We start from the raw sequence: 144,179 nt of genomic DNA on the forward strand, positions 1-144,179 counted from the left end.
TTCTAAAATATTTTTACAACAGTCATGTAGCACATTAATTTTTAAGAACATAGAGTTTGAGAATTCTTGTATAATAGTGACATCGCGTGGCTACAAGGGATCATTACAAAAGTAACTTGGGAAATTCCTTTAATTTCAATTTGGGAGCTGGCTACTAGAGGGCAGCACTGAGCCTCATTCCGGTCAAGTTTTCTGGGGTTGAAGGTGGCAGAAAATTGGGTAAAGATTCCACCTCTCCCCTCAAAACTGCCATAAATAAATCGATAAATCAATAGCTCGATAGATAAACTAAATACCCTTAATTAGCCTCTTTGCATCCAGTAGCAATATAGCAAAGTTATTTAGCTCTGAGCCCTGGAACCATGCTGCTTAAATTTGATCCCTGACTCCACCATGTATAGCTGCGTGAACTTGGCCAAATACATAACCTCTCTGGATTTTATCTTTTTCTCCACCTCTGAGGTGAGAATAAGAATTGTCCTCACCTTGGGGTGCCTGGCTGGCTCAGTCGGTAGAGCATTTTACTCTTGATCTCAGAGTCAGGAATTTAAAACCCCACACTGGGCATACAGCTTACTTAAAAAAATAAAATAGGGGCTCCTGGGTGGCTCAGTCCGTTAAGCATCTGCCTTGCGCTTGGGTCATGATTCCAGGGTCCTGGGATCGAGCCCCACATCATCAGGCTCTCTGCTTAGCTGGGAGCCTGCTTCTCCCTGCCCCTCTGCCTGCCACTCTGCCTGCTTGTGCACTCTCTCTCTCTCTGTCAAATGAATAAATAAAATCTTTTTATTTAAATTCAATTAGCCAACATATAATACATCATTAGTTTTTTTTCATATTTTCTGATTTTTAATAGGTCCTGTCAACATTTAACATTTATAATTTGTTGTGGTTTCTTTTTCTTTTTCTTTTCTTTTCTTTTCTTTTATTATGTTATGTTAACCACCATACATTACATCATTAGTTTTTAATGTAGTGTTCCGTGATTCATTGTTTGCATATAACACCCAGTGCTCTATTCAATACGTGCCCTCCTTAATACCCATCACCAGGCTAGCCCATTCCCCCACCCCCCTCCCCTCTAGAACCCTCAGTTTGTTTCTCAGTGTCCATAGTCTCTCATGGTTTGTCTCTCCCACCGATTTCCCGCCCCCTTCATTTCTCCCTTCCTACTATCTTCTTCTTTTTTTTAACGTATAATGTATTATTTGTTTCAGAGCTACAGGTCTGTGATTCAACAGTTTAACACAATTCACAGCACTCACCATAGCACATACCCTCCCCAATGTCTATCACCCAGCCACCCAATCCCTCCCACCCCCACCACTCCAGCAACCCTCAGTCTGTTTCTTGAAATTAAGAATTCCTCATATCAGTGAGATCATGTGATACATATCTTTCTCTGATTGACTTATTTCACTCAGCATAATACCCTCCAGTTCCATCCATGTCGTTGCAAATGGCAAGATTCTATTCCTTTTGATGGCTGCATAATATTCCATTGTATATATATACCACCTCTTCTTTATCCATTCATCTGTCGATGGACATCTTGGCTCTTTCCACAATTTGGCTATTGTGGACATTGCTGCTATAAACATCGGGGTGCACGTACCCCTTCGGATCCCTACATTTGTATCTTTGGGGTAAATACCCAGTAGTACAATTGCTGGGTCGTATGGTAGCTCTATTTTCAACTTTTTGAGGAACCTCCATACTGTTTTCTAGAGTGGCTGCACCAGCTTGCATTCCCACCAACAGTGTAGGAGGGTTCCCCTTTCTCCGCATCCCTGCCAACATCTGTCATTTCCTGACTTGTTAATTTTAGCCATTCTGACTGGTGTGAGGTGGTATCTCATTGAGATTTTGATTTGGATTTCCCTGATGCCGAGCTATGTTGAGCACTTTTTCATGTGTCTGTTGGCCATTTGGATGTCTTCTTTGGAGAAATCTCTGTTCATGTCTTCTGCCCATTTCTTGATTGGATCATTTGTTCTTTGGGTGTTGAGTTTGATAAGTTCTAAAGATTTTGGATACTAGCCCTTTATCTGATATGTCATTTGCAAATATCTTCTCCCATTCCGTCGGTTGTCTTTTGGTTTTGTTGACTGTTTCTTTTGCTGTGCAAAAGCTTTTTATCTTGATGAAGTCCCAATAGTTCATTTTTGCCCTTGCTTCCATTGCCTTTGGTGATGTTTCTAGGAAGAAGTTGCTGCGGCTGAGGTCAAAGAGGTTGTTGCCTGTGTTCTCCTTTAGGATTTTGATGGATTTCTTTCTCACATTGAGGTCTTTCAAACATTTTGAGTCTATTTTTGTGTGTGGTGTAAGGAAATGGTCCAGTTTCATTCTTCTGCATGTGGCTGTCCAATTTTCCCAACACCATTTGTTGAAGAGACTGTCTGTTTTCCATTGGACATTCTTTCCTGCTTTGTCAAAGATTAGTTGACCATAGAGTTGAGGGTCCATTTCTGGGCTCCCTATTCTGTTCCATTGATCTATGTGTCTGTTTTTGTGCCAGTACCATACTGTCTTGATGATGACAGCTTAATAGAGCTTGAGGTCCGGAATTGTGATGCCACCAGCTTTGCTTTTCTTTTTCAACATTCCTCTGGCTATTCGGGGTCTTTTCTGGTTCCATACAAATTTTAGGATTATTTGTTCCATTTCTTTGAAAAAAGTGGATGGTATTTTGATAGGGATTGCATTGAATGTGTAGATTGCTCTAGGTAGCATTGACATCTTCACAATATTTGTTCTTCCAATCCATGAGCATGGAACGTTTTTCCATTTCTTTGTGTCTTCCTCAATTTCTTTCATGAGTATTTTATAGTTTTCTGAGTACAGATCCTTTGCCTCTTTGGTTAGATTTATTCCTAGGTATCTTATGGTTTTGGGTGCAGTTGTAAATGGGATCAACTCCTTAATTTCTCTTTTTTCTGTCTTGTTGGTGTATAGGAATGCCACTGATTTCTGTGCATTGATTTTATATCCTGACACTTTACTGAATTCCTGTATGAGTTCTTGCAGTTTTGGGGTGGAGTCTTTTGGGTTTTCCACATAAAGTATCATATCATCTGCAAAGAGTGAGAGTTTGACTTCTACTTTGACGATTCGGATGACTTTTATTTCTTTTTGTTGTCTGATTGCTGTGGCTAGGACTTCTAATGCTATGTTGAATAGCAGTGGAGATAGTGGACATCCCTGCCGCGTTCCTGACCTTAGGGGGAAAGCTCTCAGTTTTTCCCCATTGAAAATAATATTTGCTGTGGGTTTTTCATAGATGGCTTTTATGATATTGAGGTATGTACCATCTATCCCTATACTCTGAAGAGTTTTGATCAAGAAAGGATGCTGTACTTTGTCAAATGCTTTTTCTGCACCTATTGAGAGGATCATATGGTTCTTGTTCTTTCTTTTATTAATGTATTGTATCACATTGAATGATTTGCGGATGTTGAACCAACCTTGCAGCCCAGGAATAAATCCCACTTGGTCGTGGTGAATAATCCTTTTAATGTACTGTTGGATCCTTTTGGCTAGGATTTTGGTGAGAATTTTTGCATCCATGCTCATCATGGATATTGGTCTGTAATTCTCCTTTTTGATGGGGTCTTTGTCTGATTTTGGGATCAAGGTAATGGTGGCCTCATAAAACGAGTTTGGAAGTTTTCCTTCCATTTCTATTTCTTGGAACAGTTTCAGAAGACTAGGTATTAATTCTTCTTTAAATGTTTGGTAGAATTCCCCTAGGAAGCCATCTGGCCCTGGGCTTTTGTTTGTTGGGAGATTTTTGATGACTGCTTCAATTTCCTTAGTGGTTATAGGTCTGTTCAGGTTTTCTATTTCTCCCTGGTTCAGTTTTGGTAGTTTATACATCTCTAGGAATGCATTCATTTCTTCGATTATCTAATTTGCCGGCATATAGTTCCTCATAATATGTTCTTATAATTGTTTGTATTTGTTTGGTGTTGGTTTTGATCTCTCCTCTTTCATTCATGATTTTATTTATTTGGGTCATTTCTCTTTTCTTTTTGATAAGTCTGGCCAGGGGTTTATCAATCTTGTTAATTCTTTCAAAGAACCAGCTCCTAGTTTCGTTGATCTGTTCTACTGTTCTTTTGGTTTCTATTTCATTGATTTCTGCTCTGATCTTTATTATTTCTCTTCTCCTGCTGGGTTTAGGCTTTATTTGCTGTTCTTTCTCCAGCTCCTTTAGGTGTAGGGTTAGGTTGTGTATTTGAGACCTTTCTTATTTCTTGAGAAAGGCTTGTATTGCTATATACTTTCCTCTTAGGACTGCCTTTGCTGCATCCCAAAGATTTTGAACAGTTATGTTTTCATTTTTTTCCATGATTTTTAAAAAATTCTTCTTTAATTTCCTGGTTGACCCATTCATTCTTCAGTAGGATGCTCTTTAGCCTTCATGTATTTGAGTTCTTTCCAACTTTCCTCTTGTGATTGAGTTCTAGTTTCAAAACATTGTGGTCCGAAAATATGCAGGGAATGATCCCAATCTTTTGGTACTGGTTGAGACCTGATTTGTGACCTAGGATGTGATCTATTCTGGAGAATGTTCCATGGGCACTAGAGAAGAATGTGTATTCTGTTGCTTTGGGATGGAATGTTCTGAATATATCTGTGAAGTCCGTTTGGTCCAGTGTGTCATTTAAAGTCTTTATTTCCTTGTTGATCTTTTGCTTAGATGATCTGTCCATTTCAGTGAGGGGGGTGTTAAAGTCCCCCACTATTATTGTATTGTTGTCGATGTGTTTTCTTTTGTTATTAATTGGCTTATATAGTTGGCTGCTCCCATGTTAGGGGCATAGATATTTACAATTGTTCGATCTTCTTGTTGGAGAGACCCTTTAAGTAGGATATAATGTCCTTCCTCATCTCTTATTATAGTCTTTGGTTTAAAATCTAATTTGTCTGATATAAGGATTGCCACCCCAGCTTTCTTTTGATGTCCATTAGCATGGTAAATGGTTTTCCACCCCTCACTTTCAATCTGGAGGTGTCCTTGGGACTAAAATGAGTCTCTTGCAGACAGCATATCGATGGGTCTTGTTTTTTTATCCAATTTGATAGCCTGTGTCTTTTGATTGGGGCATTTAGCCCATTTACATTCAGGGTAACTATTGAAAGATATGAATTTAGTGCCATTGTATTGCCTGTAAGGTGACTGTTACTGTATATTGTCTGTGCTCCTTTCTGGTCTATGTTACTTTTAGGCTCTCTCTTTGCTTAGAGGACCCCTTTCAATAATTCTTGTAGGGCTGGTTTCGTGTTTGCAAATTCCTTTAGTTTTTGTTTGTCCTGGAAGCTTTTTATCTCTCCTTCTATTTTCAATGACAGCCTAGCTGGATATAGTATTCCTGGCTGCATATTTTTCTCATTTAGTGCTCTGAATATATCATGCCAGTCCTTTCAGGCCTGCCAGGTCTCTGTGGATAGGTCTGTTGCCAATCTAATGCTTCTACCATTGCAGGTTACAGATCTCTTCTCCCGAGCTGCTTTCAGGATTTTCTCTTTGTCTCTGAGACTCGTAAGTTTTACTATTAGGTGTCGGGGTGTTGACCTATTTTTATCGATTTTGAGGGGGGTTCTCTGTGTCTCCTGGATTTTGATGCCTCTTTCCTTCCCCAAACTAGGGAAGTTCTCTGCTATAATTTGCTCCAATATACCTTCTGCCCCTCTCTTTCTTTCTTCTTCTTCTGGGATCCCAATTATTCTAATATTGTTTCGTCTTATGGTATCACTTATCTCTTGAATTCTGCCCTTGTGATCCAGTAGTTGTTTCTCTCTCCAGTAGTTCTCTCTTTTTCTCAGCTTTTTTATTTTCCATCATTTGGTCTTCTATATCACTAATTCTCTCTTTTGCCTCATTTATCCTAGCAGTTAGAGCCTCCATTTTTTATTGCACCTCATTAATAGCCTTTTTGATTTCGACTTGGTTAGATTTTAGTTCTTTTATTTCTCCAGAAAGGGTTTCTCTAATATCTTCTGTGCTTTTTTCAAGCCCAGCTAGTATCTTTGAAATCGTCATTCTGAACTCTAGTTCCGACATCTTACTAATGTCCATATTGATTAGGTCCCTGGCAGCCGGTACTGCCTCTTGTTCTTTTCTTTGAGGTGATTTTTTCCATCTTGTCATTTTGTCCAGAGGAGCATAGATGAATGAGAGAACAAAATGCTAACAGGGTAACAACGACCGCAGAAAAATATGCACTAAACAAATCAGAAGAGACCTGAAACCAGGGGAAAAGAAAGGGAAAGAAAGAAAAAAGAAAAAAAAAAGAAAAAGAAAAAGATTAAAAAACAAAGAATATGATCAAATATGATCAGGCTGGTGAATAGATCAGTGCCACGCATTAGATTTTGGGTGTATTTTGGTCTGTTAGAAGAAACTGCCTCCCAAAATTTTAAAGAAAGAAAAGCTTATATGTACAAAAATAAGGGCAAATATGATGAAGGGATGGAATATGACTGTAAAGATGAAAATTATAAAAGATTTTATAAAAGGAATTGATAAGAAGTTGGTTGAAAAAAGAAAGAAGAGGATTTAAAAAAAAAAGGGAGAGAATGTGATCAGGTAGGAGACTAGAACAAAGCCATACACTAGAGATTTAGGGTATATTTTGGTCTGTCGGAAGACACTGTATCCCAAAATTTTAAAGAGAGAACAACTTATATATATACCAAAAATAAGGTTAACTACTATGAAGGGATAGAATATGACTCTAAAAATGAAAAATAAAAAAGATTTTTTTAAAAAGGGATTGATAAGATGTTGGTTGAAAAAGGGAAAAAGAAAAATTCAAAAAAAAAGACAGTTAAAAAAAATTATCTTTGAAAGACTAAAGAATCATGGTAAAAAAGCCATGAATTCTATGTGCAGTATTCCCCTAGCACTGGAGTTCTGCCGTTCTCATTGATCGGTAAACTTGGTCTCGGCTGGCTGTTCTCGCTGATCTTCTGGGGGAGGGGCCTGTTGCCGTGGTTCCCAAATGTCTTTGCCGGAGGCGGAATTGCCCCGCCCTTGCCCGGTCCAGGCTAAGTCATCTGCTCGGGTTTGCTCTCGGGAGCTCTTGTTCCCTGCAAGCTTTCCGTACAGCTTTGGAGGACGAGAGTGAAAATGGCGGCCTCCCAATCTCCGCCCCGGAGGAGCCGAGAACTCGGGGCCCCACTCCTCAGTGCGCCCCCAGAGAAAAGCCGTCAGTCACTCCCGTCTCCCCGGTCTCTGGCCGCACTCCGTGCTCACCTGGCCTGTGACGGAGCGTTTCTATCTCTGGCACCCGACCCCCTGTGGAGTCTCCAAACCCAGCAGATCCCTGCGGTGTGCTCCCGCGCCACTCCTCCCGGGGGAGGAAGGGGAGTCTCCCCGGATCTGCCGCTTGTTGGGTCCCTGCTGGAGGAGCAGTGGCCCGACTGTGCCGCGGATCACGGTTTATGGCAACTCCGAGCTGAGAGCCCGCTCCTCGGCTCCGTCTCTGCAGCCGGCTTCCCCGCTCTGTTACCTGGGAGCTCTGCCGCACTCAGGCACCCCCAGTCTTTCTTTGACCCCGAAGGTCCTGAGACATGCTGTCCCGCCAATGTTCCACCCCCGCTTAGCCACTGGAGCGACGTCCCTCAGCGGAGCCGACTTCTAAAAGTTCCGATTTTGTGCTCCGAGGCTCTATCACTTGCCAGAAGCGGCCGGCGGAGGCCCCCTCCCCCGCCGTCTATCCTCCCGAATATCTCCTCGGATTCACTTCTCCGCACGTCCTACCTTCCAGAAAGTGGTCGCTTTTCTGTTCAGAGAGTTGCTGCTATTCTTTTCTTCGATCTCCTGTTGAGTTCGTAGGTGTTAAGAATGGTTTGATCCCTATCCAGCTGAATTCCCGGGACCAGACGAAATTTAGGTCTCCTACTCCTCTGCCATCTTGCTCCTCCCCCCCATCATTGGTTTTTGATGTAGTGTTCAATGATTCATCAGTTGCATATAACACCCAGTGCTCATCATATCATGTGCTGTCCTTAATGCCCATCACCCTGTTACCCCATCCCCCTGCTGACTTCCCTTTCCGCAAACCTCAGTTTGTTTCTCAGAGTCAAGAGTCTCTCGTGGTTTGTCTCCCTCTCTGATTTCTTCCCCTTCAGTTTTCCCTCACTGTCCCTATAATAATCCTCTGCGCTATTCCTTATATTCCACATACAACAGATGAATGGATAAAGAAGATGGGATTCATATTTACAATGGAATATTACTTAGCCATCAGGAAGGATGAATGCCTACCATTTATATCGACGTGGTTGGAACTGGAGGGGATTTTGTTAAGTGAAATAAGTCAGGGAAAGACAATTATATGGTTTCATTCATATGTAGAATAAATAAAATCTTTTTAAAAAAATTAAAAAAATATATTTCTAAAAAACAAAACAAAAAAAGAATTGCCTCCACCTCTTAGAGTTGTTATGAGAAATAAATGAAAAACTATACTGAGAGTACCAATAGTGCCAGTTGAGAAGAGATAATTGGTAATTATTATATTGCCTCCTACCCCAAACTATCCTTCTTTTAAGAAACAATATATATATGTAACTTGTTGAGTGCCATAAGTGGAGAGAAAACTTCGTTATTACTGCTGAATTCACCAAAGAACTTTCAGTGGGGTAGGGTTTATGTGAAACATTTAAAGAGAGGTTGAGAATTGCAGTTCAGAGCCTGTGCTAGAATCAGGCGGATCCGGCTTTGAATCTGGCCTGGGCAGGTTACCCGCTCTGCCTCAGCCTCATTTACCTAATATGGAGAAAGTAATATGACATGCATCACAGAGTCTTCATGACCATTGAAATGAGAGAGTGCCTTTCATGCTCCTGCACAGTGATTGGCACGTAGAGCTCACAGCTTCTGTTTTCCTCCTCATCCTCAGTGGGGTTAAACGTGACACGGCAGCCCTTGTGGCAAAATGTGGACATTTGTCTAGCATCCGTCCTTGTAGTTTTCCTCTCCTACTCTCATTCATCTTCCCCCACCTCCCTTGCTCCCCAGGTTCTCACGTGACTTTCTGACTGCAACGAGCTACTTGTCCAAGCCTCATTCTGGATGATTAACTAGGAACACATCATTCTGGACCTATTTTTATAGTCCATGTTCCAGCCCTGCAGAGCTAGCTATTCATTCTGTGTCTCAGTCCCAAAAGGAATACGTAGATCCCAGGCTAATGCCACAGAAGGCCTTTGCCACTTTCCCATGAGGTATATAATTGGGGGTTCCCTGTAGTGTCTAACAGTACCAAAAAAGTCATTAAATGTGAAGGGACTGTATTTTTGTCTCTGCAACAAAAGTTAAGAAGGAAGCCAGAAAGATGTGTCTGCCCTCGCAATCAGTCTTGTGGGGCGAGAGGGTCATTTTGGATGCTTTCATTCCACAGCTTCTTAGGAAGTAAAGATCATTCAGAGATAACTGTATTCTGTAAATTATTAGGCTTCGATATTGGGAATGTAGAACAGGAACTGATATGTTTCAATAAAATCCAGTAGGATCCCGCTAACGTTCCAGTAGGACAATATTTAACCAGATAGTGTGGCTGATTTCTGACCCAGTGGTTCTAAAAAGTCTGTAGGCATGATCCCTGATTATACTCATGGATGTGGAGTTTTTGAATATTGCTGGACTCACAAGGAACCCAAATAGTTGTTCTAAAATGATCATTAATTATACTGTCACTGAAGTCTGGAGATCCAATGGGTATTTTTGAGTCTATGGATAAATCCAGTGAACTCACCCTGTGATTTCTTTTATGGGGCAGTGGTTAAGAGCTTTGACTCTAAATCTAGACCACTTATTTTCTTCACAATCTGGGTCTACTACCTACTAGCTGTGTGTCCTTGGGCAAGTTACTTGAACTCTCTGTGCCTCAGTTTCCTCATCTATAAAATGTGGATGATAATAATAACAACCCTATAGGACTGTTGTAATGATTCAGTTATTTAGTATATGTAAGGCCCATACAGCATTGCCTAGCACATAGTGAGCTCTCAATAACTGTTAGCTATTAATATTTACAGAGAGGGGCGCCTGGGTAGCTCAGTTGGTTAAGCATCCAACTCTTGGTTTCAGCTCAGGTCATGATCTCAAGGTCCAGGGACAAGCCCCATATGGGGCTCCACGCTCAGTGGGGAGTCTGCCTGAGGATTCTCTCCCTCTCCCTCTGCCTCTGACCCCTCTCTAAAATAATAAATAAATAAATCTTTAAAAAATATTTACAGAGAGACACAAGGGCTTATGGATCTCTTTTTAAAAAAATCACTTTAGAAATTTTATTTATGTGCATGGACTTTGTTGGAGCCCCACGGCCTTGGGCTTAAAGTCTGCACCCAAATCAGACTGTCTGGGTTTAAATCCTGGCTCCACTGATTAGTGGCTATGTGACTTTCGGTAAGTTACTTTAACCTCGCTGCACATCTGGAATTCAAATAGCATCTTCCTCATGGGATCGTTGTGCAGCTTGAAGGAGACAGGGCTTCTAAGAATGCCTGTCACATCATCAGCACTCGGTAAATAACATTGCCTTCTTTATCTGCGCCTTGGTATCCTCATTTACAAAAGGGGGAGAATAATATCTATCTTCATGGCTGTTGTGAATATAAAATGAGATGATGTACATGTGAAAATGCCTACCATACTAAAAAAAGACAGATAATAATGAGTGTCGGCAAGGACACGGAGAAAAAAAGACCCTCATATGTTGCTAGTGGGAGGGTAAAATGGTACAGCATCTTTGGAAAACAGTTTGGCGGTTCCTCACAAAGTTCAACATAGAGTTATCCCATAACCCAGCAATTCCAGTTTTAGGCATATACCTAGGAGAATCGAAAATATATAGGGGCACCTGGGTGGCTCAGATGGTTAAGCGTCTGCCTTCGGCTCAGGTCATGATCTCAGGGTCCTGGGATCGAGTCCTGCATCGGGTTCCCTGCTCAGTGCAGAGCCTGCTTCTCCCTCTCCCTCTACCACTCCCTCTGCTTGTGCTCTTCTGTCTATCTCTCTGCCAAATAAATAAATAAAATCTTAAAAAAAAAAGAAAATATATGTCCACACAAAAACGTATACATAATGTTCACAGAGGCATTATTCATAATAGCTAAAAAGTGGAAACCACCCAAATGTCCGTCCATTGATAAATGAATGAACAGAAGTGGTAAAGCCAATAAAATGGAATCTTATTCAGCCATAAAGAAGGAACAAAGTACTGACACCTGCTACAACACACATGACCCTTGAAAACATGCTAAGTGAAAGAAGCCAGTGACAAATGACCACATACTGTGTTTACACTTATATAAAATGCCCGTAATGGGTGCAGGATTTCTTTGGCGGGGGGGGGGAGAACAAAAATGTTCCAGAATTGGATAGTGGTGATGGTTGCATGACCTTGTGATTATATTTAAAAACACTGAATGGTACACTTTAGACAAGTGGATTTTGTGGTATGTGAATTATGTCTCAATAAAGTTGTTATGTTTTTAAAAATGTCTGCCACATAGTAGCCCTAATTTAATACAAGTACTTTTCAGCCACCAACACCTCAGCTCATACCTTAGGAATCTAGAACAGGGCCCTGAACAAATGGTGCCCATGACAGAAGGACCACTCAGGGAAAAAGGATAGAGCTAGAGTATGGGAGGTTTGCAGAGGTGTGGGTTAAGTCGGAGGGAAAGGCAGTGAAGGCATTTAAGGGGACTAGAAGGAGAGACAAACTACACCTACTTTGAATTTTGCAGGGAGCCAGCGTGGACCATCTTTCATATCCTGGACTGAAATCACAGCTGATGAATGTTCTGGCATTTCAAGTTGTCCTTGAAAGGGCGATGTGTGGCTATTCGAAAGAAAGGAAAAAGGAAGAAAACAGAGGCAAATCCGAGGGCATGTAAGTCTGATTTTGAAAGGCAGAAGAAGGCAGTAGTCCGGGGAGGACGCGTTTATCCAGAGGACTCTAACTGTTCGTTAATCTCTGGGTCAATGCATTTAGGTCAGCACTAACTCTGCTACAGGTGGGATCAATTTAAAGGATTAGAAGTGTCTGTCTAAATCCTAATCCCGCTCTTGGTCTGGGGATGCTGAAGAGTGATTTACAAGAAGGTTTACTATCCCTCTCAGTTATTTACCCCATTAATGGAATTTATCAGCAGACTGGAGTCCTTGGCAGGATGATGAACATACAGAGGATGCACTGAAATGAACCCACAGGGTAACCATGCCAGAGATTTGCACGCACAGAAGGCAAATTGAAGACATTTGAACAGTGAATTACATGGTGAGTAGTTGACAGCTCTTGTTTATTGGAAAGATTGTAATGGGGAAGAAAGACAGCCCACGTGGGAGCTGAGACTTTTGACTGAGGTATATCAGTTTTACTGCACTATGTAGTAAAAATAAATGAAGCCAAAGAAAGAATGAAGGAGAGAAAAAGAAGGAAAGAAAGGGAGGGGGGAAGAACTTTCAACACTTTAAATCAAGATTTGGGCTCAAAGGTTCTCACCCCAGCTTTCATTTAGATTCACTCATGACTCTTTTTTATTTCTTCCTGATGTTGTCTTACACAAGCTGTTAAGTTGATTCAGGCTGTAATAGCAAATATCGATCATCCATAGAAGTCCTTGCCTTGACAACCTAGGATGAGGAACCATTTTCCTCAGAGCTATTTGTCATAGTCTGTCTTTGTACATGTTTAAAGAACAGTCGTTTTCCTTGTGAAGTCAGCCTTCCCACCAGATTGTGAAAGCCACCTGAGATGGAATGATGCATCCCTCTGCTCTAGCTACTTTCCGCGGAAGCCTGATTCCATGCAGGTGTTCGAATCTGAGTTACCTAAGCAACGGCCCCACAAGAGCTGTGGGTCAGTAGTATTCTATTTCCAAAATTTCATACCTCGAGCTTCTAGTTATGTCCAAATTTCCCATTAACCCTAGGGGAGGCTTCAGCCAGCTTGTTTTGAAGACAGTGTCTTTTACAAAGGGCTTTATAATTTTGTCTTTAAGTCCAAATCAGCAAGTGAAGGCGTAGGGCATCTCTCTCCCTCCTCCCTTCCTTCCACTCTTCCTTCTTTCGCTTGTCTTCCTTCCTTGTCTTCCTTTCTTCTCTGTTTCCTACTTTTTTTTTTTTTTTTTTTTTAAGAATGAGTTTCCTTCTGTAAAATCTTGGGATCAGGAACAAGACTAAATCCTAGAGTAATATAGAACTTTCTGGTTCTACAGGGAGTCCTAGCAGAGTTTGAAATACCACGCAATGCATGAAATAGAGCCCAGAAAAAAAAAAAAATAGAGGGACAAAATGTCAGCATGGGGGTTGTTTAACAAAGAGCAATAACAACTGAGAACAAATAGCAAGAGCTACTTTCTAACACGTGGGTTGAGGAAAAATCCATGTTGTAAGTGTGTAAACTTGGAAAATGCTATTTTAAAAAAGCAAAATTTTTAGTTAACTTTTTTTTTGTTGTGATAAGAACATTCCACCTGACGTCTACCCTCAACAAATATTTAAGTGCACTATATAGTGTTGTTAACTATATGAACTATGTTGTGTGGCAGATCTCTAGAATCTATTCATCTTGCTTGACTAAAACCCTATACCCATTGAACAACTCCCCATTTTCCTTCTCTCCATAGCCCTCAGCAACCACTATTCTACTCTCTGCTTCTATGAGTTTGGCTATTTTAGGCATATCATTTAAGTGGAATGTGCTGTATTTGTCCTTCTGTGACTGGCTTATTTCACTAAGCATAATGACTTCCAGGTTCATGCATATTGTTGCATATGGCAACATTTCCTTCTTTTTAAGGCTTAATAATATTTTATCTATTTATTTATTTGAGAGAGAGAGTGGGGAGAGGGGCAGAGGGAGAGAGACATTCTTTTTTTTAATTTAATTTTATTATGTTATGTTATCACCATACAGTGCATCATTAGTTTTTGATGTAGTGATCCATGATTCATTGTTTGCATATAACACCCGGTGCTCCATGCAGTACGTGCCCTCTTTAATACCCATCACCAGGCTAACCCATCCCCCCACGCCCCTCCCCTCTAAAACCCTCAGTTTGTTTCTAGGAGTCCATAGTCTCTCATGGTTCGTCTCCCCCTCCGATTTCGCCCCCTTCATTTTTCCCTTCCTTCTCCTAATGTCCTCCATGCTATTCCTTATGTTCCACAAGTAAGTGAAACCATATGACAATTGACTTTCTCTGCTTGACTTATTTCACTTAGCATAATCTCCTCCAGTCCCATCCATGTTGATGTAAAAGTTGGGTATTCACCCTTTCTGATGGCTGAGTAATACTCCATTGTATATATGGACCACATCTTCTTTATCCATTCATCTGTTGAAGGGCATGAGAGACAATCTTAAGCAGGCTGCATGCCCAGTGCAGAGCTCAACTCGGGGCTCCATCTCATGACTCTGAGATCATGACCTGAGCCGAAATCAGGAGTCAGATGCTTAACTGACTGAGCCACCAGGCTCCCCTTTTATAATGAATGAATGAATGAATTTTTTGAGAGAGGGAGAGAGAGGGCTTAATATTCTCTTTGACATATAATACCACATTTTCTTTATCCATTCATCCATCGAGGGACATTTAGGTGGTTCCCTATCTTGGCTATTGTGAATAATGCTGCAGTAAACACAAATGTGCACACAAACAAGCAAAAGGAAAAAAATGAGAGAGAGAGACTGAGAGAGAGAGAGAGAGAAATCAAGAAACAGACTCTTAATTATAGAGAACAAACTGATGGTTACCAGAGGGGAGGGGGATGAAATAGGTTATGGGCACTATTAAGGAGGGCACTTGTCATGATGAGCACAGGATGTTGTACGGAAGTGTTGAATCACTATATCGTACACTTGAAACTAATGGTACACTGTATGTTAACTAACTGGAATTAAAACCCTAAAAAACCTAAACATGCACATATCTCTTTGAGATCCTGATTCCAATTCTTTTGGATATATACCCAGAAGCTGGATTACTAGATAAGATGGTAATTACACTTTTATTACTTTGAGGAATGTCCACACTATTTTCCACAGCTACTGTACCCTTTCATATTCCCCCCAGCAGTGTGCAAAAGTTTCTGGTTTCTCGATATCCTTGCCAACACTTGATTTCTTTTTGTTTTTTGGGAATAGTCATCCTGAGAGGTGTGAGGTGATATCTCATTGTGGTTTTGAGTTGCATTTCCCTGATGATTACTGATGTTGAGCACCTTTTCTTCTTTTTTTCAAGATTTAATTTATTTATTTGACAGGCAGTGAGAGAGAGAGAGGAGAGCACAAGCAGGGGGCGTGGGAGAGGGAGAAGCAGGCTCTCCGCTGAGCAGGGAGCCTGATGCGAGAAATGATTCCAGGACCCTGGGATCATGACCTGAATCGAAGGGGAAGGGAGACCCTTAACCGACTTAGCCATCCAGGTGCCCCGTTGAACACCTTTTCTTATACCTACTGACCGTTTTTAAAAAGATTTGTTTATTTTAGGGGCGCCTGGGTGGCTCAGTCGGTTAAGTGGCTGCCTTCGGCTCAGGTCATGATCCTGGGGTCCTGGGATGGAGCCCCACGTCTGGCTCCCTGCTCAGCGGAGAGCCTGCTTCTCCCTCTCCCTCTGCCTACCACTCTGCCTACTTGTGTGCTCTCTCTATCTCTCTGTCAAATAAATAAATAAAATCTTAAAAAAAAGATTTATTTATTTTAGAGAGAGAGAGAGAGCATGAGTAGGCAGAGGGGGAGAGGGAGAGAGATAGAATTCTCAAGCAGACTCCCTGCTAAGCATGGATCCTGACGTGGGGCTCAATCCCAGGACCCTGAGATCATGACCTGAGCCAAACTCAAAAGTCATATGCTTAACTGACTGAGCCACCAAGGTGCCCCTTCCTACTGGTCATTTGTATGTCTTCTTCAGAGAAACATCTATTCGAGTCCTTTGCCCATTTTTTTTTATATTTAAGATTTTTTTATTATGTTATGTTAATCACCATACATTACATCATTAGTTTTTGATGTAGTGATCCATGATTCATTGTTTGCGTATAACACCCAGTGCTCCATTCAGTATGTGCCCTCTTTAATACCCATCACCCTCTAGAACCCTCAGTTTGTTTCTCAGAGTCCATAGTCTCTCATGGTTCGTCTCTCCCTCCAATTTCCCCCCCTTCATTTTTCCCTTCCTGCTATCTTCTTCTTCTTCTTTTTTTAACATATAATGTATTATTTGTTTCAGAGGTACATGTGCTATGGTGAGCGCTGTGAATTGTGTAAGACTGTTGAATCACAGACCTTTGCCCATTTTTTAATTGGGTTATTTGTTTTATTGCTATTGAGTTGTAGAAGTTCCATATATATTTTAGATATTAACCCCTTATGTCATATAGGGTTTGCAAATATTTTCTCCCATTCTGTAAGTTGCCTTTTCACTCTGTTGATTGTCTCCTTTGCCTTACAGAGCTTTTTAGTTTGATGTAGTCCCATTTGTCTATTTTGCCTTGTGGATTGTGTTTTTGGTGTCATATCCAAGAAATCATTGCCAAGACTAACACCAAGAAGATTTTCACCTATTGCCTTCTAGGAGTTTTATAGTCTTAGCTCTTATACATTTAGATCTTTGATCCATTTTGAATTAATTTTTGTATATAGTGTAAGATAAAGGTCCAATTTCATCCTTTTTCATGTTCATATCCAGTTTTCCCAACACCATTTATTGAAGAGACTCTCTTTTCCCCTTTGTGTATTCCTGGCTCCATTTTTGAAGATCACTTGACTATAGGTGTGTGTGTTTATTTCTATGTTCTTTATTCTGTTCCATTGATTCATATGTCTGTTCTAATGCCAGTACCATAGTGTTTTTTATTACTGTAGTTTTGTAATATATTTTGATACCAGGAAGTATGATACCTCCAGCTTGTTCTTTCTCAGCATTGCTTTGTCTATTCAGGGTCCTCTGTGGTTCCATATGAATTTTAGGAATTTTTTTCTATTTCTGTAAAAAAATGCCATTGGAATTTTTATGGGGATAATACCAAATCTATACATTGCTTTGGATAGTACGGATGTTTTGACAATATTAAGTCTTCAAATCCTTGAGCTGGGAATATCTTTCCATTTATTTGTGTCTTCTTATTTTCTTTCATCAGCATTTTGTGGCTTTCAGTGTACAAGTCTTTCACCTTCTTGGTTAAATTTATTCCTGAGTATTTTATTTTTGATGCTTTTGTAAATGGGATTTTCTTAATTTCATTTTGAATATTCATTGTTAGTGTATAGAAATGCGACTGATTTTTGTATGTCGATTTTTTTCCCTGCAACTTTATCAAGTTCGTTAATCAGTTCTAATTGTGTGTGTGTGTGTGTGTAGTCTTTGAGGTTTTCCACATATAAGATCATGCAATCTAGGGCCTGACATAATTAACTTCTTCTTTTCCAATTTGGATGCCTTTTATTTCTTTTTCTTGCCTAACCGCTCTGGCTAGGAGTTCCGGTACTATGTTGGATAGGAATGGTGAGGGTGGACATCATTGTCTTATTCCTGATCTTAGAGGAAAAGCTTTCAGTTTTTCACCATTGAGTCTGTTGTTAGCTGTGGGCTTGTCATATATGGCCTTTATTGTATTGAGGTACATTCCTTCTATACCTAGTTTGTTGAGAGTTTTTATTCATGAAAGGGTGTTGAATTTTGTCAAATGCTTTTTCTGTATCTATTGAGATGATCATGTGATTTTTATCCTTCATTCTGTTAACGTTGTATGTCACATTTATTGATTTATGTATTTTGAACCATCCTTTCATCCCAGGGATAAATCTTCCTTGATCATGTGTATGATCCTTTTAATGTGGTGTTGAAAGCGAAGTTTTTAGAACTTGAGATGTGTAAGCATTGTGCTTAGGAGGAATGTGCTTAGGAACATGGATTATAACATAAAAATGCCAGCCTTACATCTGGAATAGACAGCTAATCACTTTGATCTGAGGAACACCAAAAGTCCCTCATTTTTCTACTCCAAAAGTGGTTTCTCCCTTTTGCCTATCTGCAACTGATACTCAAAATTGAAATTATAATGTTGGAGATTAATTCCTTTGGCATAAATTTTCTTGACCCCCTATTAAAAAAGAAACACCATTGGTTGGGGAGGAATATGGGAAATTTTCAAGTATTATTAATCTTTTACAAATCAGTGGAAATTATGTAAAGAGCTTCTTTTTTCTAGAGTTGTTTTTCTTTCCATTAATAGGGTGGAGAGAGTCAAACTAGAAGTTTGATGACAAACTTTATGTACTAGATGATTTTGTCGAAGGTGATTCCTGACTAAGGCCTAAAATAGAGCCTATTCAAGAACATAGTAATATAAAACATTTCATTTGTGCTCCATTTCTCTTCTTCACTATTTATTCGGCAAGAATTTGTCGAGTACTTATTATGTGTCAGATACTGTGCAGGGCACTGGACATACAATGATGAGAAAAGCAAGCAGGGAACGTACAAACTTTACCTACATGTGAGCCATGTTGGTGGACATTATTGTCCTCTTACTTATGATGTACCTAGTTGCATTTCTTGGTGAAATTTCAGGCCATATATTTTCCCACTTTTAGAGTTTCAGGCCTAGCACAAATAAGGATCTCAGTGCATACTTGTTAACAATGAAGATAAGAAAATGAATGGTTTTAGGAACCCAGATTTTTCCGTGTAGTATAACTCCAACATTTGGTCTATGCGTGGGGGTTCACACTTCACATCGTAGGTATTTGATAGAGGATTCTAGACCAAAATTATAAAACAGTCAGGAACTGGACCTGCCAGATAGAGTAAGTACAAACCAGTTGTGGGAATACAACACCAGTGAAAAACTAATTAGAACAGCAAAGGCTAGAGAACGTTGAATGAATTCAGAAAGCAGTTTAACAGGTGCAGAGGTTTAATAAAGTCACTGCCTGGAAGAAGTACAGAATCCCAGGATCAACGTATATCAGAGAAGAAAGGGACTTGCAGATCCTCTAGTCCAGCCGAGGGAAAAAAAGAGAGATCTAGAGAGGAGGAATGATAACTTCAATGTCACATGGCAAGTCAGTGGCAGAACTGGGCTCAGGGCTCAGGCCTTCTGATTCCCAATGCAGTCCTCTTTTTAAACAGCAAGGAAGAACTAGTATTTATTGAAAGAAAATTGTGAGCTCAGCATTCTATCTTATTTAATCCCTCACTTCAAAAGCATTAAATTAAATTTACCTCCATTTTGTTGGTAAGGAAATTGAGAATCAGAACATTCCAAAGTTGTACTCCCAAAACTTCCATTCTCAAAGACTAGGATTAGCTCTATATAGAATACAGTGTGACAGGTACCCCCCACCCCCAGTTGTGCAACATTGAACCCTGATTCAGAGAGCTGTCCCAAGACTGGGCTTGAACAGCAGAGGTAAATTCCTTTTGGTTGGATAACGAATGTGTTTGCTCCTCCTAGTTTACTCTGCCCCTCCCCCTCATTATGTAATTTATTCTTTCATGGGGGACTAAGGGAATTTTTACAACCACAAATGAATTATTCAAATTCACTTGGTATGGCTAGCAAGAAGGTATAATAATAGTGGTCTCAGTGACTTCACAGATTAGGGGCAGTCAACAGTCTATTTTAGTGCTTAATCAGTTGGGGTACAAATCCCCATTCTACCACAGTGTGCCCTCAGGCAAGTTACTTCTCCTTTCTGAGCCTCTGTTTCATCATCTGTAAGTGTAGGTGATAATAGTATCTGCCTCAAAGGGTTATGGTGAATTTTTTCCTTTTGATTGAGTTTTGACAATAAGATAATACGTGAGTTTAGCCCAGTGTTTGATACATAGCAAGAACTCAGTAAATCTTAACCTTTGTTACCCAAATGCTAATTTCTGGCTTAAATGTACCACTTCTGGGAGAGAACTCACAAAACTGGGTGTGTTTGGGGGAGAAGAGGCCGTTGGTTGGCCTCTTTGCCCTGTTGCTTGTGAACAGGACTCTCTTCCCCATACAGAGTTACCCTCTCTGTTGTCCACTCCTAGTGGTTGAAAGAGCGAGGTCCTCTAAGGACAGAGATATCATCAAGTTTAATAACCTTGTCACAATTCACACCAGAAATAAGAACCTCTCACATGCTACCCTGAGAGTGCCCTGGCTCCCAAGTTTTGCCATGACAGATAAAAGATTTGGGTTGGGGGACAGTGGGAAGAGAAGCATGTGAGCTCTTGAGTAGAGAGCTCAGCTTGTAGTGTTGGGCTGGGAGCTCTTTGAAGGCTAAGTCTACATCTCATACCTCATCCATTGTGAATCTCACCCTCACGCCTTCAACACAGTCAGCACACAGAATAAATCTATTTGGGGGAATGGAGATTGGGGCTAGATTACTCTGACGATCTGGGAATAGATTTGAGGACCTTATGGATATAATCAGCCCAGAACCACCTTTCCACTACCCCCAAAGCAAAGTTGGAAGTTTCCCTTCTCCATTATATACACCCTTCAGCCTCTGGATCAGGCTGTTTTGTGAGACATTTCCTCCCTAAGTCTTTCTTGACCCTCATTTTAACCCACTTCACCTGTTTACAGATGTTGGGGTATACTATTGTGGTAGGTCTTTAAGATCCTGCAGGTGTGCCCCTGACTGGTCTCTTGAGGAATCAGACTTTCCCACAAAATTAGGAATGAGACTCAAGATAATAACCACCAGGGCTGACACAGGCAAAATTTTTGCCAGTAATAAACAACCAGTTGAGCTTGACTGGTACACACCAGCACTGATTATCAGCCCTGAAGAGAGAGACATGCCATTATTTTGATCTTTGGTTAGAATTAAAAATTCACTAAGGATTTTCATCATTAACATCTCCCCCACCTAAGCAATTCATTCATCTTCTTATGTCTGGTGGAGAGGTTATTTCTGACCTTGGATCAACCTTAATGTTTTTTTAATTCATTTCACAAACATTTATCTGATAGCTACTGTATTGGGAACTTGGCTAGGCATTAGGACTATGAAGAAGACCTCTAGGAGCTCCCAATCCATGGGGCTCTGTTCCCCATAGGGAGTTGCGCTCATTATTGCTCATCCTTTGTGGTTGAAAGTATGAGGTCCCATAAATGTGGAGATATCCAACAGTATCCATGTCACAATAGAGACCAGAAATAGGGGCAATTTATAAATCAGAGTGACACCTTCCCTGATGGGTATAAGTATGAGGCACAGATGGAAAAAAACAATGAACTCAATCTGAAAGTGTTAACCAAGGCTACAACAGAGGAGGGAAGACTTCAATTGGGTCTTGAAGGTAAAGTTCATCAGAACACAGGAGTGGAATGTGAGAGGAGGGAAGAGGGAATTCCAGGCAGAAGGAATGGCATTTTCCAAATCCTCTACCTGACAGGCTATGTGATATATGTTTGTAGAACTGCAGGAAATTTACTGCAGCGTCAGGTGAAAACAGTGGGCGATGGGGGTATAAAGGCAAGGGCTAGATGGAGAAAGGCTTTGCATGCATCACTTTGAAAGAGTTCTCTACATTTACTGACTCCATTAATTCCCATTCATTTTTGACTCACTGTGGTCCCTTAACTCGCAGCCTTACTCTGAATCCAGATCCAATGAACAGATCCTTTTCTATTTTTAGCTTACTTGACTTCTCAGTGGAGTGTGAGATGGGCTAAACACTTTTCATCCTCCAAACTTCATCCCTCTTGGATTGTAAGATACCACCCCCATCTCTTGGATGTTGCTGTCTCACTGGACTTGTCATGTAAGCTTTCATTATGACCTCCTTCCTCTCTGCCTGACCTTTAAGTGACATGGATTCTCAGTGTTTTGTCCTGTCTTCTTTCTTTACCTCACAACTCTCTTTTGTCAATCTTCTACATGTCTTCCATTATCCTCTATCAGTTGATTACATTCACATTTCTATCTCTAGCTCAGCTTTCTATAATGAGATCCAGTGTGTCTAATTGTCCACTGGGTATTGCCACTTGTATATTCTACAGACAATACCAGTTCACCATGTCTAATTGAATGTGTTATATCTCCATCCCCTTCCTCCAGTGTTCCTATCTCAGAGACTTGTATCATTTTCCAAGCAGTTGCCTAGGTCTGAAAAGCTCAAAATCACCCCGGAGTCCTTTTTCTCCTTACCTTCTCCATCCTGTCAGTCACCGAGTTGTTGTTGGTCCTACCTTCTTAATCTCCTTGACATTTTCTAATCTTGGTGGAGTTTGATTCCATTCTTCTACATCTTTACGACCCCTCTCTTGTTATCATCAGTTCCCATATGCAATTACTACAACAGCTTCCAACCTGGAAGCCTCCAGTCTTACCCACTTCCAACCTGTTCATCACACTGCTCCTTGAGCAATCTTTTAAAAATGGAAATCTGGTTATGCCATTTCTCTGCCCAAAACTATTGTCTACAGGATTAAATCTAAAAACCTATGAATGGCATATAAGGCTCTTGGTGACCCGTCCCTTGCCTTAGCTGACGTCATAGATTTGAGCAGAACAAATGTCTTGGAATTCCAAGTATCTAACAGATCCTTTTCTTTAAAAATAATTTTTAGGGATGCCTAGGTGGCTCAGTTGGTTAAGTGTCTGACTTTGGCTCAAGTCATGATCTCAGGGTCCTGGGATCGAGTCCCAAGTAGGGCTCCACGCTCAGCGGGGAATCTGCTTGTCCCTCTCCCTCTGCCCTTCCCCCTGCTAGTGCCCTCTCTGTTTCTCTCTCAAATAAATAAAATCTTTAAAAAAATAAAAACATTTTTTTAAAAAACCTCTGGGTCTTACTGTACTCTGTTCCTTCTGCCTGGAAGGCGCTTAGCACCAACCCCCTCATAACCCCATTAACCTGGCTAACCTTTCTTCCAATACTCAAGTTGGAGAGACAGTCCCTTCTCCCTTCTCACCTTCCATGAAATCGGAGTTTGGGTGATCCTCTCTATCTTCCTCTGCTGAGCTACTTAAATCATACTATATATTTTTTAAAGATTTTATTTATTTGACAGAGAGAGAGAGACAGCGAGAGAGGGAACACAAGCAGGGGAGTGGGAGAGGGAGAAACAGGCTTCCCGCTGAGCAGGGAGCCCAATTCAGGGCTCGATCCCAGGATGCTGGGGTCATGGCCTGAGCCGAAGGCAGACACTTAACGACTGAGCCACCCAAGTGCCCCAAATCATACTATATTTTTACTCTGCATTGCCATTATTGGTTTTTTATCTGTGTCTCTCTCCAAGAGGCATTATGGTGGAGAAAAATGAGCACATTTTAAACTATAATAATGATAATGATAGTAATATCGCTAATATAATGCTGAAAATATGCCAGACCCTGTCGTAAGCGCTTGCTGTATGTTTATCCATGTAATCCTCAAAATGCTGTGAGGCGGGTAGCTATTGCTGAAGTTGAATCAACAGGACTTGGTGATAGATTGAATGTGGGGGCAGAGAAGAAGGCAGAATCTCAGCTGACTACCAGGTTTCTGACTGGAGCAAGGGGGCCAACGGTGGATGGAGGTGCCATCTATTAAGATGAGTACAGGCAGTACAAGAAGAAGAGGCGTTTTGGTCAGGGTAGTGGGAAGAAACTTTCAGTTTGGGGACTGCCATTCCTTGCCATTCTTTTGTAGTGAATCTTTCCAGAAGCTTCAGGAATAAGGCAAGTAATGACTTTTTCCTTCTAACTGACAGACATTTGGAAACACCGCCTCAGGAAAGCAGGCTAATCTTCCAACATTTCTTCACTAGCTTGCTGGAAGCAGGAGGGCTATGTTTTTGGGACCCTGGCCTCTTTGTCACCTTATGCTCTGGTGTGCGGCTCCCAGAAGACAGCGAAGACACCATGGCCTTGCGGCCTTCAGGCTCCTGTGGTGCTTGCGCCTCCTGGCTCTCACGACCATCCCGCAGCAGGTGTGGGCGCCCCCTTACAAGATAGGGGTAGTGGGCCCTTGGGCTTGTGATCCGTTGTTCTCAAAGGCTCTGCCTGAGGTTGCTGCTCAATTAGCCATTGAGCGGATCAACAGGGACCCATCGTTTGACCCGGGTTACTCTTTTGAGTATGTGATTCTCAATGAAGACTGCCAGACTGCCCGAGCCCTTTCCAGTTTCATTTCTCACCACCAGATGGCCTCAGGATTTATAGGCCCTGCCAATCCTGGCTACTGCGAGGCCGCCTCGCTCCTGGCAAACGGTTGGAACAAAGGGATTTTCTCTTGGGCTTGCGTGAATTACGAATTAGACAATCAAAACAGCCACCCGACCTTTTCTCGGACAATCCCTTCGCCCATCCGGGTGCTGGTAACGGTCATGAAGTATTTCCAGTGGGCTCACGCCGGAGTCATTTCCTCCGCTGAAGACGTTTGGGTGCACACGGCCAACCGAGTCGCAAGTGCTCTTCAGAGCCGTGGTCTACCTGTAGGGGTCGTCCTGACCACAGGACAAGACAGCCACAGCATTCGGAAAGCTCTCCAGCAGATTCGCCAGGCTGACAGAATTCGCAGTGAGTGCTTTCTCCCCGCTGAGGTTTAAACGTGGCTTGGGCGGGGCGGGGCGGGGGGGGGGGGTGCTAATATTACAATCTCCAAAAGGTCTCCTACCCTCGCACCCTAGGAGAGCACATTACTCCCCAGGTTTTCAGGCGGCCGCCCTCTTTCACTCACACTCAGGCTCCAAGACCGTCCAGCTTCAAGGGAGCCTCCTTTATGAACGAGATAAAGGTACAAAGAACTCGGTGGTTAAAATGCCCTTCGGTCCCAGTGCCTACTCTCAGCATCATGGGAGCCACCCCCCCCCCACACACGCCTTTAGGACCCCAATAGTTTCAGATCAGCCGAAGAGGGGTGCTCTTATGGCTCCATTTTGGTCCATTCTTGTCACCTGCTTCATCACATTTCACTTGGAACCTGTCTTCTCTGGACTCCACAGTATACATCTCCCTTCTGTCCTCTGCCTCCCCCCCCGCCCCCCCCCCGGGCCTCCCAAAACAGGGCTTATCTGTTTGCAGCACACAACTAGCTGATTCGGAGGGATCTAGCTGATAAATAAAAGCATATTAAAATGAGACAGCCCAGATTTTAACCTTTCCCCTTCCAAGAGAAGGTTGATGTTCAAAGGTGATTCTTGCAGAGACAATGGACAAAGCATGAAGCAAAGGGCTGACCCAGCAAAGCTACCATCACCAGAGTGAGCTGAGTAGATTTGGGGGAAGAGGAGCCCTTCCTGGTCCTCTTGAATCCGATGTCTCTTACTTATTCTTATTGCCAAGCCCTTGTGGCACTTGGTTTCGATATTTTCTATTCCAGTTTTTTAAGGCTCGACTTTTTTCTGGAAAGTGGCAGTGATTTGTGGGAACACTGCTCATTTCCCCATTGCAGGCCACTCCACCGCTTGAGAACGGGCAGCTCAGAAACTACTTGTCAAATTGATTACTGCTAGGATTAGTCCTGGTCCCAGTCATTTTCTTAACATAACAATGGGTTTGTTAGAGAATGGTCCGGGTTAGCCTGGCCTATACACAGAAGCCCATTTTAAGGTTCAAGTGTCACCAGTCTTGGACCTTAATTATGATCATTATGGGAAGATGAGGGCAAGAAGTTTTAGTTCCTGGAACTACAGTAGTCCGCTTCCAGCTCCGGTCTACAAGATCCTGTAATGTTAAGCAATCAGTGTGGCTCTGATTACTTCATAATAGAGCTTGATACTTTCAAAGCAGAGCACAGAATTATTTTGAAAGATACAAAACCATTTCCAGAGAGAAGTCATGCCAGAAACAGGCTCACAGATTTAGTATCATAACTTTAGAATATGTTACAAATCTTCACGAAGCCCAGTGTCTCCTGCAAGCTTACATTCCATGAGTGTTTCACATCCCGCCCATTCTAAATAGTATACTCTTTGAAATGACATTTTGGCCTCTACCATGAAATGTTAAATAAATCCAGGCTCTGAAACTCTTTGGGCTGTCAGACTGAGAGAAGTTAGGATTGAGTGCTCACCACCCACAAGTCCTTTGAGGCAGAGAGGTAGCAAATGTACATATCCTTGCCTTACTCTTCGAGATTCATTCCTTTAGGTCAACGGTTCTCACTCTGACTGCACGCTAGAATTACCTGGACATCTTTTCAAAATGACTGGTGCCAGAATGCCACCTCCAGAGATTCTGGTGGTCTGCAGTGGGGCCCCAGCAGAGGTATTTTCAATAGCCTCCCAGGTGCATGTGAAATGTAGCCAGGGTTAAGAACCACTGCTTTAGGGGCGCCTGTGTGGCTCAGTCGGTTGGGCATCTGCCTTCTGCTCGGGTCATGATCTCAGGGTCCTGGGATCGACCCCACATTAGGCTCTCCATTAGCCGTGAATCTGCTTCTCCCTCTCCTTCTGTGATCTCTCTTGCTTTCGCTCTCTCTCAAATGAATAAATAAAATCTTAAAAAAAAAAAAAGGAACCACTGCTTTCAGTTAATGAAAATGCAAATAAATGTTCCTTACTTTAGGTTGCCAGTCATTTTTGTCTTAATATAACTTTGTTTAATCAGATTGCTTTCTTTGTAACAGTCTGCATCAGCCCATTAAAGGAATGGAAGTTTTAAGATGGGGTGGGGGAGAAGCCTAGGGAGGAAGGTCTGTGGTTATGGAGCAGAGGCCGACCCTGGGTAGGGAGGACAGCAAGGGGAAGTGAAGTAGGGACTCAGAAAGGGAGAGAAAAGGGAGCAAAGACAAAGCTCTGCACTGCAGGATTTTGCCTCTGGTTTCTGACAAAACATAGGCAGACTCAGATGGGGGCATGCTGGGACCTCAGTGACAGGAGTCAGAATGTGGGTAGGGGTGGGGAGCAGGGACACTGAGCCATCAGCTGGGCTGTGGCCTGAGTATGACCTCTGACAGTGTGGCATATCCAAAGGTGTGCGGTGCTCACATTTGGTATAGCCAGTTGGTGGCATCTGAGGGCACGCCAAAGCCGTGGGTGGGGTGTGACGCTAGGAGGTGCGGAAGGGGAGTGAGTCAAAGTAAGATAGCCTTGTTGTTGGGTGAGAACAGTGTCCCCGCCAGTAGAAGCATGAGAAACAGGATCCGGAGTATGAACATAAATAGACTCTCAGGACTTGAACCAAGCAGCCTGGGGTATAGGGCCCAATTCCTGTCCCAATAGAAAGTGGGAGATCTGGTGAGAAACTGAGCCAGAGGCCAGTGAATACGGACTGGGGCAACAGGGCAGTGAGGAAGGTTACAACACATGAAGCACAGCATGTACCAGATTAAATCTCTGACTGATTTTTCTAGCCCCTCTTATCTGGTCGGGCCGAGACAGCTGAAGTATTCCTAGCTGTTACCTATCTTGATTGAAAAGGCACTAAGCTTTTTGTGTGAGCTCAGCTGAGCCTCTTCCCTATTCTGCTGGATATGAGGCTACTTCTTACACTGTGGGCCCCCACCCGAACCTTCAGAGAAGGACCTTTTGTGATGTACAAAATGCGGTGGAAACGGATCCTTTCCTTCGGAGAGGCCCAGCAATAATCTGGCAATAATAAAAATAGTTGAAAGATGGTTTTTGTCTGATCTGCTGCTCACAATAACAGTGATCCCAGCCCCCTGTGGTGGTGGTATGGAGGAATGGTGGTGGGGAGGAAGGGGAGAGAAAGCGAGTCTACTACGGGCTGGTGTGTGGCTTCTCGTTTCTGTAAATTTAGATTTCCAGTTAAGAAGTATCGCTGGCACCTCAATGGAGTCAGAAGAACCGTCTTTCTCAGAAACAGGTCTAAATTGTGCTTACACAATACCGAGGCAGTACTAACATTTAATAATAAAGATGATAATAACAATGATAATGGCTGTGGGCTCTTTGGACCGGAAGCAGCAGGGGTGTTATTAGATGCTGCCATAGAGACAATGAAAGCAACCATAATACCACTTTACATGTGAACAGCTCTCTACAGTTTACAAGGTATTTGCATATGTTTAATCTCATTTAATCCTCAGGATTACCCAGAAGATAGGTATTTCCTTTCAAGTTTTACAACACCTGTGAGCCTCACATCACAAGTGGGTAGGTGTAGGCCTTCTTAACAACAAACAATGGGGTAAGTGAAGTCCCAGAGAAGGGGAGATTCGGCCTCTCCCAGATGCTCAGCTCCTTTCCTTGAAGCTTCAGAAGCAATTACCAATAATCTTTGTTTCTGACAGAGTCAAATAGGAAAGATAGTAATCAGAGACAAAAGGCCTCAATTCACAGTCGGGGCTGCTGTACATATTTATGGAGGTTGTACCTGGCACCGGGGGATCTAGCTGAGTGGGCAGGAGGGCCAAAACCCAGTTCGTTCTCTACTTAAACCATGAGCCCTGGTGGAAGTTTTGATCCCATGGTATAAAAGAGCATCAACTCACCGGGTGGAGCACCGGTGGGATTGCAATTCCCCAGAAGAGGTTTTTTGGTTTGGTTTGGTTTGGTTTGGTTTGGTTTTTGCTAATTCTCACAAAGGTTAACAGGAGGCCCCACCGAAAAGCTCTTTGGAGAACTTTTCAAATGGCTATTTCAAATTCTCCTCTCCTCTCATCACCTTTTTGCCTATGGATGCTTGGCTGACTGTGAAATCCTTTCCATTTGGGCTTACCGGGTTGTGGAACCTTTGGGGATGCCTTTAAATCCTTTCAAATTAGGAATGCTTCATTACAATATGATATTCAGTAAATAGAATACAGAATGGTCTTCTCTTGTTTGTCCAAAATTGAAGACCTTATTACTACGTTATTGCCAGGGATCTGGCTAGCCTCTTCCCACCTATTGAAAATTATTGTACATTAAAAAAAGACAAAGAAATAATAGCAACATTGGTAATAGCTAATATTTCCTGAGAGTTTATTGCATGCTAGTCATTTTGCAAGGGCTTTGTACAGACCATCTCATTCAGTTCTTGCAACATCTCTATATAATAAGGTTATTATTTAACACACTTTATGGATGAGATTTCAGAGGCCAAAAGAGGTTGAATAACTTGCCAAATGTCACACAGCTAGTGAATGGGAAAGCCAGGCTATGTACTCAGGTTGGTCCAAAGCAGTGCCTCTCAAACCTTGGTGTTTACCAGAATCCCCTGGAGGGCTTGTTAAAACACAGATTTCGGGGTTCCCCCTCCAGAGTTTCTCGTTCAGGAAGGAAGCAAGCCTGGGGAAGGGCCCCAGAATTTGCATTTTTTTAAAAGATTTTATTTATTTGACAGAGAGAGAGAGAGAGATCACAAGTAGGCAGGCAGGCAGGCAGGCAGGCAGGCAGAGGGAGAGGGAGAAGCAGGCTTCCCGCTGAGCGTGGAGCCCAATGTGGGGCTTGATTCCAGGACGCTGGGATCATGATCTGAGCCAAAGGCAGACGCTCAGCAGACTGAGCCACATAGGCATCCCCAGAATTTGCCTTTTTAACCAGTTCACAGTGGTGCCCGTGCTGCTGGTCCAGGGATCACTCTTGGAAAACTACTGGTCTAATGAAAGACTTATACTCTGCTGCCTCCTGTCTACCTGAGGTATGTCCCCAAAGCATACTCACTTGAGATCGTGTGTGCCAGATAAGGTGTATAATTCGGCTCTTCCATTTTTCTTTCTTAATTGTTGGGTCCACTGATGAAATTCTTTGAAGCGCCCCAAGGTAGCCGGTGTTGGCCTTATTTTCCTACAGTAATAACAACAGTGATACTGATAATATTGTGGCTAAGAGCCTTCGTGTTGATAGGGCATTTGGTATAGGATTTGGTATGGAAAAGCGTAAGTAAATGTAAATGGTGAAAGACCACCTGCTCTCATGAATGGGTCCGATATCAGTAATGATAAAATTATTGAAGACCCAGCACAAGAGGAAGTCTCTAAAGAGGCATCCTGCATCTAAGCTTTCAACATTTAAGAGGCCTTATCTGTGTAGCAGCTGTAAAAAGTTGAAGAAAACATATGTTGCAAGGTGTGGAGAAATATTAAAAACTTATCTCAAGCTGGGCAGCGATGTGAAAGCAATAAATGCACTTGCAGTACCAGTTTTATTGGGTATGAGAAAACACGATCTGATGTAGGTGGTGGTCTCTGGACTTAAAGCCAAAAATGTGTGTGTCGGGGTGGGGGTACCCTTAGCTGATAGAAACAGTCACACAGCGCCCAGTGCCACGTTCTTACATTGTGCTTTGCAGCCGCCTGCACCCAATCACACTAGGGGGCGGAGCTTGGAAACAGTCAGATTCCAGAGCCTCCCACTCTCTTCTTATGCATCCATTTTATAGACTGAATAGAAGAAAGCTGACAGGAAGAGGGTCTGGATGTACCTCTTTCACAGAAATGTATGGCCAGATGGCTGAACCCTGGGGGAATGGGAGACTTGGGGTAAATCACAGAGCATGTCCCCTCCCTTCCTCTGGCTTGTGTACCTTCCCCCCCCCAACATTTGTTAAAACAAAATAGGTTAAAATAAATGTCAGTGATAGGAGATGTCACAAAAGGGTTAAAATGAAGATAAAGAACAGTAGAATTCGGAGGGGGGTGTTTCTGTGGATTGGGAGCAATACTGTGGGCTCACAGTATGAATACAACTCCTAAGGACTAAGGACTTAGGTGTGAGACTGAGCCCGTTTTCCTCCACTAAGGACTCTATAGCCAGTAATCTGTGAGAAATAAAGAAGTGAACTTTGCCTTCTGAGAAACACAGTTCCTCTATCTCAAGGAACTATCAGACAGAATATTTCAATATAAGAAGAAAAGTGGGAGTTGAGCGACTTAGTAATAGACTTTTCCTGGAGTTTCATGATGTTTCTTGCTGCTAGTGTTGAGGGTGAAAGAGAAGGTCCTGGACAGGCTGCCCTAGTGGGTACCACAGTATGAAGACATAGCCGCTGGGTGTCTTGGGTGGGGCTCAGGAAGCTTAGAGAAAGTGCTAGTATCATATTGTGGTGAGCTGGGATCTCAGCAGGATGTATCTCCTGATCCTTGTTTTGGCTATAGAGTGGCTGACTGTTAACAATCGGGATGGAAACTTACAAATTAGTATTATTCAATGATCACCCATTGACCCAGGCCTTGTCTAGGATTTAAGGTTTCTGTCCACTAATCCTTTCCTGACAACAACTTACAGGTAAAATCCCATTTTAATGAATGTAATTTTGAGATAATAAAGCTATTTAGTAAAATCATCATGTAGAACAGATGCATCCACAAATCCCTGTTCACAAAGCACTCAATCTATTAAATTAAGATGCTGTTGTTTGAATTCAGTATTTATGCTTTCTACTTTAGTCATGTTCAATGGCAAGGTCTTGCCATACAAAAAATGGAGGAGACCGTGATCATACCCTCTCGAGGCTTCCATTTTCTCATCTGTAGAATAATGAGGGGAATGAAAGGAACTAGTAGGTCTCAAAGAGTCTTCCCAGTTATAAAAATTCTGACTCTTTGTCTAAGATATCCTTAGTATGGGCCAATGAAAGAAAAATTACAAGGAGAGATTAAGGTTGAGGGTAAGGTCTTGAGCATAATTAATGACACTAAGCATTAAGGACAAGTATGGTAGAATTTACCTGCCCAGTAAATATCACTTCAACTTGTTTCTTCATACTAACCATCAAAATATGACCATGCCTCTCATCTCAAGGAACCCACAAAAGATACCCAAGTGTACAACCTCTCTGAATTTTTCAGGCATTCGTTTAAACAATGTTCATTGGGTGCATAAGATGTACCAGGATACAGAGATAAAGAAGACACAGTCCTTGACCAGTCATTGGGGACAGGCTGATGCTGAGAAAGGGGTACAGTATGATAATGATTGTTTAATAGCTGGTTCGTTGAAGGAAAATAGCCCTGATTTGTAACGTTTGCCAATTTTCATGGAGTGATTTCCATAATTACTCCCACCATGCCCAATTTCAAGCTATCAGTCTGACACTGACTAGCGCACAAAATCCCTGAAAATTTAACCACAGGCTCTTGTGAACCGGCACCAACCAGCTCCAGCACACTTCTGAAGGGGTGTGACCTTGGGAGAGGTGGCTCTCCTCAGCTGAGGGCAGTTCTCAGAGAGGTGTTAGCTATCATCTCCTAACACCGCCCCACCCCCAGCAGCTAGGAGGATGAGAGCTTCAGTCGTGAAGGCTGCAGCTGGGTGGTATACCACGGCACCCACTGCGCATAGTGTATGTTAAAGTATTTGCTGTGTTTCAACCAACACAAAGCACTTAATTCCATTTAACGTTCCATCTAGTGAAGTAATTTTAATATTCCTTGAAATGTAGTAAATACAATTTTATCTCTGTTGGGTAATCTTGGTCAAGTCACCTAATCTCTGTTTTTGTTGAAGATGCCAATATTGACTTGCTTACTAAGGATCCTGGTGGACGAATTGGCCAACTAACTGAAACACCTGACTTAACTCGTTTTTCCCCCTCAGTGGACCTGTTACTGGACTAATTTGACCAAACTGATTCACGTTTAATGGTGTAACCAAATTTAAGGACTTAGATGTCTTTGGTTCTAGATTTTCCATCTAAATCCAGCTCTTTGCTTGTCAAACCTCTCTGGCGCTCCATTTACCCATTATGCAATATGTAATTATGAACAAAGGAGGCTGAATTCCTTGTGTGGCTCATGAACTAGCTCCAAAGATATCCCAGAGTATTTGAAGGAAGATTTAAGGATCAGAATACATGTAAAACCTCTTAGGGCAATTATATTGAAGGAACTAATGGTCATTTGAAAACTCAAAGTTACACTGTATGTGTGCGTGCGTGCATGTGATTTAAATCATCTTCATAACTTGCTAGTTACACCTTAAAAAACTGAAAGGTATCAGCTCTAAGTCAAAGGGGAAAGTTTCTGGGGGTATTTAACCAGTGTAAAAAAATGATTTTGGAAACATGAAGAAATATGTAAACGCCAAAGACCAGTCATTGAACGTAGTTAAGCGTATTCAGTCCCTGAGATTAAAGGTTCCGTGTAAGCACGTATAATTAATATTTACCAATAGCAATAGGACCTTTGCCTTTCTTCAAGGAGCTCAGAATACTTGCCAGGCATTATCTAATTAAACTACTCAATGTACCTGTGAAATGCTTTGGAATCTACATTTTAAAGATGTGGGCACTGAAGCACAAGTGGGCTTAAACTAAACTCATTTAGCATGCCAAGGGCGAAATTGGTTAGAAGACTTTCAGTCTCATGATCTTGCTGCCATTCTTCAACCGTGGCCTCCTCTAATCCACTCTATTCTAGCATGGCCTTGCCAAACAACATAGTTTCATAAGTCTAGGAAGAATTAAATAGACTGCAAAGTAATTCCAATTATAGGGAAGTTAGATTTTTAAAAGTTGAACATATCACCCATAATATTATTAGCATTTAGAGGTCAGTGTGAGCTAGTGCCACTCATTGCCTACAATGGCCACGGTAAGGGTGGGAGCAGTTGTGCCAAATCTATTGGAATGTTGTTTGCAGGAGCCGGGCCGTAAGTAGCAGTGGTGGCTCTGAGAATGTCCCCCATCCTCTCCCTCTAGCCTTCTTATTCTTAGGTACTGATAATAGCTACTATTTTTTGAGTGCTATGTGCTAAGCCCATTATATGAATTGCTCCTTCAATCATCACTACCACCCCATGAAGTACATATTTATGATCTCCATTTTATAAACGAGGCAGAGAGAGGTAAAGCAATTTACCTAAGGGTATACAGCTAACAGTAATTAGTGATGTTAAGATATAAACCTGAATCTTCCAATCCCAAAGCCTGTTCATTATGCTACCTCCCATTTGCTAAATTTGTTCTTGTTCCTGTCTAGTAGTAGGCTCTGCAGGCTATATACGTATCTGTGACATCCCTGTGCCTAATCCAGAGTCCCTGAACATACCTCAGCCTTAGCTCAGGGTTTCAACATCTTGATCATCTTAGAGGCATAAGATAAAAATCGTTTACCAGTTGGTTATAACACATTTATTTATTTCTCCCTCTGTGGTTTTTGGAATTCTATTTTTCTAACGTATTACCGCCATAACCTCCCTGCTTTGTTGGTTTCAGTAATCATCATGTGTATGCATTCGGCCTTGATTGGGGGAGAAACTCAGACGCATCTCTTGGAATGGGCTCATGATCTGAAAATGGCTGATGGAACCTATGTCTTTGTTCCCTATGATGCCCTGCTCTACAGTTTACCTTATAAGCATACCCCCTACCAGGTCCTGAGGAACAACCCAAAACTCCGGGAAGCCTACGATGCTGTGTTGACCATTACAATGGAGTCCCAAGAAAAGACCTTCTATCAAGCCTATACTGAGGCAGCAGCTAGCCATGAAATTCCTGAGACGCTGGAGTCAGATCAAGTAAGTGCAGATTTACAAGTTATCATAAGCAGAGGCCCTCAAACATCAGGAAGGTCAATACTGTTCCTATGAAAAGCCTCTATTCTACAGGCAGCCCAATCAAGAGCAGGCAACCACGCACAAATTAAGAACACCTTTTGTTTGCAGAAAACATTTATAAAACACACATCGTTGAAGCATTTTTTTATGTCAAGCCACCCACAATGACAGCATGCAGCCATGAAGAATAAATAAAATATATTTAAGAACAGGAGAACAAAGCTTTTTTTTTTTTTTTTAAAGATTTTATTTATTTATTTGAGACAGAGAGGATGAGAGAGAGCACATGAGAGGGGGGAGGGTCAGAGGGAGAAGCAGGCTCCCTGCTGAGCAGGGAACCCGATGCGGGACTCGATCCAGGGACTCCAGGATCATGACCTGAGCCGAAGGCAGTCGCTTAACCAACGGAGCCACCCAGGCGCCCGAGAACAAAGCTTTTATATATATTAGTGCTGTTCAAGGGAGCTAGAGAAGTCTTATTTCTGACCCAAGTTCAGCTGGTTTGAATAGTTCTAAATCTATTCAAAATAAAAGAGAGCTGGTATATGAGACCATATTAACTTTATTATTGATAAAACTGGTATTAGAGAATGCGGCTTCTGTTTGTAGGCATTCGAGCTTCCCAGTACTGAACCTGAGGATTACCCAGACTTCTCCACCTAGTCAACAGCATTGCAGGACCACCATATTCTGGCACCACAAAGGCATGCCTTTTGTAAAATGTACAGCCCGGAGGAGCATAGTGGGTGTGGGCTTCCTATATGTAGCTGGCTCCCAAGAGAAAGAAGTTAGGAGGGACTGGGCCATACATCTTTAGTTCTCCTTCCAAATTAACCGGTAAGGTAAGTCACTCCTCCTTTGTGGGAAGGAATGAGTAAGGGGACGAAGAGAGGTCAGGTGTGTTTTTGCTAGTAGAGCTATCTCGGTATGAAAGGAATCATTTGGAATGGGGAAGAATTCCTCCCTTCTAATATGCGAGACATGATATTTACATGTGTATAAATGAATATATGTATAAACATATTTCAGATTCAAATCACAAACACTTAAGGGCTGGAGAAAGGTAAAGGAGTAGGGAGGGGAAGAAAGCAGAGAAAGGAAAGACAAAAACAAAGAGGAAACATCCAAAAAAGACAAGGAATATGGGAAGAAGGTGGTGAGGCCAAAAATACCAGTTAGATTCAAAAAAAATACAGAGGGGGTTTTTATAGGTTGGAGGCTAGATGTAGAAGAAGGCAGTCATTTTTAGAAGTATTTAGAATAACACGTAAGTAGGATTGAAAGTTCTAGCATTTGCTAGCATAGTGTATTAGTTATAATGCTTCTGGCTGTAAGTAATAGACTGTTCAACACAAAATGGCCCAAGTGATTTTTCTTTTCAAAATTTGAAGGTATGGGTGCTCAAGGGGCAGTTAATTCATCAGCTCAATGATGTTATCAATGAACCAGGTTCGACTCATCGTTCCACTTTACAAGCCATAGCATGCTGTCTTGCCTTCGTGATTTGGTTGGTCTTATGGTCCCATGATGGCTGCCACAGTTCCAGACATCACATATTATAGGTGGAATGGTCTCCAGATAAAAATGGGGACTGACTTTCTCTTGTGCCTCTTTTTAAGAGTGAGGAAATCTTTCCCAGAAGTTCCTCAAGCAGACTTCTCTCCATACTTTCCTGATCACATTCATGTCTCATATGCATACCTAAATCAATACTTTAGAAAGAGGAACAAGACCATCATGATCGACCCTATGGCTGTTGGAAAAATGTGAACAGAATTGAAATTCTGTTAGCAGGGAAGAAGGCTGTCAGGTAGGCAGCTGATAATGTCTAACACTCACATTCTCCATGATATTCTCCTTTATATCCACCCTTTATTTCTTTATCCTGTGGACTGCTTCTGCCTCTGAACAAATGATTCAGATAAGACTTAGGTTTAGTTTAAGTATGGATAACAAAGATTTTGCTGATTCTTGTTCTAAGAAAAAAGTGACTAGCAGAGATATTAACAGGGCAGATTTTGAACTTGATTGCTACTGAGATGTTTATAATAAATCTTTCTTTTAGGAGACACACACATGTTTAAAAACAAATGGTCAGTTTGGTCAAGAATTGCAAGAATCCCTCAAATTGCTAAGAATTGTTGCTCAAACCAGTTGTTTGGTATATTTATACGCAAGCAAAGAGATGGTGAATTTTTGTACTTTTTAGCCAATGATATGGCACCACATCAATACAGACTAAGTCTTTTTACTTTAATCACAAAATTGAGGGAAGGAGAAAGATGTGTGTGTATCTGTATTGTAAATCATACATACATATGAACAGATATTTTGATACAAAAAACTCAGACCTTCTACTCTTAATATTTGATCCAATCTCTTTGTGCTTGTGGAAAACATAAGGTAATTAAGGCAAGGAAAAAAAAAAAGACACCTTTATCTTGGTTGCTAGGCAGCCTGCACTCTGCTTTAGACAAGAAAATAGAGCTAAAACAAAGAATCTAGATCTTATAAAACAGCTTATTTGGATGCATTTCAACCCCCACTTTGCAGGTGCCTAAGGTATACCCTCATAACCAAAGATTGAGAGAAGGATGAGACAGTTATCTTCAGATTTCTGATAAACAAAACCCCCTTTTACCTAAAAATCAGTTTGCTAAATTTTTGAAGGCAGCTGGTATAGCAGAAAGAGCATATGATAAAGAGTTAGGCACACTTGGGTTGAAATCCCAGGGTTCCACTCTTACTAGCTGTGTGTCCTTGGGCAAATTACTTACACTTTTTTGAGTCTCAGTTTTTCCATCTGTAAAATGGGTTAGTGATCTACATCTTCTGGGATTATTGCAGAGATTTAAACAAATCACACGTGTAAGGTAACTAGCAGAATGTCTGGCTCACAGCTACCTTCCTTTCCACTTTTTCTTCCATGGGGCCAGAATGACCTCATACTTACCATCTAAGTTACAATCTGATTTCAGCCCCCTAGTCTTGAAGTTTTCTGATTCCTGGCCAAAAAATCTCTCAATAGTTTCAGCTTTCAAGATTATTTTGCTTTCAGAATTCCAAATGGTATTTTCTTAGATCAAATGATGTAGTGCATTGTTTGCTTGTCCCTGGGCTCCTGTTGTTTTTGCCCTGTTCAGTCAAGAGATCAACAATTATTTGCTGAGCACCTGCCATGTGCCATGCATTATGTTGAACTCCAGATAGAACAGTAAACAAGACAAGATTTTTGTCAGTGGTATGTTGGAGCCGGTTTACAAAAGCTGATGGTGTGTACCTTTTCCCAGTTCTGTGTTTAGTGACATTGTGTTGGTAGCTAGAAACCAGCCATCGGGAGTATTTACACCACAGAAATTGGTAAATGATACAAGTAAGAGTTATTTTCCTTCTCATAGAGTTAAACACTTACTAGCACATCTCTTGTTCCTGATCTTATAGGGTGTAAATTCCAGTGAGAGAGATAGTAAATGAATAAACAAATGTATGAAAAACATGGCCGTATTTCTCTCTTGCCCAATAACTTCCAGTGGAATTGAAATTTCTATAGATAGGCTATATTGCCTTTAGCAGTGGTTTGCAATCTCTTTTAATTTATGCCCTTACTTCTTTAAAAAGTAAAACCAAAGACTGTCAAAGTAATATGTGCACATAGTTTTAAAGGTTAAGAAATGCTAAAAAGTTTGTGTCAACAACAAAGCAGTTCCTAGGCCTCCCCCCCACCTTTTATCAGAAGCAACCACTTTCTTGTCTTTTAGCTCTTTATTCTGATATTTACCTCTGGGTTTGTAAATACCATACTGCCACTGGTCTCTCTCTCTCTCTCTCTCTCTTTTGGTATCTCTTGATTAATCAACTTATTTATTAAATATTGAGAGAGAGGGAGTGAGTGGGGAGGGACAGAAGGAGAAGCAGAGAGAATTTTTTTTTTTAAAGATTATTTATTTTGAGAGAGAGAGAAAGAGAGGGTAAGAGCATGGGAGAGGGGCAGAGGGAGAGAGAGAGAGAGAGAATCTTAAGCAGACTCTGTGCTGAGCACCGAGCCTGATGCAGGGCTTGATCTCATGAGTCTGAGATTGGGGCCTGAGCCGAAACCAAGAGTTGGATGCTTAATGGACGGAGCCACCAGGCACCCCTTGATTAATCAAATTTAGACATTATTTGTTGACTTTCTCTTACAGTTGAGTATTTTTAGCTCTTATATACTTCCTTATGCGCCTTCAGACCTTCAATATAGGTACACCGCAATTTTTTGTTAAATTCATATTTGGTATTTTTAATATCATACCTATCTAAATATCATTGATTGCTGACCCATGTGGTATACTATGGTAACAATTCATTCTGCATGTAACTTTTGATTTTTACTGGGGTTAATAATTGCTTTATTTTTAAATTTGTTTACCTTAATTTGAATTTCGAAGTCTTTCCACATTGTCTGATAAAGCTGTAGAATTCTCACGGAACAATTTTATACATGGCAAAAACCCCTTATCAATTTCATTTGTTTTTCCTGAGGCTCTCTGTCCTCCTGTTCCAATCTAAACTTATTGCTCTCTAAAGCTTCTGCACAACTGTTATGCTAAGATCTCCCTTTTTATCACCCTGGAAGATCCCTTTCTCTTTTTTTTTTTCTGTGCTGAATCCACTATTCATGAATCTTGTGACTCCCATTTTTTCCCCCAGTTTACTCTTGTTTTGGTGGAGCACATTCTCTAGTGAGAAAGGTACACAGAAGGTAAATTTCTGAAATTTTGCATGTCTGAAGGTCATTAGTTTATCTTCACTATTGATTGATAGTTTGAGTGTATAAATCCAGGTTAAAAAGTCATTTTCTCTAGGGCGCCTGGCTGGCTGTCGGAAGAGTATGTGACTCTTGATCTCGGGGTTGTGAGTTCGAGCCCCACACTGGGTGTAGAGATTACTTAAAATCAATCAAATCAGATCAAATCAAATCGTTTTCCCTTAGCACTTTGAAGACACGGCACACTGTCTTCTTATTTCCATTGTTGGCACTGACAACTCCAAAGCCATTGTTATTCCTGAGTCTTTGATGCAAACTCTTTACTCCTCCCCATCTCCCCCAGAAGCTTTTAAGATTATTTCTTTATTCTTGATGTTAGGAAATTTCATGATGATGTCTGGGTCTTTGACATATATTATGCAGTATCTACTGTGGGGCCTTTCAATCTCAGTCCACCTGGGAAATGTTTGTATATTATTTATTTGATAATTTCCTCAACAACATTGTCTTTGTTCTCTCTGGAAATACTATTTGTTGTTTATAAGATTGTCTGGGTTGATTTTTTCAATTGTCTAATTATTTCTCTTGTATCATCCATATTTTTGCTATGTTACTCTTCCTAAAAGAGCTTCTCAATTTTGCCTTCTCTTTTACTAATTTTTAAAATTTTTTTCCTATCATATTGTTAATTTCCAAGAGTTGGTTCTTGTTGTTTGATTATTCTATTTTAATGGCATCCTGCTTTTGTTTTGTAAATATGGTATTTTCTATTATTTCTCAGAAAATAGTCACTGTACTTTCTTTGAAGTTTTTTCTGCTGTCTGTGTTTTTCTCCATTTCTAATTTTTCATGCTTCTTTGTTTTGGTCTTTCTATTTCATGTTGGAAGCTTTCTTTAACTCTCTGGTGATCCTGGTTGTCCATATTTAAGAATGAAGCTCTAAGAGACAGATTTGAAGGTGTATGTACCTTGTGTGTTTGTTGACCAGTGGGCTTCAGCATAGGGTAATTGGCTAGCCAGTTGGAGTTTTTTGTCAATATCTGTAGATCTTGCCTCTTGGGCTACACTTTCTCCAGGGAAGAATACTCCCGTCTTCTTGGGAGTCATAAGCCTGGTTGTCACTATTCTAGGAGTCATGTTGGGGGAAGGAGCCTGGGACTCTCATTATTAAGTATAAAAACTTTAACGTCATCACTCTTTTTTGTGGCCCACCTAAATTTTACCTTCCTTTGGATTGAGTGTCCCAGCTCCAGAGCTGCTCTGAATCGATTTAACCTGTTTCCAGCAGGGTCTGGCTCTCCTCAATAGAGGTGGGGATGGCAGATGTCTAATCATTCCTTGCAGGGATGTTCAAAGGGCTGTCCCTCCTTTAAAGTTCTATAGTACTTGGTGCCTCTAACTCCTAAGCCTTTCTGGGATTCTCAAGGGGGAAATCTGCTTATTGCTTACCAACATTCCCCTCTTCGGGTACTTAGGTTTAATTGCCCCCCACTCTGCTAAATCAGTTATCACTTTCCATCTTCATATTCAGTGGGTCAGAGTTACAGATATCCCCTATTACTGACAGATATGGAGGGTTGGTGTTTCTGTTCCTTGTTCTCCTTGTTTGGGAGTGATATTTGAGAGGAGGAAGAGAGTGAGGAAGAAAATCTTGATCTCACTAGCCTCAATCAGGAAGTCATGAAAGAAAAAAGAAGTTACAAAAAAAGTCATTGGTGGATCTATCACAGTCAGTTAATTGACTTAGCAAGTATTTATTAAGCTCAGGTATAACATGGTGGTTAAGAGCATCGGCTTTGAAGGCAGAGTGCTGTACATTTACTTAAGCTCTCTGCATCTTCTTTTAATTATTTTAAGTTGGGAGTAATAATAGTACCTACCTCATAGAGTTGTTGTGAGGATTAAATGAGTTAATACACATAAAGAGCTTGCCTGGCACCTAATAACCCCTCAATAAATGTTTATTATTAGTGTTATTAATGTTGTTGTTCTTTTTATTATTACTATGTGCTAGGCACTCTGCAGGTGATATCATGGAGAACGAAATAGAAATTAGGTCTCTCCCCCAATGAAGGGGAACAGTTTTACCATTTCAGGGTGCTAAGAACACTAGGTCTAAAATTAGGACTTTTAGGGGCACCTGGCTGCCTCAGTTGGTGGAATGTGCAATTCTTGATCTCGGGGTTGTGAGTTTGGGCCCCATGCTGGGTGTAGAGATTACTTACAAATAAGAAATCTTAAAATAAAATAAAATAAAATTGAGATTTTTATTTTTTGGTCACAAATTCAAGACTGGGATAAGGTACTTGACCACTATGCTTTCCAGGATGATATTACTAGAGTTCTGTGCTCCTCTTCTGAAGTGCAAATAATAGCAGCTCTCATGTATTCAGTGCTTACTCTGTGCCAGGTAATTAACATAAATGGTCTCATCAGATCTGTAGATCAAGCCTACAAATTAGGTATTATTATCTCTACTTTATGGATGATGAAACTGAGGCTCATGGTAACTTTTCCAAGGTCATACAGCTGCTGGCAAGTGGCAGAGCTGAGATTCCAACACTAATCCGCTACCAGAACCTGACCATTTAACCACACATGAGCCTTAAAAAAAAATTACACCGTGTCCATGTCCAGTGCTTTATCCAAAGTAATATTACTAAGTAACTAACACTTTGATTTGAATGCGTTTTTCAGATTGTTTTCCTCTAACCTAGGAGGTGCTAGGGCTTTATGAGGACCCATGAAATGAGAACAATAAATCAGGGGCACCTGGGTGGCTCAGTCGGTTGGGTGTCTGCCTTTGGCTCAGGTCATGATCTCGGGGTCCTGGGATCGAGCCCTGTATTGGGCTCCCTGCTCAGTGGGGAGTCTACTTCTCCCTCTCCCTCTGCCTCTCTTCCCTGCTCATTCTCTCTCTCTCTCTCACTCCCTCTCTGTTTGTCTCAAATAGGTAAATAAAATCTTTAAAAAAAGAGAGAACAATAAATCAGAATGGAGAGATTGGGGGGTGGGAAGCCAGTGAAAAAATTCCTAATTTAGTCTCAGGATGATTGAGCAAGGATTATCGCTTTGTGCCTTTAAATTTTGACTTCTGAAATAAGGGTTTAGTGCCCGCATCTTTTACTTTTGCTGTCTTCCCAATGCTTGTTTTCAGGAAAATGCTATTGGCTACAAATGCATATTGCTGGAACACACATTTGGGATAATTCTTCCAAATGTGGCCTTATTTGCCTAAGCAAAGGAAATCCTCTGGATTTCTCAGCAAGCCCAGGGGGGGACCTAAAGCTCCTGGCGCCCATTGCTTTCTATTACCTTAAATATAGGTGCCTGGCAGGGGGCTAGCGGGCTGCAGGGGATGTGGTTAGGGCTGAAGCATTCCAGGATGGGGCCACCAGAAACTTGTCAGGAAAGGTTGCCTGCAGCTTACGGTGGCTATAGTTGGCTTTGTACATCTTCTATAAAAAAAAAAAAAATAGAGGGATCATTCTATAAAAAATAAAGGTATTGTGTTCATGAGGATCATATCAAATAGATTGGGTTTTAGCCATCTCTTGGCTAAGTCCAAGTGTTGAGACCATGCATTATTGGAGGTACCACCTTGAATAACAGGAACTTGATTACCGTCTGGTTTCATGATCTCTGCATGTGCCTGGCTTTTTGTTCAAAAGTGATGTTGCCATTTTGTCCTTCAAATGATGCTTTCTGACCCGGGTATGTTTCAATGTATGCTTCTAAGGACAAAATGCTTTGGAAGCCAGGTTTGTGTCTTGCAAGCACAGTAAATCTGAACTGATGACAGTCAACTTAACAACAGCATGAACCATTAAATTTAACAAATTCGAAAATCACTGCTCCTGACCCAGACCTTGTTTTCTTGGATACCAAGCTCCAAGAAGCCTAAGGTAGAGCTAGCTAAATTTGCTGAATAACGAACGATCAATTGTCATTCATTTATTCATAATTCATTCAATCAGGTTCAGGTCTATGCCGCAGGCAAAACTAATAGATTGAGTCATGAGTCGGTTCACCATTCTGGGCTGTGATGTCAACAAGGTCATCCGCCTGACAGAAACTCCTGCCAATCCCATCATGCTTCTCTGGAGCTGTAGTCAGAAGCCGGGACAGAGGTTATGGAGAGGGCCCTTTCTTCCCTCACCCCACCTTCTACCTCTTCTCTCTCTCATTATTTGCAGCAGCTGCAGCTGGAGGCCTTTTATGGCCAATACTCACAGAGTGTGCCTTTGACTTATGGGAAGGGGCAATTTCTACTGCTGAAGGGCACGGAAGGGCCCAGTGGGTGAAACAGCAACACAAACCAGCTGGAACACAAATCCAAGCCCTCACAGTGAGCGTGGGCCGTTGTGACAGTTCTTTTACAACCCCGAACGCTATTGTACAGCTGTGCTCTTTCCTTTAGCTTCAGGTCCCTCTACCATATCTTTGTGGCTCTGTGTGTGTGTGTGTGTGTGTGTGTGTGCGCGCGCGCGCGCGTGCATTTGTGCACATGCACACGTGTAGTGTGTGTGTGTGTGTGTGTGTGCATGCCTCTGCGTGTGCTATGTGGTGGAGGCTGGAGAATCCTGAAAAACAGGCTTCAGGTTTCAGGGTTTCAGTCGTCTTGGAGAGTTGCTGTCAGTCAACTCTAACGGGGGTCACTCCAAGAACATAAAGGGCAGCATAGCCTGGCCAGCTGAAAACCCTGTGAGATGGGTCAACTCAGAGGTGAGGGTGTTGTTTTTTAATAGTTTCAATCTTTGCTCTTGGCTGTAGGTAGATACAATCTCTTTCCCAGAAGGCTCTGTGCCTTTCAAAACAGAATACTAGCATTTTCTCTGCTTTCAGGGGCTTGCTGCCCCGTGGTTTTTTTTTTTTTTTTTAACTCATTTGTTTTACTAGTATTGATTTTATACTCCACCTTCCAGCCTTAACTTATTGTCATAACCTACCAAAGCCCCAGAAAACAGGCAGGCTCTCGCAGAAATCCTGAGGACGATTAAATGGAGCATCTGAGAAAGTCAAAAGGGAGAGTTAGTGAAAGCCCCTTAAGGCACCTCAGTGTGTGCTAGGGAACTAAGTGAGGATGCGCATGCCATCCGTTTGCCATGCCTCTTTCTATAGTGAGTGTTAAGGCGGGGCAGTGGAGAGAGATCATTGGATAAATACTCAAGGAACTGAAGTGTTGATTTCTGCCCTGATCTTAGTTAGCTCTGTTATCTGGGGCAAGGTTTTTGGCCTGAACCATTGGAAGAATGGAGTTGCTCTTAACAAAAATGGGGAAGACTCACTATAGATGAAGCAGGAAGATTTGAGGTGAAAATCAGGAGCTCGATTTTGGGTACATTGAAATCTAACATCCATGTAGAGATATCAGAGTGGGCAGTTGACTTATGAGTCTGGAATTTAGGAAACAGGTCTGAGCTGAAAGTATAAATCTGAGCTTTATGGCATAGATGTGGTATTTAAAGCCATGAGACCAGGAGAGATCCCCAACGGAGTTAAGTGTTGCTGGAGAAGAGGACCAAGGACTGAGCTGTTTAATGCTCTCATGTTAAAAGATCAGAGAGATGAAGGGGAAAAAAAACCCATATACAGTCCAAACGGAAATGTCTGCAAGCTAAATTTGGTCCCTGTACTAGACCAAGTGTTGGGAAATTTCATAGGAGTTCACGCTTAAACAAAATCCACAGGTAATGCCTATTTCAAGCAAAAATGCTAAACTAGGAACAGAAAACCTGGCTTCTAGTCTGGATTTTATGCCCAGGTAAGTGACCTTGACAAATCGCTGAACTACTTTGCTCCTACTTTTCCTGTCTAAAGAGACAGAGAGCCAGACCAGATGATCTCCAAGTTTAGACATTCATGGTTCTAGACATTTTAGAGAGGAAGAAACTGAAGCCCAAGGAGAGGGGATTAAGTGACTTGCCTAACATTCTGGCTTTAGGAAGAGACCACAAGCCAGTGTGTCTTCTTCTTCTGTACTGTTTTAAACCCCGTATGTGTATTAGAATACCTGGGGTGCTTTTAGGAATACTGATTACTGGGTCCCAAACCTAAAGTATCTCATTTTGTTGGTCTGCATTGGGTTTGGCCTTGGTATTTTTGACACTCCTTGGGTAATTGACAACCCACTGTTCTGTAGACAGGGCATGGCAGTGTCTTGCTAGCTGCTACCAAACCTCTCTGCATCTTGACTTGTCTTTCCAACACGAAAATGATTCACTCAGTTCTAAACCCTTTTATTCAGATGAAGGAAGAGGATAGCTTTCTAGACCTGGTGAAACCAAAGTAGCAGGTATCAGCTTTCTCTGAAGCTCAGTAAAATGGCATGACCATAGCTTTCTTGAACTCCATCCTAGAGGTGAAATGTCATGGAAAACCATGAAGCCATGGCCCATGGGCGGTGGGGGGGCTAGGGAGGGATCGTTCCCTCTTCCTCCCTACCTTTTTGGAATAGATACAAGTTTGTTCCAAAACCAAATTTACTAGGTTAATAAGCAGTGCATCAGGCATAGTACACCAAATGCTGTTGCTTTTACTATATTTATATAGCAGGCAGAGTTATGCTGTCCACCATAGAAGCCTTACTGCTTTACAGTGGTTTCTCACCAAAGCTTTGCCGCTTTGGACACCAACAGGATATAGGGTTTCTTGGTTAAAACCCACATTCTCCATACATTACAACATTTGGCTCTGTCTTTGGGGGGTGTTATGTGTCAGTATGTATGTTTGCATGTGTATGTGTGGGGTTGTGTGTTTCAACTGTATTCTAGCATTCACTTTCTCCAGGGAGCACGTGTCTAGGAGAAGAGCCATTTTGGACTAAGACAGGACACAGACATGGACTGTGGAGACACATTATTTACAGCCTCACCACACTCACCTGCCATTCTAGTAGTGCCAGCAAAATGATTTTATCATGCATAATGTACTGGTAATTAACCTGGTAAATTTCTTTTGGATGCTTCTTGTCTATTCCATACTTGTTTTTTTAGTGCCCTTTATAACTCTAAATCACTTTCTTAGTTTAGGAGCATAAAAATATATTGTGTATGGCTGGTTTGCTCATAAAATTGTCATATTTGATATATTTAAAGATGTGAAGGCCTGGGGGAGAAAAACAGAAAAATTCAGGGGAGAAACCAAGCAAGTCTTCAGAAACAATTGTTTTTTTCCTCTGGGTCTTCATAGCTCTCCTCCACTCAGACGTGCAGCCCATACTAATGAATACAGGCTTGGAATACACTCTGAGATTGCTCTAGGGTGACCAGGGCTCAAGATAATTGTAATTTTTAAAAATAGGTTTCACCGTTGTTTGGAACCATCTACAATTCAATTTACTTTATCGCACAAGCCATGAATAATGCTATGAAAGAAAATGGACGGGCTAGTGCTGCCAGCCTGGTTCAGCATTCCAGAAACATGCAGTTCTATGGATTCAACCAGTTGATAAGGACAGATTCAAATGGAAATGGAATCGCAGAATATGTAATCCTGGACACCAACTGGAAAGAATGGGAACTCTATAGTACTTACACTGTGGACATGGAAATGGAGCTGCTGCGATTCCGAGGGACCCCCATTCACTTCCCTGGTGGCAGGCCCCCTCGAGCAGATGCAAAATGCTGGTTTGCAGAAGGGAAGATCTGTCGAGGAGGTAAGGAATGGAAAATCACTGGTAGTCAATTTGGCTCAGTGTGGGTTATAAGGGAACCTCTTTAAGGGAAGGCGTATTTTAACATTGGAACACTCATAGAATCAGTCATTTGCATTCAGGGGAGATAAACATCTTGGCATTCCAGGTAGTTAGATTAAAATAATGAGGACAATGAGAGGTACTTTGCAGCCTTGGATAATCATCTACAATTTAAAAGCCAACCCCACTCATTTTCAAAACGATCCCACTCCCAAGGAGGTTTACTCTAAGAAGAGGAAGCCATGAGTCTTCTCCTTGGTCTGTTGTCGACTATGACCTGTGATCATTTCCCCTGCTAGAAAGATCACCTGTCCTTCCCTTGATGTATCCAAATCCTGTCAGTCAGGTCCACCCACAGAGATACCATTTCTATACCTTCTCTTCTCTGAACTCCCATTGAACTAAAAGTCTGTACCTCACAGCTTAGCACAAAATTGCTTTTCAGTTGTTTCTTGTGTATTGATTGTGTCTCCCCCTCCCAAACATACTGCTCCTTGAGGGCAGGGACCATAGCTAATAGTTCTTATGCACCCCCCCCAACCAACACAGTTGGCATCCAAAATATACTTGCAGTTTGACTGACTGATGGAACTCCTCTAGCTTGAGGAAGAGTGGAAACTCCATCAAATCTCTGAGAGCCAGAGGGGAACTTTGGAAGGATCCATATTATTCCTATGTGAGTGTACACCACACCCTTCTAAAACCACATGCATCTATTTGAAATGGACTTCAATTTCTAGTTTGCTTGAGTGTGACATACCCAACTACCTTGACGTTAGCGTCATCATATATTTCCTTCTGAAATCTTAGTAATCCATCCAAATGTTTAGGTTTTCTAGAGGCTAATTTTCATCTCACTGAAACCCTAATTATCAAAACCAGACTCACCCTTGAAAGACAAGTGCTATGTTACTCATCTATAACTCACAAGGTCTATGGGCTCCAGTGAATTTAAAGGTCTTTTATTTTATGAAGGTGACATAATACTTACCCTTCACAGGTGAGATAACATATTTATTCTCAAGAACTCTATTGCCATCCAACTTAAATTAAGGTACTCAAAGTTTTCTATTCGTGGACTTTTTCCTCCAAAGCGACACCCGGGTCAGCCTTAATTCATGTGATTTGTTATTGTCAGAATGGTGAGTGGTTTTGCCTCAGAACGGCGAAATTGCTTTCTGTGTCTATAAAGTCAACAAGACATACTGTGCTGTAGAAAAATGGAATTAAGTTAGGTAGATGTGGCTTGATTTTAGACTCACCAGAAAGCATGAGGAGCCACTCCGTGGTGCCTTTTATTTACAGCCTCTCTCTGACAATGCCATTCTTCCTCTCGCTCTCTACAGGCATCGACCCTGCCTTTGCTGTGATGGTCTGCCTTGCTTTGCTTATAGCCCTGCTGTCTATTAATGGATTTGCTTACTTTATAAGGTACATTTTTGGTTCTTTTTGGATATTAAAATACAAGCCCGTAATAGCCTTGTTAATATTTATTTCCAGGAAGTCATGTTTCAGTACAATTTCCTCATTACGTGACCCACTGATTTTCTGTTTTCCATAGCAGTTTACTGTCCCTACTGGCCCCATTTAGAGTGAAGTGTTTTCATGATGCCAAGAATAACTTCTTAGCTATGTTATCAGTGTGGTTGCCTGTGAGTAGATTTGGCTTGCCACATTATTGTGAAATAAGAGAACTAGTAGTTTAGGGCCTGTGTACTCCCTATCTATGCTCTCTTTTCCACTGGCAGAGTCTCCACTACCCATCTCTTTCCCCAAATGGTATGGACTAGTAGAAAATAGAATTGGGATATTTTAACCAGGTCCAAGAATTAGTCAGACTTTTCGTGAGAATCTAGGAGTTGGGAATAATGGTACTAGTTCACAGGATTGTAGCAGGGATTATTAAATAAACTAAAGTAAGTAAAACACCTAGAATAATAATACCGACTCAGAGTAGGTGCTCAACAAGTAGTAAGGTCTCACCTCCTTCCCAGGCACATGGGATTCTCCTGCTGATTGTTGGGAGCCCAGAATCCTCACTTTGACACTCATACCTTTTGCCATGGGTATTATACTCCAGATCCACATTGTCCTTCTTCCTTGAACAAAAGCTATCCTAGCTAATCACCAATATCATCATTATCATCACGTCTTTGTCCCTCTCCTTGAGATCCCATGAGAGGTGACCAACTACTCTGATGAATGAGTTCAGGATCAGGGATAAATGGCTGAAGATGGCTTAATATGATGCTCTTTTCTCATAATCTTTGCATTTTAACGGTTGAACCCTCCCCATATTAAGATGATTTGGGGAAAGTGAAAAATGAAATCAACCACGACCCTCCCACTTTACCTTTTCCATCCTGCTAACCACACCTTTGTTATCTCTCTGTAAGAGTGGTCCTGACAAAAATATGACACAAACTTGGTGGGGAATAGAATGGAGCTCCTTTGGCAAGTTCTGAGAAAAAATGTCCAGAGTGTATTAAGCAGCTGTGTAAATCTGGACAAGACACTAAACCTCTCTCTGCCAGAATTTTCTCATTTGTAAAATGAAGGGATTGGATTAAGTGATCTTTAAGAGCCCTTCCAGCTCTGATGTTCTAACAAGTCCGTGAAATCCTGGCTTGAAACTCTAACAGGTGGTACTCTTAGCGTTTAGTATGTTGGCATCACTGTGAGAAACCACTACTATTCAATCTCCTCATATTAGAAACTTGATAAAGCCATACAGAGTGGTGGGTAGCTTGTGAATTGCTAAAACACACTTGACAAAGACATTAGTTCAAAGGAGGTTTTTTTTTTAATTTCTGCGACTGTGACATACTCCTGCTCAGAACAGAAATTTAATGTATTGAGTTTAGCTGTTGTCAAAGGCCAAAGTATTGAGTTAACATCGTTAGATGCTTAGTGAAAATAAATGTTATCCAACCAGAAAGCTCCCCTCTCTAGGGAGATTTGAAGAGTAATAGTCTCTGGCTGCCTGATGCCAAAACATCCCATGGCAAGGTTGAAAATGGAGTCACTCAGCTGCTTAGGTTACTTGTCAACCTCCCACCTCACCCCCTATGACTGGCCTCACTGGTCTTTCCCATGGAACGGACTGGTTCTTTCAGCTTAGAGTGAGCTCAATCTGCAATTCTTGGGAAGGCAAGGATAACAAGTCTGTAAAATCGCGAGGGGGTTGTTTGGAGTTTGTGGGCTGAAGGGCCAAGAAGGCTGGAGAGGGACATGATTGGAGAGGAAAATGAGTTTGAGACAATTGGTACTCCAAGTGGTACTGAAAACTCAGAGATGGGAGAGAGGCACATCATTTCCCAGAGTCACTTGGTCCTTGGTTCTTCAGCTAACAAAGCACAAAAGATGCCCTCTCTTTGCTGCCTGCCTCCCTCTCTCTGCCCACCATGGCTGCAATCAGAAGAACTGAGCGTCTGATGAGTTTCTGTAATAGATGGTGATTACTTGCAGGAGAGTGACTCTCTGTTCCTTCCTTTTCTCTGTGTTTTGATTGTTTAAGTTTTTTTTTTTTCCAGAAAGAAAGACGTGCAAAGAACCCAACCACCCCAAAACAAAGGATTCTTTGAACTCCTCCTTTCTCCGGACTCTGAACCAGATTGCCTCGCCTTCCTATAAAGCTCTCCAGTGCTTTGTAAAACTAATGATGATAATGATAGTAATGAGCTCTTATACTTTCATGGTGCTTCATGCTTTTCAGAGCACTTTCACATATATTATCTCATTTGATTTCCAAAACAACTCTATAAAGCGGGTAACGCAGGAACCATTATCCTGCTAGACAGATGAGGCCATGGGGGGCATGAAGAGGTTAAATTTTTATCTAAGGTCATCTGGCTAATTAATGACAGAATCTGCACTACACCCCAGGTCTCTGCATTGGGAGTCTGATTCTCTTTCTACTAGAGTGTGTAGCATGGTTATTTTCACAGGTGTGCCTGCTTTAAGACAATTCACTACACATATGAAACGGATAAGTTAGGGAGTAATGCTTTACTTTGCCAAAAGATTCATGTGCTCTACCCAAGAATTCACTACAGGGCTCTTTTAATTTTCCCCGCAGGGCAGCAGCTCCCACAGTGATAAGGGACATATTTGTTGGCAGACAATTAGAAACACATTAATTGTTTGTTTACAAACCAGTGGAATCACTGAGACAAGCGGACTATGTTGCTGGTGCTTAAAGCTACAGTGACATCGAAGACTTCCTTACAGCAACTTGACAAAGCATTTTGATTCAGTGGTTGTTTTCCCCACTCTGGCACTGGGCTTTAATACATTCCACAGGGTGACCATTAAGGGGTTGTGGAAAAAGCGAAGCCAAACTGTAGCTGTCAGCGCCCCCAAGACAAAACAAAACAAAACAAAACAACCACACAGACTAAATCCAAGGTATCCTTCAGGTCCTCAAGTTGTCAGGTCGGCTCAACTGAGATGACCTACCTGGCTGTGTGGGTAGACATCAAAAACTTCTATGTGTCTAGTAACTGATTTGTAGGAAATCATTATATTTGCTGCAAATTAATGGGCATGTTTGAAGAGAATCAGGTTTAAACTGTGTCTGTGTAATGCTCAGACAAGAGACCAATTCAGTAAAAGAAAAAAAAAAAAAACCCGGTCAGCCCACTTGTTTGGAATCATGTAGACAAAGCAACCAACTGATTGAATTTTTCCACTTTTCAACCTGTCGCTTGGGCAACGCATAGACGCTACTTCGCAAGACAAGTGGTCTTGTGGGCAGAAATCTGGGCCCACAGCCAGGGACCAAGGATTGGAGTCCCAGCTCTGCCTCGGCCCAGGGGATCTCACAATTTGCTTAATTTTGTTTTGTTTCTTTAATGTGTTTTTGTGTCTATAAAACAGAGATTAATGCTTCTTGGCCTGGGTATTATTAGAATATATACTGTGGCGTATGAGAAAGGGTGTTGAGTTCTTTACGAGTATTACGAGGTGCTGTTTTGAATGTGCTCTTGATGTGGGATCACCATTTTATTAGTCTGACTTACTGTCCCCATGCAGCATCCTCACTCTTCCCTTTTGATGCCTCTTCAATAGCATCTTCATTTTTCTCTTTTGGTCTTTGTAACTCTGCAAGTCGTGAGAACCAGGGTTGCTATTTCTCTTTGCTGTGGGTGCTAAGGTAAAGACCTATGTGCGGTTAGTCTTCCCATTATCTCGTATATTTTAAAACTTCTATCATGGGGCAAATTTATCCTGGGTTTGCAAAATACCCAGCCGCCTGTGACCCTCTGATTTTACACTTGTTTCAGGCATCGTATAAATAAAATCCAGTTGATTAAAGGACCCAACAGAATTCTACTCACTTTGGAGGATGTGACGTTCATCAATCCCCACTTTGGCAGTAAGGTAAGGAGCATCCCCCTGTCTTGCTGCACTGTCTAACATGGTATCCACAAAGCACAAATGACTACTGAGCACTTAACATGTGGTGAGTCCTGGGGCGCCTGGATGGCTCAGTCGGTTAAGCCTCCAACTCTTGATGTTGGCTCAGGTCATGATCAGGGTGGTGAGATCGAGCTCCGTGTTGGGCTCCGCACTCAGCGTGGAGTCCGCTTGAGGTTCTCTCTCTCCCTCTCCCTCGGCCCCTCCCCCCACTCATGCTTTCTCAGTCTCTGTCTCTCTCTCTCACTCACATCAATCAATCAATCAATCAATCAATCTTTAAAAAAAGCATGTGGTGAGTCTGAAATGAGATGTGCTGTAAGAGTAAAATACACTCTGGATTTAGAAGATTTAGTACAAAAACATGTAAAATATCTCATTAAATTAAAAAAAAACATTAACTACATGTCAAAATGATAATACTTTGGATGTAGTTGGTTAAATAAAGCATATAATTAAAAAAATTTTTAATTTTTATTATGTTCAGTTAGCCACTGATGATCTCACCTGCTTTTTACGTTTTTTAATGTGACTACTAGGAAGCTTATAATACATATGTGGCTCAGGTTACAGTTCTAGTGGATAGTGCTATCTTAGAACAGTTTTGTGAAAGCGATGCAGTGCACTTTGAGCAATAATGTAGCTTTGACTTCATATAACCCTTCTCTAGTCTATCTGAACTCCACATTTGATTGCTTGTTCCTCAAGGGCAGAGGTACATTTTCTCTTAATGTTAGCCCATAGCAACTGACCTCCTGCTGATGGTATAATAGGTGCTCGTAAAAGTTTGGTGAATGAATCAACTAGTGAAAATCAGTTGAATGTCCCCCTGGGTTCTGTTCTGATGGTGATTGGATTAAAACTGGTGCTCTTCACTGAATGCCTTTACTGTCCCTGAGCTGGACTTTGTGAGCAATGGCACGGAGTCCCTGCCTTCAAAGAGATTATAGTTAAGTCAGAGAGGCAAATTATACCACACCAGAGAGCTCATAGCTGCCATATTGCACAAAAGACACTAGAAATATGGTAAACGTCAGAGGAAACGTATCAGTGGAAGAAGGTTTTTTTAGCAACCCAGCATTAGTGGGTCTTAAACAAGGATGGATAGGATTTGTCTAGGTCACAGGTCCCGAACTGGTAAGCACTTTTGTTTGACCCTTATAGTTATAAAAAAATAGTACCCAGAATTTTGAAATTGGGAGATTACACATAAAAATCTGGATTTCTGGGTGTTTTTTATTTTTTAAAAAGATTTTATTTATTTATTTGACAGAGAGAGAGCACAAGCAGGGGGGAGCGGCAGGCAGAGGGAGAGGGAGAAGCAGGCTTCCCACTGAGCAGAGAGCCTGACGTGGGGCTCGATCCCAGGACCCCAGGATCATGATCGGAGCCGAAGGCAGACGCTTAACCGACTGAGCCACCCAGACGTCCCTCTGGGTGTTTTTTTTTTTTTAAAGATTTTATTTATTTATTTGACAGAGAGAGAGACAGCGAGAGCAGGAACACAAGCAGGGGGAGTGGGAGAGGGAGAAGCAGGCTTCCCGCCGAGCAGGGAGCCCGATGTGGGACTCGATCCCAGGACCCTGGGATCATGACCTGAGCCGAAGGCAGACGCCTAACGACTGAGCCACCCAGGCGCCCCCCTCTGGGTGTTTTTTAAAGGTTGGAAGATCCGTCAGCCTTGGGTATCATCGTGGCAATTGGTTGGGAATCAGTAGTAGTTGCTCTTTTTGGAAGAAGCATGTTCTCTGCAGTTTGACCCAGTTCCCATCACTCTCTACTGTCTTATACTCAGCCTATGTCACCAATTTATATTTACCTTTCTGACCTGTGTAGGCAGAGCAAACAGCATAAACACAAGCTTGGAAAAAAGAAAGTGTGGGGAAGAGTTTTGTCAACTGTAGTAGTAATAGGAGAGGATGCCTCTTTGTGTCCAGTCTATGTGGCCAAAATAAAGACATTCATTTTTGCAAATTCTAGTATAGTGGTAGCAGGATGTAAGGAGAGAATGCAAACACATCTTATTTGTCCCCCATGAGCTACTTACTTGTGCTAAACCAGTGTACCAGATCTGAGAATTAATGATCTCTGTGACCAAACTGATCATTTGCCTAAATGTGGCACTGAACGGTATACTTGAACTAGTTGGCTGGGTGACGATGGGTTTACGTGGCAATACTCCGTGCAGTTGGAATCAGATGAAATGTTCAGCTGTTTAGTTTAATTCTCAATTACAACCCTAACTCTTATTTGTTTAAATCATCACATATTTTTTGTAAGGTTGATATCGTGTTCCTGGAAATGTACTGCTGAATGCCAAAATTATCACTGTGGCTGAAAGCTACATTCCACCCTCATGCCATAAAAACGTATTGATGTTAGTCTCTATTTCTGAAGCCACCAGAGGACCCTGGGACTCACTCGGGGTGGTAGGTTTTGTCTGGATTTGCTATAATCCCATATGCCTTGTATGAAATTTCCCACCTTAATCAGAAAGCGTAGATACTGAAGTGCAAGCTCTGAAGCAATCTCAATAGATAACCCGATACTGAGAAAACAAGTATTTAATTCTATGACAAGATATTTTATCCAGAAATGGGTAATCAGTAGTAAAAGCAGATGGTTAGAAATCGTTGTTCAAACCTAGCAATGTTTACTAAAGTTTTGGTTATGAGCACTAAACCTGTTTTTAAAAATCTTACTTCTGTGGTGGTATCCATGTCAAAATGACAGTTCATGTCGATTGCCCGGATGTTTTGGCTCTCGAGTGTCAAAACAACAAACAGATACTTTTTGGGCTGAATTAACCCTCTCTTTGTATAGGCCTTGCAATAGTCCAGTAAAGTGTGTAAAATCTCCACCTGTGCCTTCTCTCTTTCCTACTGAGACACAAAACGTGTTTGGGTTTCATTTGGAGTCTCAGAAAATCACCATAAATAAGAGAATAGTGCTACCTTCAGATGAACAAAGTGTCTAAGTTTTTAAAATCTTGTTCATGATGATAGATCTTTTCTTTCACTTGTGCATACATTTTGACATGATGAGAGTAAACAAAACAACAACCCAATAATCACTTTTCATTGCATGAGTGAGAAAAATGAAGAGCAACAGGGATTGATAGCCTTATAGGGAGTGTTTCTTTTATTTTTTACTGTTTTCGCCCCGGTGCAAAAAGGATGGCATTATTCTAGAACATAGCTCTTGGCCTCCAGGTCCCTTTTGGCTTTTGGCTTTTATCAGAGTTTCTGATGGGAAGAGGTAGGGGAAGCATACATTTTCCTTAATTGCTGTGTAGTCACAAACTTGCAGCTGCCTGTGTCTAATCAGTCAAGAAGCCAAGCCAAGAATTCCATCCAAATGGAATGTCTGAAAGTGTAAACTCTTGGTGAATATAAAATTAATTCAGTCTAGAAAAATTGGCAGGTCAGTAGAAGTCAGGTCAGGAAAGGAAGTTTTTAGAAGAAAGTAAAGCTGAAGCCCAAATCTATGTGGATTTTGGCAGATTCTCTTGCTTTCTCCTGTGCCCCTTCACGGAGAGGTCTATGTCTCAATATACAGATCTAGGTGCTCCTGCTGAGATATGAAAATAAAGAATGAAAGAGAAGTAGATTCCTCCTTGGCCTCGCTCTGTTGAGGAGAGTTCAGGTTTATGCAAGGGTTATGTGAAGAGTCAAGTTTTACATCTTGTCTGAATCGTGAGCTGTTGGGATTTCAACACATTAGGAGTTGGGTATAGTTTACTAGTGCCTTGGAATTTCGTTATAGTCTTGTCTTGGTAGAATGAACTTAACTCGAGGGCCAAATCAACTAGTGATCTTCAGTTTATCAAAGACCATTAAGAGCAGAGTATGTCAAAGTACTTAAGATTCATTTTTATTGGCAAGCAAGAGTGAAACAGAGCATGGTGTGTTCGAAAAAACACAAGACCGGGATATAACATCCACATTCCTCTTCCAGTCCCTATATCCCTCACTAAGTCTCTATTTCCTAGTTGTAAAATGGGGGTGTTAGAGTTGGGGGGCGGGGGCTAGCCTAGACAATACCAAATGTAATTGCTGGCTCTGAATTACTGTAATTCCAAGAAAGGCACATTTGGAGACATGGAGAAGAATATGAGGAACCTGTTGATTTATGATTTCCTCACATGAAATAAGTCTGCTGGTTTAGTTGAAGATAAAGCTGGTCGATTTTAAAGGTTACCACAGATTGCAGATAGCTCTTCCTCTTGTCATTCAATGGTACACTTCCTGGTCCTCTCTTACCAGACTTATGTGTACAAGTTAACAAATCAAGGAACAAGGAACTTGGCCTATTTAAGCATCAGACTCAGAAATCATGGGCAGACGATCTACTCACTCTCTACTGTCTTATTGCTTTGTGGGATACCTTCTGCCATTAATCTTGCCTGCACAAAGAAGGCTGCCATTCAAGATGGTATAACAAAAGGAGCCAGGCCTGAGAGCCAGAAGGGTGGGATTATGTGCTAGTTCTGCTATTGATTTTTTCAAAATGTTAGATGCTTATGTTCTTATTTTTGTCTATAGAGTGAGGGTCCCAGATTAAATTATGACTGGTGTTCTTTCTTGCCCCCCCCACCAAATCTCTGATTCTTTTTTATTAAGAATTTACTTATTTATTTATTTATTTATTTATTTGACAGAGAGAGAGAGAGAGAGAGCACACAAGCAGGCAGAGCTGCAGGCAGAGGGAGAGGGAGAAGGGGCTCCCCGCCAAGCAGAGAGTCTGATGTGGGACTCGATCCCAGGACCCGGGGATCACTACCCGAGCCGAAGGCAGCCAACTAACCGACTGAGCCACCCAGGCACTCCAAATCTCTGATTTTTTTATTTTTTTAAAAGATTTTTTATTTATTCATTTGAGAGGGAGAGAGCGTGCCTGCGAGCACAAGCAGGGGGAGGGGCAGAGGGAGAGGGAGAAGCATTGGGCTCCATCCCAGGACCCTGAGATCATGACCTGAGCTGAAGGCAAATGCTTCACCGACTGAGCCACCCAGGTGTCCCCCAAAACTCTGATTCTAATCCTTTCTAAGAGATGGAGGTACCTGCGGATATTTACCTTTCTTTTGTGTTATATGGAGGTGAAGCATGATAGCAACCCTAGCCTAAAAAAAGTTGTGCTGGGGGATAGGTAAATTAATCTCATGTTTACAAAGTTCAGCTCATATAGTTACTCTCCGAGGAAAAAAAAAAAAAAGAAAATGAAAAGCCAGATAAGCACAGTATCTATACCACAGTTCAATGCTTTGTCCTAAATCATGAGAGTTTTGTTTGTAACCTTTTTTCCTAATCTTTTCACAGAGAGGAAGTCGTGCCAGTGTAAGCTTCCAGATCACCTCAGAAGTCCAAAGTGGGAGGTCCCCAAGGCTCTCCTTTTCGTCAGGGAGTCTAACTCCAGCTACCTATGAAAACTCCAACATAGCAATTTATGAGGTAGGATATCCAACAGCTATCTAATCTGCTGCCTTCTTGAGTTTTAAAATGAGACAGTGATTTAAGACTTAGTCTTTGGGTGAAAACATTGAGGCTTTTGGAAAGTCTTTCCAGTTTTTTGTTCGTTATCCACTCATGGATTTGTTTGGATGACCTTTTGGACAATGATTTTCCTCAGCAACTAATCTACTTACTTATAATTTCATTGATGTTTCAAATCCATCTATTTATTGTGCATGTGAAAAAAAGTCAGCGGATCCATACACTTAACCATGTCACTCGTTCTAGAAGATATGGGTATAATAATAGAAATGACTTCCCGAGTCACCTGTTTGTGATGGAATGTCTAGAAACATGTTTGTGTAGAGTTTTGGGCAAATCCCTCCCTTCAAATTTTAGTTGTTCTTCTATACCCGTTATCCTCTGATATTACTAAAATCTTTTAAAGATTCTTTCTTTTTTTCTCAGCCTGTGCTGCTGCCTTTTGGAGTAACAGGTGACCTTCTGCTGTGTAAAATAGAAATCTCTTTTTTTTAATTTCATTTAAATTTCTGTCTTACAAGCTTTAAAGAGGCCACCCCTGACCCCTTGTTCTAAGATACTGGAATTTGGCAACCAGAACAAATCTTGCAACAGTTGGAGAGATGAACTGTTTCTTCTCAGCAGGAAAGAGTTAAGCAGGGGGTAAGAGGGAAACTAGTCCCTCCCAAGTGATGCCTTCCCAGTGTGGTTTCCTTGTTTTGTTTGAAGATACTCCCAAAAGCAGCAAACACTCTCAACTTCAATAGTAACTACAAAGAAAGTCCAAAACAGAACAGAATGAGTTTTTAGATTGTCCAACGTATTGAATTTTCCAAGTGAGTGCTCTCCATTGGCCAAATAATTGACAGACGCCTAAAACACGAAGATTGCCATGGTATATATTTGCTCAGTGTACCTGAGTACTCTGACTTAAATTTGTAGCAGGAAACCTCTAGATCTTGCCTTGAAGCTCATTTAATCAAAGAGGAGATTTGCTTCAAATGTAAACTTGCGGTACTGGGGAATTGACAGCTCTGTTCTCTCAAAGAGCAAGACCAAGACAATCATATAGCTTTTGAATGTCAAATGCAGTGGGCTGATGGCTTTATGAATGTACTGACACCTCGAAGATTCTGAAATAAATCTCAGTAACATAAGGCAGTCTTTTGGTTTTTCATCTGTAAAATGAGGGGTTGAACTAAGTTCTTAATCTTGGCTACTCATTGGAATCTCCATGGGAAAGTGAAAAACATACCTGTGCCTAGCCTCCCCTGCTAGTAACTCTGCTTCGGTTGGTATGGGGTGAGTTCAGGCATTGGACTTTTTTTCAAGTTTCCCTATGTGTGCATTCAGGACTGGGGATGGCTGGACTAAGAGATCTCAAAGGCCTCTTCTGGCTCAGATATGCCATGGCTCTCTGATTCTGGGGAAGAATTTATGTGTTGAGTTGTAGTATGTTTTATTTGGTGGAGACAGAAGGTTATAGTGTAGAATTGAGAAGGGAAAAAATAAACATCTGTATGTAACTGGCCTTTAAGAATCTGTCAGATATTTCCTCATCTTGGGAGGAGGCAGAGAGTTGAGTTAGTTCCCATAATGACTGTTGGTCAGTCAGCTCATGAGTATTTCTGAACTGTATAGGCCAAAGGGGGCCTTTATCTGCACAAAAGAAGGGTGTTAGTGAGAATAATACCACACCATGATGTCAAGATTAGGCTGATGGCGGGGTGCGAGGGAAGACAGCCGAAGCTGGAAAACTGCCTGGGAAGGAGCCTAAGTTAATTGAATCAACAGATCAAACAAAGAGGTTCAGTGTGCCTTCTGAAACGGTCCTCTGTTGGGAGCGTTTTAAAGAAGATTCGTTATCTAGTTTCTGTTTAAAATAAATCAGATTTTCATAAGAATTGTTACTGGAAGATCTGCAAGTTCCAGCTAATGTGCCTGGAGTAGCAGACAGCTAATAGCAAAGGACAGGCTTCCCTAGGATGTGCCATAACATGGTCTGACACTGATACAGATTCCCACTTCGATTCCATGCAGAGATGCATCACCTTAGGACCTGGACCAGAAAATTGGCCCTTATTTCATAGATGCTCTTTGAGAGAAGAGAGGAAAGTCAGATGAGCAGACCGCTGGGGAGAGAGAACTGGGAATAGCAGATGCCGTGGGAACATGTCACCATCTGCTCTAATAGCCATAGTCTAGGGGAGAGGGGTGAGGTGGGCAATAACACAATACTGATACGCTCAGCGAGAACCCACTGAACTTACCCTCCCTCTTCATCTCTGACTCCTTCTGCCTCTCAACCTCTCCCTATGTTTTCCTCCTTATCTCCATTCTCTCTCCCCCCTCCCCGCATACCCTCCCCATTCATGTTCTTTTCCCAGAGCCCTTTTTCTTCTATGTTCCCACCTTCTTCTATATCTCATATAACTCTGTCTCCATCCCCCTATCCTTTCCACCAACCACCTCGCTCATCACAGAATTGTCCAGCTCTGTCCATTAGAAAACTGGGGCTCGGGCCAACAAAGTGGTTGCTCGAGGGCCACCCCTGAATTTGAGGCACAGCCAGGTCCGGGACCTAGTTCTCTTGACTCTTGGTTAAGGCTCCATGGCCTTAGTGCAAAACTGATGGACTTTAAATTACTTCTAAAAACTTTAGTGGATAGAGTTTGATGTTTCTTCCTCTTAATTAAAAAGTGAATGATGAATGAAGTATTTTATCATTCACTCTCTTAAAAGAAAAAACAAAACAAATAATGTATGTGTGGTGAAGATAAAACCTGCCCTTCCTCATTATTCCTCTTCCTCATTATTCATGAAGTAGGACACACACAGACTCAATAAAAATTTGCTTATAAAGTTTGTGAGAATTATTTAAATCTTAAAATAAATACACACAAATCCCCCAAACCAAAGAAAGCCATGAGAGAAAGGAGCAATAAAGTGGAAAGTGGAAGACCTCGGTTCTGTTACTACCTAGGCTTCTGACCTTGTACAAGTCACTTCATCTCTTCAGACTTCAGTTTCTTTATCAAAATATGAAGGGATTAGAACAGGGATACCCAAGACCCTTTCCAGCTCTCAAATTTGGTGATTTGGCTGGGAAAAAAAAGCTTGGCTTAATTACCTCTAAAAGTTAATAAGCCAGAGAGAAGGCTAACCCCTGTCTGTAATAAGGCTGACTCCAGGAAGAAAGTGTCAGGTACCGGCTAGAGGCAGAGTCAGGGCTACCAGTCCTGATGTTCAGGTTGTGCACTGCACAAGGGCACCATATTTAAGAGGGTGCTATTCACATTATAGACATGTACTAACTTAGAGGTGCAGAAGTGGGCAAAGAGGTTCTGACCTCCCAGCCTAGTTCGGGAATGAGATGGGGGGGAGGGGAGGGGGCTACTTCTCATATCTACATTTATACTAGCACACTCGACTATGCACGTACATAGTCACTGGTAAACATATGCGCACCTGATTATACGCTACCTTGACTATTCCCCAGGAGTTTTTTTGAAGTTACTCCTTTCTCCTGCCCAATATTCTTGGGGGTCCAAATTCAGCTTCTCTCCTCCACCTCTATAGCCTGACTCCAAACCTGACAAAGAGGCTCCACCTGGCAGGCAGGGCTCGGTGGTTTGCAGACCAGCCATGCTGTGAATGGAATGTGTTCCCTGGTATCTGGAGGATGTATGAGTAAATGAGAGTGTGGTACACGCACATATGTATACAGCCAGGGCTGCTGCCCAACAGGGCAGGGCTGCCACAGGCTGTAAAATAATATTCTCACATGTCTGTCTGTCTGTCTGTTTATTTATTTATTTTTCCTCGAGGGAAAGCACCCTTTCTAATTAGCACGAAGGTGCCATTACAGCTCGTAGTGACCATGGCCAAGTAATGCGGTTGCAAAGGTGCTTGGAGAGGCTCTGTTGCCTACCGCTATCTCCCACACATTTGTTGCTTTTGTGAATTCCCAGGTAGAATTTTTTTTTTTCTTTCAGCTTAAACCTTGGCTTTGATCCCTCTAAAGGGCAAAGTCCTCTGAAGGCTAAAACTTTGAGCTCGTGTCTGGCCCTCATGACTTCGGTGATTAAGGAATTAAGTGTGGGTTGGAGCGTGAGACTCAGCCTTTCTAACCAGTTTCCAGGTGACCGTGATGCAGCTGGTCTGGGGCCACGCTCAGGGAATTTTTGAGCAAGAGACCAGGAAGGCTGCCTTTCGTGCTTGACTGTTCTGCTACAGGCAGGCGCAGATCCTGGACTTAATCTTGATGGGCTCTGTGGGCACTGAACCTGGCTGGCCCAGTTCTGTTCAGCTGCTGAAGGCCTCTGAGAGCCATTCCCTAGTTAAAGCGTTTCAAGCTCCTTGGCTCGAAGATGCCCTCTAACCCAAAGTGCGGGCGTGTAACTCAGATGGCCGCAGCTCCCGTTATTAGCCTTTGCCTCTGGCAGGTCTCCAGATGCAGTGCCGCAGCTGGATATATTCCTTAATAAGAGAGTGGTTACACTCTCTTATTCTTGGAATTTGACTGCACAGAGCTCTCTGCTTTATTATCTCTACCTGATGACAAATTGGTGCAGGCTGAAATGGAATCTCCAGGCTATAGGTAATAGATATGAAAGCACTTTGAAGGGTAAAGAGCACTGTGCAAATGCAAGGCATTATTATTATCAGGGAGAAAAAGGAATCTATATTTGTATTGCTTTTTTAAAAAATTTGGGTTGGACAGAAACTAAATAGGGCTTGATGACTGATGAATCCTTGAGGCTATGCAAGGAGAAGAAAATTATCTATCAGGTGCTGGTGTTAAAGTGAAGACAATAAAATAATTGTTGTTTTTGACTTGACAGCAGCCTTAGAAATAGCTGCTTTGTACTTAAAAAGTCAGAAATAGACTTCTGAAAGAGTCCAGATTACTTGTATTACTACGGTAGTTCATTTGTGCATCCAAATAAGAAATGTTTAATCTACATTGAAGCCAATTGGTTTATGATTGAAGCATAAGAGGCCCCCAATATGGCCTGTCCCACAAGAGAAAAATGGAGCAAGGTAAATGCAGAAAACATTTGCTGCATTACATCTCCGGCCTTACATCTCCCACCATGGATGCCTCAAGGCAGTAAGAATTACAACCACCAACCATCATCGTTAATCGCAGGGAACCTGGTGCTATATCACTTAGCTATGAATAAGTGAAATGACCTAGCACTTTCTGCAGTTAGTGAAGGGAGTCATTGCAGAGTGGTATCATTCCCTTTCTGGGGCCTGCATACCTGCAATGGTTTCCTGTCTTTAGTTAATTGGAATTTTTACCTTTCACTTCTCTGCATGACCTCATATTTAAAGATTTGATTTATCTATCTATCTATCTGTCTGTCTATCTATCTATCTATTGGGACAGAGAGAGAGAGTGAGCGGGGGAGGGTCAGAGGGAGAAAGAGAGAGAGAATCTCAAGCAGACTCTCCGCTGAGCATGGAGCCTGACGCTGGGCTTGATCCCACTATCCTAAGATCATGACCTGAGGTGAAATTAAGAGTCTGATGCTTAGCCGACTGAGCCACCCTGGCGTCCCTGCATGACCTCATTTTTAGCTCAAATACAGAATGTCCATGTGGTGGAGGGTGATGGAGGAAGAACAAAGCCTGTTTGAGTTGATGGTCTGATTATAAACCCTTCGTGTGGAAGGGACATTGCTCTAAAGCTGTTGGCAACTAAGTCTGATCATTCCTCTCTGCCTTTTCTTTCTAGGGTGATTGGGTGTGGCTGAAAAAGTTCCCCTCTGGAGGTTTTGGAGACATTAAGTCCATCAAATCGAGTGCAAGTGATATGTTTGAAATGGTATGAGAAACCCTGGTTTATGTTCATTCCCACTAAAATTAATCCTTTCTCCAAAGTAACTAACATGAGCTGTTAGGAAGACCCCTTAACAAGTCAGTGTGGAGAAACTGCAGGGTTGCTATGGCAGAAGTATGGGCTCTGAAATCAAAGACACATGAAGGATTCCATTTCCAGCTCTACCGACTTAAGAGCTATTTTAACTTGGGTAAGTCGCCTAACCCCCCTGAGCCTTACTTTCCTTATTTGTAAAGGAAGTACTTCCCAGGGTTGGCATGAGGATGAAAAGAGATAATACACATAAAGCATCTTGCACATTTCCTGACACATAGCTTCTTTATAAAATGGTAGCTATTATGATTATTATTAAGTATATATCCCATAATCATTCAAAATCTCCAGTTGCCAGGCCTAGAAAAGTCATCTTGTAATTACTACTTGCATAAGAAAAATGGTGATTTCCCCAGTCCCACCAATTATGTTTAAAGAGTCCTTGGATGGTTTGTTTAAGGGAGCAGTGTGTAAATAAGGCAGGGATGAGGATGATTCCTCCCAAGCCATTTAAAATCTTGGCTCCTCCTTGAGCTTTGAGTCCATAAAAGTTTCACAGAGACTGTCTCTGGTTCCTTCAGACTCATGAGAGTGGGAATTTTAGGAAAGTAATAAAAGATTTCTTCACATCTATGAAGCAGGCAAGTTCAAATCAATCCAACAGGTATGAATCAGACACCTGCTACATCCTGAGCCCTGTACAAGTGAGAAAATAAAGGAAAGGAGGAAATGGGAGATATGTGGCTCACCATGGACAGGATGTATCCCGGGGATCAGATGAGATGTTATGATTTGGTATTTCTCTTACGTGTGGTTTTGATGCTTGGAGCTGATGGTGAAATGAGAGATGAATCCAGAAGGGGGACCAATGTCAGAGCTAGAATAGGCAATCCACACTGGTTTGATGATCCAGGATGCTAAACAGAGAGCTAACTTCAAAGTTGGGAGCCAAACAGGCTCAAACTTAGGGGAGCTGATTAACTAGAAGTATGGAAATAAGAAGATGGGTATTGACCCAAGGTAGAATGTGTCCATGATTTTTGGGTAATTTTTGATTTTGATATGACCTCAAACTTACAGAAATGCTGCAAGAAAAATTCAAGGAATTCTTGTATACCCTACCCAGATTAAGCAATTGTTCACATTTTGCCTAATTACTTTTCATTCTCTGTTTATAAGCTTTTGTATATTATTTTTTCTGAACCATTTGAGAGTAAGGTGTAGACATTCTGCCCTTTTATCTCTAAATACATCAGTGTGTATTTCCTAAAAAATGCATTCTTGTATATAACTATGGTATAATTATCAAAGTTAGAAAATTAAACATTGATACAATAATATGAAACTATTGTCCATATTTTAATTTTGTCAATGGTCAAAAATACATGATAGCTAATTTTCCCCAGGCCAATTTCCAATCCAGGATCACATATTATGGTTAGTTGTCATGTCTCCTTAGTGCCTTTCATCTGGAACAGTTTCTCAGACTTTCTTTGTTTTTTCTTTACCTGAATATTTTTTGAAGAATTCAGGTCAGTGATTTGGTAGATGGTCCCTCAATTTGGGTTTATCCCATGTTCCTCATGGTTAGATTTAGGTTATGCATCTTTAAGCAGAATACTACAGAAGTGATGTGTTATCCTTTTCAGTGCTTTATATCAGGATGCACACAATATCAATTGTCTCAGTTGTGATGTTAATTTTGATTACTTGGTTTAGGTGGTTTCAAAATCTACTAAATTTCTCCAGTATAGAGTTACTATCTTCTTCCCATTGTAATTAGCACATAATCTGTAAACAGATACTTTAAGTCTGTGTAAATATCTTGTTTTTCATCAAACTTTTGCTCACTAATTTTAGTACCCATTGATTTTCTTTTTTTAAATATTTTTTAAATTTTAATTCAATTAATTAACATATAATGTCTTATATTGGTTTCAAAGGTACCCATTGATTTTCTAACTCCAGTGTTCTTTCTGTGTTTATTGGTTGGTATTGTAGTGTTAAAGAAAGAGCCTTACCTTTTCTACCATTTATTTATTTATTCATACATTCATATCAGCGTGCATGTATGGATTTTAATTTTATTCAAATCTATCTATCTATCATCTATCTAAAACCATGAATTCATATTAATACTTCCAATTATAATTGAATGCCACAGAGTTCATTTTGTCTTTTCTAACCCTTTCCATATTGTGACTCCGTTCTTTAATAGTGAGAAAACTGGCTCCCATTATTCTCATGACATCTTCTTACGTGTCCCCTTACTGACTCGTGTGGCCATGTCAGGTGCAGATAGCAACTCAACTCTAGGGAGAAGGACAGAGTTTTCCAGAATTTACCATGTGAAAGGCCCCAATTCCTTTCTAGTGCTTTTATGAAGCAGGAGACGGAATTGACTGTGCCATCACTGTGCATGCATCCAACACTGCCTTGACCTCTTATGTGCCTTCATGATCTTAAAATGTTGGGACTGGATATCAGGAGCCAGACTGGAAAGCAGATCTTGGTGAGCCAGCTATAGAAAAGAGCCCTGCACAATGAGATGGATGTTCTTGAAAGGCAAACAGCTGGAGTCAGAAGGCCAAAGGACTGATGACTTTCAACATCCCTTTAGGGCCTGAATTTCTGCAAAAATGTGTGTAGGAAAATCAGGCAGTATCTCCCAGGCTCATGTTCTTCACCATCATCTGCAGCCGATTGGCATATTCCCTGTGCCATCTAACACCTTGGCTACTTAGTTCTTTGCCATATAATCTGTAATCATCTTTTCTTCCATTCCACTTTGGCCATCCACTGCTATCATTATACCTTGGGCTTTTTCATCATCTATAATTGCTACTGAAAATGCTTTACCTCCAAAATCATAGATTCAGACATCATACTCTTTGACTGTATCCTCCTTTTCTTTCACCTGTGCCTGTATTTTACAGCAGGTCTTCCTGTCTACTGACTTCTGCTTTCTTCCAACCCATAAACCCTTGTTTTGTATCCATCTTAGATTCCATAATCCATCATTTGAACACATTCTTATTTCTGACTTTCTGGTCAAATACATCTACAAAATCCAAATTCTGGATGATCCTAACTCTTGACTTTCTCTGCGCCTGCACTCGAATAGCCAAGTATTGTAGCAGAAAGTCATGCAACAAGGTATATTGTTTTCACTATAAATCCATGTTTCTCTTCTTAAAATGCCCTTTACCACTGTCCTTTAAGTCCATTATACTTTATTGGTTAGTTCACTTTCTACAACTCATACTTCAAAGATTCTCCATGCTCCTTCAGTCTTCAATGTTCTTCTTTTCTTCTATTTTTACTATTACCATTCTGCTCCAAACCACCATCAACTTCCACTGGAACTATTGCACTTGTCTTTTTTTAAAGTAATTTTTAAAAGCCATTTTATTTTATTTTATTTTATTTTTTTAAAGATTTATTTATTTATTTATTTGAGAGAGAGAGAATGAGAGAGCAAGCACATGAGAGGGGGGAGGGTCAGAGGGAGAAGCAGACTCCCTGCCGAGCAGGGAGCCCGATGCGGGACTCGATCCAGGGAGTCCAGGATCATGACCTGAGCCGAAGGCAGTCGCTTAACCAACTGAGCCACCCAGGCGCCCTTAAAAGCCATTTTAGGTTCACAACAAAATTGAATAGGAAGTACAGAGTTCCCATACGCCCACTGCTCAAACTACATGCATGGCCTCCCCCACTATCAACATCCTGAACCAGAGTGGTACATTTGTCATAACTGATTAACATACATTGATACATCATTATCACCCAAAGTCCGTAGTTTACTTTAGGGTTCACTCATGGTTTTGTATGTTCTGTGGGTTTTTAGAAATGTATAATGACGTGTATCTATCATAATAGTAACATGCAGAATAGTTTCAATGCCCTAAAAATCCTCTGTGCTCCACTTACTCATACCTCCCTCTCCCTAGTGCCTGACAGCCACTGGCAATTGTCTTTTAACTACTCTTTCCACATCTACTTTTATCACTCTCAATCTTTTCTCCACTTTGCAAAGTGGTCTTTTCAAAATAGAATCTGATCTTGTCAGTTTTCTACCTAAATCTCTTTAAATAGATTCCTATTGCTCTTTTCTTTGTGTGGAGATTTTAAATTACAGATTCAATTTCTGGAATAGATAGTGGACTATTCAAACCTTTTACTTCCTTTTGTACCACCTTTGGTAAGTTATGGCTTAAAAGAAGATTGTCCATTTCATATATGCTGTGAAACTCACTGGCACAAAGATGTACCTAATAAGCTCATGCAATCTTCTAAGTAGCCTTAGGATCTATAGTGATGCCCCCTTTTCATTCTTGATATTGATAATTTGTGTTTCTGCTTTCTTGATCAGTTTTGCTAGAGGACTATAGATTTTTAAAATCTTTTCCAAAGATCAACTTTTGGTTTTGTTGATTTTTCTTTAGTGTATGTGTGCTTTTTATATATTCTTACTATTTCCTTCATTCTACTTTCTGTGGTTTTTTAAAAGGATTTTTTATTTATTCATTTGAGAGAGACAGAGAGAGCAAGCAAGAGCATGAGTGGGGGGAGGGTCAGAGGGAGAGGGAAAGGCAGACTCCCTGCTGAGCAAGGTGCCCAACACATGGGGCTCCATCCCAGGACCCCAGGATCATGACCTGAGCTGAAGGCAGACACTTAACTTACTGAGCCACCCAGGTGCCCCTACTTTCTATGTTTTTAATTCGTTGCTCTTTTTAATTTTTTAAACTGGAAATCTTCCTTATTTTCTAATATAGTCACTTAAAGCTAGAACATTCCTTCTAAATACTGCTTCAGCTACATCCTGGAAGTCTTTCTTTTCTTTTTAAAAACTTTTATTATGGAAAATAGTAAACATATACAAAAGAAACAGAATAATATAACCAAACACCATATGCCTGTCACCCAGCTTCAAAATTTATCAACATACTACCATTATTATTTCATCTCTAACTTGGTTATTATTGCTATTGTTATTATTTTGCAGTTCTCTATTTTTGAGGTACAATTGTACACACTGAAATGCCCATATTATAGATCTATAATTTTGATAAAGGGATATGCCCACATAGTTTAGACGTTATCATGATATGGAATAGCGGTCAGCAAATTATGGCCCATGGGCCAAATCTGGCCATGGCCTGTTTTTCACAGCCTGGAAGCTAAAAATGTTTTTTCATTTTTAAATGACTGTAAAAACAACAACAAATAAAGGAAAACAAAGATTATGCAACAGAAACAGTATATGATCTGCAAAGCATAAAATATTTATTATATGCACCTTTACAGAAAAAGATTGCTGACCCTGATATGAAACATTTCTTTCTTTCCAGAAAGTTCCTTTGTGTTCTTCAGTAAATTTGTGCCTCCCACAAAGAGGGAAACACTGTTCCAGGGTTTTTCCTATCTTACATTAATTTTGCTTCTTCTATAACCTCATAGAAGTGGTATCATACAACACCTCAACTGATAGTAATCCGTGTTATTGTGTGTGTATAAATAGCTTGTTCTTTTCATTGACAAATAGTATTCAATCGTATGAATACAGCACAATTTAATTATGTATTTTCCTGTTGATGGACATTTGGGCTGATTCCAATAAAGCTGCTAGGAATATGCTTTTTACAAGTCTCTCTTTTATTTATTTATTTATTTATTTTTATTTTATTATGTTATGTTAATCACAAGTCTTTTTATGGACACATATTTTAATTTCTTTTGGTTAAACACTTAGGAGTGGAATTTCTATGTTAAAGTATAGTGTACATTTAAGTTTATAAGACGCTATCAAACTTTTTCCCATTTTAATTTCCTGCATGCAAGTTATGAGAGTTCCCTTTGCTCTACATCATCAGCAATATTTGATACTGTCAGCCTTTATAGTTTTAGCCATTCCAGTGGGTTTATAGGGGTATCTCATTGGTTTTTAAAACAATTTTTTTTTATTAAGTAATCTCTATGCTCAAGGTGGGGCTTGAATTCACGACTCTGAGATCAAGAGTTGCATGCTCTACTGTGGATTGTTTAAGGCTGATGAATCACAGACCTGTACCTCTGAAACAAATAATACATTAATAGGTTAAAAAAATAGTAGGAAGGGAAAAATGAAGAGGGAGGAATCAGAGGGGGAGATGAACCATGAGAGACTATGGACTCTGAGAAACAAAGGGTTTTAGAAGGGAAGGGGGGTCAGGGGATGGGTTAGCCTGGTGATGGGTATTAAGGAGGGCACGTACTGCATGGAACACTGGGTGTTACACGAAAACAATGAATCATGGAACACTACATCGAAAACTAATGATGTAATGTATGGTGACTAACATAACATAATAAAAAAAAAGAAAAAAGTTGCATGCTCTACCAACTGAGCCATCCAGGTACCCCCTCGCTGGTTTTTTTCTTAATTTTTAATTTTTATTTTTTTATATTTTTATTTTTAGAGAGAGAGAGAGCACACCAGCAGGGGTGGGGGTGGAGGGGCAGAGGAAGAGGGAGAGAATCCCAAGCAGGCTCCACGCTCAGTGCAGAGCCCAACACAGGGCTGGATCTCCCAACCCTGAGATCATGACCTGAGCCAAAATCAAGAGTTGGACACTTACTTAACCAACTGAGCCACCCAGGCACCCCTTAAATTTTTATTTTTAATTATGATAAAAACATAACAAAATTTACCATTTCTAAGTATACAATTCAGTAGTGTTAAGTATATTTACATTATTTTTGCAACACATTGTCACAACTCTTTCATATTGCAAAACTGAAATTCTGTATCCATTAAACAACTCCCCTCACCCACCCCCCTCCAACTCCTTATAACCACCATTCTGTTTTCTGTTTCTGTGAATTTGACTACTTTAGCTATCTCATATGAGTAGAATCATAGAGCCTTTGTCTTTTTTGTGACTGGCTTATTTTATGTAGTATCATTGTGTTTTTAAAATAGATTTTTTATTCAGGTTTAATTAGATGTTCTATTCAATGAATTTTGACAGTTGCATACATCTCTGTAACCACTCCCCAAAACAAAATATAGAATCTGTCCATCATCCTAGAAAGTTCCATTTTCCTTCTCAGTCATTGCCCCTAGCCCAGAGGCAACTACTGTTCTGATTTCTGTCATCATAAATTAGTATTTTTTTCCGTTCTTAGATCTCATATAAATAAAATAATGCAGTATGTACTCTTACGTGTCTGGCTTTTCTCTCTCAACAGAGTACTTTTTAAGGTTAATTCATGTTTTTGAATGTAACACTAGTTCATTTTTTAAAATCACTGAGTAGTATTTCATTTTATAAATATATCACAATTTGTTTATCATTCTCCTGCTGATGAACATCTGGCTAGTTTCTAGTTTTTTGGTGTAATGAATAAGGCAACTATAATCTTTATTTAGTTGTGAAAAAGCACAAAATTAGCATTTTAACTTTTTTTTTTTCTTCAAAGAATCAACTTTAACTCCAGGTATAGAATTTAGTGATTCATCACTTACATACAATACCCAGTGCTCATCACAACAAGTGCCCTCCTTAACTATTTTTAAATATACAGTTCAGTTCTGTTAAGTATAATCATATTGTTGTAAACAGATCTCCAGAACTTTTTTATCTTGCAAATCTGAAACTCTGTCTCCATTAAGCAATAACTCTCTTTTTCCCCTCCCTCCAATTCCTACTAACACCATTCTACTTTCTGTTTCTGTGAATGTGACTGCTCTAGACAACTTATATAAGTGGAATCATACAGCATTGGTGTTTTTGTGACTGACTTATTTCATGTAGCATAATGTCTTCAAGGTTCATCCTTGTGGTAACGTGTGACTGGATTTCCTTCCTTCTTAGGGCTGATCAATATTCCATTGTATGCTATTCACTCATTTCTTGATGGACATTTTGGTTGCTTCCCCTGCTTGGCTACTGTGAATAGTGCTCCTGTGACTATGGGTTTGCAGATATCTCTCTGAGACTCTGTTTTTAATTCATTGGGTATATACCCAGAACTGGGATTACTGTATCATATGGTAGCTCTATTTTTTAATTTTTTGAGGAATCATCATACAATTTCCCACAGTGGTTACACCATTTAATTACAATCCTCTCAACAGTACACAAGGCTTTTAATTTCTCCATATCTTTGCTAGTGCTTGTTATTTTCATTTTTTAAAAATTTTTTTGATAGTAGCCACCCTAGGGGGTGTGACATGATATCTCACTGTGGTTTTGATTTGCTCTTCTCTGATAATTAGTGATGTTGAGTATCTTTTAATAGGCAACTATAAATTTTTTAATTTTTTTTGTGAACATATATTTTCGTTTCTCTTGTGTAAATACTTAAAGAGCGGACTAACTGAAGGGTGCCTAGCTGGCTCAGTCGGTAGAGCATGCAACTCTTGGTCTCAGGATTGTGAACTTGAGCCCCGTGTTGGGTGTAGAGATCAGTTAAGAAAATAAAATCTTAAAAAAAAAAAAAGAATAGACTAAATGAGTCATAGAACAGATACAAGTGTAACTTTATATAAAACATCCAAACAGTTCTTCTAATTGGTTATAACATTTTATACTACTATCAGAAATGTATGGATGTTCCATTTGTTCTAAATTCTCAGCAGCATCTTTTTGATATTTGCCTTTCTGGTGTGTGTGAAATGGTATCTTATTGTGGTTTTAATTTGCATTTTCTTGATGGCTAAAGTTGTTGAGCACCTTTTCATATGTTTATAACTTATTTGTGTATCTTCTTTTGTGAATTGCCCATTCAGATTTTTGCCATTTAATAAAAAACTGGGGTGTTTTTTGTCTTTTAATTTTTGAACTGTAGACATTCTTCGTGTATCCTGGATATAAACCTTTGGTCAGATACATGTTTTATAATATTTTTCCTCAGTCTGTGGCTTGTTTATTTTCTTAGTGGTATCTCTTGACGAGCAAAATTTTTAATTTTGAGGAAGGTCAATCTATTATTTTATTTTATTTTATTTTTATTTCATTTTATTGCCCATAAATCCTTGCCTATTCCAAGATTCTAGATTTAGGACTATGACCCATCTTGAATTAGTTTTTGTGTATAGACTGAGATAGTGAACAAGGTTCACTGTTTTTCCATAGAGAGATCCAGTGTTCCTACAGCAACTGCTTAAAAAAAGCTTTCCTTTCTCCACTGAGTTAGCTTCTCAATTTGGTAAAAATCAAATGACTATATATATGTAGGTATATTTTTGGACACTACTATGTTTCACAAACTCATTAATGTACTCTACTGCCAATATCACACTGCTTAATTATCATAGCTCTAGAGTAAGTCTTAAAGTCAAGTAGCGTAAACTCCTCCAACTTGTTATTTTTCAAGATTGTTTTGGATAGCGTCATTCATTTTAATTTTCAATAAATTCTAGAATTAGCTTCTTTTACTTAAGCAAAGGCTTCAGGAACTTTTGATAATAATTGTATGAATTTATAAACCAACTTAGCAACAATGGACATCGTAACAATACTGAATCTTCTAGTCCATTAATGTGGTATAGATCTTCATTTATTTAAGTTTTCTTTAATTTTTCTCATCAGTGTTTTGATGCTCTCACATTATATTGAGTAGAATTGGTGAAGAAAGACATCTTTGCCTTGCTCTTGACTCAAGAGGAAAATGATTTAATGTTTTACTATTGGGTTTGATGTTACCTGAAGGGTTTTTCACACGTCCCTATTTCTGATTTTCTGTGAAAATTTTTTTAATCATGAGGAGTTTTTTAAATATATTCTCTGACTGCCTTCAAAAGTTCATCTTTAGATTTCAGGTGTCTGACTATGATGTGTCTAGGTGTAGCTTTCTTTGTATTTAATCTGTTTGGGGTTCGCTGAACTTCTTGGATATTTAAGTTGATTTTCAAATGGCAGGAGTTTGAGTATTATGTTCCTAAGTTGTTTGTGTTTCTTCTTTTTGGGGTTCAGTGCAGTTTCTTCAATATTTAAATTGACGTCTTTCAACAAATTCAAGAGGTTTGGGGCCACCATTTCTTATATTTTTTTCTTTTCCATTCTCTCTTGTATCCTTTTGAAACTGAAGTTTTGTATGTGCTAGACTGCTTGATATTGTCCCACAGATCCCTGAGACTCTACTCATTTTATCCCCAATCTTTTTTCTCTCTGTTGTTCAGATTAGTGTATTTTTTATTGCTCTTTCAAGTTCATTGACTTTTCTGTCATTTCCTAAGCCAATCTAGTGAATTTTATATTTTCTAGCTATAGAATTTCCATTTGATTCATATTTATAGTTTCTGTTTCTCTGCTGATATTCCCTATCTGTATATTCATTTTGCATATATTGTCTTTTAAGTCCTCAAATATATTTGGAATATCTGCTTTAAAGTTCTTTTCTGTTGGTTGCAACATCTATATCATCTCAGGGTTGATTTTTACTGACTGCTTTTATTTTTTTGAGTATAGGTCACATTTTCCTGTTTCTTTGCATATCTAAGGCTTTTTGGTTGATTGCTGAACATTATGAATGATACAGTTTCTACCTTCAAGTCATGTCCAGTTTGGGGAATACAGTCTCACAAAACAAAAACAAAAACCACAAATTCTACCAATTTTAGTGTGTTTTTCAGGTTTACCTTTACCTCCATTTGTGTGTTTGGTCACTCTCCACTGCCTTCATGGTTTAAAAAATATTGGTCCATATGTTATGGGGGGTTTGGTCTATTTTGCTGATTTTCTCTTTTTCCCAGCAAAGCCCTTCGGCTAGGCTAAACCTGATCTTCAGCTTTTCCAAGGATTAGCAAATGTCCCCAGGGAAGAAAATGGCTGGCAACAATCTGCTTATCTCAGAAGGGCTCCTGCCCCTCTTAATTTCAGGTCCTTTTTTGTTTTGTTTTGTTTTGTTTATACATATCTTTGTCATCTTTTAAAATATGATATTTTTGCAATTTATCTGGCTTTCTAATGTTGTGGTATTGGGAATGGTAGTCTGCCATGACTTACTATATCCTACATGGTATAGAAGTGCCTCTAATTGCTGTTAATATCAAGAAAAAGCTACTTAAAATGGTCTATTAGATCCTCTACGGTGTGACCCTGCCCTGCCTCTTCAGCCTTATCTCATACCACAATATTTCCCTTACCCTCTCTGCATCAGCCACACTGGCTTTTTTTCAGTCCTTGGATTGTGATATGCTCCTAGCACAGAGCCTTTTCACATGCTATTCCAATCTCTGGAATACTTTCCTCTCCCTTCTTTGCCTGGTTAATCCCACTTATCTTTTAGCTCCCAGCTCAATTGTCACTTACCAGGAACCCTCCCTCAACCTCTCTGATTGGTCAAAGCCCCAATTATACATACTTAGATTATGTATCTCTCCTTTATAGGACTTGTCAGAGTTGCAAGTTTACATTTCTTTTTTTTTTTTAAGATTTTATTTATTTATTTGACAGAGAGGGAGAGCGCAAGCACAAGCAGGGGGAGCAGCAGGCAGAGGGAGAAGGAGAAGCAGGCTCCCTGCTGAGCAAGAGCCTGATGCAGGGCTCGATCCCAGAACCCCGGGATCATGACCTGAGCTGAAGGCAGGCGCTTAACCCACTGAGCCACCCAGGTGCCCTGCAAGTTTATATTTCTTTATGTAATTATTTAATTAAGAAGTCAGGGACCGTATAATATTTTGTTCACCCATTTGTCGCTAACCCTTACCTCAGGGCCTAACATATAGTAAGGTACTCAATACATGTTTGTTAAATTAATGAAGTGTTACTGGCAGGAAACATAGCATCAGGAATCTTCCACTAGTACCTGGTTAATATCTACTATATGACCATTGACCTCTGGTGGTAAAGAGTGAATAGACTGATACAAGGGTAGGAGGTCTTGAACAATAGCTCTCTACAACGAAACAAAACAAAATGAAATAGAGGAAGAAGACATAGCAGCCATTTAGTCCATGGAGGTAGAAAATCTTACTGCCAAAATAGGTACCAACGGCTGATATAGCAATGGCAGGCACTGATGTGGAGAATTAAATTTTCATAAGGGTCCATACCTAACACTAGGATAGTATTGCAGCTGCAGTGCAAGTAGGAATTATTCTGATGTTACAATGTCCCAGAAACATTGTCAAGCAGTTAAAGGCATCTTTAAGATAACTTAAGCTAATGCTTGGCTCAGGAGCAGGTTTCTCTGGTGATTGTATGCTTAAAGGTTTCATGTCAGATGCAGTACTAACAAACATTTTGGGAGACAGGACAATTTAACTCTTGAACATTTGATGATAACCACTTAGGGGCCTATTATTGAAGGGGTAAAGTACATGCCTATCCAGTAAATGTTCAGATGACCTTCTTGCTAAAAAAAGTGTTCCAGACATTCTCTTTTTCCTGGGGTTGTCCAAAATATCAGTAGGACATGACAGCATGTAGGTATCTACCTGGTTCCTATATGGGCTCTTATCTATTGGTTGTAGCTGAGGACATATGACTGTAATGATCTAGGGAAAACCTGGGCCTGAACTTTTTCCATGCTAGGGCTACTAATGTTAAGCTAGATTCTGTAACAAATAGACTCCCAAATATTTAATGTCTCAAACACAGCAGAAGTTTAGTTCTCATCCAAATAATAGTACAAGGTAGGTGTTCTTTGTTGGCAGGTGACTTCCTTCCAATATACGGATTCAGGGACCCAGGATATAACAATTTTATGGCCCTGCCATCTCCTAGGACCCTGTCATCATCTGCATTCATCTATACAAGTGAAAAATAACATGAAATGCATATATTTACTTCTTAAAAGCCTTAACCTAGAAATGGCATGTATTACTTCCTCTTACATTTCACTGCTTAAAATTCAGTCATATGGCTACATTTAGTTCCAAGGGAGGCTGTAAAATGTGGACTAGTTGTTTTCCCAATAAGAAAGGAAATAGATTTGTGTTGAATAGCTAACAGACATAACCACTTTGTATTCTGTCTTCCAAAAGAGGTTTAGAATCCCATAGTTTTGGCTGCTTGGTTCATAAGAGATGGCACAATAAAACCTTAATAGTAAGGGCCCACTTTGCTATGTGTGGGCTGAATTTCCATGTCCGCCTTAGCTGGTTTAAGCTGCATTGGACTAAGTGACTTGTAATGGGTGGCAGGCTTTTATGCTTAAAAGGCTGCTTTAATGGTCAATAGCTGCCATTCGCACCAGGGATAATTTAACCTCAGCTTGGATCACCCTGTTGGAGAAGTAGGTTCATATTCTAAGCCAGTGTATTCCATCTCAATAAATGTCCCACCATACTCCCAATGCTCAAAATAGAATAGTTTGTGATTTAATCCTTTCCTTTATTTTCCACATGAAGTATATATGTGTGTATATCTTTGTATATCTGTGTAAACATATTTATAGGTTAAGTTTCTATAATTAATAATTTATTACTGGTCAAATTCATCAGATATTTTTCTGTCTTCATCTTCATCTGACTTCTCTGGTATTTATAACATTTTCCTGAAATTCTTTCTGGCATTTACCTCAATTTCCTGAAACTCTTCCTGTGGTGTTCTTAATATTGTTCTAAATAGTCTTTTCTCCACTTTCTTGGCCTTATTTCTAAGTCTATTCAGGATGTTCTTTCTTTTCCATTTTTTAATTTTGATATTTCCCTCTTCTCTTTTTATTCTGTATGTTTTCTTTGGGCTATCTCATCTACTCCCATTAATTTCATGTACCATGCTTTGCATGCTTACAGTTCCCAAGTTTATTTATCCAGATCAGACTTCTTTCCTGAGCCCCAAACCCTGAATATCCAACTGTCTTTGGAATAGTTCCATCTTAATGTCTCACAGGCACCTCATTCTTAAGATGTCCCAAACTGAATTAATCAGCCTTCCCCACCACCAAAATTTTGTTTTCCCATCTGTCTTGGGGCAGATTCTCTAAAAGCTGAGCCTGAGATGGAGTTTCTTATTCAAATTACTCGTTGAGAGAATGCTCCAAGAGAAAGGGAGTGAGGGAAGAAGGATAGGGCAGAAGTAATAGCTCAGCAAGTATGTGATCTCTGCTGGAGACTAGCTTCAGTATGATGTCATGGGAGAAATGCTAGAGTGCAAGTTATACCATGAGTCCCAGCTTGAGGCTAGGGAGTTAGACTTTTGTACCAACCCCAGGCAGTCAGTCATTGGCTAAGGTCTGTGGGAGGGACCTAACCTTTAAAGTAAGTTGGCTTCCATTTGGTTTGGGCTCTAGGACAATTTTCCCAAGAATGGGACAGCTGTGAGTTATCAGCCAACATTCACAGTGGCTGGGGAATGCACAGTAAAGGTGATATGGGTGGGACACCAACATATCCATTACTGCACCATCCCTGAATTCCTTATATTGGTGTGTGGCACTGCTATCTACCTAGGAATACCAGTAGAAATCTGGGAGTGATCATGGAGCCCTTCTCCCTCTCATCCCCTATTAAATAGTAAGAATAATAGGTAGCTGTTATTGAATGCCCATAATATAAATTTCAAATACCATAGCAAGGTTCTCAAAGATGCTTGGGATGTGGTTCCTGTCTATCTCTCCAGCCTTGTGTCTCATCTTCCTTCCCTGCACTCTGTTCTGGCCACCCTAAACCTGTTGCAGTTTCCTCAACATAACATGCTCTCCCTCTCAGCCACTCCCACCCTGTAACCTTCACCTAGTCAACTCTTACTTGTCCATGACAGTCAAGACATTACCTCTTCAGGGAAGCCTTCTCTGATCCTTCAAGCTGAATAAATATCTGAGCTCCCCCAGCATGCCATCCTCCCTTCCATAAGAATACATTTCACAGTAAAATACAGCTGTCAGCTTACTTGTCTATCACCCCCAATTTGAATATGAGCTCTTTTAGGACAGTGATTTCATTTTGTTTAACTCTGCATCTCTAGCATACAGTCCAGTTCCTTGGACATTGTGGGCACACACTAAATGATTCTTGCATTAGTGAAAAAATTAATGATGCAAAGGGAAAATGTAGTCAAAATTCTAGATGTTTCTTCTGAAACAAATTTTGAAGATTTTGGCCTGATGTTTATGTAGGCTATTTATTTTAATAGATAAATATTCACAAATAGAAAATCTATTCCACCTTTCATAGTATGAAACTTCTTTATTCTTCCTGGCTCCCCAAGCTCCATTCTAGAGTCCCCAAAGAATCAGGAAGAAGGCCACAGCCCGAGCATTCACTTAATATACCAAGAGAGATCTCTCTCTAAAATCTCCCTCTTTGACCATTGCATTAATTTTCTATCACTGGCTATGATATTGTGATTTATAGTAAAAAATATATATTTGGTCTTCATCCATATTTCTAGCACAGAGCTCCTAAAACCCTTGGAATTTCCTAAGTGAGGAGGGTGGTAAAGGTGTCTTTTGTTATGTTATTGAGATTTTTGGATCATACCTAAGGATGGGAGCTGGTTGCCTGGGAACCAATCACTTGATTAGAAGGTTGGAGCTTTTCAGTCCCACCCACCACTGACTACTGGGGAGGGGAGAGGGGCTGAAGGTTGAATCAATCATGGATGACCAATGATTTAATCAATCATGTCTATGTAATGAAGCCTTCATAAAAACTTCAAAGGACAGAGTTTGGAGAACTTCTAGGTTGGTGAACATGTGGAGATTTGGGGAGAGTGGCATGCGTTCTGAGAGGGCATGTAAGCTCCACACCTTTCCCCCATACTTTGTCCTATGCGTCTCTTCCATCTGGCCATTCCTGAGTTATATCCTTTGATAATAAACTGGTCATCTAGTAAGTACAATGTTTCTAAGAGTTTTGTGAGCCACTCTAACAAATTAATTGAACCCAAGGTGAGGGGTGTTAGAACCTCCAATCTATAGCTGGTTTGTAAATGCCCAGGTGACTTGGGCTTGTGACTAGTGTCTGAAGTGTGTATGGGGGGAGGCAATCTTGTAGGACTGAACCCTTAACCTGTGGACTCTGATGCGATCTCCAGGTAGATAGTGTCAGAATTGAGTTGCATTATAGGACACCCAACTGGTGTTGGAAAATTGTTTGGTTATGTGGGGAACCCCTTCCCCCAACAGACACAGTGGAATTGGTGAGTAGAACCTTTATCACCATACCAAAATAGCACAAACATAGTGGCTTAAAACAACACCCATTTATTATCTCATTTTTCTGTAGATCAGAAGTCTAAGTGGGATCAGCTGGGTGCTCCACTTAGTGTCACATAAGGATGAAGTAAAGGTGTCAGTCACTCGGGGCTCTTATTTGGAGTCTCTGGGGGAAAATCACTTCTAGGCACAGTCAGGTTGTCAGCAGAATTTAGTTCTGTTCAGCTATAGGACTGAAGTCCTCATTTCCTTGCTGGCTGTTAGCTGAGAGCTGTTCCCAGCTTCTGGAGGCTCCCCACAGTCCTTGGCTTGTAGCCTCCTTCCTCTCTCTTCAAAGCCAACAACGGAGTGTTAAGTCCTCACACTCTGAATCTCTCTGACTTCCTCTCTTCCCTCCTCTTCTGATTTAAAGGCTCATGTAATCAGATTAGGCCTACCTGCATAATCTCCCTTTTGCCATATAACATAACAATCACAGGACTAACATTAGGGACTGGAGATCATGCAGGCCAAGATTCAGCTTTTCACAGCAAGCAGTCATAGGAAGGATGAAGAGAAGGGTATGTGCCCTCAACTCTGGTCCCCAGTTGTGACAGGACAGTTGTGACTTTCCTCTCTCCCTCTGTTTCCAGATGAAGGAACTGCGTCATGAGAATATTAACCCTTTATTGGGTTTCCTCTATGATTCAGGGATGTTTGCCATTGTGACAGAATTCTGTTCCAGAAGGAGCCTAGAAGACATATTGACAAATCAGGATGTGAAACTTGACTGGATGTTTAAATCGTCACTTCTGCTCGATCTCATCAAGGTTAATGGAAAGACTGAGGAAATCTTGGATTTTCCCTATAGATTAGAATTTAAATGTTTTGGGATATTTTATTTTCCTTGGATCATTGTGATGATCTCATTCTTCTACCTTCCTTCCCAAGGTCTGCCCCCACCCCTTCTCATAGTCCCTTTGTCCATATCTGTTATTAAGGTACTGATATAAAAGGGACTTACTTGACCCACCCCTTCCCCCAATTTGAGGGCCAGATTTGTCCTTACTTTCTGTTGCCATTGAGCACTCTTTGCCTTAAGCAACCCTTTCTTCCATCCCATTTCTCTGCTTTCTGGATGTGGGAAAGTATTCATTCCCAGATCTTTTGGTGCTGCTTAACCTCAAATCCTGGTTTTCACCTTCTAAAAGGTGGTTCAGTCTAGAACTAGGTGATAGGTCTTTGCACAGCATAAGTGTAGATATGTAACTCGGCATGACCAGAAAACCAAAAGATCATAGGGTCTATCAGGCAGCACTTTCATTCTCTGAGGCAGGGACTATTGAAAGTCAAGGGGGTTCATGGATGCATCTATAGATGGGCTTTAGTGGAGTCCATGAACTCCTGGAAATAATATGCAAATTGTGTCTATGTGCATTTTTATGGGACTGAACTGGTTAAGCAATGACTTGTTGAGCTTCTTGCATATTGACCATAGTCTTGATCTTTATAGTGTGGCCTAACCCTTTTCAAGGTAGCTTTATAGACATTATCTCATTCCAATTCTCCATAAAATAAGTATGATTAGCCTCCTTTTACAGAGGCTCAGAGAAGCTAAATGAAGTACACTTTGTTATATAGTGTCTGCCATACATAGTAAGTGCTCAATAAATATTTATCGGCCAACTATTAAGCGGCAGAGCTGATGATAGAATTCAAATCTCCTGATTTCAATTCTAGTACTCTTTCCACTCAACCTGTAAGCAAGGTCCCATGAGTTAAGGGAGAAGCTTCTAAATGACAGACCTCTCAGGCCCATGATGAATGAAACCCAAACATTAGACAACCCCTGGGGGAAATCTCACCCACTGCAGACTCGTCTTGGAAGTACTGGGGAGTGCAGACTTTCTGAGAGCACAAGATGTAAAGCATACAAATACAAAGGGGTGTCAGGGTGCAAAATAGAGCCAGATACTTAAAAAGGCTCAGCATAAAAAGTTCTGAGATGATTGCACCAGAACATGAATTTTATTTATATGTGAATAAGTAAACCCATCTGATAGAGTCCTCATAGATCACATTTGAATGTCATATAAAGTTGCCAAACAAGCTGCAAAGATCAACAGTATTCAGCTTTCTTCTTTTTAATTACAAAAATAATGTATTAAATTAAATTTAAAAATCAAAAGATATAAATATATATGGGAAAAATATTGACATTTACTCAACCCTCTTTCATATCCTCCCCCAGAGTTAATCACTGCTGACAATTTGGTGATTAACCTTGCAATTCATTTCATGTGTGTTTACATACATTCTAGATTTTGTTTGTTTTTTAAAATACATACTGTTATGTAGTTTTGTACCTTTCTATTTTTCACTTACTTTATGGCTTAAAGATGATTCCATGTTAGTATACAGAGATCTATTTTATTATTTTTAATTGCTGCAGAATATTCCATAGTTTGGATGTACCAAAATTTGGGCAGTCCCTTCTTGACAGATATTTATTGTATTTTTAATTATATAATATTATAAAGCGGAGCTGCCTTGAGCATTCTTGTGTATGTCTCCTTGTGCAGATGTACAAGCATTTCTTTAGAGGAGAAGCAGAATCCCTAGGTCACAGGGTATGCATGCTTTCAATTTTGATATCTACTGCCAAATTGCCCACCAAAAAGGATGTACCAATTTCCATTCCTGCCAACAGTGGATGGAAGTTGAGTTAGACCTTTTTGGGAGAAAATCAGAATCTTCCAATTCTTGGAAATTATATATGTATGGATCCATCCTATGTTTGAAATGTTAATAAATCTCCCAATAGCATACAATTCTCTATACACACAAGATACAATTCTTCATCAAAAGCATAAAATTTTAGAGCTGGAAGGGACCTGGAAGTAATTCTTGTCAAAGTTTTGCTTTGCCTGCATATAAGAAAAAAGAGACTGAATTCTGGACCATAATAGCTCATGCCATTAACAAGCTCAGAAACTGGCTCTAAAAGCACAAAATAGTTAAATAAGTTACTAAATAAATCCTGTTTGTATCATCTGCAGGGCATGAAGTACTTACACCACAGAGAGTTTGCTCATGGGAGGTTGAAATCTCGGAACTGTGTGGTAGATGGGCGTTTTGTACTAAAAGTGACAGATTACGGCTTTAATGACATCTTGGAAACGCTAAGACTCTCCCAAGAGGAACCTTCTGCAGAAGGTAAGCAATGTATTTATACCCTTCTGATGCACACAAGGTAACTCCAAAATTCAAATGAGAATATGCACTGAATTAAAGCCTCAGGCTGATTCAACTCCCCACTTTTGTTGAAAATTCAGCCTCATTTCCAAGCCAAAGGAGTTGAATGAAGTCTGCAGGCTGTAATCTCAGCACAGCCTACGCTTCAGAACAAAGCCGGTGCAATAATGTTGAGTTCCTGCTGTGGCAGGATTAGGCTGTATTGTTTGGAGACCCCAGGAGTCTCTGGAGGAACTTGCTGAGCGATAGGCACACAGTAGGTGCTCAATAAATACTTGTCAGATTGAATGGAAGGTAATTTGGTAGCTGGACCCCCACAAAGCCCATTCTGGAATGGGATGTACCTAGAGCCTACCCTCACTGTCTCCGTCAGAGAGAAAGAAGCAAGGAGGGGGATCCCAGCAAGTAAATACTCTATGGGTTGCGCGGGATGGCTTCAGACAGAACTGTGTCCTTCTAGTAAATAAGTAGGCAGGCAAAGCGCATTTGGTGTTTTCTGTCTTCTATTAAGTGCCCTAGTGACAGCACCAAACAATGCCTGTAGGGGTCGTAACAGATCAAAGAAATGGGAGAAATCTGAGATGGGGAATTGGGAGTGGGTGAGTGAGAAATAGGAGGAAATGAGTTGACAGAAGAGAGGAAGGAAGAAAAAGAAAGAGTAAGAAGGAGAGAGAATGAATAGAGTTAAATACATAGAGGAAATTTGGGCATTAAAAAATTTAACCAGCATTGCCAGGGTGAAGAAAAAAGAGTGACACAAAAACACAGAGAACCAGACAACCCAAAAAAGACAGACAGAGGGACAGATCGAAATTACAACATATATTCTTAAAAGAATCTTTGGCAGTGTAAGTTTTAAAACTGCCGACGTGAGAGAAACAAAGACTGAAAGACACAGAGAAGCACGTGCACAGATACAGACAAGACTGCCCAGCCGTCAGTGGCAGCATCAGTATGGTGCGCAGGGATGGGTTGAATGTTAGGGAGGCATCTAGTCCAACTCTCTCATTTTACAGATGAGATAAGTGAGGCTCAAGATTTTCCCAAGTCCTACAGCTACTTAGCAGCAGTTCCAGAAATTCAATTCAGGTCTTTTGAAGACTGGCCCCTATATGCAGCTAAATTACAACTTATAATAACATTTTCGTTTCTCTGCCTATCCATGCTTTGGAGGACGTGAAGCTCCCGGTAATCACAATAAAAACCATTCTCTCTTTCTCTCTCTCTTTTCTCCCTCTCTCTTTCTGTGGACCTGTTCTTGTTGCCAACTTAGTCTTATGGTTATTGTTTGGCTAATTCCAATTTGAAAGCTTGGAGTAGTTGCCTGGTATTATGGCTAGGATGTTGGGGACAGCAGCTGCAGATTGGCAAGTACTTAGCTTCCTGTCAAGATGAGTCATCTACAAAAGATAAAACACAATGCCCAACTTCCCAGAGTTCCCCTTAATTCACAGGTTGGCAACTTGCAAACTTAAGAAACTCTGGTTTTAGAGTGGGGAAAGGATGGGGGGTGGGGGGAAGTGCGTGTGCGTGCGTGCGTGCGTGTGTGTGTGTGTGTGTGTGTGTACCCTGTCTGTGTCTTTCTCTGTCTCTCCTTCTTACTGTTTCATTTCACTCTCCAAATTGCAATGGCAGTCTGGATCTCAATCCATTCTTCACACACCGCAGCCAGAGGGAGTTCTCTCAACTGCAAATCTGATCATGTTAGAGCTGTGCCAAAATTCACTGAATGGCTTCCCATTGCTCTTAGGATAAAGTTCAAATTCCTTTACATGGCTTATGAGCCCTGTGTGGTTTGGGCCTTGTGGACCTCTCGTGCTTAATCAACTCCCCCTCCATCTCTGGGCTCTAGCAGTGCTGAACTCCTTCCAGTTGTTTATTTACCCCAGGCTCTCTCTTACTCCCAGACCCTCACACACGCTGTGCCCATTCCTTGGGACACTCTTCCTTTCCCACTCTGTTATAAACTCCTCTGAGTCTGGCTAGATTCTATTCCTTCTTCAGGGCTCAACTTAAATACCACTGATTCAACAAGAGACTTTCCATGACCCCCTCTGCTCAGCTAAGTTTCCCTCTTTATGATCCTTAGGGCTTTGAACTTTGTTGTAATACCATACTTTGTTGGTATTACGTGTTTAATTAGCTGCCTTCTCTCCCAACTCAACCTATAAGCTCTGCAAAGGCAAGAAACATGTTTGCCTCGCTCAGTGCCTTTCACTGTACCTGGCAGAATAAATGTTTGGTGAATCGATGAATGGATGAAATAAAATGAAATAAGGAAACTTGCTGCTTCCTCCATAGATGACAGGGCTAATAGAATCTTATAATTGCGAGCCTCTTGCAGATCATCTGGCTCAACTTCTGTTTTACAGATGGGGAAGCTGAGGTTCAGTAAGGTGAGCGACTTAGTGAACAAGCTAAGATTTTGAACCTCGGTCTCTTGACTTTCAGCTCTCTGTTCTTTTGCACTTCACCGCACTGGCTCTCCACAATTGATTCTTATCACCACAGCAAGGCTCAGAGTTAGTACTGGCATCAGTAGATGCTAAACAAGCCAAAGTAATTTTTCTAGTTTTCCTAAGAGTTCAAGTCTAATGGTAGGTAGTGGCTCTTACTTGGCTCTAGAGTGGGGATGGGGAAATGGGGGTGGGTTGTAAGTGTATTCATTACTGTCCACTTTCAATTACATAAGTATAGCACAGATAAAGCCTCATTTTAGCCATTAACAACACACATGTAAGTGCTCTTTGAAAATACTCTTTGGTAATGATTGTATTTAATCACCCAGCTTTTTACTGGAGAGTTCTGTCCTTTTTTCCCTTCTTGTGCTTTTAAATGTATAGGAAAGAGGATGGCAGAAGAAACAGCTGCATTTTTCTTGCTGCGAGATAACCCTCCTGCCCTCCTCCTCCAAACCATATCAAAAATGTATTCCTGAAATCCCACAGTCAGAAATGCATTCCTTTGACCAAAGTAACATTCAGTCTCTTTGGGAGTTCTTTGCAAATATAAGTCCTCCTAGGCAAGAAGACATAAAGGCAAAACCACTATAGTGACTATATCAGAGACTTTCATGGGGGCGGGAGAGTGGGGGGTGTGTGTGTGTGACAAAGGCTGGGGACACCTGGAGGACAAGGAGGGAAGATGAGTACATGATTGGGGGTAAGGCTAGAATTCCCTATTCCACCATTTTGATCAGGATTGGCTTAAAATAGGAATTTCCAGGGTGAGTTTCTCTTTCCTGGGTTTCACTCACACACCAAAATAATCTCTGACCTTTCCATCCTCCTTTCTGCTTCACAGGAGCTTGTCCCCTGGGCTCCCTTCCCAATACCTCAAAATTAACAAGATGAAAAGGTAGCCAGCACTTTTCCCCCACTACCCCCACTCTCAGCAGACTCTTCTCCAGCCTTCCTTTCTGGACTTCAACCCCTTGTTTACTCCAGACCTTTTCCCGCCAAGGAGCACATTGAGTCCATCCCCAGCCCTGTTACTACCTTCTCCATTATAGCCTTCCTGTGTATCTGGTTCCCTGTCCTGCTGCTGCCGCCCCCACCCCCATTCAGGCCCCTTTCACCTCGCCTTGGGCTCTTACTGTAATAACTTCCTAACTGGTCTCCCTGACTCCAGCCTCTCTCCTTCAATCCAGCTTGTGCAGGTTGCCAGATTAATCTAACGAATACAGCTTTCATCAAATCCCTCTCCAGCTCCTGCACCCCTACTGCCTTTTGTATTCACTCCAAATGCCTTCATTTGGCTCTCAGGGCCTCTCACCTTCTGCCCTCATTCTTCTAGCCACCCTCCCTCCCCCACTTCATCAACCCCATTTCTCATTTCTCATTATTCCTTAACAGAGCCCTTCTCTTCAGCCAAGCTAATCTGCTTACCACCACCCCCATCTGCAATTTGCTCCTTTCTACTTCTTGTTCTTTTGCACGTACTGTTCTTTCTCCCTGCAAAGCCCTTACCCTCTCAGCTCTAGGAAACAGCATCCTTGACCTTTTTAACAAGATCCTTTAAGATCTAACTTTTCCAGGAAGCCTTCCTGGATTAATTTGATCAGCTCAGTTTTCTCTCTCTCTCTCTCTCTCTCCTTTTTTTTTTTTTTTTTTTTAGTTTGAGCCTCATGGAATTGTCATTATTCAACCATTTTTACCCATAGAAATGGCAATTTCATATGATTCCATGTAAAATGCTCCCTCCCACTTTTGACTACTCCATTTATATTACTAATGTGTGAATGTGTTATTTATTTATTTATTTATTTATTTATTTATTTAAGAGATAGAGAGAGAGAGAGGCACATGAGTGGGGAGAGGGGCAGAGGGAGAGGGAGAGAATCTCAAGCAGACTCCACGCTGAGCACGGAGTCTGATGGGGGTGGGGGGTGGGGGGCTCGATCTCATGACCCCGAGATCACGACCTGAGCTGAAACCAAGAGTCAGACGCTCAACTGAGCCACCCAGGTGCCCCACTGTGTATTTCTTTATATATTACTTAAATAGCCCTGCCATGTATTGCAGTTAGGGGGTTCACATGTCTGTGTTGCCCATTGCTCTGTGAACTCTACAAGGGCAGAGGCAAGGTCTAATTCATCTCTAGTGCCATCCCTGCACCTAGTGTAGTGCCCAGTACATAGTAGACCCTCAATAAATATTTGTAGAACTGACTTGAAGGAATTGTTGCATCTTCTTGCTCTGTGAGGAATAGAGGAGGCCTGGAGATCCTCTAATCCTCTTAGAGAAGACCTGGAGAAAGCAACTTGTGAATCCCTGAGCCCCAGCACAATCAAATTACCAGACACATATAGATCTCAGCAAATAGCAAATCCATGGCAACCAGAGTGGCTGTGCACTTGCCTTTCCCTGGAAGCCTGCCAATTGCTACTTGCAGGCTCAAGAGAGCAAGAAAGCAAGTGCCAGATAGTTTTTCTACTTTGAGCTTCTCTGTCCTGCCCCACACCTCCGCTCTATCTGCCTTCATGGTCCTGGAGTGGGGAGAGTAGTATGCTTTCTCTGTGTGCAATTTCTTAGATTCATAGATTTGGACCCTGGGCGGGGGGCACTAGCATGCCAGTCTGTCTAATAAAAATATAAAGCAGTCAATGAAACAGCACCCTTGGAACCCTTGAGGGCATTGCAAACACTGTCAGTTAATCCTCCCTGCATTCATTACACAATGCTTTCTTTTCAGAGTTGCTATGGACGGCCCCTGAACTATTGAGAGCCCCAAAGGGCAGCAGGTTAGGTTCTTTTGCAGGAGACGTCTATAGCTTTGCCATCATCATGCAAGAAGTGATGGTCCGGGGCACCCCATTCTGCATGATGGATCTGCCTGCCAAAGGTAAGCGGGAGGTGAAAAAAGGCCACTAGGGGCCCACCATGACCCAGATCATCAGCCTAACCCAGGCGGTTGTAATTTGCCGGAAGAGTGAACACAGTTATGTGTTTGTGCTAACTGCCTGCTAGTCTGCAAATAGCCCGTGTTGTGTGCAGGTGGGACTTAGAACCAAACAGATTTAGGCATTTTGAAGAAGTTTCCCAACCCAAGAAGTTGGCCCTTTCCAAACTGGAACATTAGCCAAGAACCTACAGGACCTATGTTGGACTTTTTTTTTTTTTTTTTTTAGCAGCCTCCTCTACTTTGAGACACTCCCTGTCAGGTATTTCAGTACCCCTCATGATGCGCCTGGATGGCAAGGTCCTTCCATACTTTCCCTATGACATGCCATAAGCTTTCATCCTCATTTTTCATCAAAATGATTGCCTATCAGGCACAATCCATCAAGGAATGGTAAAATCAGTGGGCAAAAGTTTGAGGGGAAACAGGATATTTGCATAATCTAAGAGTATGAACCCACTAGATATGTAGTAATTATAAGTGGAAAAATAATAAATTTACTAGGGGAGGATGATCCTGCAGACACCACCTTAACCAAGTGATCAAGGCACACTGTCATCATGTACCCCCTGACATAATGCACTGAGAAGGGCACAATGTCACCTTTGTGGAATTTTTGCCAAAAAATGCATAACAATCTACCCAGGAGAAAACATCAGACACATCCCAAATGAGAGACATTCTGCAAAATAATTGGCCAATATTTATCAAAAGTCATGAAAGACAGGGACAGAATGAAGAAACATCACAGACTGAAGGAGACAGAGACACGATAATTAAATGCAATATGGGGTCTTGAATTGGATTGTGGGACAGAAAAGGAATATTAGGAATAAAATTGATGAAATTCAAATAAAGACTAGAACAGTAGTAATAGTAATGTACCAATAGTAATGTACCAACCATTGTACTATGGTTATATAAGCTATTAACATTAGAAGAAGCTGAGTGAAGGGTATACAGGCAATTATTATACAAGTTTTATAACTTTTCTGGAAGTCTAACTTTATTTCAGAATAAAAAAATAAAAAATACAAACAAAACAAAACAAAGAAACCCAAAATACTTAGCTATCTTTTGCCCCCACTCAGAGTCCCATATCACTCCTCTACTCAGAACTCCCTAACTGTTCCCCATCACTTGTCAATGAAGCCCAGATTCCTCACGTGACATACAAGGCTCTTTGAAATCTGCCCCTAGCCACCTCTCTAAGCTTATGTTCTGTTACTCCCTACACTCCAGCTAAACCACATGACTGAAAGTACCATGGTCTCTCTTACCTCTGTGCCTTCAAGAGAGCTGTTCATAGTCCTTGGAATGCCCTCACCTTCTCCCCACTTTGCCTCATCCAATTTTTGTCACCTCCTCTGGAAAGCCTTCTCTGACCTCTTCAGTGTGGGCCAGGTGCCCCCTCTGTGCTTACCTGTGTGGAATATCTGCTAGAACACATATTGTTGGTCCCTGTATAGCTCCTCCATTGAACTCTAAGCTCCTCAAGGGCATGAATTATGCTGGGCCTAAATGGAGAGGTAACCCGTTCAACTCAGTGGTGTTCTGATAAAAAGATAAGGACTCCCTTTACCAGAGAGTGGATGAGGGCAGTCACTCTCCAAGGGGTTGGTTCACATGGACTCTATTACACTGAGAGCAGGGCACTGCAATGGAGAAACCATTACTGGTATGGGTCAACCTGGGTTGAAGGAGCAGAGGTGCAATATCAGAAGGAGCTGAGAGGTCAGAGGCAACAACCTCCCCTTCTTTCATGGAGACAAGGGGGCACTTACTATGGTATGAAGCAGCACTGTTGGAGTGTTACAGCCAATATAGGGGTGGGAAGGGCACACTGGTGGGGCAAGCAAGGTTTGGTGCCTGTTGGAGTTGGGGCTGTGGGGAGGGGGTTAGGGATAAGAAATGAGCTGAAGAGATAGGGCTTAGATTTTACCCTGTGTGTTATGAGAAGTCGTGAAAGGGTTTTAAGCAAGAAAGTGACATGGCCAAATTTGTGTGTGTGTTTTTTTTTTTTTTTTTTTGGTTCGTGTTTTAAGAATAGATTTATCTATTTAAATTTAAATTTAAATTTAAAAATAAATTTAAGAAGAATAGAAGGCTAGGCTGGAAGCAGAGAGAACAGTTTGAGGTCCAGTGTGGGTTGCTGAGGACATTGAAGGCTAACTATTTTCTCCTACTTCCAGGGAGTTTTCACTCTTTGTCAGTCTGCCTGATCTGGACTTCTCAGTCACTAATGGCTTTTGGGTCTGAATAGGGAGTTTTGGAACTCCCAGTTGAAGTCTGAGGCATTTGGAAGCGGGACAATGTAGTAGATTGAGACTGCCTGGGGTCAAATTCAAATTCTGTCACTTGCTAGCCATGTGACTTTGTTTTGTTTTTGTTTTTTTAAAAAAGATTTTATTTATTTATTTGACAGAGAAAGACAGCGAGAGAGGGAACACACGCAGGAGGAGTGGGAGAGGAAGAAGCAGGCTTCCTGCCGAGCAGGGAGCCCGATGCGGGGCTTGATCCCAGGACCCTGGGATTATGACCTGAGCTGAAGGCAGACGCTTAACAACTGAGCCACCCAGGCACCCCTAGCTAGCCATGTGACTTTGAACAATTTACTTTCTCTCTGTTCCTCATTTTCACCTTCTGTAAAATAAAAATAAGGGCTCCTACCTCATCTGTTTGTAGTGAGAATCTAATGAAAGAATGCATTCAAAGTCCTTAGCCCATAGTCTGATACATGGTAAATGTTCCACTGAAAGTGAAGTTCAAGGACAAGCAGTTAGGAGGATCCAGATGAGGTCTTGAACTATTTATTGGAGTTCTTAATCCTCTTTCCTAGGGGCCAGGCAGGGCTCACAGCGTGCATCTGGGCTGGGCCTGGGCCTTCAGGGAGGGCTAAGTGGGTCTACTGTGGGGATTGGAAAGTTTAGATGATTTGGAGGTAGGTGAAGGGAGCCAGATCATTGGAGGTGTAGTGTTAGAATTGACATCAGATAGGACACATCTAAAACCTAAAACCTAAAAGCAGGATAAAGCTGTGCCTAAATGATACTACTGGCCCAACTGATTTTCTTGTCCCCTCCTCAATTGACTAATACTTCCTTTGCTCAGAAACAATTTACATTCAAGCCACTTGAGGAAAAAGCAAAGGAGATGGCCTTTCTGTGATTTTTTCCCTGGTTAACCTCTTTCTTTGCTAAAACTCAATGATCTTTGTCAAATCTTGGTGCTCTTTCTATGATTTGTACAACTTTCTCTTCTTACTCCCGGACAGAAATCATAGACAGACTTAAGAAGCCTCCTCCTGTGTACAGACCAGTGGTTCCTCCTGAGTATGCCCCTCCAGAATGTCTCCAGCTGATGAAGCAGTGCTGGGCTGAAGCTGCAGAACAGCGACCAACTTTTGATGAAATATTTAATCAGGTAAGGACTCTGTGAATCTTAGCACTGCCCAGAAGTCATCCTAAAGCCAGCCTACTGAAAACTAACTCCTTGGGTTCTCATCATATTGTGAAAGGAAGCTCTTGCAAGAGAAAAAAAAAATCACTCCTCTTGGGGAGGAAGCATTGGGGTGGCTACTTGGAGGCCTTGGATACTGGAGCATCCCCAGCACATCCTCCAAGAGCGCAATGGTTGATTTTAATGTGCTTCTGTATATGAACCTCTGTTCCAGACCATCCCCAACCTGACCTAACCAACCTTTCAGAAATAGAATTGAACCACTGGGCACTTGCAAGGCAATGGCATTGAGACTGTTAAAAATGGGTATCATAGAATAGATGCAGGTCCTCATAGAGCCATGCTTGCTTTGGAGATCCCAGAGAACTCTGCTGAGTATACCATTGAAGTGATGCCAGGTGGTTTTGAGGGGTTAGGAAAGACATAGGGTCTTCGAAAGATGCTCATGACTGAAGAAAGTGCAAACGGGGAGTACAAAAGCAGGAGATTTTTTAGGTTCCTAGGGAACTACTTGAGGCAATAGAGTGCACAAAAAATGGTAAACTCTCTCCTTAAGATACTAAATTTCTGAAGAGGCTAATTTTTTCCCTAGAGTTGGGGATAGAAAGGGGGAAATGAGGAAAAGGCAGAGAGAGCCCTGCTAAGGGGAGCTAGGGTGCAGTTCTTATGTTGGAACACGCAGCTTAGGGCTTTGTTGAAACTACAGGATACCAAAATTGAGGGTGCTCTCTGTGAGTGCTGTGTCAGCTCTGGTGGAGAGGCTTTTGAGCCTGGCTGGAGTACAGCACTGAGATGCTTTGTGAGTGGCAGGCATCTGAGGCGGAAAAAAGAAGGAGTTGGGTTGAAAGCCCGAGGGGCCCTCCATATGTAGTCATCCATGTCCCCAACTAACAATGCCTCCATTAGCCTGGCTGGGTTTCTTGAGGACACTCAAACAGGTATTCAATAGTATGGAAAAGGCAAAGGACCATGAAGGTCACATTTCTGAAAACTTTCCATGAGGCAAGAGAAAAAGCATTTGCCCTTGTGTTGATGCTAGAGATGTTATTTCAGAAGGCAGCAGAGAAGCTGGTGATAGATAGAAGGAGTGCACATTGTACAGCCTTCAAACAGACATTGGTGGGGCTGCCTTCACTGAAATGCTTTGGTGGAAGTTTAAATTGTCTGAAAGACCAGGATAGTCTGCGCACTCCCTGCAGCTAATAAAACTTAAACGGGAAGAGGAGGAGAGGGAGGCTCCCTGGGTTAGGCAATAGGGGAGCCTTAAACATCTGAGAGGTTATTACTGAGCAGGTAATACTGAGATTACCTGCAGGACCTTGGTAGACATGTCGATGTGGACCAGGCTCAGAAGAAAACTCCTGGTATCAGCTTTGGGGCATTGAGTGCTAAGGGGAGCATGTGTGGCCCAGCTGCATAAGAAGGTTCATTGGGACAAGATTCCTAGATGTCTGCTCAGCAAAACTACCACCAGTCTTTTTATTGTTGTAAACACAGCCTTGTGCATGCTGAACACATCAGCAAGGAGGGGCTACCCCCTCGTGATTCCAGTGCTATGCCAAGCTCCCTGTCTCTGTAGATGGACAGGGCCTCAGGAGGGCACATTAAAAATCTGTGGCATGCAGCCACCTCTAAAGGATCAGGGCATAGAATGGGGCAAGACCAGTTGAATTTCTACATGAGCCTGACTGACATGAAGGGTAGGTGCTAGACCACATCATTATTCCTGGACTTCCATGGTAAGATGGTAAGAAATAGGGGTAGATCTAACCATGTAGATCTTGGGTCATATTTAAGAGGTCAAGGAACCATCCACTGTCCGAGCACTGGTAACACAGTGGCATTAGAAGTCAGGATGACTTCGTAGGTTGATTATCCAGAAGGGTAAAACAGTACTCTCCTGCCCTCTCTCCCCTTATTCCACTCACAAATGGCCTGGGCTCAAGACCAGATCCTATTGCCTTTGAAGTGGCTACTACTCATGTGAAAGCATCTGAGAGCTGGAGAATCCTTCCCAGAGCACCTTTGCTCGGACTTCAAAGAGCCAGAAGGGTAGGGGGAAGAGCCACTCAGGGAAAAAGAGCCCTGTGAATGGGCCAGGGTAACAATGAGGTTGAGTGGTGACTTTTCCTATTTATATCTAGGTTTACTTCTTGTGCCCTGGCATTTTAGAGGAAGGGATTTGTGATAAGGGGTCCTACTCTATCATCTCTGAGTTTGGAGAGTAAAAATTCCCCTGGCTCCTTGTTCTGTTTTACTTCCAGTTTAAGACTTTCAATAAAGGGAAGAAGACCAATATCATTGATTCCATGCTTCGAATGTTGGAGCAATATTCTAGCAACTTGGAAGATTTGATTCGGGAACGGACTGAAGAGCTGGAAATTGAAAAACAGAAAACGGAAAAGCTTCTAACACAGATGCTACCACCGTATGTGTGAACACCTGAGGAGTGTGAATCCTTGTAACAGTGTGTTCTATTAAAAATAGAAAAAAAAAATTACCCATCAACTAACTGTTCCCTCCCCCTGTCCTGCACCCTCTCTTTTCCCAGTAGGCTTGAGTCACAACTTCAAATCAAAGATGAATTGGAAACCAAGGAAGTAGAGCACACCTTCCTAATTTCCCACTACCTGTGGAGCATGCTGGTCATTTAAGTTTTTGGTGCTTCAGTTTTTCTATGTGTCACTTCATGACTTTGCCTGGAAGCTGACCAATTAAAAGGAGTCAGTTCTTTGAGCTCCTAGAGGACAGTAGCAGAGTTGTTTTTCTAGGTTTTTCCTTCCTTAGTTCAAAGCCTTACCTGTTGATACTGTTTCCAAAATTTCCAAGGCACCTGATCATGTTGTAACATGATCTTCTAGGAGATAATTGGGGAAACTGGTCTCATGCAAAGCAACTACCTGGGATCATTCCCTGAGTGAAGGGACAGCTGAGGAAGAAGGAAAGCTGAAAAATCTCGACAAAAACACAGACCAGGGCTGTCTGTTCAGTGCTGTATTCCAGCATCTGGCAGAGTGCCTGGCTCATCATAAGCACTCAAAATATATTAATAGACTAAATTAAAGAGTTAATGTTTTCATCCAGACGACATCTTCTTCCTCATTTACTTGGCAGTGATTTTGGAGAAATTGTGTTCTAGCAGATGTGCGTGTGGCATGCAGGGAGGCCACTGTCCTCTGAGGAATAGCTGTGTCTACTTTTCAGATCAGTTGCCGAATCCCTCAAAAAGGGCTGCACGGTTGAACCTGAGGGCTTTGACTTGGTCACCTTGTACTTCAGTGACATTGTGGGCTTCACCACCATCTCAGCCATGAGTGAGCCCATTGAGGTGGTGGACCTTCTCAATGACCTGTACACACTCTTCGATGCCATCATTGGCAGTCATGATGTCTACAAGGTAAGTTATTGAGCAGAGAAATATATTCTAGAGGGAAATTTTTATATGATGTCAATATTCCAAAATTAAAAGGTGGAATTTTACTGAATGTTGTTATGTAGGAAGTAAAATTTATTTACTTATTATTTGTTTGTTTATTTATTTTAGTTTCAGAGGTAGAGTTCAGTAATTCATCGGTAACGTATAACACCCAGTGCTCATCACATCACGTATCCTCCTTAATGCCCATCACCCGGTTACCCCATTCCCCCATCCCCCTCCCCTCCAGCAACCCTCAGTTTGTTTCTTATAGTTAAGAGTCTCTCATGGTTTGTCTCCCTCTCTGATTAAGGAAGTAAAATTTAAATAGTATACCAGTTCCATTAGTATCTTATTTGAAATGAAGGCCAGACAGAATGCATAAAATTTCACATTTTACAAAATAACAGTATGAACCAAGCAAAAGATTGCCAGTCAGATTTCTCTTGAACTGTTTCCTAGAACTGAGACGAAGAAGAGGTTGGAGCCAAAAGGGTTATTGTACTTGAGTGGCTAAGTAACCACAGTGTAGGCAGTATCATGCTAGGTACTGAAGGGGAGACAGAAGAAGGATGGGTGCTTTGCCTGTAGTTGGTGACTGCTACAGAGTTCCTCTTGGTACAGCTTGTGTAGCTCTGACACATACTGTTAACATTTGGTTTGCTCCCTTAAGTATCATTTTTCTACAGGAGGGAACTCTGGCATCACATAGGTCAGAGACCTATTAGACCTGAGGCTCTTTGGGATTGCTATGGGGTAACCAAGAGCCCACCTCGTGGTCTGAGGTCTAGGGAAGTCATTAACCGTGAGGTTGCAACCCCCTGCTCCCACCTTCCCCCCACCCCTCCAGCTGTCAATTTCCATTCTTCCTATCCAAGATTGCAGAAGATGAGCAGAGAACAGATGACTACGTTCACTCATTTGGGTGCCATGCTTCCTTACTCTTGACTTTTATGTGTTGTCTTACCTCTAGGCAGAAAATGACTAAAAATCTTATAGCTGTGCAAGGCCATTTCCACGTTTCTGCAACATGGATACTTGTCTTATTGATGGAGAAATATGCCCCAGGCATCCCAAACTTTAGACAGCTCCTCTGTCCCAGGAACCAAGGTAGAGCTGGGGAATGAGTACCTCCATTCATTGGATCCTTCACAGTAGTCTGAAATGTTCCAACTCTCAAATCACACACAGGGCAGTATGTTTATCTCAGATTAGACAGGGCCCTTTCAGGTCAGGTAGAGAGCCTCAGGGTTAGGCCAAGCTACCTAAATAGGTCTCAGAAATAGACATTATACCTGTCAATCAGCCGGAGCTGCAAACTAATCAAGAAGCACACATGGAAACCACAGTGGAGGAAAAAATCCATGGAATCAGACTACCTGTCTTAACTTGTTGATCTCAAGCAGCCTGAAGAGAAAAACAAATCACCAAAAGCTAATTCAGTTGAAACTAAAATCAAAGATGATTCAGCGTGGGCAGTAACACAGCCACTGGTTTAATCAATGCAGCTGATACTGTTCAGACAATTGGTGGAAGTCTTAGGGATGAGGCCATAGGATATTTTGGTACTTTGTGGCTGCAGTAGGGAGTTAGTGGTCTGTTTCCAGGATAGAGCAGGGCTATACAAATCCAAAAATGAAATCTAATTTTTCAGTCCTGCTTATTAAAAACAACAGTGCAAAGGAAATAAAATTGAACCAGCAGTGAGTCACCAAACCTGTTTGTGTTTTCATTTTCTTTACCTGTAAAATTGGAATCACCTCCCTGGCACTTGATAATCTGAAATGGAAGTGAGAAGGTTACTGCAGAATTACAAAGCTGGTGATTTGTTTTCAGTTTCCGTTCTCCTGCTACCACCCAATCTCAACCAGACCCCTTTCTATACTTCCTCTGCCCTTTCTGTGTCCTTCTGCTGGCTCATGCCGCCCACAGTCCCTCACAGCAGTCTCTCACCAAGGCTAGGTAGTGCCCATGCTCCCTGCCCTTCTAATCTCCTCATCCATGTCTGTGGGGCTCCTGAGTGACTGACTCGTTTCGGGGAAGAGTCAACCACTATTCTTTGATAATGGCCAGCCAGTGAGTCTCTCCCTCCCATATAACATTCACATTGTACCTGTTGCCTTCCTCTGTGCAGGGATCCTTTTCTCCAATTGCACCAGGAAAGGGAGGCCCTGGATGGAAGCATGGAGAGGTACAAAGTCCCATGGGTTCAAAGCATCACTGTTATTGGCTATATAGAAAGTCATGATGAGAGGCCTATTGCTGATTACTAAACTCTCTCTGGAGCTGAGTCATAGCCACCATCCCATGGCATGTGTCAAGACATATCAGTTTGGTGATGATAATGATGATGATGATAGCTTGCACTTATCCACCAGGTAGGTTTTAAGTGCTTTGGCATATATTAAGTTATTCAGTCCTTAGAAAACTCTATAAGGTAGGTACTGTCATTATCCCTATTTTACAAATAAGGATACTAAAGCACAGAGAAGTTAAGTGACTTGGCAAGGCCACACAGTTTGTAAATGGTGCATCTGGGAGTCTAACCAAGGCAGTATGACATCACAGTTTCGTGGTCTTAACTATTGCACTTCTCCAGAAAAGCATGGATTTTAACTGGATCCAAACTTATACTAGCAGTCTGACTGGCACATTTCATGGAAGTCCTTCCAGCTTACTTATCTTTTGGATTTACTTGAAATGCTTCAACTTACTAGTCACCTAAAAGAGTGAGCACACTTCTTTTGGGAAAATGAGGAATACAGATTTGCCTTTCTTTACAGGTGTCCAGCTCAAAGCAGCTGAGGGCAGATACTGCTGCCCTTTTGAGAGGTGGCACTAGGAGAGGAGGGGGTGGCTGATGGAAAAAAGACTCAGTTCTCATACCCAAAGGACTATAAACTAACTTCATCATATTAGCAATGCAAAGCAGAAGGAAAAGTCTCTTCCACCTCATTCCTTTCCCTTTCTCTATACTTGCCTTAAGGCTGCCCTAGCTCATTACCAAATCTTTGAGAGAGATGCTTGCTAGAGGAGTGCCTTATGCACCTTCTCCTAGGGTGTTCTTCCATGGACATCTATGGATACTCTCAGAAATGTCCCTTTTCCTTCCCCCAGGAATTACTTGGGGCCTGATAGTTCTCTAGGGCCAGCCAGGAAACTGCAAAGTAGCGTATGTCAGAATCTATGGGTGTGGGACCTAGACATCATTTTTTTTTTCCCTGAAGCTCCTTAAATGATTCTAATATGTAGCCAGACCTTGAACCTCTGACAGTCTCTCTCCATCTTCCTCACTGTACAATAAGCTTCCCTCATACCACTTAAACTGTGACACACACACACACATACACACACACACACACACTTATTTCCCTGCTAATTCTATTTCCCCTGATTCCCAGGTAGAGACCATTGGAGATGCTTACATGGTGGCCTCAGGCCTCCCAAAGAGGAATGGCAGTCGGCATGCAGCTGAGATTGCAAACATGTCCCTAGATATCCTGAGCTCTGTGGGTACCTTTAAGATGAGACACATGCCAGAGGTGCCAGTCCGGATTCGAATAGGCCTGCATTCAGGTAACCACAGCCAGCTAAAGTAAGAAAAGACATTCCCATGTGCCTCAAGAGAAGATTAGAAAAGGTCGGGGAGGGTAGTGCTTCCCTGATTACTGGCAGCTGAATTATCCAGGTGTCTAGTGCTGCCTAATTTCTTTATGCCTACCCAACTTTCACTCTCTTCCCAGCACCTGCACTACCCCAGTGGGAAGCAGTCCTTGTTCTAAGTACCAAACCCTTTCAATCTACCTTTCTTGTTAGAGCCAACATTTCCTATGTGCCTCAAGGGAAGACTAGAAAAAGGGTAGTGTGCCCCTGATTACTTTATGCCTAAAACTTCCCTCAACTGGCTTTTATGACATGCTCCTCACTCTCTGAATGCTTTTTCTCCATTTCATTCACTGGCTGTCTTGGCAACTCCTGCTCTTTAACTGTGGCTGTTCCCCCATTTTCTGCAAAGCTCTGAGTTGTGGTCCCCTTGCTCTCTGCACGTCTTGATTTCTGTTTCTCAACCCACTCCCACCTGGCTTTCATTTTCTACCATTGTCTGATAATCTCTTCTGTCTTTATCTGTCCCTTAAATATTGATATTCCCCAAGGTTCTGGCTTTCATCCACTGTTTTTCTCCCCTTACATACTCTCCTCTCATTCATGTCTATGATTTAACTACCACTTGTATGCTGACTTCCAGTCCCACTTCTATACCATTTATCTTACCTCAACCATACTTTGTCTTGGGTTGTTGCTTAATTACTTCCTGTTTAGTAGTCTCTTCTCTTTAATTAGACTATAAACTCCTAAAGAACTGAGACCATGTGTTACACTTCTTTTTTATTCCCCTTGGTGCCTAGCTCAGTACTCAATGAATGCATATGAATGGTGAGAAATGAATTAAAATGAAAAACATAAGTTTTGTAGTTCTTATTTTTATCTTTATAAATTAAAGAAAGAACTTTTTGAAACAAAAACACTTCATTAACTTTCTTTTTTTGAAAGATTTTATTTATTTGAGAAAGAGAGAGAGAGAGTGCTCACGAACAAGGCGGAGGGGCAGAAGGAGACAGAGAAGTAGATTCCCCACTGAGCAGGGAGCCTGACATGGGACTCAATCCCAGGACCCTGGGATCATGACCTGAGTCGAAGGCAGACGCTTAACTGACTGAGCCACCCAGGTGCCCTTAATTACTTTCTTTAACTCAGGAAATAGCAAAAACATAATGCTGAACAATTTTAAATAGAAAGAGAACAGAGGCCAGAAAAGTAAGGGTGGAGAACTTTTTAGATACTCCTGAATTAGGTTTTCAGTATGGTTGCTGAAGTTTTATCAAGTAATGTTCACTGTCTGAACACCTAACATGGCCATACTAAAATGTAAGAACAAAACACATTCTAAGGGCAAATAGAATATATTCTTATCTATATATGCTGCTTGTCCATGCCCCTAACACAAAGGATTGAAAGTCAATTCTACTTCTTTTCAGATTTTCTAATTGTCTTAGCAATAATTCTCTTGGGAAATAAATAGCCCCATGAGATCCCTCCTTCCTACCCTAAGACATAAGAAAGGGTCACATTTTTTTTTTTTTATTACAACAAACACGCTTGGATCCTGAGTCCCTACCTGGGCCTTTCTGGTTTGGCTTTTATGCTTATTTGTCCCTGTTGACAGATATAAGTATCTTGGGTGTAACTGTGACTTGGAACAAGAGTGTAAATCAGAAGTGTAGTCATGTCTGCATCATTATAAACTTGCTTTCTTGTAGGGCAAAGAGTTTATTACTCATTGTAGGACTTCCATCAGATTCCCAGAGCTATTTGGTAGCAACTTTGTTCTTTTATGCAGCTACATTCCTTCCCTTGGCAGTGTTCCTCTATTAGCATTGGATATATACCTGTTGACTATAACCCCAACTGACTGCTACTCTACAGGGCCAGTTGTTGCTGGAGTGGTGGGCCTCACCATGCCCAGATACTGCCTGTTTGGAGACACTGTGAACACAGCTTCTCGGATGGAATCAACAGGCTTACGTGAGTACCTAAGTGATGGGATGGGATGGTAACCTCCTACTGTTGGAAAAGTGATTTTCAAGAGGGGGAAGAAGAGCAGGATACCTGATGTTTTAATGTTTTTTTTTTTTTTAAATAAAAAATAATTTGAGAAGAATAAGATTTTATACACATATTTCCTGGTCTCTAATGGCAAGCCAGTAGGGGGTGATATTGGATTAAACATGTACCTTTCTTGTCCTAGAAATGAAGCTGTAGCTAAGTGACACTGAAAAAGTCAGTCAATTTGATCAAAACAACTAAAAATGTCCCGTGGGTACAGAAAAAAATTGGCCAGCCTGGTGGGGAAGTCATGTTGAAAAAAGAAAAAGTAAGGGACTGGCATTTTTAGTTTTTCATTTAGTTTGTGGAGACACACCCAGAATCAGCTGCCTCCCACCCAACTGCTGTTTGCTGCTCTAGTCCTCTCTCTGAACTTGTTAGGATCCTAGGAGTTCTGGTTTTATCAAATAGGCCCCTTGAATTTAGCTAGCAATAATCCCTCAACCTAAGGAGCTTGGAAATCTGAAATAGTCAATTCCAATTTGCCTGTATATAAAATCTGTAGTTTTTATCAAAACAGGCGTGGTGTCAAAGATACCATTTCTTGGTGGCGCCTGGGTGGCTCAGTCGTTAAGCGTCTGCCTTCGGCTCAGGTCATGATCCCAGGGTCCTGGGATCGAGCCCCGCATCGGGCTCCCTGTTCAGCGGGAAGCCTGCTTCTCCCTCTCCCACTCCCCCTGCTTGTGTTCTCTCTCTCGCTGTGTATCTCGCTCTGTCAAATAAATAAAATCTTTAAAAAAAAAAAAAAGATACCATTTCTTCCCCCTCGCCTTCTTTGAGAATAAAACTGTACAAATCCTTATGCCATCTGTCTGTTGCCGGCACCTCTTTATGGGTTATTTACGGCCACTACTAAGGCGATGTCAGAATCACAACATGTCTTTCCCTTTATCATGGTTGAGCAAAGCAATTTGTTTATGCTAATATAGGAAAGCATAGAAAATGATAATAAGTTCTATATACAGTTTTCATGGGTTTTCTATTTAAAAAAAACACTTAAGCTCTTAGCAGCCCTGGTTTTGACAGCTACTAGGCAAGACAAGCTCTTCCCAAACTCCAGCAGTCTACGCAAACTAGTCTCTGATGATATGGTGGGCCTATATCACAGTGGGTGGTGCCCTATCTGACCCCACTCCTCATCACTCATGTGCAGAAACAGGCTTGCACAATGGGTCCAGTCTTAGTCAATCTAGCCTGTGCAGCCATGATTAAGGAGGCAGCACGGAACTCAGAAGCTGTTGTCAGAATAAATTTTCTGACATCTGGGAAAGTCTTCGAACTCCACAGACATGGCAGAAGCCATGGAAGTAGTCATCCAGGAACCGCTGCATGCATATGACTTTGTTCTTGAAGTGCAACCCAAGATGAAGTGAAATTGATCATGGAACCGCAATGCAGATTTGGCACAGCACTCTGGACTGATGTAAGCTTGTAGAAGACTGAAGTCATATTCTGGTCTGCACCGGGGAAACTCCACTCATTTCACATTGGAAATGTAGAGCTGAGAGCAGAAATTGAATTTTCAGATTTAGGCAGCACCTTGTCCAGTGATGAGTTAGGAAGAAGAAAATGGAGTGAATCATACACAGCAGGTGTTTATTAAGCACTGACTATGCAAGGAATGCATTGTGAGGGATACAAAGAAGCAGACACATGTGGTCTCAGCACTAAAGGAGCTGGTTAGTGTGCTTTTCTGGAAACTAATGACTGTGACCAAAATAGAGCATTAAGCTCCACACCTGATTGAAGATTTGTAAAGAGGTAGCCTCATGATGGATATGAGACTAGGACAAGTCAGAGGTCTATTAAAAATTAATTTCGTAAATATCTCCATTATGCCCAGTTGAATTCACTGATTCTGGAATGGAAGTAACTAGTGACCCAGTCCTGGAGTGATTCTCCTTGCCACATACCTAGGTGCTCGTTGGAAGGAGCTATCTCTCTCTTTTGACCTGTGTTCCCCACTAGTAGGATTATGACTGACAACCAGATGCTAGAATGGCATACACGGAGCTGGCAAGGGGCACCTAGACGAGCAGGTGGCTTTTAGGAACCCTTTTTGAGCAGAGGTTTTGGGTGACCATGACTTAGTGAGGAAGATACAAACAACAGTACTGAGCTGGAAGGAAAGTTATTATGTTATTATGTGAAAGTATTATAAGAACACATAGCAGAAATTTCTTGCAGTTCTTTCCAGCCTATGCCTTCCTACTTAGATTGTTCCTCAGCTTCTAAAAGAATTATTTTCTCAAGTGTGTGGGAATAAGTCTTGGACTTTTATTTAAGACTCAACTTGAACAGGTCTTACTTCATAGGATAACCGTTTTCAAGAAAGTCAAGGATTCTACCTGAGTTAATAATAAATGATTGTTCTTCACCAAAGAATTACACTTAGTTTCTACATAAAATTTATAGTCGTAGCTCTCCATGTAACACTCTTATCCCAGGTTGGGCTCACTAGTTGGAAAATAATACATTCGTGTGTGTATACATCTAGATGCATCCACCCAAAGGAAAGCTATAAATGTACAGTTGCCACAGAATGTTGACCAAGGTCTTGGGACATTTTTTCTTGACGTTCTATTTTAAGTGCAGCAATATTGGAAGATAGTTGTATGGATGTGTATGTAAAAAGACACCCTGTTGTCTCTTAAGTAGGATAGGCAGACCTTGGGAGCTCTGCTTTAGCAGCAGCCTGTAGAAGAAGCTGCTGAAACCTAACTTCCCTCTGAAGAGGTCCCATTTCAGCTGAGAGCACAGTAGTGGTAGCCGGTTTCTCAATCACAGTCGAGTTAAATTAACACCTTTCTATTGCATGGCCTTTCATCTGAGATAGTGTCTAGGAGGCTGATAGGTGCTATAGCTAACACCTTATTTGGGCCTGGTGAGGAAGGCCACCACTCCCCATTCCTCCTGTGAAACCCTAACTGAAGCTCCCTCTCGGGGACTTTTCTTAGGGTCTTATTCATTTAGGAGTGGGGGGCATTTATTACATTAATATTTTCTCATTGATTTTACCTGGAAGGATCCAAAGTCATGTCTGTCTTTCTTTTACAGCTTACCGCATTCATGTCAGTCACAGCACCGTGACAATTCTTCGAGCTCTGAGTGAAGGCTATGAAGTGGAGCTTCGAGGAACGACAGAGCTCAGGGTATAATGTCCTTTTGTTTTTGTTTTTGTTTTTTTTAAATCAAACCACTTGGACACACCTGCTTCTGGAGAGGTCATGGTCTGCTGAAAGAGTTTACCTGGATGTCTGAGACTTAGAGCTATAATTTGGGCAGAATTTCCAGCCCTATTTGTGGTTCCCAAGAGATTGTTCCTTTTTGCTTTGATTTTCTTCTCTTTAAAATATGGCCACAGTGAGGAGGATTGTTAGAACTCCTTCTGAATTTTTCAGACTATGAGCTGCATCTTTCTCTCTTAAAGGATTGCCCAGAATTTGGGTTTTCAATGAGCTGCACTATTATTTATTTAGATCTTCTAACTTCCATTTTGTTTACTCTTTGGCAGTTCCAGACATGATTCAATAAACTAAAGTATTAGTGAGTTTGTGTTTTCTATTTGCCTGCTCAGTGGCCACATTTCTAATTTTTCATCCACACCATTGACCCCCTTCCATTTACAGAGAGGCTTTATGTCTTCCCCAAAGGACCAGGAGGAATAAAGTCAGTTCCTGTGAAAGACAAACATTTTGTAGCACCTTTTCTTTCTGCTAGGACTATCCCTTGATCTAGGATTCAGGATTAGGATAATTTTCCCTTTTCTTTCTTTCTTTTTTGCCATCTCCACTGGATTCTTTTCATCTTCCTCTGGATAATCCCAGAGCCCCTGACTTCCCCATTTGTAAGAGACTCTAGAGAGCTAATCATCTAACTTCTTCATTTTTAGATGAAAAACCAAAGCCCAGAGAGGTGAAGTAACTTGGTAAGGGTCACACAGTCAATTGATGGCAGAATCAGGCCAAAACCCAGGAAGTCTGACTTCCCACTCAGTACCCTTTCTACGGTACCATTGTGCATGAAAATTATTTTCTCAGTGATTATACTTGGGCAAAGCAAAACCCAGGTACTGAGTGATGCACAATTTGTTCCTGTCATTAACAAGCCTTCCTCAAATGGTGGCAATTTACGTGTAAAAGGATTTCAGAAGTTAAAGGTTGGAAGGCTTGATTCTGGTTGATCAGTTACTTTTCTGGCTAATTCTGGTTTGTCTCTTCCAATAGATCCTAATATCTTCTAGCAGATGGGATGAGTCATTTATGAGGGGACAGAGGTTCCTTTCCCACCTCTGCAGAGAACTCAGTGAGATGATAGGAGTGGCAAAATTACTTGAACAGTGAATCACATCACTCAAGGCTTTTGTGATCCCTCTATATATTGACATTTCTTAGCAGAGGAGGACAAAGGTGGCTTTATTTCCTGAGGCACTTTCCTGTCTGTATTGCTGGGCACAGATTCCATCATTTAAAAGCTGAAGAGCTAAAGAGGTGACACTTTTGAAACTGAAAAGGAAAATATGCCCCCACCCCATGGTTTTTATTGCCCCCCAAATTCCAGTCAGGAAGCATTATATCTTTGGGTGTTTTGAGTACAAAAGCAGGACTACTTCAAAAGGGCCCTTTGCAGCTTCACAATTTCCCTTACCCCAGGGAATTTGGGAACCTGCTACAGCAAGTTGGAGGAAGAAGCAGGGAGAGGCTTCCCCTAAGGCCACGTCAGGCCATGCTTATTGAGGTGGTAGAGGCTTCCTGATGGAGAGGGAGATACTGAGAGAGAAGAGAGGGGGCCCCAGGGGAAAGGAAGGGGCAATGTGAAGAAGAGAATAAGAAGTACCAAAGAAGGAAGGGAGAAAATGGGAGATCCTTTCTGCCTCTGTACCCCTGCCCCTGACCAGAGGCAGGTATTGGACATTACATAGTAAGGACTGGGGGACAGGAGATTCCTTGTTCTTTGGGGGCATGCAATATATCCCCAATAAGACCATATCAACCAGTACGCTTCAGAAATTCTGATTCAACATTTCCATCCCTCATTCACTCTGTGTTGTTGGAAAGCAAGAATCGCTTTAGTACATGGGTCAGAAGGACCACATTTGATAGCCTGCCAGGTGTGATGGCCAAGACGATGGTTGAAAACATCCTCTCTTTCAAGCTGGCTGATATTTGAAATTCCTTCATCAGAGCCTCTTCTCTTGGGCTCAAGGATTAGATCCAGGAACAACACTCTTTTCCCATTCCATCCCCTTCATTGGGGTGATGACACTTTAAGTTGTTTCCCCTAGTGGGAATCAAAAGTGTGGATTGGGTTGGGTGAGAAAAGAGAACATAGTGCAGTTGAGTAATTAGGTGGGTGGGGTTTACAAAGAAAGACATCAAACTGAGGAAGCTGAGGTAGATTGGGGGAGGACTCATTAGAGATGACAAGCTCAGCCTCTCTGGGGAGTTGTCCTGCCCACTCCAACCCCCTTTTGTACTCTACTGGCAACAAATCATCAGTGCTTAACTAGCCAATTCTGCCCTTTTCAATATTTCTCTCCTAATGGCCTGGTGATAAGTCATCTTATTACCTCTTCTCTTACATGAATCCTATTTTAGTTACTGTTTTACTGACAAGTTCAAAGCTTCTTGCTGAGACTTTGTATATTTTGAGGCTTATCAGTTGTATTTACTAGGGCCTCTTAGGTAGATTTACATTCTGAGAAGACTTTCCTAAATGGTTGTTCTCAGCCAGTTTATGTCCTTGCCAGAGGTGGACACTTGTGACCTTGTCTCTGAATTCTGGGGCTAAATAGTATTTGATTCTCAGGCCCCTAAGCAGTAGTCCTGTTTTATTTGTGATTTCTCTTTTTTCCCCAACCTCTTCCAGCCCTATTGTCAACTCCTAACACTCACATACACAAGTTTGCACATGAGTAAGCATGTGCACACACATGTGCGCACACACACACATACCAGCAATTGAGCTAAGAAGTAATGAGGTTGGGGACACCTGGGTGGCTCAGTTGGTTAAGCGTCTGACTCTTGATTTTGGCTCAGGTCATGATCTCGGGGTTGTGAGATGGAGCCCTGCATCAGTCTCTGTGCTGGGCATGGAGCCTGCTTAAGATTTTCTCTCTCTCTCTCTCTCCCTCTCCTCCTGCCCCTCCCCACCTCCCTCTCCTCCTGCCCCTCTCCACCTCCCTCTCTAAGAAAAAAAAGAAGTAATGAGGATGTATTGGCAGAGTCATGAAGGTCAGAAGGTCTGGTCTGTAATTCTCATCCCATCAATGACTCAATGTGTGACATTGGACAAGTAACTTTATCCTTTCTGTGCTTCCATTTCTTCACATAGAGTCCTCTTCTGACCTGTGATTATCAGGAAGCTCATTATTCACAAACTATAAAATTCCCAACAGTTGCTTTTTGGCCTCTAGACCTGTCCCTTGACTCCAGTGTGTTGGAAAAATTATGTGGTATAGAAGGAAGAGCATTTAAAATTTGGAGTCTAAGATGTTAACTAGACTTATTATGATGAGCATTTTACAATATATATACATATCAAATCATTATATTGTACAGCTGAAACTAATATAATGCTGTATGTCAGTTATACCTCAATAAAAATAGCTAAGTCGTAGTAAAAAGAAAATAAATAAAACTTGGAGTTCAGTAAAATTGGGTTCAAGTTCCAGCTATGCCTGCTTATTGACAAGTCATTTAATTTCCATGAAACTCAGTGTCCCTATTTGCAGAATGACGTTAATAATAAACGCACCTTCCAGAGTTTTTGTGAGAATTAAAAAAGACAGGAGATGCCAAAGTGTCTTTAAAGTGTCAGGCCAAAGGAAGATGCTATTATTTGGTGGGGGGGGGGGTTGTCTCTGGGACTGCCTAGGGATTGATAACAAGTCAAGGGTGTGCTTTAGATTTTAGTTGTTGCAGCTTGTTCCCTCCCTTTCTCTCTCTTCTGCAGAATTTTGGAAATAGGGTGGGTAAACAGAGAGCTAGGATTCTAAGAATTCTCCTGGATGGGCTCCAAAACCTCAGAGAGCCCCTGGGGCTCCCCTGCATACTCTTTGATTTGGAAGCTTGCCTGAGTCCATAACACTCCCATTCTCTTTTGCAACCATTAGTTTTGGCATACCAGTGTGTGTCCCAGGACTCACCCAAATATCTGGACAATCCTGGCATCCACAAATCTCCCTTGGGGATTGGCACACTATCCTGATAGCCTCTAGATCTCAAGACAAACAGCCAAATATGCCTGGGGGTTGGGATCCTCAAGTTTGAGCTTTAAGAGTATGTTTTAGCAAAGTGAGGTCCATTGACACCTGAGTATTCCAAGTGCTCAAGGGTTGAGTTTTCCAGTGAATGGAACAGTCTATCTACTGAGCAACTGTTCTGTATGAGACACTGCACTAGGTACTGTGAGGAAAAGAGCTTAGGAGGCAGAAGATTTGGGCTTGTATTTAGAGCCCAAAACATGGCCTGACAGTGTTTTTATTTAACTGCACTGTGAGCTCCTGAAGGACAGAGCCATTTCTGTTTTTCCACACCTGGTACAGTGAGGGTAGAATAAATGTAAGAATGAGGGATATGAGTATATTTTAAAGTTGTTCACTTCTTCTGAAAACAGAGTGGCTCCAAACAGTCCAATTATTTGAGGTTTAGAGTGAGTTGGTTGCCAGCTAGTGAAGATTGGGCTGTTGTGGTATTCTCTTCCTACTTGCCTATAGTGGGCTTGTTCAGAGCCTTGAACCAAGTATCTGCAAAATGCTTTGAGAGTCTTCCATTAAATGTGCTTATTATTATTATTATGGTTGTTGTCATTATTGTTAAGGGAAGAATATATGTGATGTAAAATAGAGAACAATGGATTTGATATTTAAAGGGGGGACAACCTAATTGGAATTTCTAAGTTAAACAATTTAGAACTGTTCCAAATGAGATCAGCCAAGAGTGAGACCATATTTCAGATTAATGAGTTGGAAACACATCCCATTACTTTTCTCAGTCTTAGTAAACACATTTTTTTTCCTTATGGATTGGAGGAAATGAAAGAACAGATGAAAGACAGTTGAAAGGAGGAGAGTGAAACACATTGAGAGGAGGGTTTATTAGAAAAAGGGGAGGGCAAAGCAGAGACAGAAAACTTGGCTCCTCTGAGGGTCATCATTTAGGCTCTGGGGTGACCAGCTGGAGTTTACACTCCCTTTCTCTTCTCATACCTATGGTTCTTGACAACCAAGGAACTGGGCTGTAGATGGAGGCCTCCCTGGGGTCTCTCTCTACCTGTGAGAATCCCTTGGCAGGAAGAAAAGAACACTGCAGAAATGTAGACCTCTCTAAGCAGCCAGGATGCCCTGGCCTGCACAGCTTGCTTTCCATTACTATTCCAATTTTTGGGTTTTGTGAGAGCCTTTGGATGGTGAGTATTTGGGGGAGGTAGACTCTGAATATATGTACTCTAGACAGGAAAGACAATGGGATGCCTAAGGCCAAAAGATCAGGGCAAAAATGACAAACAAAATCTTGAATTCAGCGTCCAGATGTTTGGTTACTATGAAGCCAAACAACAACATGTTCCCAACGATGGAGCTGTGTGGCAGTGGGTAGACAAAACATCTGGATGACAGCTTCAAATGGTGTTCACTTTTCTTTTTCTTTTTTTTTTTTTTTTAGAGAGGGTGGAGAGGCGGAGGGAGAAGGGGAAAGAGAGAATCTTAAGCAGGCTCCATGCTCAGCGTGGAGCCCAAGGCAGGGCTTGATCTCATGACCCTGAGATCATGACCTAAGCCAAAATCAAGAGTTGGACACTTAACTGACTGAGCCACCCAGGTTCCCCCAAATGGTGTTCGCTTTTCATCTGCCTGCTGTGTCAGCTTATGGAGCTTGCCTGAGGCACAGGTATATATAGCAAGGAAGCTGTGTAGGAAGGAAGACTCCAGGGAGTGGTGATAAGGGGAAAGCAGAGGCAATTTCTGAGCCAGACTGAATGCTTATACCCCATTGATCAGAAGCACATCTTTGGGAAAATTGGTTATAGCACATTTAAGATTTTCTGTATTTTCTATAATAAGGGCAAAGGCACAGAAGAGACCTTCTGGCTGGTTGGAAAAAAAGGCTTCACGAAGCCCCTTCCTCAGCCCCCACCAGAGGGCAAAGATAGGTAAGTAGAGTTCACACTTGGAGTCTTCCTATGCCCTAGTCTGCTCCACGGTCTTCACTATTTTTGTGTCTCTCCTGCCCCACAGGCAAGTGGGCCATGGCTTACAACCAGTGGAGATTGCAGCCTTCCAAAGAAGAAAAGCAGAAAGGCAGCTGGTGAGAAACAAGCCATAAGGTAATGGCCAGCAGGAAAACAGAGCACAGGAGTTTGCCAAATTTTCAAAGCTGGGGCTCCCTTTGGCAATGGGTGCCAGTCTCAGCCTACGCTCTATTGGCAGAGTGTGATGAAGTTGGTGAATTTCCAAGCTCCACTGAGTTGAGCAAAAACCTTGTGGGGAGGCCAGTTGCAGAGCAAGCTGCATCTGAGGGAGGTCAGCTGCCCTGGCCTGAGAGACCCTTGCCTCCTGCACTGATAACACATTTGGATGTTAACAAGGCTGGCCATGTCATCTAGTTATCAGACAGGAGCACCTGTCTGTTTCATTGTCAAGAACCTGGACCACATGATGAGCCACTTCACATCTTTGGAGATTCACATCTATCTAAGCAATACAGCAATATTATGATGACCCCCTTTTCCCAGGATCCATTGGCAAGACCATCTTTGAGGGGATATTATGTCATTTCCTCTGAGGCACTGCTTGATCCCTTCTGAGGTTGGCATTGCCAACCAAAATAAGACTGTTTACTCCTTGACTGCCTGGCTTGAATTCAGGACAATTTCCCCCATTGCTCCTACTCCTACTAGAATGGTATGATTCTGAAGCAGCAACAACAGCCTAATTATCAAGAATTCTCCCCATATATTTATCTCTGAGGAATCCATCGCTTTCTGGGGCTCCTCTCAGTATCTCTTCTCTATCTTGCTTTCTTATTTTCTCTTTTATGGAGACTTTGACCCTAAGACCTATAGCTCCCTCTACATATACTTAGAAATCACAAGATTCTGAAGTAAACATTAAGGCATCTCCACACATTCCTGCTCCCTTGTTTCAGAATAATCACAATTCTAGCAGCAACTACCAAACGCATCCACATACTTCCTGTTTTCCCATTAATCTCTGTTTAACTTTGTCCGCTCTCTATGACTGGTTCTTTCCTAAGGAAAACCAGTGTATCTTCATTTCTGCAGCTATCACAGGTACCCTCTGTAAATCATACTATTCATGCTTCAGAAAGGCTTCAGTACTGAACATGTGTCTCCCCTGGAGCCCCCTTTACCACCCTCTGCCATCCTTCCACCTGGGGCCTAGCTCTGTTTTTTTCCTATTGGTCAATACAAGCAGATTAAGCAGCTGGGACACACATTCGTCTAATTTCCAGGAGCGTTTTTTTCCCATGGGGAAGGAAACACACAGACACACATAGACACACAGTCGGTCTCTTTCTCTGTCTCTCTTTCTCTCACAGCGAGAAAGGTCTTGGAAGCTCTTGAAGGGTTTTCCCTTTGGTGGGATGGCCTAGGCATTGTGGTAGGCACTGTGCAAGAACCTATCCGTTCCTAAGAATGTGTTGGAGCTTATAGAAGACACTGCAGCTGACTCACCATCACTGGTTGTGTACTCTGGGGTCAGACCGGGAGGAAAGAAAAATGCTGTGAAAGGGGCACAGCTTTGGTGAACTGACTGTTTTGGCTGCCTCTCAAGCAGGGCCCTGCTGTCTCCCTAGTAGCTCCTTCCTCATGTCCCCAAATATCTACCACTTTTCAAACCTTTCTAAAGGTTATCACTTCATCTAGTTACTTGCCCTAGAATTTCACCAACTGGGCTATTTGGGGTTGATGAGCCTTTCAATCATAGATAGACCTTTTGGAGACTAAGGGGTGATTAATTTCTCATATCAGAGTGAAGGTGAACTGAGCTAGATGTTCAGGAGCACCTGGAAATTTCATTTTGGTTGGGACCAGGAGAAATGAGGAAGTTTGGCAGTTATGGAGAATCGAAGGTCATAGTGGAGGTCTTCAGACAACACAAGAGCAATGGATCCCTGGGAGATGGGAGAAGGGTGAAAACAAGTATGGGAGTGGAAAAGTCAGTTTATAGATTCCCCCACTTTTAAACCTTTGCTCTGGGTTTTCTTTGGACACAAAGAATGGGAAGAAAGCATGCTTTTCCTTCTGCTCTCAGGACCTAGGACCTCTGCCAGAGCTCTAATATAACTGCTCCATGTGGGTTAAATCAGCCTTTGTGGACTGGCCTAGAAACCTGACCACTACATATATATAACACAGTTTCTATGGAGCAAGGCATTCCAAGTTCCGAATCATTGACTTATAAATGTTTAGGACACATCTCATTAGTAAGTTGAGGATTACTTATATATTAACATGCCCCCTTTTTTCTTAAATTTGTAAAAACCCTTATAAATAGCAACATCTAATTATGCAAACCTGACAAATATAATGTTTATTTGTTCAGTGATCCAGGAAAGTTTAGCAATTTGCAAGCTTTTCATGTAGAGTGGCATTGTGTGGCTTGGAGTCATTCATATTGAAATCCTGTGAAAGGCCTAGGATGGAGAAGGTATACTTACTGTGTTCTCTTTCTCCCCCCCAGGAGTGAATGGCTGTGAGATTGGAATCTTCTATTGGTGAGGCAATGGAAAAGCTCACTCCAGTTCAACAAATTGTTCTGCTTGGGCAAGAAATTAGTGAATGACTATACCTCTGAGGATGACCAGTCTACGGGGTTATTCGAGCCTAATTCCAGTGTAAGGAGGCCCCTGGGAAGTAACTTTCATAAGTTTTGTTCTTTACACAGCTATCACCAAAAAGGCCATTTGAATGTAAACTGCAATGGATGTGAACCCTAAGGAAGGGTAGAGAACCACCTCCAAGTTTAGTCATTCCAAAATAACAGGCCCAACTTGGACTAAGATAAGAAGGTCTCTATTTTCACAGAAAAAGTAGGAGGCACTTTGTTTTCTTTTTCATTTCGTTTGAATCTCTAGAAAGTATTTAATGAGTATAATTTATAACTCAGATACTATGAGATTAGTGCCAGGAAAAAAAAACTTCCAGCAAACATACATCTGAATCCCAGTCCACTGTGACCTCAGTTGACTGGAATGCATAGGGAATAGGGGGGAGGAGAAGAGTCTGGTTAATTGTGTTGTTTGGATAATTGAAGGCTAAGAAGTTCCTTTGTTTTCTTATTGCTTATTATTCAAAATCTTTCCACAACTGTCATGGTCTCTTTTCCTGTCTAAGTAAGGAGAATCTAAGCAACATAATTGAATTGTCCTCGCTAGATAGGTGAGTAGCTCACTGGGCCTCAGGGTTATAAATTCTGAACATGACGGAAGAGATGTAAGAGATATTGTCAGGGTAAAAGATACAGAAGTAGTGGATTGAATTGAGCAATTCCCTTTAGGTTTTATTCTTTTTCTCCCTTCTCCTGCCCACTCTGCCTTTCAAGCCCCTGCCCTGGCCCCTAAAATAAATCCCTTTGAACATTTGTTTTTACTTTGTGCTTTTAGTTTTCCAGATTCTACTTTCAAGGGGTTATTGGCAGTGGCTTGCCACAGTCACATGGACCAAAGCAATAAGACTTAAGTCACAGGCATGTTTAAAATAGTTAAGCAAGGTTTTCCTCCCTTTTATTATAAAAAATAATCTCTTTATTAAAAGAGCTGAACCCAAACATATCAGCCAGTAAAGCAGTTAATTCTTTTAGAACAAGCCTTTTTTAAAAAAGAAATACCTAGTGCATAATTTGATACCTTTCTCACTCATATTTAATTTTTCCATTATCAACTCACCCTGAATCTAAGCTTAAAGTCAAAAGCTCTTCCTGGCAGTTTCCCCTCCACTTTCAGTCAAAACACAAACACCCTCGGACTCTTCACAGAAGCTTAACCTCTCTCAGCCTCAGGTAGTCTATTTACTATGCTAAAGCTGTTCAAGAGGATGCAGAAGAGGCTGACGTTGCCTTTCAGCTTCCTTGATCAGAGTTTCTAATTCCTTTTTCTAGACATGGCAGAGGAGAAGGAGACATGAAATATCATCCTCTACTTGTGGCTAGGTCTCGGTCAAAAGCTGAGCTTTTAAGAATTCTATAGAGGCAAAAAAAAAAAAAAAAAAAGAATTCTAGAGAGGCAAGGGCTAAGGGAAGTTTCCAAGAAAGATACCAACTCAAAACAGAGGCTTTCACTTCTCCTAGAGGAGGTAGGCACTGCCCTCTATTATGAATTGGAAGGATCATTGAGGGCAAGGGAGGGGGATGGGGCTGCAGCTCTAGGCTCCATGGATCAGGATTCTCCCAAACCTAGTCCAGTCCTTTCGTGCAGGAACTATAGCCCCAGGGCTAGGCCTGCAAAATATTGAGCAACAAGACCCACTGAGGAGGATCCATTAGCTCTGTGTCTGATCCTATCCCTTATTTCCCTCTTTGGATTTCTCAAGTCCAGCATGTCAACCAAACCCACCTTTTATAGCCTACTAATCCTGTCTTGTGCATGATCACGTCTTCCTTTGCTTGATTCTGTCATGAACCCCTATCTAAAACCAGTCTATTCTTTCTTGTATTCTTTTTCATTAAGGCCTTCTGCATTGACCAAAACTAAGCTCTCTTTAATTTGCTTAGCATTTTAATTATCTGTGGAGAAGAAAAACACTCTCTACTCCCATGAACCATTGTGCAGTAAAGCCTACTTCTTATATACAACTGATTATTTCTCTCTTCACCTGTTGCTAGTGCACAGTGTCTTGAGTTGGTGGTTAAGAGGGACCAAAATGATTTTTTATCACAGTTCTTTTCTAGCTTATATTCCTTGTACAAAACAAAATATTTAGAAAACAATTTGAATAATGTTTTCAAACAGATTTGAATTTGTTTCATCACCTCTCTTATATCTGCGTATTTCCCTGTGATTCGTCTCTTCTCAAAATAGATTATTAGAAAAAGAAAGCCAAATGCTAATGAATTGCAAGCTAGGTTCTGCTTATTTGAGGTTTTACTGTACTTTACAATGTAACTTTACAAAATGGTCATCCCATGGGACATCATTTAAGTCCTTTAGATTTTTTTCTTACTGATCTCAATGGCAATGCAGGTTCATTATAGAAAATTGAGAAAACACAGAAAGGTTTATAGGAAATTTAAATTGCTCAGATTCCTTTTAGATCCTTTATTCTATTTTATCCTTGTTTGGGCTCACTTCATACATTATTGCATGTTATTAAAACACCCACTCAGCCAAATAATACCTTAAGTCAGCTGATTCTCAAATTAGCCCGTTTTACTTTTATTTTATTGCTCGCCACGTTACTCATGTTTTTGGTGGTAGAGGCTGAATCTGCTTAGAATGTGGACAGCTTTCAGTGATCCACTCGTTCCTTATTTCTCTTGGCATAGCTAAGCAGGAGGAGAGAGCAGATGGCTATACCTCATCAGAGAGCTCTAACTCGGTTTGCTACATAAAGATACTCTACCGAAAAGTGTTGTTCCAAGGACTCCCATTCTGTCTACCTTGTCTTAGACTTAATATAAACAGCTTTATTACCAATCTACTCATCTCATCACATTCTTATCCTTAATCCAAGTGGAATCAACTTGCAAGGAGTGGGAGGTGGCAAACAGCCAAATAGTAATACTTCATGCACGGGGTGGTCACATCTATGTGACATCAGACAATTGGATGTAACTTAAAAACTTAGTTGCATCAAGTAAGCATTAATGAGATGAAAGGCCACAGTAGATTGACCATTTTATTTTAACCTGTTCTCCAGTTAAAGCTGGTTGACCTAATCAAGCACATTTTCCATCTGGTTGGTTGCTTCTAGCCCATTAAAATAGTGGAAACTCTCTCTCTTACCCCTTTTCTGGTCCGTGCCATCTTTTCAGGTCAAGATAATTGATAGGTAGACCACAGACACAAACACAAGTTACCTTAAAAAATACATGATATATTTGTTGTTTGTGTGTTGCTTGGGTTTCTCTGGAGTTGTTTGTAAAAACCCTGCTATCTCACCTCTTTTCCCATTTGAATTTGCTGTAGGCAAGCAATAGTGGATCTTTTTCAAGGAGGCACTGAGAATAGAGGGGACCATTAATCTATATTCTCACTTTGGCTTACTGCAAATTAGAGTGGCTCCAGGAGCCATTAAGAATTTTTCAAAGGTGACCTAACTCCAAGCAAATAAATATGCACCTAGAATCATAGAGTTGGAACGGCCTTGGAGATCATCAGCCCTGTTGAGATGTGAAAAATGATATTGGGGTCCAGAGAAGAGAAGTCATATTTTTATGGTCACCATCTAGTTGGTAGAAGAGGAACTGCTCTTACCAAGGTCAAAAAGAGATCTCAGTTATCAAGGACAATCCTTGACCTTGGGAACACTTCTTTTAGAGAACCTGGGCTAAGACCTCTAACCATGTATATGGGCACAAGCTTGGCAGGAATACTTTGGTTTAGAGTGTTTTGAGCTAGGTGACTGTACTGACATAACAGTCCAGAGAGAGAGAGAGAGAGAGAGAGAAAAAAAAGATTGCAGATTCCTAAATCACGTCTACCATGCAGACAGGATCTTATCCATAGCCATAAATATTCCTAAGTTGATTTGTCCCAAGTGTATGGAAAACAAACCTCCAATTCTTCCCAACCCTATGGATTCTCTTGTAGTTTATAGTACATGGCCTTAGTCCCATTTACAGAATTAGCCTAAAAAATATCTGAGAGGAGGCCTGACTTCAGAGGACATCTTAGGAATATTTTCACTGTGCCCATCATCCAAATAATAGCTCTAGTATATAGTGAGGGATGTCAGAGGAGAACTAAGCCCACGAACTTCAAAGCAAGATAAGAACTAATTCAGATTACTATTTTTGACACAACCTTTATCCTCCAGAACCATGAAATCTGAGTTGTGGGCATAGTTGTGTACCCAGTGAGTATAGGCTAGCCAAAGAGGGACTTAACTCCTGTGCTCACTGACTTCAGCTGCTTCAGGGGTGATTGAGCCCATCATGGGGAATAGCCCCAGGTGAACCTCTCATGACCATGCCTTCCTGGAATGAGAGATCGAAGGAAAAGCAGTGCAATTGCTGGGAGCCCTCTAGGGGGCTAGCTGATGGAGCTATGTTCTTTACAAGTGGCAGTGTGGTTAAGAAGCAAGACAGGATTGTTCTTTTGGGTATTCCTTCTTGGGCCAGGAGCAACCTAAAGTCAGAGTAAATTCGTTGGGATAGTTGTGAGTCTGTAGAACCTGCCCCATTGTCAGATTTGGGTTGACTTAGTTACTTACTGTCCCACAGGACAAACATTAACATGGAATATCCTCATTTATGCCTATAATTTGAAAATACAACATTACTTTCATGGTTTATAATGATAGTATTCCAAAAGAGTGTCATAAGGTGGTTATGTTACTCCAGAGAAGTAATTTTTTCCCTCTGTGTGTACCTCTGTCTGTATTTCAGTGTACTTTTCTGGGATTAAAGTTCAGGTCTTGTTCCAAAAATTTTACTGTTTGTACATTTTTATAAATTCCTTAGTGAAGTTCCAACCTAACTTTCTCTATCCTTCCTCTTACAGTTAATGCTCTAGCCCAAACCTATTACTTGCTCTTTTCCCTGACCTTTTCTGATTCCATGCCTTTATTCATGCTTTTCCTTCTATCTAAAATTTCTCCCCTGCTTCCCACCACCACAGGCCTAAATTCAACCCATCATTGAAAGTCTAGTCAAATATTACTTCCTCCATAAAGCCTTCCTTTTCTCTGTACTATTTCTGAATTTCTATAATAATTTTACCTATACTTCTTTAATGTTTATATAATACTTACTTGTTTTATATAGCTGTTTGCGTACTTGTCTCTCTTATATTCTGATCTAGAGAAAATAGTAAATGTTACAGCCTCTTGAGGACAGGAATCATGTTTGAGTCATCTTCGTACTCTGCACAGTGCCTGACACATATAAAAGGCACTCAACAAATATTTGCTAAATAAATAAATGAATGTTTCTATGCCTCTCTGTGTACTTTTCTCTGTGCATTTTTATCTCTTTTCCCTTTTTACTTTAATGTTTTTCTTCCTATACAGCTGTTTATCTCCTATTACCCTTTTCTATCTCTATTTCTAGATATGTAAAATGATATATTTATACAATTTAGTTAACTATTATTTTAAAAGTATATTTTGTATTTGTCATGTTTATTAAGTTGAGGTTAAATGCATTCCTTCTAACCTGAAAAGCAGTAGTGTTTTCATATTCCCCTCATAAAATTCCAGAGATAAATTAAGTCACATTTTTATTATACCATTGTTGGTTAGCTATTTTTTCTTGATGGTTACTAACCTTTGATAGCAAAAATGTTCCCCATTCATGCATTGAATTCTATTTTTTATTTTTTTATTTTTTTTTAAAGATTTTATTTATTTATTTGAGAGAGAAAGAATGAGAGACAGAGAGCATGAGAGGGAGGAGGGTCAGAGGGAGAAGCAGACTCCCTGCCGAGCAGGGAGCCCGATTCGGGACTCGATCCCGGGACTCTAGGATCATGACCTGAGCCGAAGGCAGTTGCTTAACCAACTGAGCCACCCAGGTGCCCCTGAATTCTATTTTTTAATTTTTTTGAGGAACCTCCATACTGTTTTCCACAGTGACTGCATCAGTTTGCATCCTCACCAGCAGTGCATGAGTTCCTTATTCTTCACATCTTCACCAACACTTGTTATTTCTTGTGTTTTTGATGATTCATGCATTGAAAAGAATCCAGTTATTGTTTACTATGGTTTTCCCTTGAAACATTGAGGGGAACCAATTTTAGGAATTATAATATTTAGCCAAGAGAGGTAGAGACTAAAGGACTAAGGGGGGCCATGATAGCTCTCTTGATATATGTGAAAAAATAAGATGGGGAGCAGGGTTTTGCTTTGTTTTATGGGGCCTCAAGAGATAGAATCTGAATCAAGTGATGGAAGCTGGAGGCAAAAGGTCAACATAAGGAAAAACTTTCTAGTAATCAGAAATGTCCAAAAAGGAATGTATGGGTCTCAAAGATAGTGAGCTCTCTGGGGTTTTTTTTATTTTTTTATTTATTTTTAAAAATATTTTATTTATTTATTTATTTATTTATTTATTTATTTATTTATTTATTTATTAGAGAGTGAGCAAGAGAGAAACAGCATGAGAGGGGAGAGGGTCAGAGGGAGAAGCAGGCTCCCCACTGAGCCGGGAGCCCGATGTGGGACTTGATCCCAGGACTCCGGGATCATGACATGAGCCGAAGGCAGTCGCTTAACCAACTGAGCCACCCAGGAGCCCAGTGAGCTGTTATTGGGGGTATTCAGACAGAGGCTGAATGGTCATGAGGAAGAGTAGATGATATTTCTAGCATTGTATGAAGGATTGGGATAAATGGTCTTTTGATATTCCTTCCCACTTGAGTCTCTGGTTCTTGATTTTCTAACATGCCTCCTTAAAATAGACTAAAGCAGTATTCAAATGTTAAGAACACATGAAAACAGATCAATTCAAATTAAAAGCAGATAAGTAGTAATGAGAGGCAGAATTAGAAGCTTTAGATAGCCTCATGATAAATCACTGTTTTTGACCACTAAATTTTACTCTTGAGTTTCTTGGCAGTTAAGGTAGAAAGGGAGGAAAACAACAAAATTGAGTCACATCGTTCTCTGTCAAGTAAAAAAGTAAAATGACTCTGAGTTCATCTGCCTAGACAGACTTTTTCCCCTGCCACTGAATTCTAGGAGGAATTTATCATGTAATTCCTTATATAATAAGTAGTGTTTATTATAATGGACAATGTGGTTTTACAAAAGATATAGATATAATCTTCAAGTGGAAATGTCTTTGCTTCCCCCTAAAAAAAAAAAAATGGCTGTAAAATGTCACATCTTAAGCCAGTAGGAGTCTTTTTCCCTTAAAAAGCTAAGATATTATGGTTAAGGTAAATTGCTTTCTGTTGATCTGGCTTAATATAGAGACCTGGCACAGAGAACCTAGAAGAATGGACAGTTAACATGATCCTTATCTGCTCTCAAGTATCTCCTGTATCAAGTTACCTTTGGATCACAGACAATTTTTTGTTGAATTATCGGAGGAACATATAAAAAAAAATAGAGATTAGGAGTCTAAGGATTTGTGGTCTCTTCCAGTTACTTGCTGGCAAAGGACAGTAGAGATATGCATTCTGGTCCTACCTACCTCATAGGGATGCCGTGAAGATGGAAGAAGAGAAAATTGATGTCAAAGCACTGGAGAAAGTTAAAATTTCTAACCAAATGTCAGGGATGAGGGATAGTATTATTGCCATCAGACTGCATCTCACCAGGGCCTAAGCCTCAGGGAGGGCTTTGATGGTTAGCTACTGGGAAAAACCAATTTGTCAGATCTGCTATGAAGTGTCATTGCGTATCTACAGGGGTAAGGCATTCAACCTCAGAGAAAGATGATTTTATGAAATTAATGGAACTTTTATGGAGTAAGGACCCTTGTTGACCAGTGTCAGAGTAGTGTCTTGGTCAAAGGCATAGTCTAGCTACCAAAAGTAATTTAAAAATAATTCATATCCTTGCACTAATCAAAAACCATGAAGGGGATTCAGAAAAACTCATTGAAATCCTACTTTCTCTCCTGTTTTTTTTTCCATCATATTCCACAGGTCTCTAGTGTCTCTCTCTTCAACTCATCACCCCCTCCAACTTTTCCAGGACCTCCAGGCAGAACAATTCTGTTTTCTCAATATCACCCTTGCTCCAAGCACTTTATTATGTATATTGACTTAGAATTCAGCCTAAATACTTCCCACCTGCCTCTCATGTATTCTTGCTCTTTCTCTTCTTGATTCTTCATTATATAAGGCCAAAAATCAATTTGCCAAACACAGAAGGAAGAGGTTGAGTGGTAAAAATCTGAGAAAACAAAAGCCAACCTCTCTTTGATAGAGGAGAAAGTTGGGTTTAACATATACACATTAATAATTTTCACCCCATCACACCATGATATGGGTTTAGTCAGTTCTTCGCTATGGACAGATGAATTACCAGAATCACTCAATTTCACTCCTTTTTGTTATTAACCCAATTTCTCTTCTTTTCTACTCCAACTTATAAAATAGGCTTTCCCACAAAAGTTGGAAACAAAAATATTTGGAAACTGTAGTTAGATATAGCAAAAACCTCCTGGTGGATGTGGTCAGAAAAGGCAGCAAGCCTGGTGGAAGGGCTGAAGCCCCTCTTGAACTAGGTCTATACATCATTCTGAAAGATGCTATCTTCAACACACAGAGGGAGCAAAGAGGGGCTGGCTAAACTTCCCAGGGCTTTCTTTACCTGTCCTTTGCAGTGCAGCTTCAGTATTTGGCTCGTGGTGTGAAGTCCCTAAGCATTAGGAATACCTCTTGAAACAAAAATCCAACCCCAAATTCTAAAGGCAAGTGTAAATATTTCAGTAACCAATCATACCGTCCTTTTTATTAACAAAAATTTTGGCTAAGAGATAGAAAATTGAATTGAAAGCACTTTAAAGGCATGAAGAAAACATTTTTATCCTCTCATTTATAGCCCTAATACTAGCTGTAGAAGTAAAGAAATGCCAGCTTCTATGTATTATAGAAAAGGTAAAGTCAAAATTTAGTATGCCTAAATTTCTAGATCTCTTCAAGATTACTCCCAGATTAACAAAGTCAGTCACTTCAGTATCCATTCTACCTTACTATCTCATGTAAGTCATGGGATTTTGACACCAGATGGGATTTTCACTGATTATAGATACGGCGAGTAGTAGATGGCATAAACACAGCAATGAGAATAACTCAATGATTCATAGCAGTGTTGGCATAATGTTTTAAGAACTTAGCAAAGGCTCTTTCATGTATTGAGAAAAATGCAGGTCAAGCTTAATGGTTGACGACTATGATATACATTCTTTATCATCTACCCAAATATCCCACCTACAGGACCCCAAATATACAGTTTTTGCACCTACTTATTCCTTTTTCTGTTCCCAATAAATTTATAGAATTTTAAAGCTGGAAGGGACCTCAAATATCATTTAGTTCAACTTTCTTATTTCACAGACTGGGAAACTAATCCCAGAGAAGAAATTATCTTCTCCAAGTTTGCACAGCTGGTAGGTGGCAGAGCTGGGACTAGAACTTCTTTTCTGTTTCGGGTGCATAGTTACTATTAAATTTAAACATTGGCTATCGGCAGAGTATCTGCTGCTGAAAAGGCACCAAGTGTCCATAATAACTTTTGTGCTTCAGTTCAATATATTCTGACCCCTTTCCATTATGAAGCCAATGAATCATTAGTAATTAATTAGGTCTTCATGTGGCAATATAATTTCTAGCCTGCTCCATGATCTTGCATTTTCTCCCTTCCTCTTTGGCACTGACTGAAAAAGCTACACAAACTATTTTTTGGACGAGCTCAGTTGGTTAGTTATATCACATCAGTAGAAAGGAAAGGCCTCAACTTTTGATTATTTAGTCTACACTCTTAAGAATTTCCTGACTTATACTTTCTAAATGGACTTAGTCTTTAGACTTTACAAGGAAGTAAACCATGCTTATGTGAATAATATATTTATTCAGCTTTCTTGTCCCCCATGGGAGAAAGATTTGAAATTATCAATCTATGGATCAGTTTAGGATCACATATCGACTGGTTAGTTTCCAAATCCTCTGACCTAAATCTTCTGACTTTGAAAAGTTACAACCAGATCGAGAATCTACTAAGAGCTGCCATATCTTCTAGGTAACAGTTTTTCAGACTAACTTCTTAAAATAATGCTTTCATGATATTAAGTTAACTGATTTCAAAATTCTATCCTGTACTTATGCCAGTGAGTGCTAATTCACTTATTTACGACACTCGCTAGAGTGGTAGTCTCTATTTTGGGAAAAAGAGAATTGAATTTATTCAAAGTCAGTTATAGGCAGTGGTGACATTAAGTTCAGTGGAACTGCAATTCTGACCTGTCCTCCCTGTTCCTCTCTCTGGTCAGTGGCATAGAGATAAGCTCAGCTTCCAAAGGACACTTTAATATATTGAATGCTAACCAGTGAAACAGACTATTACCCAGAGGACTGATATACCATCCACCTACCTGACTACAATAGAATAATTTGGAATAAGCTGTCTTCTAGAGCCTGTCCAAAGTCTTCCTCATTAAAGTAACTCATTGGTTAATCTATATCCTGTGACATCAGCTGGGTATTCATATAGCCTGGCAATCTTGGGCATGTGCTTGGAAGTTTCTCCAGTCATTTTTTATTACAGTGTCAAAGAGGTAGCACCAGATGCATAATAGTTGGAGTTTCTTTTCTGCTTCTCTTCCAATCCATTTCTGAACCAAGGAATCAAGGTAAGGTTGACAAATATGGCAAAGAAATCTGGCAAAACCCTTTTAATCAGATCCACAGAAGCAGCAAACCAGATAAGTGGTCTCCAAAGTGGATTTTTGTTTGTGATAGGGGTGCTGAAATGATCTTGGGTGTCTATTTATGAGAAATCAAGTCGCTGTGGAATTTTTAAGACTTACTTCCTTTTTAGCTGATCATCCTTGGAGTAAACATCAACTGTGGCTGTTAATTCCAGGCACCATTAGTTTTCTGAAGAGCCAGTTAACATTTTCAAACCCAGGAATTGCTAATCTATTGCTTTTGGCAGAAAATCTCATTATTGTCATTAGCACTATCACTGTGTACCTACTATGTGCTAGAAACTGTACACACATGATCTCTTCTGGTCTTCACGACAGTCCTGGGAGACAGGTACTATTATTAACCCCAATTCACAAATGAACAAAGTGAAGCTCAGGGGTTAAGCATATTACCCAAGGCCACAAACATGGTAAGTGGCAAGCAGAATCAAAACCAGTTCATCCTGATTCCAAAGCCCATTCACATTCTACTATACTCACATGATGTGAAATTATCCAAGGAGACCAAAATAACATTTTCACTATAGACTTTGCAAGGCACTGGACTATTTGGAATTCTGAATTCTGGGAATTCTTTTCCCACTTGAGGGAACAGTTTCCTAGCTTTGAGGCTTGGTTCAACAGACACTTAATGGATGAAGCAGATATTGGAGAACCCAGAAGGGTGGGGGACAAGCATAGTCAGCAACCAGAGTCAGAGTGTGTGCTCTCTGAGTTTTGTCTGGCCAGATAAGTGGAAATAAGTTTCCTCAAAATGTGAAATGAAATACACAAACACAAACCATTAAATCACGTTGCTGTTAACCAAAGTTCCAGCCTCTTAGAGGTTTTATTTCAAAGCATTTGACATAGGAAAAACTATTTATTGAACCATTTTTTTTCTTTCAGATGGTCTTTTATTTTTTATTTATTTTTTTTGTATTTTTTTATTAACATATAATGTATTATTTGTTTCAGAGGTACAGGTCTGTGATTCATCAGTCTTACACAATTCACAACACTCACCATAGCACATACCCTCCCCAGTGTCCATCACCCAGCCACCTTATCCCTCCCACCCCCCTCCACTCCAGCTACTGAACCATTTTTTTTTTTTTTTTAAAAAAAACAACTTTCATATAGGGTCTCCTGGCTTGCTCAGTCATTGGAGCATGCAACTCTTGATCTTGGGGTTGTGAGTTCGAGCCCCATGTTGGGTGTAAAGATTACTTAAAAATAAAATCTTGAAAAACAGACAAACAATAAAAAACACTTTCATATCACTGACACCATCAATGCTTCAAGAAGCTCTACCTCTGCTTACAGAAGGGACCTCTGATGGATATTGAATACTGGAATTTGGATGGAACCAAATAAAAAACCAAATGCTAGGACTAGCCACACCTATTTGCTAAGCCACACTTTACCAACTGAAGCCAAATATTCTCACTGAACTGTAATCTGAACCAAAGTGTGTTGTTCATGCAAAAGAATGAAACTGGGCCACTTTCTTACACCAAACACACAAATAAATTCAAAATGGATTAATGACCTAAATGTGAGACCTGAAACCATCAAAATCTTAGAGGAGAACACAGGCAGGAACCTCTTTGACATCAGCCATAGCAACTTCTTACTAGATATGTCTCCTGAGGCAAAGGAAACAAAAGCAAAAATAAACTACTGGGACTTCATCAAAATAAAAAGCTTCTGCACAGCAAGGGAAACAATCAACAAAACTAAAAGGCAACCTACAGAATAGGAGAAGATATTTGCAAATGCCATATCTGATAAAGGGTTGATATCCAAAACATATAAAGAATTTATACAACTCAACATCCCAAAAATGAATAATCCAATTAAAAAATGGGCAGAAGACATCAATAGACATTTTTCCAAAGATGTACAGATGGCCAATAGACACATGAAAAGATGCTCAACGTCACTAATTATCAGGGAAATACACATCAAAACTATAATGACATATCACCTCACAACTGTCAGAATGGCTAAAATCAACAACACAAGAAACAACAACTGTTGTTGAGGAAAGGGAGAAAGGGGAACCCTCTTACACTGTTGGTGGGAATGCAAACTGGTGCAGCCACTCCAGAAAAGAGTACGGAGGCTCCTCAAAAAGTTAAAATTAGAACTACCCTGTGATTCAACATTAATAGGTATTTACCCAAAGAATATAAAAACACTAGTTCAAAGGGATACATGCATCCCAGTGTTTATAACAGCATTATCTACAATAGCCAAACTATGGAAACAGCCCAAGTGTCCATCGACTGAAGAATGGATAAGGAAGGTGTGGTATATATATATATATATATATATATATATATATATATATATATATATATATAATATTACTCAGCCATCAAAAGGAATGAAATCTTGCCATTTGCAACAATGTGGATGAAGCTAGAGAGTATTCTGCTAAGTGAGATTAGGTCAGTCAGAGAAAGACAAATACCATGTGATTTTATTCATATGTGGAATTTAAGAAACAAAACAAATGAGCAAAGGGAAAAAAAGAGAGAGAGAGAGGCAAACCAAGAAACAGATTCTTAACTATGGAGAATGAAATGATGGTTACCAGAAGGCAGGTGGGTGGGGGGAGTGGGTTAAATAGGTGATGGGGATTAAAGAGTGCACTTGTGATGAGCATAGGGTGATGAGTGAAAGTGTAAATTACTATACTGTACACCTGAAATTAATATAACACTGTATGTTAAGTAATTGGAATTTAAATAAAAACTTTAAAAAAGTGTGTTGTTTTCTTAACATATACTGAATTGATTCAAACTGGAACTGATGTTGTGCATTTTCTAAAGTGATTTAGCCAAAACTAACACAGAACTTCAAAATAATCTTAATATTAAATTTGAATTGAATTGATACAGATGTAGTGTAGTCAGTTTTGGTTCTTGATTGATGATGCCATGAGTTGAGCTCTACTCTGGAGAGCTCAGCTCTGCCTTGACTGAGTTGCTCCCTGAGTCATATTACCCATAAACCCACCCAAATTCTGAGAGCATGAGTAACAGACTAGGGTGGAAGAGTGTTGTCTGCTTTCATATACAGTGGGATGTCTGTGGATGTCATAAAATATGCACTGACCTCCTTACCGTTCCTCAAACACACTATGTATATTTCTTGCCTTAGTCTTTGCCATGGCACATGCTGTTCCTTCTGCCTGGAATACTTCGCCTTCACATAATCTGCCCTTTCCCTTTTTTCAGGTGTCTGCTCAAATATCAACTTAATGGAGAATGTTTTCTATGATTATCTTATCAAAAATAACACCCATCACACTTTTCATCTTCTTTTAAAATTTTTTTTATAGCATCCAACACCACTTGACAAATTATACCTTTATGTTTAGTTGTTTACAGATTGTTTCCCCCCACAGGAATGTAAGTTCCATGAGAGCAAAGACTGTTTTGTTCGCTGCCTTATCCGCAGTTCTTAAAATAGTGCCTGCCATGTGGTAGGTATTCAATAAATATTTGGAAAAAAAGGAAACATGACATAAGATAATATGGCACAGTACAAAGAACATAACTCTGGGAGTTAGAAAACTCAGACTTAGTCTAAACTCTGTTATTAGCTTGTTGCAGTCTGGGACAAATCATGTCACCTCTCTGGACTTTGGTTTCCTCACTAGTCAAATAGGACTATTTGTTTCTTCTTTATCTCATTCATGGAGATATTGCTAGATTCAAAAGAAATAATATATATGGAAGTCCTTGGGAAAATAGAAGTTACTAGATATGTGTATGTTTCTTTCCAGACTACTGAGGTCAGGTGTTCTGCAAGAAGCCATTTTCACTGGTTTAACCTCGTGCAAACGTCATGTTGTCTTCTCATATTCCTAAACTAAGATAAGCCCCTGGGGACAAAAAGCAAATAAGCTACTAGTTAATGAGGCTGGTCAGGCTTAATCCTTGGAAAAGCATGCCCCAAATCCAAAAGGCCAGTCTAACTTGAAGCCAGAATCCCAATTGATTCTCTTTGCCAAAACTTCCACTGGCCCCGAGAATGAGCTGCACATTTGAAACAGAGACTCAAAGCAATGACCTATTTGGTTCAGCTACCTCAAGAACCAGGCTAGAGTCCCCTTAATCCTTCAGGATTTGGTCAATCATCAGTCTCTTAGATGGCCTAAAATCACTACGCCTGAGGAAATAAGCAGTTCACCTCTTTCCTGGCCATCTTGTTCTGCCCTCCTGTGGCTTGCCATGGACATACACTGAACAAGTCATCAAAAGTCACTAGATATCTCAGTGTCCTGGTGGGTGTCCACCTACCCCAAATCCAAATCCAATACAGCTAAACAACAAGCTGTTGATGAAGTCCCTGAATTAAATTTATGTGAAAGGTGCTATAGTCTGTACATACAAAGGTTCTTATTCATCTTCCATCCATCACCTGGGCATGCCTTTAGGGATCATAGGCTGGCATGGTTACTTTGATGAAATATGAAAACAAATCTGCTTTCCCCCAAAGTTTTAAATGAATTGACTGCACAGCCATTGGCTAATGCTTCAAATGAGACTGACTACTCCATGCTGCCAGAATAATCCTGGCGTAATAATCCTTAAAGGTAGTAAGGGGTGGGGTGGAAGAGGGGGTGGATGGTGGGTAGAAGCTGTGGCTGCCTGTGAATAAAGAAGAGAGAAAAAGGAACATTTAAAGAGTCCTCTGCCCCCTGAGTATAAAATAACTTTAAGGGTAGGTTTTGAGCTAGAGGAAAAGGGACAGGAAATAGACTTCCTTATTCTCTCTGCTTACAATTCACCCCATTGCAGCTCTACCTCAACCACTCACCACTTTGATTTTTTGTTTCTGGGGGTGGTGGGAGTAGGTTGGTCATGGTGAAACAAGTCCATCAGTGCCCCTAGGAGTCAGCTGCAACTCCTAGCTCCAGCCCAATCTGGGAGGAGCCCTCATTGCTTTGCTTCAGGCTGACCACACCAATCCCTGGCTCAGAAATTTAAGTGCTCTTGGCACCTCTCCCTCTCAGGTGTCTTATGGCCTAAGCCTGTCTTCCTTCCTCAGCCGTTTAAACTGGCACCAAATCTACATTCACAGATTAAGTTATTTGAAATTACAAAAGACATGCATACTTGTTGTCAAATTTTCAACAATACAAACATGTATAAACTAAAATGGAAAATATCCCTTTTAATCCCCCAATCTCTATCCCATGAGTTAATGCTGTATGCAGTTTGGTATGTATAGCTCTAGAAAATTTTCTATGTACTGTAAATTCAGCCAACTGAACCAGAGAAATTAAATTTTGAATTCTGGTAATGCCAGGTGCGACAGACCACAGGACAATTAGGAAAGCTAAAAAACCTTGGCTGGCATGGCATGGCTCTTTGAGACCCCTGCTGTTTGGTGGCAATGCATGTGCTGGATAACTGGTTGGCTGCCCATTAATAAGATGCTTGGTGAGACACATATGGGACCCCTATACTTCAGCAAGTTGTCACTAAAGCAGCCTAGAACATAGGCTGAACATTTTTAGCTTACATGGGTTGTGGCTGAAGCCAAACATCCATGCCAGCCTGAGAGATAAGATGTCTTGGTGAAGATAAAAGGCCAACATTTTTGGTGACATGACTTTTTGTAGGTGACTTTTCATGCTCCTGCTTGCTCTGCTCTAGTCCCTCTTCCCAAAACAAAAAGCCTTAGTCAAGTTAGTTAACTTAGCTAAAAGTTCTTAGTTAGAGAGGACCCAAATAAATACAATCAGAAATGAAAGAGGAGAGTTAACAACTGACACCACAGAAATACAAAGGATTATGAAACTACAATGAAAAATTACATGCCAACAAATTGGACAACCTAGAAGAAATGGATAAATTTCTAGAAACATAGAACCTTCTAAAACTTGATCAGGAAGAAGTAGAAAATCTGAATAGACTGATTACTAATAACAAAATTGAATTGGTAATAAAAACTCCCAACAAACAAAAGTCCAGGACCAGAAGGATTTATGGGTGAATTCTATGAAACATTTAAGTAAGAGTTAATACCTATTCTCCTCAAACTATTCCAAAAAAAATAGAAGAGGAAAACTTCCAATATATTCTCTAAGGCCAGCATTACCCTGATATCAAAACCAGACAAAGACACTACAAAAATATAAAACTATAGGCCAATATCCCTGATGAACATAGATGCAAAAATCCTCAACAAAATATTAGCAAATTGCATTGAACAATACATTAAAAGTATCATTCACCACAATCAATGGAATTTACTCTGGGAATGTAAGGATGGCTCAATATCTACAAATCAATCACTGTGATACACCCCATAAACAAAATGAAGACTAAAAATCAAATGATCATCTCCATAGAGGCAGAAAAAGCATTCGACAAAATTCAGCAACCATTTGTAATAAAAACTCAACAAAGTGTGTTTAGAGGGAACATACCTCAACATTATAAAGGGCTTATGTGAAAAACCCACAGCTAACATCATACTCAATGGTGAAAAACTGAGAGCTTTTCCTCCAAGATCAGAAACAAGACAAGGCTGTCCAACCAGTTCATAATACTGGAAGTCTTAGTTGCAGCAATCAGACAAGGAAAAGAAAAAAAGGCATTCAAATTGGTAAGGAAGATGTAAAACTGTCACTATTTGCAGATGACATGATCCTATACATAGAAAACCCTAAAGACTCCACCAAAAAAAAAAAAAAAAAACTATTGGAAGTAATAAATTCAGTAAAGTTGCAGGATACAAAATTAATATACAGAAATCTCTTGCATTTCTATACATGAATAATGAAGTAGCAGAAAGAGAAAAGAAGAAAACAATTCCACTTACAATTGCACCAAAAAGAATAAAGTACCTAGGAATAAAATTAACCAAGAAAGTGAAAGACCTATACTCTGAGAACTATGAAACACTGATGAAAGAAATTAAAGATAATAAAAACAAATGAAGATATTCCATGCTCATGGATTAGAAGAATTGATATTGTTAAAATGTCCATACTATCCAAAGCAATCTGCAGATTCAATACAATCCTTATCAAATACCAATAGCATTTTTCATAGAACTAGAACAAATAATACTAAAATTTGTATGGTACCACCAAAGATCCTGAATAGCCAAAGCAATCTTGTGAAAGAAGAACAAAGCAGGGGGTATCATAATCCCAGTTTTCAAGATATACTACAAAGCCACAGTAATCAAAACAGGCACAAAAATAGACACATAGATCAATGGGACAGCATAGAGAACTAAGAAATAAATCCATGCTTAGATCTTCAATTAATCTATGACAAAGGAGTCAAGAATATACAATGGGGAAAAGACAGTCTCTTCAATAAATGGTGCTGAGAAAACTGGACAGCTACATGCAAAAGAACGAAAGTAGACTACTCTCTTACACCATACACAAAAATAAACTCAAAATGAATAAAGGACCTAAATATGAGACTTGAAACCATAAAACTCCTAGAAAAAATATAGGCAGTAACCTTTTTGACATTGACCTTAGCAACATTTTTTTAGGTATATCTCTTTAGGCAAAAGAAATAAAAGCAAAATTAAAGTATTGGGAAGATAGCAAAATAATAAGCTTTTGTGCAGTGAAGGAAATTATCAACAAAACATTCTCCCATGAATGGGAGAAGATATTTACAAATGATATATCCAATAAGGGGGCAATATCCAAAATATACAAAAAGTTTATGCAGCTCAACACAAAAAAATCTGATTAAAAATGGGCAGAGAACTTGAATAGACATTTTTCCAAAGAAGACATACAGATGGAAAACAGACACATGAAAAGATGCTCAACATCACTAATCATCAGGGAAATGCAAATCCAAACCAGAATGAGATATCCCTTTACACATGTCAGAATGGCTAAAATCAAAAATACAAAAAATAACAAGTGTTGGTGCGGATGTGGAGAAAAAGGAACCTCTGTGCACTGTTGGTGAAAATGTAAATTGGCACAGCCAGTGTGGAAAACAGTATGGAGGTTCCTCAAAAAATTACAAATAGAAATACCATATGATCCAATAATTCCACTACTGGGTATTTACCCAAACAAAATGAAAATACTAATTCAAAAAGTTATATGCAACCCCATGTTTATTGCAACATTATATACAATAGCCAAGGTATGGAAACAACCTAAATGTCCACTGATAGATAAATAGATAAAGATGTGGCATAGATAGATATATAGATAGAAGAATATTAATCAGCCATAAAAAAGAATGAGATCTTGCCATTCACAACAATATGGATAGACCTAGAGGGTATTATGCTAAGTGAAATAAGTCAGACAGAGAAAGACATACCATACGATTTCACTCATATGTGGAATCTAAAAAACAAAACAAATGAACAACCAAGCAAAACAGAAAGAGTCCTATAAATACAGAAGAAATAAAATAAAATAAAAATAAAGTAAAAAAAAATACAGAGGACAAACTGATGGTTACCAGGGGTGGGGGGTGTGGGGAGATGGGCAAAATGGGTAAAGAGGAGTAGGAGATATAGGCTTCCAATTCTGGAATGTATATATCATGGAGACGAAAGGTACAGCATAGGAAATATAGTCAATAGTATTGTAATGGCGTTGTATGGTGACAGATGGTAGTTACATTTGTGATGAGCATAGCATAACATATAGAGTTGTTGTTGAATAGACTGATTACTATTTCAGTAATAGTAATCAGTCTATTCAAAGAAGACATACAGATGGAAAACAGACACATGAAAAGATGCTCAACATCACTAATCATCAGGGAAATGCAAATCCAAACCAGAATGAGATATCCCTTTACACATGTCAGAATGGCTAAAATCAAAAATACAAAAAATAACAAGTGTTGGTGCGGATGTGGAGAAAAAGGAACCCCATGGTTCCTATGAAACTATGGGGTAATGAAACTATGAAACTAATGAAACTAATGAAACTAATGAAACTAATGTAACATTATGTGTCAAGTATACTTCAATTAAAAAAAAAAAAAAGCTCTTAGTGGAAGAGTCCCAGATGCAACAGAGGAAAGTGACATACATACATGGTGGGTTCATGGCTAGGGATTAACCAAGCCAATTTACTTTGGAAGGGAGGAAGATCTGGGAGTTAGATTTTTGGAACAGAGAACTCATTTACATTTAGTCCTTCATCCAGAGCACCCTCCAGTCTGACACATTTAAGTGCCTTTCCCTGCCACCCACTCACAGATTTTATAAACAGTTTTCCCCCTTGGGTCACAAGTGAAGAAGCCCTGCAAGGGTGGAGGTCAGGTATTTGGCCTGGAGTAAGGATTATGGAAACCCCAGCAATGGGAGAAAGAACCGAAAAACTAGTGGAAGCCAAGTGCATTGCACCCTGATGTCTGCTTCTCAGAACCAGGTTCAACAGAGTCAGATTTTTAGCATGCTTGCAAGCATTCACTTATTCACTCCTCACCTCATTTTACCAAGGACTCAAGGAAGTTAAGAATGGCAGCTGTTCTATCATACTTTAAAAGTGCCACACAATGGGAAGTGACACCTCTTTCTCTAAAGTGGGTAACTACCAAGCAGCAGTAGGGTTGAGCCTAAGATTTGTAGAACTCAGATTATAAAACTCACTGGTTTAAGAAATATGTTGCCTTGTTCAGGGAGTTACTAGTCTAATCATGTCTAAAGATCACTGCAGTTAGGCTATAATGTAGAGACCCACAGAATGGCAGAGCTGGAATGGGCCAAAAATCATACAATTGATCTCCCTAATTTTACCCTAGCCCTGGGAACACCAAGGAACACCAATGCACATAGTCTCATCAGACCATGGCCATGCCATTCATCCTCCCTTGGGGTTACCACTGGCCTATTAGAGAGATCAGATGACTTTGTGTTATGAGAAAGGGTCCTTTTACCTTGCAGCTTTTGTGTTTCCACTCCTCTATGGGCTTTGTATTTGTCTTGCCTTGCTTCCCAGCTTTAACCATGAGAAGGAATTACCTACATGCAGGCTACCCCAACACTTTGCCATTGTCAAATTTCCTTTTGGGATGTCCCCAATTTAACAAATTATGTCTTTTAATCTTGCCAATAGCTAGGAGGATGAGCCTGAGAAGTGTGTGAGGTTCACATCATAAAGCAGTTAATTTATTAATAATTCTGTGGCTACCCTCAGTTCCATTAACAAATCGGCATGGCATGTGTGCCTTTCCCCAGGCATCTCATTAAGCATTTGATAAAGCAGTGATTAGCATTAGCATCACTAATACCTGACACTGGCTGTGTTCCTTGTATCTGAAGATTTACTTTTCAGAGCAGGAAGCAAAATTGAGTAAAAAGCAGCAAGCAAAGAAAAGGCCTAGAGAGGGGGAAGATGTGTTGTTGGAAACAGACTGGGTAGCTTACATCAGTGCCCCCCAGAATTTAGAATTTTGCAGAAGAGTACAAATCATTTATTTAGGGATGCATAGGTTGCTTGGCTTTTATTTTGTGAAACAAAAAAACCTCTACAAGCAAAAATCTCCATAATTTCATTTAAAAATTTTAAAAAATAAAAATTATACTTTAGCTCCAAAAAGGTAGCAAGGACAGAATAAATTTAAATTTAATTCATAAAAAAACTCACTACTTTGTCCTGATTCATCTAATTTCTTTTTTTAAAAAAAGATTTTATTTATTTATTTGTCAGAGAGAGAGAGAGCACAAGCAGGGGGAGCAGCAGGCAGAGGGAGAAGTAGGCTCCCCGCTGAGCCAGGAGCCCGATGAGGGACTCCATCCCAGGACCCTGGGGTCGTCACCTGAGCTGAAGGCAGACGCTTAACCGACTGAGCCACCCAGGCATCCCCTGATTCATCTAATTTCAACACAGACCAGTGGAAACATGGTCACAGACCGGAACTGGTCCACATATTGGCTTCTGGAAAGTTCTGGTCTATATGAGAGCTAACAATCTCAGCCTTTTGGAGGCAACCTCCTGGCTGGTCTGGGATGACACTGGCTAGTCTTCCAGAACAGTCAGGTGTGAGGACATAGGGTAAGAAAGTTCTGGACCAAAAGGGTAGAAAGATGGAAGGATGGTTCTTCCCATTATCCTTCTGAGGCATGAGGGTATGCTAAAAGCAGGGATGTCCTATCAGCAGAAAAATAGGTTTTCTCGAAACAATCCGGTATGGTCCCTGGGTAAAGCAAGGTAGCACAAGTAGTCTTCCCAAAGTATACTCTCTTCCCTACCTTTCCAAATGTGCACACTTAGGAGGACCCATCTTTTCTAAATACTGGTTGCTTACATCATGTATTGAAAGGATGAAAAGAGCCTTCTAGTTAGAGTTCAAACACCCAAGTTCTAGTCCTGGTTCTGACACTAGTCAGCTGTGTGATTTCTGGCAAGTCCCCTGTCCCTTCCCTTTGAGCCATGGTTTCCTCACTGGGATAATGAGGGAGTTAGACTAGACATATCTGCAGGCCCCTGTAACTTTAACATCCTCCCTACACTACTCCATCCCTTATCCAAACTGACCTCAGCTCATTCCCTGGCCACTGCTTCACTTGGGGCTGATGGAGGCTTCCCTGGTAGCTCAATCCTTGTTTACCAGCAAGTTTCCTTCCAGCTGCTGCTGGATTGGTGGCAGAAGCTTCCTCATCCTGTTTTTACTCCTCTGCCCCATTACAGGTTCAGCAAGGTCAGCTCAGGATGGCATTTCCCCTACAGCTTTGCATTATATCACCAAAAGAGTACTTCATGCTGGGGTCTGCTAGCTGAGAACTAAAGGTCACTTCAGTAATTGCTCATGGCTCTCTAGCTATATGCTATTTCTCTAATAAACTAATTTGTTCATTTATGATAGACAAGATTGCCTTTGGTCCAAAAACCCTTTCTGAGTGGAGGTCTCTATGGTCTGGAGGTTTCTTCTAAACCAAGTTGCTCTCCTACATTAGTTATTGCTGGAGCTGTGCTATCAAGACAAGGAAAAGTGGAGAAATTGGGAGTTCAAACTGGAGTTGGATCAGAGGAAGAAAAAATGCAGTTGAAGCAGAAGGGCTCACTCTTCCAACCACTCCTTTCCCTCACTCTCTATCTCCCACCAAAGGGCCACTACAGGCCAGAGAGACCTGAATTCATACTCCAGCTTGGTCACTTATTAGTTGCATGATCTTGGACAATTTTCTTAACCTCTCTTCAGTTTTCCACATTTGTAAAGTTAGGAGCATTTTTATGCGGATTAAATGTAAATATACATATAAAGTCATTGGCATATAGCAAGCATTCAATAAATGGTAGCTATTGGGCACCTGGGTGGCTCAGTTGGTTAAGCGGCTGCCTTCAGCTCAGGTCATGATCCTGGAGTCCCAGGATGGAGTCCGGCGTCCAGCTCCCTGCTCAGTGGGGAGTCTGCTTCTCCCTCTGACCCTCCCCCTCTCTTGCTCTCTCTTTCTCTCTCATTCTCTCTCTCTCAAATAAATAAATAAAATCTTAAAAAAATAAATGGTAGCTATTGCTATTCCTTAAAACAGCTCTGTGGAACTTTCTATTGCTGTATAATGAAATCTTCACTACCCTTCTGGGCAGACCCAGATAATCTCCCCACCTAGGCATGCCTATCAGAAAGCAGGCCAGTCTCATCAGAAGGGTGAAATATATATACTCAGGCTGACAGTGACAGCCAGGCATCCGTCTTCAGTCCACATATCAGGGAAGAGCTCACTGTAAGATGCTGCAGGTTTCACTATATCCCAGAGAAGCCAGCCTGAACACTTCTGGATCCATCCTAGTGGTCATGAATCTTCATGGGTCAAAGTGAAGACTGTAAAGGTGTCTCTTTTCTACCTGTGTCTGGCTTATGGTATTTCTAATCCTGACAGCCCTGCAAGATAAATATTACATCCCATTTTCCCACTAGAGAAAGAGGCAGATTAGTTTCACATGTTACTATGGCCGTGGGGGTGCCATGCTCTACTTACTAGGTTAGCTCTGAGATAATGTTAATGCTCACTATTATCTAGTGATACCCATCCTTTTGTGTGGGGGCCCAGGAAGTAAGGTGCTCCCCTAGAGGACAGACACCAAGATGAAAAAGGAGGCACAAAACCACAGACATAAACTCTGTCAAAGACAATGTTACATATTTGTCACGTCTTGTTTTATTTTCCTTTTCTTGGGCTCACAGGAAAGTTATATTTCTCATCCTTCCTTGCAATTGGGTGGGGACAATGTGATTACATCCTTGCCAATGGGATGTGGAAGAAATGATGTATACTTCTCTCTAGTCGGGCCTTTAAAATATTTTTAGCCCTCTTTCACCTTGCTGCAGAGAACTTGGACCTCATGTTGAAATGGTGCCATCACAGAATGGAAAGAGCTTGGATTCCCAAGTTGTCCAAGTTGGAGAAGAGCCCCTGATGACTCTCATCAGATTTTATTTATTTTTTTAAGATTTTATTTATTTATTTGTCAGAGAGAGACAGAGAGCAAGCACAAGCAGGGGGAGCGGCAGACAGAGGGGGAAGCAGGCTCCCTGTGTAGCAAGGAGCCCGACGCGGGACTCGATCCCAGGACCCTGGGATCATGACCTGAGCTAAAGGCAGCCGCTTAACCAACTGAGCCACTCAGGCGTCCCTCTCATCAGATTTTATATGTATATGAAAGAAACTCACTGAGATATAAGAAGAGTCTATTTGTTTTTATACTATAGCCTATCATATCCTGACTAATGCACATAACAGTCATATATAGTTAGAAATATGTATATAATCTAAGGAATAAGTAAAGAAAGAGATGGCAGAGAAAATGGTTTGGCATGCCAGGGATGAAGGAATAATGAATGACAAAGTGGATGGGAGTAACACAAGATGGGCAGACAGTGTAGGAGTTTTTGGAGTAAAGATCAAAAGAACCCAAGAATGCCTGGCCCTCTGTGCTTCCTGTTTCAGATAAGAAGAAAATTAATCCTTAGCTCTCAATGAAGCTGCTCCCCCATCCACAAGGACAGAGCAATGCTGGGTGAGAAATTTCCAGTTTCTTAGATCAGGCCCATGTATTACGTGCATCCTGGTTGAGCGGATGCTGATTGTCAGCAACCCCTTGAGCTAGAAGCGATTTCACAGATTGTTTAGTATATTTTCCTCAAATCTTCCTAAACAGAAAGGAATTTTCCTGTTTTCTGTCCTGAGAATAGACAAAAAGAAGTCTCTTCTGGTTGGGTACAATGGCCCAACCCATCCAGGTTGCCCTCTCAATCAGAGGTACCAAATATTACATGGGAGAGTGGTCTCTGCACTCCAAACAAGGTATGCACATCTGGTTCCCAAACTGCCAAAGATCCACTCTGGAGTTGATGTTTGTGTCCTCCTCCAAGCCTGGTCCATTGCCTGCCAGCAATCCAGACTGTCCCTTAAAGTTCCCCTAAAGCCCATATGCTTTAGTTTAAGAGCACTTCCTCTTGTGCTGTTGTCAATAGAAATGGGGAATGCCTATTACCCATTCTGGCTAATTGCCTCCATCCAGCTTAGCTTCTTCCCTAGGCTGCTAAGTTAACTGCCTTTCATTAACCTAGGAAAACTTTACTTCTTGGAAAGCCTCCCTTGGTGAGTATTCCGAGCCTGACAGCAGCTGTATTCCTTCCAATGTCTAAGGAAGTCATTGAGCATTTTACAACTTCTTGATGAAGTCTCAAGAGGAAGTGAATTCTCAGCTAGGTTGGGCCATCCACAGTCTCCCAGGGGACTGTACAGTGGCTTGAGGAAAACCTCATCCTGGCCTATTACAACAGTGCTGCCTTGCCAAAGTACACAAGGCCAGCCACTGCACTCTGTCGTGAGCTGAGCCAAAGCGATGGAGGGCAGAGTGCAAGAACAGCAGGGCTTCCCTGACCTGACAAGTCAGGTGGTCAATCAGTTCTGTGCCATGCAGGAGTCATTGCAGCCAAGTTAGCACACTTGTTTCCACCCAGCCATGCTGAAAGCAGCACAGATTTCCAAGAAATGCCTTTTTAGTTTCTGCTCTTAAAAGGGGTGTTGAAAAGAACTAGAGAGAAAGAAAGGATGAAAGAATGAGAGAGAGAGCAAGAGAGAGAGAGAAAGAGTGAGAGAGAGAGACTGAGAGAGAGAGAGGAGAGGGGAGGGGAAGGGAAGGGAGAGAAAATGAAATGAAATAAAATAGAGCAAACCTTGCCTCTGAGTGTCCCTGAGTCATGACAATGAGCTGTGTTGAGATCATATTTACACATAGCTGGATAACCAGAATGTGTGTATCTGGTAAATTCACAGCACTGGAATTATGGCAGGAACTTAAGAAAAAGGAAGTCCTCCCTGCCCTGATATGCTTTATCCTGCTATCTAAACATACCCACATGGACTTTAGGACAATTCCAAGAAAGTACAGCAGATGTAAAGTAATACAGTCCAAGTGGATTTATAGAAGTGCTTAGGTAGTTTCCCTCATGCAGCTTAGCACCCCATCCTGGGGATGGACAACTGAATTTCTTTTTTTTTTTTTTTAAGTTTACTTATTTATTTAAGTGATCTCTGCACCCAATGTGGGGCTCTAACTCATGACCCTGAGATCAAGTGTCTCATGCTCTTCCGACTGAGCCAGCCAGGTGCCCCTGGACAACTGGATTTCTTAAGTCCTACTGCCTTACCTATTGGCCCAAATTGCTATCTGGTTCCACCTGAAAGTTACCCATAGTCTCCCTCTGGTGGCAGCTTTTTTAAAAAATTTTATTTTGTTATGTTAGTCACCATACAGTACATTATTAGTTTTTGATGTAGTGTTCCACGATTCATTGTTTGTGTATAACATCCAGTGCTCCATGCAGTACGTGCCCTCCTTAATACCCATCACCGGGCTAACCCATCCCCCCAACCCCCTCGCCTCTAAAACCCTCAGTTTGTTTCTTGGAGTCCATAGTCTCTCATAGTTCGTCTCCCCCTCCAATTTCCCCTCCTTCATTTTTCCCTTCCTTCTCCTAATGTCCTCCATGCTATTCCTTATGTTCCACAAATAAGTGAAACCATATGATAATTGACTTTCTCTGCTTGACTTATTTCACTTAGCATAATCTCCTCCAAGAGTCATATTGATAATAATACGTTAATTATAGGAGACCTCAATACTCCACTCTCAGCAATAGACAGATCATCTAAGCAGAAAATCAACAAAGAAACAAGAGCTTTGAATGACACACTGGACCAGATGGACCTCATAGATATATACAGAACATTCCACCTTAAAACAACAGAATACTCATTCTTCTCGAGAACACATGGAACTTTCTCCAGAATAGACCACATACTGGGTCACAAATCAGGTCTCAACCGACACCAAAAGACTGAGATTATTCCCTGCATATTCTCAGACCATAATGCTTTAAAACTGGAACTCAGTCACAAGAACAAATTTGGAAGAAATTCAAACACTTGGAAGCTAAAGACCACTCTGCTCAAGAATGTTTGGGTCAACCAGGAAATCAAAGAAGAACTTAAACAATTTATGGAAACCAATGAGAATGAAAACACATCGGTCCAAAACCAATGGGATACTGCAAAGGTGGTCCTAAGGGGAAATACATAGCCATCCAAGCCTCACTCAAAAAAAAAAAAAACAAAAAAAAATCCCGAATTCACCAACTAACTTTACACCTTAAAGAACTAGAGAAAAAGTAACAAATGATGCCTAAGCCACACATTAGAAGAGAAATAATTAAGATTAGAGCAGAGATCAATGAATTCGAAACCAGAAACACAGTAGATCAGATCGACGAAAATCTGGCGGCAGCTTTTGTGGAGTTCTGATACCTCATTAAAGTTTCAGGTGAAGCACCAGACACCAGCAACCCAGTATCTCCATTGCATTCAGTGCAGCAGGGGAGACTTAAAGGCCAACATTATGAGGAACTGTGTTGGTTCTGGTGACATGGGAAGGAAGTAGCAGGTACATCTTCAATGGACAGAGAGGAAATAAACACATCCTCTAAATAACTAAAGGCAGGGGTGCTGGAACAGATTTAGGTTTTTTTCTAGATCCCTTTCACCTCCAAAATTCTGTCATTAGTACTGCTATTTAAAAAACTATTTTATTTAGAAAACTGTAAACTTGGCTTCCTTGACCCCTTGCCCTTCATTATAAGGGTGCAGTTCTATCGATCAGCTTCCTTATAGTAGTTAGCTTGTTTGGGAAGGCTGTGTGTGTCTTTGCATGTGTCTGTGTAACTATGTGTCTATTTCCTTCCAAAGAAAAAAGATACCTGAAGAGATATACACACATACCTAAAGGTGCCCCCAACCCACTTCAACCAAGACAGGCTCAATTTCTAGGAATTCCTGAAACCAGGGTACCCACACTTGAAATTGCTCCCAAAGTTGCCTTCCACCTTCAACAAGCACCTGTACATTTCCACAAAGCCATCGGGGCTAACAGGTGTCTGAACAAGCAGGGGAGAAAAACAGCATAAGCGGCAGAGAAGAGGGCAATGAGGGCTAAGGCATTACCCCTTTTAGATTAAAGTTGTTTTTCCTCTGGATCTCTAAGAAGGAGGACATTTAGATGACAAGATCCTAGGGCAAGAAGGGACTTTGAGAAACAGTCACATTTAAATCACTCTAGGCTGATGCCACAGCACACTTATTTTAAAGAATTTTTTAGAAATTCCCTTAATTAATGTTTGTAAATGTTCCCTTTTCCTAACTTATATTCCTTGTGTTGCCACAAGCTTATTACTTCTTGGTTGCAGGTGGTGATGTAAGTAGTGATGAGTGGGCTTTCCCGTGTGAGGCGCTATGGGGTATACAAAGGAGGTAAACCTTCAAGATCAGGTCACCCTCTCTGCTTGACAGAGAATCCGGTTGCAGTTTGGACAGCTCAGAGCCCCAGCCTGAGGGAATGACATAGGTTGCTGGCCTCAACAGGCCAGGCTAATAAGAGCCAGCAAAGAAATCCCGCTTAAGTGTGTGACACTTGCCCAGAAAACATTCAGAACCATTTTTGCTCTTATTATTTCTGGGAAGTCCTGCAGGAATCGTCAAGAGTCAGAGCATTTCTTAATTTCCTGGTACTTTAGAGATTCCTGGCACAACTAAAGAAAAACCAAACCAGAAACCAACTTATTTCGCCAGCTTGTCTGTAGAGGTGTTATTTTCAGTTCTCCAAATCTAGCTTGAGGCTCCTTTTCTACTAATGCTCTGCATCCTAGAGGAAAAACTGATTCTTGTTTGATTGATAGGTCATGTGTTTCCACTTAGCATGTGGCAGTCAACATATTATTCTCATGCCATCTTATTGGTACTAGGAGCTGTGTGGATTGGGACCTGTTAGTGACATTTCAGAAAAGATGTGACAAAGGCATTAGTTTTTCGAGTAGCTGGGACACAGCGTGAAAAATACAAGAGAGTGCAAATATAGAGACACATGCGCACATGCAGCACACACAGACACACACACACACACACATACACATGCATAAGGTTCTTGGCTTTTCCAACCTCCTCTCCCTAGCACACACCTTTCATACACACACATAAACAGCTACAGCAGCAAAGCTTGGCCTCGCATATGTACCCAAATAAGAGCTATAGTGCTCACATCTGGATCGAAGAAGTTAGATTCTTTGTAACTCTCCTCCTCTCTCACAGATCTTCCTCCAGGCAAGGTAATCTCTAGATAAAAATGGGGGGGGGGGGTTCTTTCTCTTAATGTCCTTCTCCCTGCCCTGTGCCCAACTCGCCTGCCCTCACTGCCACATCCTGCTAAAGCACTCACCTATCCTCAACTTACCTTCTTTCCAGTGGCCTCTTCAGGGGCTGACCTTACCTCGTGTTCTTCCTGCGCAGAATAGTGCATGTCAGAGTGGCAACCTGGATGGTAAAGTCCAGCAAAAGCTGAAGGGACCATTTGCACTTCTGTGCCCTTTCCAGACTCCTCTGTGGTCAATCACCTATGAGGCCTTAACTGAATGAAGAACTATGGGTTATGCAAAGGAGGAGAAATCAGGTTCTGATCTCAAGAACCACACAGTATAGCTAGGAGGAAAAGGTTAACATACCCACTGGATACTGAAAAACTGGATATAATGGTGGAGAGATGTACTCAATTGTGAGCAACTGCATTCTTACGGTAAGAGCTGAGAGGCCATGGAGGCTTCCTGGTGAGATAGAATAGTCTGGAAAGATTTTGTACAGGAGGTAGGAATAGACCTAGTATCCAGTGAGTCTCACCATGCAGCCGCATACTGTGATGGGTTGGCAATCAGCTCTGCCTGGGTGTGTTGGGGTTTGGAGTTGGGACAGAGGGGATAAGGAAAGCCATAATATAACACTTCTTACTACAGTCTTCCTGTGGTTCTCTTCCTCCCTAGGTTGACCTTCTGCACCTCCACCTACCCCACCAGGTATCATCTCCTTGAGCTTGGAAATTTTACCAAGCAGCAGCTGGAAGCCAGGCATTGGCTGCTAGAACAATATTGGCCGAACTTCAAGTTGCTTTCAGACCTTCACAGGGGGAAATCTGCTTTGCTCTTGCTCACTCTAATCAAGACCATGTGCTCTGGGCCCCACGGAAACATAATTGGTGGAATACTTTCTCCAATAGTTCATCTCGGGGATTCAACAGCAAATACAAACTTGAGTTGCTGTGGAAGGGATGCTGGCTGCCTGGGCTCAAAAGCAATGTTCCTGAGTTCTCAGTGGGATTGCTTGTCCTCAAAAGAGAGAAGATATTGGGTGTCTGGAAAGGGCACAGGACTTTGACATTTCTCTCACTCCCTTTTTCTATGGGGGAAACACAAGAGTTTCTTCAATTAATAGCCAGAGGTTACTAGCATGAGAACCGTGGCCCACTTCAAAAAGCCTTGGGGGTACACTAAATGAGGAGCTGGGCTTTCTGCAAAAAACTGCTGGCCAGAAGACACCCAAGAAAGGTCAGGTGTTCACTGCAGTGTGCTCTGGTATAGTGGGAAGCCAGGGACCTGAGCTGTAGCCCCGCATGGGGCCATGCAATTCCTTGTGTGATCTGGGAGCAGGCCACTCCTCACCCTGCTCTTCCCTAGGCCCCAATTTTCAAAATGAGGGAATGGCCTCCTCTCTAGGGGCTTTGGCATCTCTGAAATTCTGTAATTCAAAGTCCAGCTCTTCAAACGGTGCCCAGCACTCCCTCCAGGCATAAGTTCATGCACAAGAGTGGTAGATATTCTCTCTGGGGTGATTTGGCATACCCCTGCCTTGCCTAAAAGTATCTCCCTCAATGATGCATCAGAAGTCTCTGCTGGTCTGATCTCTTTCCCTTTGGGATAATCATAGCACTGATGCTCTCTTCTAAAATGCAGATGATCTGTGTAACCCTTTAGCATGAATGCACAAATCAGACACACTTCTCCCTCACTGGAAAACAGGGAAATAGGGAGAAGGTGGTGATGGGGGAGGGGTGCAGATTTGGAAAATTGGTTGCCAAGGATGCATATTTTTCTGCCTTCACAATGTTTCTCAGGGACAGCCCTGGCTTTCCTACAGGCTTGCTGTTGTTGTTTTGTTTCCAGAATGGATAAGAAGTAGAGAGTTCTTACCTCCTTTTACTTATACCCTATTTGGAAAGTCAGTTTTCAGAGATGTTGGCAGATCCCCAGTTGGACTTGTCTGGAGAGAAGTACCAAATCACAGGGAATTCTTACTGCCATCAAGCAGCACTATACTTATGTCATCTGTGAAAGATTTGGAAAGACATTTAGGGATGAAGAACCAATGGTCCTTTGCGTATCCATTTCCATTAATTAGGCCCCTTTGTCATCAAGTTTCTCT

The 144,179-nt window shown here is 41.1% G+C and overlaps 1 protein-coding gene across 1 annotated transcript; it reads left to right on the forward strand.

The window, feature by feature from the left end:
* Nucleotides 1–23,791: 23,791 nt before the first annotated feature.
* GUCY2F (guanylate cyclase 2F, retinal) lies at nt 23,792–114,063 on the forward strand. The gene is made up of 19 exons (XM_036078947.2): nt 23,792–24,521; nt 34,044–34,345; nt 46,431–46,785; nt 48,171–48,255; nt 52,110–52,206; nt 57,561–57,692; nt 63,457–63,546; nt 80,319–80,495; nt 82,725–82,881; nt 88,114–88,263; nt 91,595–91,743; nt 94,044–94,207; nt 94,984–95,176; nt 98,596–98,770; nt 100,679–100,777; nt 103,916–104,010; nt 109,920–110,008; nt 110,094–110,182; nt 112,563–114,063. Exons 1-18 carry the CDS (start codon nt 23,792–23,794, stop codon nt 110,179–110,181), a joined length of 3,327 nt encoding a protein of 1,108 aa, XP_035934840.1. The 3' UTR covers nt 110,182; nt 112,563–114,063.
* Nucleotides 114,064–144,179: the final 30,116 nt, after the last annotated feature.

The sequence above is a fragment of the Halichoerus grypus genome, chromosome X, assembly GCF_964656455.1.
Source record: "Halichoerus grypus chromosome X, mHalGry1.hap1.1, whole genome shotgun sequence".
Taxonomy (NCBI): Eukaryota; Metazoa; Chordata; class Mammalia; order Carnivora; family Phocidae; genus Halichoerus; species Halichoerus grypus.

What these genes read in the sequence shown, in the direction of transcription:
- GUCY2F (XM_036078947.2), top strand. Translation starts at nt 23,792, where the DNA reads ATGTTTTTGGGACCCTGGCCTCTTTGTCACCTTATGCTCTGGTGTGCG. An exon ending in AGAGGAACCTTCTGCAGAAG is followed by an intron (nt 82,882 to 88,113) that starts GTAAGCAATGTA and finishes CTTTCTTTTCAG; the next exon opens with AGTTGCTATGGACGGCCCCT. An exon ending in CCACCAGAGGGCAAAGATAG is followed by an intron (nt 110,009 to 110,093) that starts GTAAGTAGAGTT and finishes CCTGCCCCACAG; the next exon opens with GCAAGTGGGCCATGGCTTAC.